Raw genomic sequence first — 116069 nt, 5'->3', positions numbered from 1 at the left:
CACTCTGCAATACTCCGCCTGAACACTAGTGGGCAGTGCGATTTCTGTGCTTGTCATGTCTACACTCTCTGCTTGTTTGTGCACAGGAAACCATGGCATTCGAGAGTATTGTGTTAAATTTGGACGCGTAGCTATGTTTTTAAGGCGGCACACATCAGGCTATCTGAGCTGGCTGCAGCACAGAAGTATAAACCAGACTTCAGACTTCAGAAAAAACCTTCAAATTTGTATTTTCATTTCTAAAATGGTTGTTGTTTTTGTCATCTAGAGATTTGATACAACTCTCTCTAAAACTTGACATGAGACCAAGCTTTCGTGACGCTCTCACAACATTTTAGTAGAATAACCAAAATTTGTTTTACTCAGTCAAATCATCATTTTCTTTAAAATACTTCGTTTTATTTGTCATGACATGATTTTTTTTAGATTGGATCTTAGATTTTCAAGATTATTATTTTTATTAAAGCTGCTGTGAGGAACTTTTGTTTTGTATCGATTCTGGCGCCCCCTTGTGGACAAAGTGATGCCTCTTATCTCTTGTCCTATACATGCAAAAGTAGTGTTTTCAACAAAAAGCTCATCCTGTTGTCTTTTAACAGTCAACTTTATCAGGCCATGTGATTATTTTCCATGAAAACAGTCAAAGAAAGGCTGTTTCTGAAGTGAGATGTCCATCATCTGGTCTGACACCTACCCCCTCAGAGCGGTTTCAGGCATTAAACATTACAACAGAGAAGGTGTCAGTGTTGTCACTGATGGTCTTGTTTGCTATTGAAGGTCATAAAGAGGCATCAGTATCATTTTGAGTCTGTTTCTCAGCAAGTTCAAAACTCCTCACAGGGCCTTTAAACCAGATGTTAGCATTTGAAAATTTTATAAACAGCACCCTTCATTCACGACAAACTATCCTAATATTTTTTATTGTATGCACTTTTTTATTTTGAGCTTTTTTTATACCTTTCTTTTAGTGGATAGAGTAAGAAACAAGGAAGAGAGAGTAAGAACTGAAGCTGCACAGGGCTGAGGGTCTGATGGAACCCGGTCTGTCTGCTTTGAACTGTAGCAGAGCTCTATACATGAGACACGCCAAATGCCGTAAAGAAATCCCAGAACTCTATTTTATTTTATCAGTTTTTTCTTAAATAATCCAAACGTTAATGTAGCACCTTTGGCGCCCAAATATCTTCTTAAACCACTAAAATATCAGGGACTTTATGAATAGATGTGAGAATGATACTTTTTAAAGAATAAAGATGGGGACCTTTGGAGAGGTCACGTTTTCAGCTCCTCTGGAGGCTGCGGGCCCTGCTGGCTTTGTTCTGAAAAATGAAAGAGTGTGGAGGTGTTTCCTTTAAAAACTGGATCTCAGAGACTTTTATAAGAGTGATCTCTGTCTTTGACCAAATGTAAAGTAGAGAAACTGCAGTTTGTAGCTCAGTTAGCTGAAGTGTGCTCCCTTTAGTGCCTTGATTGTTCTTCAGGAAATGATTTAAAGCTTCATGTGAAATCTGTGTTTGTATTCTTCTCTGTTTGTCCTGTTGTGTTGCCTTTTGCACTTTGTTGTGTCGTTTCCTCGCAGGGAGGCAGACTGGAGAGACGTTGAAGTGTTTCCTGGTCGGTTATTCATTTTTAAAGTTAGCTTTTAGTTCCAAACACTGCGGCTTGTTTAGTACTGCCTTTACAAAAATTAGCAGCATGTAGGTCACTGTATTTCACTAAATTCAAAACTATTTCATTTCACCTTTGATCATATTTACATGCACTCACTGCTTGCATGAGAAGATATGTAAAAGAGTCACTTACCTGTAGTTTTGTCCAGATCTAAATACAACAAGCACTGGTTTGTGTGTGTGGGGTCAAAGTTGACTCATTATCTGAATGATCCCGATCTCATTCAAAGTGTGACTTTATTTCCAGACTCCACTTTGAACATCTCTGTTGTAACCTTTTTGTTAAAACAGGATGTCGTTGTGGATTTAAACGCCTCATTCTTTCATAGATTACAGTCGAACTGGTTTGGGTTGTTCAGTCGTGTCTTGATTTGACAGGCGGGAACATCACAGGATATTTTATGCAGTTTCACAGTATTTTTTTTATCTATTCATGCAGATTGTTTTTGTCTGATTCGATTCAAAATGAGGATTATTTCTGTAAGATTGTGTGAAATTAACTGAAATAAAAGTCAAAGTCAAAAAAAGTCTTCTTTATTGTCAAAAACTGCAGTATGCACCAGACATGATATGATATTACCTTTCTCTCTCAGACCCTAGCAACGACAACAACAACAACAGATAAACAGAGGAAAGCTAGAAAAAGATAAGCTAAAATTAAAAAGAGTAAGCTAATAAAAATAATAAATACAGTTTTGAAACAGTGCAAAAACTTTGCTATAATATATAGGCTACAAGTCTGCACATTTTCACCCCGTCATTGGTTTTGGACATATTTGTAAATCTACTTATTTAGTTGTGTATATACGTTGTGTATATATGTTGTAAGATATGCTTATTTTTATTTCTTTCATTTTAATTGCTAATAACTTTTTAATAATTGATATTTTATGGGTTCTTGTTTGCTTCATACTGTTTTGCACTGTCTACTTTGCTGCTGTAACATTTAAATTTACCTGCTGTGGGACAAATAAAGGATGTCTTATCTTATCTTAATTTAATTTATGAAGACATAATGCTTCTGCTGCCTATGTTGCCAAAGCCCTATGTTCCCACATTTCTACAATTTTTTTCAAAATTAGGCCGTGTTAGGCCAACAGTTCCACATTTCTAGGATTTTTTTGAAAAGTAGGCCCTGTGTTCCCACAGTTCATACATTTCTAGGATTTTTTTTCAAAATTAGGCCCTGTGTTCCCACAGTTCATACATTTCTAGGATTTTTTTTCAAAATTAGGCCCTGTGTTCCCACAGTTCCCACATTTCCATATTTCTAGGATAAAAAAAAAAAATTAGGCCCTATGTTCCCACAGTTCCCACATTTCTACTATTTTTTTCAAAATTAGGCCCTATGTTCCCACAGTTCATACATTTCCAGGATTTTTTTTTTCAAAATTAGGCCCTGTGTTCCCACAGTTCCCACATTTCTAAAAAAATTTCACAATTAGGCCCTATGTTCCCACAGTTCATACATTTCTAGGATTTTTTTTTCAAAATTAGGCCCTGTGTTCCCACAGTTCATACATTTCTAGGATTTTTTTTCAGAATTAGGCCCTATGTTCCCACAGTTCATACATTTCTAGGATTTTTTTTTTCAAAATTAGTCCCTATGTTCCCACAGTTCATACATTTCTAGGATTTTTTTTCAAAATTAGGCCCTGTGTTCCCACAGTTCCCACATTTCCATATTTCTAGGATAAAAAAAAAAAATTAGGCCCTATGTTCCCACAGTTCCCACATTTCTAGGATTTTTTTTGAAAAGATGGCCCTATGTTCCCACTGTTCATACATTTCTAGGTTGTTTTTTTTTTCAAAATTAGGCCCAATGTTCCCACAGTTCATACATTTCTAGGATTTTTTTTTTTCAAAATTAGGCTCTATGTTCCCACAGTTCATACATTTCTAGGATTTTTTTTTCAAAATTAGGCCCTGTTCCCACAGTTCCCACATTTCCATATTTCTAGGATTAAAAAAAAAAATTAGGCCCTATGTTCCCACAGTTCATACATTTCTATGATTTTTTTTCAAAATTAGGCCCTGTTCCCACAGTTCATACATTTCTAGGATTTTTTTTTCAAAATTAGGCCCTATGTTCCCACAGTTCATACATTTCTAGGATTTTTTTTTTCAAAATTAGGCCCTATGTTCCCACAGTTCATACATTTCTACTTTTTTTTTTTTTTCAAAATTAGGCCCTGTGTTCCCACAGTTCATACATTTCTAGGATTTTTTTTAAAAATTAGGCCCTGTGTTCACTCAACTGTCTCTAAGAACTTAAGACTTGCACATACATTTAGTGTGGTAACATCCAAAGAATAACATTTCCTCTTGCATGTACAGGCGTAGAAGTATGATACAGTACAATAAAGAGACTTGAAATGGATCCTAAACCTTGTAGATGTGCAAATGAACTTGATGACTTTCCACATTTACGATTGCTTGAGAACTTATTTGATTTATGAAGCTCTCTGTCGACTTTCCTTTGAGGCATGGTGGGAAAACTGACAGACCTCTGAACCCTCTGTGACCAAACTGCAGCTGCATCCACCAGAGAACTATATCAGACGTCCACTGAACACTGTGGAAAAGTTCATGATGACAGTTTCAGAACGTCTCATTTGGGCCTAAATCCAAAATAAAACCTGGTAAACCTCCACTAACGTGTGACGGAGCACATGTGACGGTTCTTGTGGCTAATCGTGTTTGAATAAGTCCATGAGAGGTTTTCAAAGACGTCGTCTCTTCTGTGTTTTCCTTTCTGCCCCTGCAGAGCTGCTCTTCATGCACAGATGGTGATGTGGTGATGTGGTGTGGTGTTACAGAATGAACAGTTTTCCACGTCACTCTGCCAGAGCTGCCCGGCTGCAGCCGAGGAGACATTCTGCAGCTGCTGGCCTCTACATTCAAGACATTTCTCTTTGTTGTTTCTTCTTCTTCCCCTTCTTCCTCCTCTTCTTCTTCTTCTTTTTTTGTTGCATGCCAACAGGAGTGAACACACACGGGACAGTGGTTAAGCTTCTGTCAATGTTTAATGGCCATGAGTCACAAGCTGGAATGAAAACACCTGCTGCTGAGGTCAAGATGGACCAAACTTTAAAGCAACATGTTTTTTTTCCCCCTTTAAACCTTCATCTGAGTCTTTTGTTCACCAGTTTGTTCTAGTTTGTAAGTTTGTTAAAACTTCAAGGAAGAGATCAAAATACTTCTTCCACAATTGGACGTAAGAAAAACTAGAAACTTTAATTAGGTGTTTCTGTCCTGAAACTTCAAAGCGTCCAGTGGGCATAAAGAAAGACGAGTGTAAGACGAGTGCTTGTTTGTTTGTGTGTGTTAAAAACAAAATTGTCTCTCAGGTTGTAAGAAAGCAACAATAATTACAAAAGCAGGAGTATTTATCACTTGTGTCTCCAGTGCTGCTCCTTGTTTACTAGTGAAACACATTTTGTGTGGTTTCCAGAGGGTTTTACCTCGCCCCCAGCTGACATGAAAGACTGAGGATTTGTTTAATTTGTTTCAGTGTGACTGAACTGTGCCACCTCAGATTTGGGTCAACTGGAAAGCTTCAATCCCAACAGTTTTTAATCCTCATTTACACTGAAAACTGAAAGCTGCTGCTTCCACCTGCTGGATGAGCGAGGACTCACAGCTGAACTCAGCTCTCAGAAACACAGTTTAAATATTCTCATAGATTGTGATTTATCACACATTATGAGCTTCATTTTGAAGTTTGAATCATATTGCAGGATTTTTTTGAAAGATTTAAAGACTGTAATTTTTTTTTTTGATAAAATCTGGATGGTTACATTGATATTAGAGTAAAACCAAACACAAAACTTACAGCTCAACTAGACCAAGTGTAAAATCAATGCAGCTCAAGTTTACAACACATTTATGATTCAAGCTAGATTCTTATCTAACTATCTTAGAACCTTTTTATTTTGCTTGTACTGTGCTCCAGCATCCGTCACTCAGCTCTTTTCATTCTGCTCCATTCACAGCGGAGGACGTGCGCCGGCAGCTGTGCAGATGCAAACCAGGCAAGGCTGCAGGACCTGATGGTATCCAGGCCCGGGTTCTCAAGAACTGTGCCGCTGAACTATCCCCAATCCTCCACTCCATCTTCTGGGAATCCTACAGGACCGCCTTGGTACCAACATCATGGAAAATCTCCACCATCATACCAGTACCCAAAAAACCTCGCCCTTCTGAACTCAACCACTTCCGACCTGTTGCATTCACTTCATTAATCATGAAGTGCCTGGAGAAACTGATCCTTAACACCATCCTCCCAATTGTCGGACCGCAATTGGACCAGCATCAGTTTGCCTATAAGGCCAAAAGGGGGACTGAGGATGCTGTGGCATGCCTCCTTCACTCCCTCCTGCAACACCTTGAATCACCCCATAACTTTGCCAGACTCCTCTTCATCGACTTCAGTTCTGCCTTCAACACCATCCAACGTCACCAGATGATCAGTAAACTCCACCATCTCAACGTCTCTCCACTTCTCATCCACTGGATACACAGTTTCCTCAGCAACAGACCACAAGCAGTCAGAGTAGGCACAATAACATCATCAACCACCATCACCAACACCGGAGCCCCTCAAGGCTGTGTCCTGAGTCCCTTCCTGTACACCCTCTATACCAATGACTGCATCAGCCCCTCAACAACCACAACATATTTCAAATACTCTGATGACACTGCCATACTTGCCCTCCTTAATGACAATAACTCTGTTCTAAATTACCAGGATTCCATCTCCCACTTCACACAATGGTGCACGGACAATCACCTTCAGCTGAACATTTCAAAAACAAAAGAACTGGTCATTCACTCCTCCAGCACTCACAGCCCGGCTCACAACCCCATCCACATCAACAATCAAGCAGTCCAAATAGTGGATCACTTCAAATATCTCGGACTCACCCTGGACAATAAATTCAACTTTGATCAACACACCACTGACATTCACAAACACTGCCAACAAAGACTCTCTGCCATCCGCAAACTCAAAGCACTTTCTGTCACCCCCCACCTTCTACTGTTACTGTACCAAAGCCTCATCCAACCCATTCTCCTCTACTGTTCCCCCTGCTACTACAACATGCTAACTGTCTCCAACAAAAACAAACTCATACGCACCACAAACACTGCCACCAAAATCATCCGCCTCCCCACACCCAACCTGTCTGACCTCAACAACAGAGCCATCATACGCAGAGCACGGACTATAACACTGGACCCCCAACACCCCCTCTACTCGGTCTTCACACTACTCCCCTCCGGTCGCAGATACAGATCCCCTTACTGTAGGCGAGTCCGGTTTGGCAGAAGCTTCATCCCATCGGCCATAGCACTGCTAAACAGAAGGCCACTGTAATGTGTCCGGTGTGTTTATATGTGTCCGGTGTGTTTATATGTGTCCGGTGTGTTTATATGTGTCCGGTGTGCATATATGTGTCCGGTGTGTTTATATGTGTCCGGTGTGCATATATGTGTCCGGTGTGTTTATATGTGTCCGGTGTGTTCATATGTGTCCGGTGTGTTCATATGTGTCCAGTGTGTTTATATGTGTCCAGTGTGTTCATATGTGTCCGGTGTGTATATTTGTGGGATGAGGTGCACCATTGCTGTGAGGCTGGGTGGATGTTTATGGTTATTGTGTTCATACATGTATTCCTGTACAGACGGTGGCAACAAATCTCCTTATTAAGGACAAATAAAGATCTATCTATCTATCTATCTATCTATCTATCTATCTATCTATCTATCTATCTATCTATCTATCTATCTATCTATCTATCTACCTACCTACCTATCTATCTATCTATCTATCTATCTATCTATCTATCTATCTATCTATCTATCTATCTATCTATCTATCTATCTATCTATCTATCTATCTATCTATCTATCTATCATTGTGGTCCTATGACTCCTCCAGTGTGGAGGACTATGTTTTTTGTGCAGTTAGTAGGGGTAAGGGTGGCCTCAGAGAGACTCACATTTTTCTCATTGTGTCAATTTCTTCAGCCAGCTGTATCTTCCTTATCTAAACTTTATTTACAGCTGTGTGATGGCAGTGCTAATCCAGGACTAGGTCCAGGATTACTTACAGATTACTGTATGTTTTGTCCTGTTCTATTTGTGACACTTTTTATGCTGCTGTCTTGGCCAGGACTCCCTTGTAAAAGAGACTTGTATCTCAATGGGACTATTCCTGGTAAAATAAAGGTTAAATAAATAAAAAATAATAAAATTAAAAAATACGTACAGTAGCTTTTGTAAACACTAATTCTGTCATTAGAGGTTTTTTTGTTTTTTTTGTGATCAAAATTTTTATTGATTTTTTTCACAGCAGATGACATCACCGTCAAACAAACTATTTACATATCACCAATGCCCTGTTATAAAGATAATATAAATCAAAAATAATGACAGAAAACAAGTAGGTAAATTAAAGAGAAGTGACACAAGGCCACACCATCATCCATACATTAGGAATAAAATAATAATAAATACAAATAACAAATAAAATAGAAGAGGGAGAGGATTGAAAGGACATATCCATCAATTAGATAGCTCATATGTGTAGGTTTCATATTCTATATATTAATAGTAAAAAAAACAAAAAACAGAACAACAACCCATCAGTCATAGCTTTACCTTCAAAAGAGACGTAATAAGGAGATCCCAAGACTCAACAGTGGATGCTCGTGCCTTATGAATTCCAGCCAGTGACCTTTCTATGAGAGCGATATCTCTAAAGTAATGAAACCATTGTTTTAAAGATGGAGGGTCATAGAGAACCAGGAATGTATTATGGGTTTCTTAGCAGCAGTTGAACTTGCAAATATGATTTTCCTTAAGGTCAACCTGGTTGTATCTGTGAGAGCAGAGTCATCATTAAATAAAAGTAAGGATGGTTGTATAGGGATTGGAAATTTTAAGATATTTTCAAGGAACTTAACCATCTTAGACCAAAGATTAAATACCATGGGACATTCCCAAAAGACATGGACATATGTGCCAACAGTACTTTGATTACATTTAGTACAGTTTGGACTATCTACAAGCTTCATTTGGAATTAGAGGGTTTTTAATTCGCTGAAGCTCAAATTGTACCGGAAAAGTTGCTTTTTAACCATAGCGGAACCCTTCAGTGAGGAAGTGTTCCGACACGGCTGTAAATATTGTAACACAGTGCACCCTGTATCCTCCATGCGTGTTAAGTGTAGAGCAAAACTAGTGTTAGGACTCTAAAAAGGCTTCATTTGACATATTTGTTTAATATTTAGTTAAATACTAAGACATGTCGTGTTTTTAGGGGATTTTCTCCAACATGGCAACACATCTTTCCAGGTTTACGATCTTTTTTCCTTGATTTGTGGACATTTCTCTCAAGAAGGTAAGTTAAAATAATATCATGACATGTAAAGAATATTTAACAGGAAGAAAAACGTGTGTGGAGGTGACACATGATATTTGCTGATATGTGACAACGACGATGGAAGTCGTGTCTAAAGTTCATACAGAAAAAAGGCTTTTCACATTTTGTGTTTGATGGAGAAAATGTCACATTTAAAATAACTCAAAGCCGAACCTTAAAATTTAACATTGTACTTTGGCCAATTCGACATAGCTTGTATCCACCACTCTGTATGTTGTCATAATAAAACTTAACATCACTGGTTGTATTTGTGATAGAGGGAGACACTGGGGCATGACGGATTTAACTCTAAATATAACCTCAGCATAAATAATGATTAAGTATTGATGAGTGTATGACGACATGATGTCTAAAAGTCCTTTAACTGTAGAACATTTGGTCCTGATTTGCACACAATCAAGACCAATAAGAAAGGATACATACAAAGATAAGTGTTTTGACTTGTAGTTGGTGATGGGTTGTTTATATTTTAATGTGGATGAGAGGAGACATTTTATTCTTTGGATGCATCTAAATTGCAGCTTTAAACCTATGTTTTTTTGTCCATGTCTTAGTGTGGTTTGACTATCCTGCTGAGCTGTCATGGACGGTTTGGAGGAGAAGCTCAAAGGTCTTTCCATTGCCCGGAGATCTCATCCAGAAGAGCCCACCTACCTGCTGGACGTGGCCCTGCAGTCATCCGGCCTGCTGGCCGTCTCCTGCTCCAACTTCACCGTTCACCTCCACGACAAAGACACCCTGAACCTTCTAGGGGAGTACCGGGGCCACAGCAAACCACTCTGCGGGGTTGTTTTCTCTCATCACTCCCGGGACTTTCTGTACTCTGGCTCTGCTGATGGGACGGTGAGAGGGTGGGACGTCCGCTGCCCGGGGACAGAGGCAGCCCAGGTGTATAAAAGCGACCCCTCACACAGCTTCTGCAGTTTGGACCTGAACTGCAGCGACTCACTTCTGTGTGCTGGCACTGAGCAGGTAAACGATGAGGACAGCTTCCTGGTTTTCTGGGACATCAGGAAACCAGGTGCTGGGCTTCTTGGGGTGTATTCTGAGTCGCACAGTGATGACGTCACACAAGTGTGCTTCCATCCTCGAGACAAAGACCGTCTGGCATCCGGATCCACAGACGGCCTTGTGAATGTTTTCGACCTGAGCCGGGGGGCAGAGGAGGAGGCGCTGCTGGCCACCTGTAACAGCGACTCCTCTGCTGGGTCAGTGTGCTGGTCTGGACCTGACTTCACCCAGCTGCTGTGTCTGAGCCACGATGAGGGCCTCCACCTTTGGGACTTGGGCCAGCTGGACACAGAGGAGCCGCTCACCATCTTTAGTACCTCTGACGCCCGCAGTCTGACTCTGCTCGCCGATGAAGGAGGTGTGGATTACCTGGTGGGGGGGAGGTGGCTGGAGGACGCGCAGAAGCTGCTGGTGGTCGGAGGGAAGAACAACGGGGATCTCCACCTGATGGAGTGTGACGACGGGGGGCTTCGTCTGCTCAGGAGCCTCAAGGGTGGCCATGCCTCTACTGTGCGCTGCTTTATATGGGATGCAGCAGGGGAGGCTCTGGTTACAGGGGGAGAGGATGCTCAGCTGTTGCTGTGGAAACCAGGAGGGGAGGAGCTTACGTCAGAGAAGAGGGAGTCGATGAAGAGCAAATCAGCTTTGAAACTGAAATCCAGGCCGCATAAGAAACACGGCTACCAGAGAGAAAAGAAGGGAGCGAGACAAGACTGTGAATGAAATGTCAAATCACTGAATCATTGTGACTGGACTGTGGAGGCTGCTCATTCCTCTGGCAACACAATAATGTTCCTAAACTTCATTTTTATGGAAACATTTCTACAAACTCCTCCATGACACAAAGATCCTTTGGGTTTCTTGACACATCGAAGAATTGTAACAAAATGATCAAGGCGACTTTGTCCTTACTCTATTTTTCTCCACTTGATGCTCTGTGTTTTACTGTGTGAAAACTATTATTATAGGATGTTTATAACCTTATTTAATACTTTATCATGCTTATCAACTTCAGGCTGAGACATCTCTTAAACAGCTGACAGGCTGAGATAACTTTAAACAGTATTTATTGAAACATGACATGAAGTCTTTTTTCACTTAATGGAAACAAAAGGCAGCTTTATTTCTATACACTGAGATGATTCAACCTGTTTTTATAAAGCAGTAAAATATTGTATTTATACACACAGATTTGCAGTTAAAGGAGAAGGAGATTTAAAATTCATTAGAAAAAAGTCAAATGTTTTCAAATAGCAAGACTGCATAGGTAACAAAAAAATGAAGCACTTTTAAAATGAGTTAGCGCCAATGAGAGGGTGGAGTCCTGTCAAATCAGAACTCTTTATCATGTTCAGATGAAAGTCGACAGTTTACAGGGACACTCTTTAAACTGTAACACCGGGGTCTGACAGACGTATTCCCCCTATCAGACTCAAACAGGATGATTGTTAAAGAGTTATTAAATCAAGTGAACCACAGTACTGTGTAATGTTATTGTGGACGGAGGGTGAAATAAAAAAATGCTGGTACCAATCAGAAAATTTGACTTTTCAGGAGAAAGAATTAAATTTAGACCCTGGTTCCTGCTGCCGAGTTCCTCAAAAGGTCCCTAGTTCCTGGGGAAAGTTCCTGCTGTCTAAAAGAACCTTAAGACTTTAATGTGGTCAGTGTAAGAAAGGTAACATGACGTGTCTTTACACCTAGTATGAACCTTTGCATCCACACCTGGTATTAATACCTGATCTTGTTATCTGGATTTGATCCCCTTTATGGAGCTGTAGGTATAGAGGACAATGTTCTGCTTTAATCTTCTTATTTCAAGATTCATGAAGGATATCCAGAGACAGATTACAGGCTCTTACAAAGGAAAATGTGATCTCATATTAATTTAACTCTAACTTTCAGTTCAATTTGATGTACCAGTTTACAGCATGTTTGAATATGAAATGCAGTCACGCAGGGAGAGGGACTAAATGTATGTACTGTTAACTCAGAGCTGCCAGCATTCCAACTAAGTCCCTTTGATTTTGGGGTCTGCATACTTTTTTGTGACTTTACAAACAGCACACTGATTTCTTTGATACAAACAGAACACTGTGAATCTCTCTCTACATTTATTATGAAATTTCAACACACCTAACAGATATTCTCATCTTGAAATAAAGGTTTGTCTAAACATGCATTGTGAGTTGTTTTTATCTGGTGAACGGTTTGTAGCGCACCACATCCTGAAAGTCACCGGAGCCGTCTGGCACAGCAGGATCACGCTGAGTGAGCAGCTATCGCTCTCAAATGGCAAAGAGTGGAATAACATGATTGGCAGTGCGAGTGTGTGTCTGTGATTCTGTTTGTGACTCAAGAAATCCTGCAGTGATTGAATCTCATTCATATTGTTGCAGATCCTGTGTGTTCCTTCATGTGACAGGGATTCAGACTTTTTTTATTCAATCAAAGTTCACACCTTGTTACAATCTAAGAAAACAGTGAAAAGTTTGAGTCATTGAATAATTACATGCAGACTGTTCTAAGAGCTCATAGGTGTACTGGGGAATTTGTAACCCCTAAAGATATGACGGTCATTTTGAACAGAGATATGTCAGTATGAATGTATGCAATTTTAAAACCTTAATGATAGTTTTGTCCTTTTACTAGAATAATCAAATACTGTACTTGAGTACGCTTTTCAGACACTTGTACATTACATGATTATTTCAATGTCATGCTACTGTGTAACACAGTCATAACTAGTAGCCACTTTAGCAGGTTGAATTTTTATAAATGTATTGTTGATTTTAGTCTACAATAAGGCATTCTATTAAATCAATTACTTCAGTGTGATGCTATAACACTAAAACTTGCATGAGCACTGCCTGCACAGTTTTTTGCTCATTGATCCATTCGTGAGGCCTTCTGCCTTGCACACTAGTGACCACTAGTGACATATATAACATGGGAGAAAGCAAACAGAAAGAGAGTTCTGTCATCACCATGCCTTTGTACTTACACACTGAATTTTGCAACAATGTAATATTAGGGTCTGATTTCATATCGCATTATGGCGTTGGTCAGAGGCTCTGTTGTGATGGCAAGTTTCCAAACGTGTCCTCTTTGTAACCCAAAATTAACAGCAGTCCAACACATTAAGTTGGATATGCCAATCCATTTATTTTAAGAAGAAACTGAAGAAGACTAAAATCTAACAAAAGTACACCTTCAGTCCTTTGTTTAACCACAGACAAAAAAAAACAAGTGTCTCCTTTGTGCTCAATCACCGCTGCACTTAAATGCACTTTCGGACTGCCCAAAGTACCTCTCAGTGCTAACAAATAAAGCAAATAATGGCTTCAAAAGTAACTAACATAGACTTGCCGATAACACAGCTTTATGCTTACTTAAAGGTGCTGTGAGGAACTTTTGTTTTGTTTCGCTTCTGGCGCCCCCTTGTGGACAAAGTGATACCTCTTATCTCTTGTCCTAAACATGCAAAAGTAGTGTTTTCAACAAAAGCCTCATCCTGTTGTCTTTTAACAGTCAACTTTATCAGGCAATGTGATTAATTTCCATGAAAACAGTCAAATAAAGTCTGTTTCTGAAGCGAGATGTCCATCACCTGGTCTGACACCTACCCCCTCAGGGCAGTTTCAGGCATTAAAAATGACAACAGAGAAGGTGTCAGTGTTGTCACTGATGGTCATGTTTGCTATTGAAGGTCATAAAGAGGCATCAGTATCATTTTCAGTCTGTTTCTCAGCCAGTTCAAAACTCCTCACAGGGCCTTTAAGGGAACTTTATATGAGTTTACCACTCTGTTATTAAAGGATATGACTGAAGTGATGAACTTCAGCCATTCCTTCTTCTCTTTCTCAAAGTCTATTTATATTCTGATCTGTTAAAACCAGGGGCGTCAAACTCATGTCAGTTCAGGGGGCCACATACAGCCGTAGTTAATCTGAAGTGGGCCGGACCAGTAAAATCATAACATAATAACCTATAAATAACAACAACTCTACATTGTTCTCTTTGTTTCAGTGCAAAAAAGTACAAGTACATTCTGAAAATGTTCACATTTAATAAACTATCTTTCTACAAAAACAGTTGTTGTATTTTTTTGCCATGATGAGTCTCATAGTGGGGCAGAATATTTTACTCTTTAAGCCCTGAAACCTGATGCAAACACACCAAACACACAGGTTACCTATTCACCTGACACAGTGTGTAATGTTTACTGCAAAAGAACAGATAGATTATAATAATGAAGAAGGTAAAGTTGATTATTTTGGACACCTCAGCTCCAGCAGGAACAGTTCGCTTGCTGGACAGTGTTGTATGTAGGGGTGTAGTGCCAGTGTTAGTAGTTAGTGGATCATCTTATAGTGCTCTAAAAAGTCTTAATGAATCTCATATAGATTATGCACTCCATTATTCGCTCCACCAGCACTGATTTTATGCGACCCCCAGAGGACAAATCTGAAATAGTAGTTACTTTTATTTAAAAATGGCAGTTAATGTCTTCTCTGTAATTTTTTCTACATGCAAAGTCATTCCGTGGGCCGGATTGGAACCTCTGGTGGGCTGGTTTTGGCCTGCAGGCAGCATGTTTGACACCCCTGTGTTAAAACAGTTAGGAACACAGCATTGCAGCACATTGAAAATACAATCTGAGTAAGAAACTTGGACCAAGAGACAGTTTTATATGGAGGAACAACATCACCACTTAACAACCAGATAATTACGTGATTTATTTGCCTCCAATATGATCACTAAAGTAACTAAACTATAGCATTTAACATGCATTTCATTCTCTAGAGAGGTTAAATGTACAATAAAAGTAGATGAAATACAAACTGTAGCTTGTGGACGGAGTAATAAATAAATAATTAAAAGGTAATTGAAAAAAGTTGCTCCCTAACATGACTGAGCTTCAAGGGACAGGTTGCCACCCCTTCACCCCCCTACTTGTGCGCCCCTGGACGTGCTTTAGCATTAGCTCTATGCATGGTAGACCTATACGTTATAGTTATGTAACTCTCCTCATGCTAACAGATCCCTCTCTAATCTCCGGGGTTGCAGGAATATCCGCTCCCCCCTCACACAGCGTCTCCTCGGAGCTGAAGCAGGCGGAGACAGATTCAGTGTGTGGGTCAAACGAGAACGTCAAAGTGCGGGTTAAAAGTGTGGAAGCGAAGGGCTGGGCCTCGGACAGGTTTAGCCTCATTCCAGCACGCTGTGTGTGTGGAGACTCCGCACACACACACACTCACACACACGGCACTTTGCTTTCTGCCCCGATCTCTTTCCTTGTCCCTTCTCCTCCACCTAACCGACGGATTCAGAGCCTCATTTCCCTCTTCCGTGATTGACACTTGCCGCTATCCAATCACAGCGCAGGACGTCCCTACCGTCAGCCAATCACAGCCCTACGTAGATCTTAACCCATCAAGCACGTTACGTTGCGTTTCTGTTATGTGTGCCATGGTCTCAACCCAGCAGTGTTGACAATAGGGTGAAAAGAAACAGCCCCGAATCATAAACCAGCTAAGGGAATATCCAAAATCCAGGGGTCTGGGGAAGACAAGCAATTGAATCAGTAACAGGAATGTAATTGCGTTGAGTTAATCGTTTTATATAGTCGTATTTTGTTATTAATGGGAGTTTGAGGATTATTCCCTTGGAAGGAAAAGGTACTCGTGGGTTTGGCTGTTTCAGGCCAGATTTTCCTGCTTGTTCCGCCGCTGCTTGGGAAGGCTGTTTGCACCGAGCTGGAGGGTAGCCGAACAGTTAGCCCGATAGATTTCCAAACATAGGATAACTCCTCGCCGCCGTCTCCGTTGCGAACCGCAAAGGATCAAGGTAAAGTACTACACTTGGAGGGCTAAACAGCCACTCGGTCGGCTGCAGCTTGTGGGGCTCGGCTCGGGACTCGGGACGGTGTGTGATCCCAACCCAGTCGGTCTGTCAGTCTTTGAGCGCTAGCTTACAGCAGCATTAGCACTGCTTCTGTATTTACATCTGGGATGATGGGTGATCGCCCAAGCCCGCCCAGGTAACGTTATTTCATTAGCACACATGTTAAATCAAATGTGACTGCTTTTATAATTCTGGTGTTTGATTTGCAACATGCAATGAAAGCTAGCTGGCGGCGGCTAACGAGCTAAGCTACATGTTCAACTTGAGCTAACCCGCGATAGCCGCAGCACTGACGTTAGCTAGCGACTTAAAATGCAGTTTTCTGGTTTACAACTTCACACTATGGATGTAATTCTGAACTGTGCTCCTGTTTGTAACATTTAAATGTGTTATATTCACAGAGGAGACCTCTAACTTTCAGTGCTTTTTAAAAATTCATATCCGCTGTGACGGTTAGTCGGAAGCTATAGCTAGCTAGCGTCAGTGAGGTTTTATCGCGCTGTCAAGTTTTGAATCTTCTGCTGCTGCTGCTGCTGCCAGGCCCGACATGGACAAGCTAACGCCAGCTCTCCTGAAACACTTGATTTTTGACCTCACGCAGTTGATGGCTGCTTTAGCTGATAACGCTTAATTGCACTGTAAATGAATATAATCTTTATCATGTTGTTGGGCTCAGATGGTGGTTAATGACTGATCTTTCCAAGGCAGAGCTGATGTCAGGAAAGCTTATCTGCAGATGTTTTAATCACAGTGTTGCTTAAAAAGTCTTTTTGAATCTGGTCTGAGACAAGCTCAGCTTTCTTGAAATCAACTGTCAAATGTGTGCTGCTAATCCGATATGAACTTTGAACTAAGATACTATGTTTTGATCAACTTCTATCCCTGAATATGCTGCTGGTCTGTCATGTTTCTTGTTTTCACTTTCATTCATTCAGAGGGAGAGGTTTACATTCAATAACATTTAGTTGGTGGGAATTGCAGGTTGGCTTGGGGTATCAAGAACCGGTTTGAATTTGGAACTGGTGCTAAATTTCTGAGATTTGTGGATTGGCTAAGGGTTGTGAATTTGGGTTCCATGTTTTGGTTCCTAACAGCAACACACATCTTATGGGATTAAATCTCAGTTAGGGTTTTGTAGTCCACAGACGTATTTATCTGCCAGAAACAAGTGGTCTAAGCAGTCTAAAAATATGAGTCCAATGTGGAAGTGCTAAAAACTGCAGTTCATTGAGGATCCACTTGAGGCTGGCTCTGGAAGTACAGGAAACCACATACACACCAATTCAAAGAAGCTGATCTCTAAAGCAGAAATAAACATGTTTACAGCCTGGTTCAAAAGACGAGTGTAGTCTGGATAGCTAATTTCTCGATCGGCACACACTGTACGGGGGGTGAATTTTTTCTAATGCGAAGATATTCAGATTACGGATCTTCCAATGAGAGGCACAGCGGACTTGATTGACAGGCGGGAACACTGTAGCTGTTGGCTAGGAGGCTCAAAGCCCGCCTCTTTATGCCACAATCACTCAACAGCAGCAATATGGCTCAAAACAGCACCTCAGAAACAGATGGGTGACTACACGGATACTACGTCCATATTTATACAGTCTATGGCCAGAACCAATATTATGTGTCTGCAGAGCTGGAGACTGCAGTTTCAGGACCTCAATTCTGGAACCACATCTATAGGACCCTTAGTACTGGTACTACAGTTGGAGTTAGGGTTACTATCAGATACTACAAATAGTTACATTACAGCTGAAAAAAAGCGATCCTTGGGGAGGCAGCACACTTGGTCATGCCGTCACATTCAACAAGAGTCTTGGGATTGTGGTCTTGAATCTGCAGCCTCAGGGTCTACATACACATGCTTCATGGCAGGACCTCCTGTGCAGTACGGCAGCAAAATTGTGGTGGAGAGAATCACTGCGAACGGCAGCATGCGATCAAAAAAAACCTAATGCAAGGGAGGAAGCACGTCCAGTATGACGAAGCATGTACTTCAACTCAGGGTGAATTTGAAGGAATGAACTACATTTGATGTGCTCTGGTGTCCTGCACATAAAAACACCTGACCACAGCTAGCTTCTTATCACAACTTGGTACAAAACACAGCTCACATTCACGTTTGTATTGAGGTTACCGAATCATGCCTGTAAATAGTAAATGTAATAGTTTTTGTTTGTTTTTACTGTTATTGATCTTTCTGTATAAGAGAGAGTAGTGATATTTTTATAAATCAAGGAAAAAATTAAAACCTGTGTCAGCTCACTTCCAAGAGTCTAGATATCCCAGCATTAAAGGCAGGGTAATTGTTGTTCTTTGAGTATTTGTTGTTGTTTTACTCTCCAAAAATAATGGAAATGGAGTCAAGAATTGATAAGAAATCAAACTCAGTAAAATTGAGATAGTACATAACCCTAATGCAGAGGGAGAGTATGACCAACAGCGACACTTTGGGGTGAGGATTTCAGGGAAGTCGCAATAAGACTCAATATCAGATACATAACCCATAATGACGATAATATCACGATACACGAGTGAGGACAGTGATGTATCGCTGTGTTGATACTTTGTTCGTGACACTGTAATGTCATGGATGAGAGGCAGGAACAGAGTGATGTGTGAGAGATGCAGAAAGATAAAGATGAGCACCGGACTGATGAGAACCAGCTCCTTCAGTCGGCTGAAGAGCTTCCTTTTTTCCACCTGTCCTCTGCCCTGTCAGTCATGTAGGAATGACAGCAGCATGCCAGGAGCCAGGTGTGGCATTATGCATTTAATGTGATGGTATTTGCCTTGTGTGTGTGAGTGCGAGTGCGTAGGTGTTCTTTGTGTTTTGGTTCTGTCAAACACACTCATCTTCAAGGTTTCTGAATGTCACAGTGTTGAGAGGAAGGTCCTGCTGCAGCGGAGATAGCTCACCATCCAAAGTCTCTCCGGTGTTTATGACGACCGTGTGGAGTAACTTGCCCCCTTCTTATCGGCAGTGTGTGTGTGTGTGTGTGTTTTAAAGTTGCTGAGTTCATTTGTTCTCGACTGTGTGAGCAGGGCAATTATCCCATGAATGAATCACACCAATTAGACGTGCTGTCACATTGCTGCACTTGGTGAAAGGTGGAAATGGCAGACGTTCTGAAGAAGTGAATCGTAAAAGGATTAGAAATAGTAGATGTGTGATTCATACTTCTATACGGCTTCATTTGACTCTTCTATTTATACGGAGCTACGGTGAATTAATATTCAAAACAACCTGTCCTCTCTTTGCATAAATAATGTGTTGGTGTGATCAGCACGAGACTTGTGTTCATAAGTTTCCATGAGGACTTAAAGATGAAGGAGTTTAACTTGATACATTGTTGGACATTATGGGGACATTTCTTTTAGCTCTTTATCTCTAATGCTCTCTTTGGAAAATAATAGCAAACACGAGGAGGGGCATGGATTACATGAATCTGCTGCATGGAGTTGTGTATAGATCATAGACTGTATAAAATATGGGCGTAGTATCTGTGACGTCACCTATCTGTTCTTGAAGCCAATCGTCGGCGGGAGCCATATTGGAAACGCTGAATGCAACCTAACTTCTGGCGAGTTGGTGTGAGGGTAAAGTAAGAAGGAAAGAAAGGTACTTTATTAATCCCCAGGGGGGAAATTCAATTTTTTCACTCATGCTATTTTTTTGGACATGCTACACAAACAGTTTTGTTTGGTATATACATACAAATACACACACATGCAGTGAACATGCTTAGGGAGAGATGTCAGAGTGAGGATACTGCCGTCAACCAGCGCACCCAGAGCAGTTGGGGGTTTGGTGCCTTGCTCAAGGGCACATCGGCAGTTCCCAGACAAGTGAACCAGCACCTCTCCAGCCACCAGTCCACTTGCCAAACTTCGTCCATACTGGGCTTCGAACCGGCGACCCTTCGGTTCCCAAGCCAAGTCCCTATGGACTGAGCTAATGCCGCCCCCAAAAGAGGCGGGGTTTGAACGTCCTAGCCAACAGCTATGTGTCCCCGCCTGTCAATCAAGTCAGTCACGTCCTTAAATGGGCAAAACTTGTAATCTTACAATCTTACTGTGTGTGCCAATAGAGAAATTAGCTAATCAGACCAAAGCCGTTTTTTGAACCAGGCTGTAAACATGTTTATTAATGCTGCAAAGATCGTCTTTTTTGAATGGGTGTGTATGTGGTTTCCTGTGTTTCTGCAGACAGCCTCAAACAGACGCTCGATGAACTGCAGTTTTTAACACTTCTGTATGGGCTTCATATTTTGAGACAGGAGGTTGCCGCTTGGTATAGACAAGAATCTGGTGATGCGATGCAAATCACAAGGAAGGGGTCACATTTCAATGTGTGGCTATAAATTGGGAGATTGTAAGCGAGTCAGTATGTTAACATTTAAAGATATCTTTTCTCCCAAAGTATAAAAAGAACCCTCCATTCATTGAAATTAAATTTTCTTACCTATCATAACAGTAAGAGCTGCAGTCATGTTTTCCAGAGTCCCTTTTACATCATTATATTAAGACATTCCTCTGGTTAGCACCAAGCAGCAACCTCCCGTCTCAAAATATGAAGCCCATGCAGAAGTGTTATAAACTGCAATTCATCAAGAATCCACTTGAGGCTGGCTGCAGAAACACTGGAAACCACATACACACCAATTCAAAAATGACGATCTTTGCAGCAGAAATAATAAACATGTTTACAGCCTGGTTCAAAAAAAGGCTTGGGTCTACGTAGATAATTTCTCTATCAGCACACACTGTACGGGGGGGTGAATCTTTTTCTAATGCGACGTTTCAGAAGATATTAAGATTACGAGTTTTGCCCGTATGAGAGCATGATGGACAGGTGGGATCACTGTAGCTGTTGGATACGAGGCTCAAAGCCCACCTCTTTACCTCACACTAAGTTTGATTGAGTTCCACATTTCCAATATGGCTGCCGCCAACGACTGGCTTCAAAACAGTGCCTAGGAACAGATAGGTGACGTCACGGATACTACGTCCATATTTTATACAGTCTCTGATTTGCACAAATGGACAAACTGAAACTTGTTGCATGTTCTTTCAATGAAACACGGCAAACACTTTTTTAGTATCACTTAAGATAGAATCTCATTACTCAATTCTTACACTCAGCAGCTTACTTTGAGCAGAAACAATAATTTGATTAACAAAAAATAAATCTGCATAATACCATAAAATCAAATATTAATCAGAGTTCATTTTTGAACAAGATTTCACTAATGCTCTCTAGTGCCAGCTTATCAAAATGCCAATATTTGCCCTAGTTTCTTTTTCCTATAACTGCAAAAGGAATGTGTTTATATTTTAGATTGTTGGTTTAACAATCACAGATATCTAAAGACACGCAAGTTAGAGTTTATGAAAAACTATTGATCAAATACTCAATCAGTTAAAAGGGAAATAATCAGCAGACTAACTGATAGATATTTAGAGACCTAGTCTTTAGGACCTCTTCCTTTGCTTTGTCATCGATTGAATGATGAATGAATGAATGAATGATGCTTTTCTTTGAGCACTTTTTATGGTAACATTACATTATATCATGCATCTACGACTCCTATTATACTACTACTATTATTAGGTTATGGAATGTTCATAAGAAAGACTTTGAGTTGCCCGCCTCGTCTTTCTTCCAGCTCTGTCCCGCCCACCGTTTCCTTCTCTGTGTCTGACCTCTTGATAATATTCATCAGCAGCACGTTCTATATAGACACAACTCACGCTTTGTAATCTCTCACTCAATATTGCATTATCACAACAAGTTATCCTGATGTGAACAATGCTCATTAAGTGCAGAATGAATCAGCAGAAAACATCTGCACATAACTACTGAAACAGTGATGTGAGAAAGCTCACAGGTGGGATGTACTAAAGGACTCCTGTCCTCTCATAGAGCATGTGTCAGGTACGACAGGTTATCAGAGAGGGACAGGAGATTGTCTAAGCCATCTCTAATAGATGGTGATCTTATACGGATAAAATAATTAAAGGCAAAGTGTAAAACTTGCCTGCGATTATACTTAGGAGGCCGTAAATATACTTTGGCGACCCGCCCAGGTATTGTCTCTGTGTGGGAGAGGCTGTAATGTCTTTGGCCTTCTCGTTGTTGCATGAACACAACATGACATTTGAAGACGTTGCTGATGATTCCTGAAACATGCAGCGATATTTTTAACTGGTTAGGGAAATTTCACAGCCAGGGCCTCAATTCTGGAACCACAATTTTACAATCGGTTCTAGGAATGATAACTTTTTAGTTTCAAAAAATGATGACTCATTTTCTAGTTATTTAGATCCTGACCAACGACTAGCCTTAGGGTAAGAAAGAACCCAAAAAAACACTCAAAATTCATGCACAATCTATTAAACACGGCTAAACATGGCATCACAGACTCTGTGTGTAAACATGTTCAATTGGATTGCTGAGTGTGGCTAAGGTTAGCAGAGCTAGCACCACCAGCATTTGGTCCTCGTTGCAGGTTAACATCCACATGCCTGTGCTTGTAACGCATTGATCCAGTCGAGTGTTTACATGCTAGGTTAACCAGACACAGCCTTCAGACAACTTTATCTCCATGCTAAGAGATGCTGTCCGTCAGCTGTGCAGGTTAACATCCTGTTATTAGAGAATAGGGATGGGCAATTATTTTTGAATATTAGAATATTCAGATGTTCGTTGACTTTGTAAAAATCGAAGAGTTAATGTGAATATTTTCTCTTTTTAAAAGTACAAATTTTCATTGTTTTCCCTGGTGCCTGGTTGTAATACGATATTCCCTCCAGACGGTGGCGACAGAGCGTCTTAAAGCTGTTTGCTAACCATATTAAGTAACAGAAGAAGATGAATGCTAACTGCATTACAGAGCAAAAGAAGAAGAAAACATTTGCGACAGTCGCAGCGATTCTTCGAATAATCATCGAGTAGAGGCCGATGATTATTGAATAGTATTTTGGCTTGAAATGCTAATCCTTGATATATATAATCATATCATTATGGCAGTAGACGTTATGAACCTGAGCTACAGCCCCATCTTATGGTGAGGAGCTGCACTACAGCTTTGATACAACATGTAGGGGCTTGCTTTCGCCAGTCGAAACAAAAAACCAATAAGCCACCGAGGGGCTCCTTTTCCAAGACTCACTGAGTTGACGCGTGTCCTCTTTAGCAGGATGAATGAATGACGCTCTGGTCCACACTCTGTGCATTGACATCAAACAGGTTTATTTACCTTGTTACACAATTATCCGATCAATCTGCACTTACTTCCAACATAACATGCAGAATAATTAACATGATATTGTAAACACGAAAACGATGACGAAGACGACGACGGTCAAAAACTGTTAGCTTACCCAGTAGGCGGCTCACCTGCCACCAATTGGGTCTTCTCTTTATGGTTCTACACCCTTCTTGACAACACCCGCCACCTAGTGTGTACACAAGTAAGTGCCACAACAATATCGAACATTCCACAGACACAACACTGATACAAATATGGCTCTAACACAACATGACCGTCATATCAGGGCCTACAATTATAAAAAAAATATTTCATTTAACAGACGAGTTATTCAGATGCAGACTGCCGCACCTGCAGAAGTTTTTGTTTGCAACTTTAAATATGAGTTTGTAGAAAAATGTGTGTGATGTGTGGATATCTTTGGGTTTTGAGTTGTTAGTATGACAACATTTGAAGACATCACCAAAAGCTTTGGGAACTGATAAAGGAACAAGTTAATCTAAAAAATAATATAGCACATATTTAATTTGGGACTCTACTCATGAGTCCATAAAGTTGATTAGTTGGAGACAATATTTATCAGGAGACTACACTACCACTCAAAAGTTTGGACACACCTTCTCATTCAATGGTTTGTATTTACTTTAATTATTTTCAACATTGTAGATTAATACTGAAGACATCAACACTATGAAATAATCTGGTTTTGCCATAATCTGGATTACAACAGTAGTCAAATAGGGCTATCCATTGTGTACGAACCCTACCTCTGAACAACACAACTGATGGTCTCAAACACATTAAGAAGGCAAGTCATTCTACAAATGAACTCTTGACAAGGCTCATGTTCATTAGAAACCATTCCAGGAGACCACTTCATGAAGCAGACTGAGAGAATACCAAGAGTGTGCAAAGCTGTCATGAAGGAAAAAGGGGGCTACTTTACAGAATCTAAAATATAAAACAGATTCTGCTTTGTTTAACACTTTTTGGTTCATTCAATAATTCCATATATGTTCTTTCATAGTTTTGATGTCTTCAGTATTAATCTACAGTGTTTACAATCATTACAATAAATACAAACCCTTGAATGAGAAGGTGTTTCCAAACTTTTGACTGATAGTGTAGAACTAGTTTCTTCAAAAACCACATGAGGTTGAATTATTGCAGTGAAGTAACTCATGTTCATAACCAGACTTAAGTCCAGCAATGGCTGACTTTCACAGCTCTGAGACAGTTTGGATTTTACTGGACCACAGGCGAAATCCTTGAGCTCTCCTCCTGCCAGCCTCTCTTTTATCTCCTCTGTGTGTGTGTGTGTGTGTGTGTGTGCGTGTGTTCTTGCTTGTGTGTGCATTTTGTTCCCTCACTTCAGCTCCTCTTGCTCTGCCTATTTGTTGACTTCCTGTCGAACAGCAGCTCCTTCCCTCCCTCCCTCCCTCCTTCCTCTTCCTCCCTTTCTGTTGCTTTCCTTGTTCTTCAACGTGCCCCCTCCTCTCTCTCTCTCTCTCTCTCTCTCTCTCTCTCTCTCTCTCTCTCTCTCTCTCTCTCTCTCTCTCTCTCTCTCTCTCTCTCTCTCTCTCTCTCTCTCTCTCTCTCTCCCCCCCTCCATCCTCCTTGTGCTTTAATCCCACCCTCCCCGTGCCTGTTCCGATGTCATCTGGTCTCTTATGTAAGAGGCATGGGAGGGGAATGGCTTTGGTGCTTGGATGCCATACGCCAGACCTGCCGCTGTAGTCTCGCTCTCCCTCGTGCGTTGTGGTGGCACTGGAGTGTTTTCTCGCCATTAGCCGGCTAGTCAGAGACGCAGAGATAGACAGCGCGGCACTGATGGTTGTACATGGGGATTCCAGTGCCCCTTTGCACAGGTAAGAGGAGCTCCTGTGACTCTTGTGTGTACATTTTGAAAAAGACTTTCCTGCGGGAGAACGATTGTAGTTTTATCTTCTCGTAGCATTCAGCAGGTGGCAAAAGCATGAAAGCGTTGACAGCTCTCTGAATATTCATGTTTGCCGTAGGTGATGCTTTCTCCTCGCCGCTTATTGAGATGTACAACTTCACAGATGCATCCTTAAAACGCAGCCCAGAGAGCCGCTTTGATCAGAGCTGAATCAAGCTGACTGGCTGTAGTAAGTCGTTTGTGCAGAGATGTATTGCGATGCCGAGCGAATGTGAGGTTAGAATAAAGAAAATCTGCTCCCTTATTTCATTTAAAAGCATTTTATCTTTTATTCTTTTAATCACAAATATCCAGCGCTTCTGAATCTCTCAGGCAGAGTGCCAAAAATCCAAAACAATGTCCGTGATCCTTTCCAAGATGTCTTCTTTGAATGTGTCGTTGGACTAAGAGAACCCAAAGATATTTGTTTGAGTGGAAACAGAAAAGCTGCTTCAAGAGAAGGGATTGTGACTTAACTCTGACTAATTCATATACTTGTAACACTAACACTTCAAATTACAGATAAACCAACAATAGTTTAAGTTCTTTGCTTCCCCCTCTATTTTTAGATCCTTAGTTTGCATAACACAAAACTTCCAAAAACCCCAATAACCTGTAAGTGAAGTTGTTTCAGGTATTTGGTAGCGATACCTTCTATCACTCCTCCAAGAATTTTGGATTCACCCATTTAGCAGGAATACGAGCTGATGGTCTAAAACGTGTCAAAGAGCGCGTACGTCAGAGCTGCTCCTCTGTAAGCCATTAGCTGGAGATAATCTCCAAGTGAAGGTGATTTTCAGAGGCGCTGACCTGCTTTGTCTTGACTTGGGGAGGCTTTGCGGCTCACAGGGAACAGGTGTTAGGATGTCAGTTTGACTGTTTTCACTGAGGCTCGGATGCTGTTTGGACTCACTTTGTTTGACATTTGAATATCTCTCTGCCAGAGTCAACCAGAGCAGAACGTTTACATTTCATGTCCATGCAATTTGTTTGCATCATGCTTTGTATTCAGCCACGGTGTTATTTTAAACCATTATATCAGTTTTTGAACACCTCCGGACTCTCAGATTGATGACGACCGGAGGTGTTAAGCCCAGCAGCCAACTAAACGTCAGATCAGTGCTCAGCTGGAGGTACTTTCCCAGCCGGCTGATGATGCTGATGCCCAGCAGAAGGCTTTCATGCAGATGGATTGTTAACAGCTGTTAAGTTATGAAAGAGGGGACAATGAGCTGTGTTGACACATGACTCCCCTACCATCTACATGTAATTGGTTTTGTCACGTGTGAATCTGTGCCTCCAGGGTGCCGCATAAAAAAAGGGCTTCACTTAGAGCTGGGCGATATGAAAAATGTTATTGTGATATCATCTTTTTCAATATCAGACCAAATCGGTTATATTAACGCTAAATATCAGATCATTCTTTTATATCATTTTAAAGGCAGATTTTCTTTTTTTCTGAGTGAAATTTGAAGAAACTAGGGATGGGCAATGATATTCGTTTGCTAGTAAACATCGAAGAGTCACTTCGAATATTTTCTCATTTTAAAAGTAAAATTTTTCATCGTTTTTACCGGTGCCTGGTTGTAATACGGTATTCCCGCCAGACGGTAGCGGTAGAGTGTCTTAAAGCTGTTTGCTAACTGCATTAAGTAGCAGAAGAAGAAGAATGCTAACTGCATTAAATAGCAAAAGAAGAAGAAAACATAAACGACAGTTGCAGCGATTTTGTCCGTTTCTGAATCTCACTCTACAACACACGTGTTTCCAGAGACTGAGCATGGCTGTAAATTGTAAACACACACGCCACGCTGCGTCACAGAAAGGCTGACATTAAGGTCAAGACAGGTGTGGGTGGGTGGGGGTATTGTAATAATCGTCGAATAGATGCCAATGACAATCGAATACCATTTGGCTTGAAATGCCCATCCCTAGTAATAATGAGTTCTTAGAAGAGAGCCAGGAAGTGTGGGGAGTAGGGATGGACATTTTAAGTATTTTCCGTAAACGATTTTTGGAAATGTTAACGATCAATTATCGATTAATTGATGAAAAAAAAACATTATTATTCTTACGTCAAAAGCAATGCCAAATACGTTGTTTTCCCCTAAATTGTATTTTCTACAGCAACAAAATGCAAATAACTGACTGTATTGAATACGGGTACATGGTTGACACGCAGAATATCAACGAACAGGCTCATTAAAATATTCTCTGCGGACATAATCTTATAAAGTGAAGGCTGAGACTACTAACAGAAAATTACTTCAGACTCTCAGTGTCCAGTTTTCTGTCTACTCGTTCTTATTGAGAAAAATAAACATGTGTATTTGATCAGGTGTCAGCCAGGAGCGCAACCGGGTCAGAATCAGTCAGGCGGCAGAAAAGCTCAGACCGATCTGATGTTACTGGTCTGCAAACATAGTGTACCTGAATTTCCCCCCAGTCTGTTGCCTTCGTATCCAAAGGTGGGAAATATCCTGTTTAAAGTTGTCAACCTTCATGTCGTTGTTGGAAGCAGTTTTGTATTGATCCTCTTTTAAAAAGCGCTCGTGGAGACCTGATGCACAGCCGCCAGCTGAGCGTCTCCACTGTGCGCAACACCCTTAACAGCTGATTCACATCAAAACATGCTTTAAACTTCAAACACCTCCCTGATAGATGAGTGTAATATACAACCACATGATGTTTGTTCCACGTGATTGAAAATTGATAACAAAAATGCGTGTTTCGAGTAATTTCTTAACAATCAATTAATCGATAATCGATTAACTGTGGTCATCCCTAGTGGGGAGTAGAAACGAGGGAAGACATACAGGAAATGGTCGCGGCCGGGAGTCAAGCAGGCGACCTCTGCAACGAGGATTGTAGCCACTGTATGCGGGGCGCTTAGACCGCTAGGCCACCAGCTAAAGAGAGACAGGACATGTGTGGAGTAGTGAATTGGGGAAGAAATGCAGCAAACAGTCGAGGCCAGGAGTCGAACCAGCAACCGCTGCGATGAGGACTATAGCCTCTGTACATGGGGCGCATACGTAAACTGGTAGCCCAACTGCGCTCCACACATTTCTCTATTTTTATTTATTTTTTTAAGTTATATTTTGGGGACTTTTGGACCTTTTTATTAGAGAGGGGAGGACAGTGGATAGAGCTGGAAAAAGGGAGAGAGGGTGGAGGACCAGGGCCACCCGCTTTATGGGCGCACGATTTAGCCATTGGGCCAAATCCTCGCCCATTTTGCTATTCTTATTTAAATCTCTCTAATGAATAATATTATGTTTACATGGGGCACATCTATTGTGATCTGATGTTTACCTACTCGAGGCGCTGATCTGTTGTGTGTTTTTGGACACTTACTCGTGTAAACTCAGCAGGATCAGTAAAGGTTTGTTGATGTTAGAGTTTTTCAGTTTCCCGTTGAACAGGTCAAAGACAACATAAACATCCAAGAAGCGGTTTATTAATCACTGTTGCCAGTCTGGATTAGCTCACTTTCCGACAGTAATATTACATCAACCACTCTGCGATCTTTATCCACAGATGGAAGCCTTGCTACTCTACAACTATTAATCACATTCAAACTGGCAGTGTACTATACATGATGATGGACGATCAGCTGTGCAGCCTCACATATCTTGTAAATGCTTCCATTGTCAGTTAGTGCTGTCCATATCCTCAGGCAGCAGCAGCAGGATGATGTGTGTGTGTGTGTGTGTGTTTATTGAAAGCTGCATGCGTGCATGTGTTTGGCAGCCTCTCTCTTCTTCTCTATCCGCTGTTGTATGTTGGAGGGCTGGTGGACAGACTGTACGGCTGCCTGTGTGACTTTGACAGAGCATTAGAAAAACAGCCAGCTCAGAGTACCGCCCGCAGCATCTCATTCACGTCTTATTACGTAACTATTTATGCTGGAGTCCTCATTCTTTTCTTCGGTGGCCTGCGTGTCATCCAGCTGAGTTGGTAAATTTATAAATATTTATCTCACTCTGCAAGGTAGCGTTAGAGCTCACAACAGAATGCCCTGAAGTAAAGGGCATGTGCAACACTCAGTTAAAGTTCACAAAATTCTATTAGGGTGAGAAGATGGTGCTTTGATCACAGCATGTCCACATAAAGCACATTTAAAGGAATCACAAATTCATCATGGAAGGAAACTGAACATACATGGAGGACACATCACAACCTTAAAAAACAGATTTAAAGGAATCAAAAAATGCTCTTTTAGAAAAATATATCCAACAAATATTGATCATAAATCTTGTCTTGTGCCAAATTGAAAGGAATTACACCTTTTTCAGGCGCAAAATACTAAAAACATATTGAGGACTCATTATTTCCTCTTACACCAGATTTAAATGATCAAATATTAAGTAGAAAAACATACAACAAATATTTTGGAGAAAACATTTCCACATAAAGCAATTTTAAAGGAATCTTAAATTTCTTAAATGGAAAATAAAATAAAATTATAAGGAGGCCCTAATAATCCACATTTAAAGGAATCAAGAATTTCTTAACTATAAAATAAATAAAGAACAAATTTTCTCCTCAAACTACATTTTGAGGAATCAAAAATGCCATACACAAAAGATAAGTTTTTTTCATTTTATTTTTTACATTTTCTTTTATAACAAAAACAGTAGCATGGCCAACAACCAGCATTAAACAAGTGGTCACAACTTTAAATAAACTACACTATACATAACCTACTTGTTGTTGGTTATTTTTTGTCTTAAGTAATTGTGTGTGTATATATATATATATATATATATATATTATACAAACAAACCAAAAAAAGAAACGCATACACAATAGAATTTGAACACATCTTGAGAGCAAATCATATCCTTGTGTAAACCACATTTAAAGCTGCTGTGAGGAACTTTTAGCTTGTATCGATTATGGCGCCCCCTTGTTGACAAAGTGATACCTCTTATCTCTTGTCCTGTACATGCAAAATAATTGTCTTCAGACAATAACCTCATCCTGTTGTCTTTTAACATTTAGACTTATCTTACAATGTGATTATATGCCATGAAAACAGCCAAAAAAGGGTGTTTCTAAAGCGAGATGTCAATCATCTGTTCTGACACCTACCCCCACAGTGAAAGTATCAGTGTTGTTGTGGATGGTCTTGTTTGCTTTTGAGGGTCATAAAGAGGCATCAGTATCAGTTTCAGTCTGTTTCTCAGCCAGTTAAAAACTCCTCATAGTGCCTTTTTAAAGGAGGAGAGAAAAATATTCTGTACCCCAAGAATTATGATTAAAGGTGACATATCACGCTTTTTTCATCAATATATATTGGTCTAAGAGGTCCCCAAAACATGTCTTCAAAGTTTATGCTCAAAAAAACACTTTGAAATCAGATTTTGGTCTGCCTGAAAAGTCCTCTTCTTCATTCCTCATCAGAACACTCTGTTTTCCCTCTGACCACGCCCCCTCAGGAAGTGGATATGCCTCGGCTCTCCAGCACGTTGATCTAATGTTTACATGTTGGCTGAATATACACGGCTGCTCAGAGATCGCGTTACTTCAACCCTCTGAATCTGATCCAGAATCTTATCCTGACGGAGAGGCGCCTATAGCAGGACCTTTCTGAAGGATTGGTCACAGATTTAGTGTTTCTTGTTGTTTTATTTATCAGTATGTAGACGTGTGTCTTGGTACACAGCTACGAACATGTAGCTATGTGGCTATGCTAACTAGCGCTAGCACTTATCCATGATAAATAAAAATCATCCACTAGATCTTCAAATCTGCAGACGTGGGGAGTAAAACCGACCTCTACCAGAAAGGCAGCAGGACCTTTTATGAAGGATTGGTCACAGATTCTGTGTTTCTTGTTGTTTTATTTGTCAGTATGTCGACGTGTGTCTTGGTACACAGCTACAGCTATGAACATATAGCTATATGGCTATGCTAATTAGCGCTAGCACTTATCCATGATAAATAAAAATCATCCACTAGATCTTCAAATCTGCAGACGTGGGGAGTAAAACCGACCTTTGTGTTTATTAAGACAGCCTACAACTAGCATGCCTCCCTCCTAAGCTCCTTGTTAGCACACATTTGTGCAGGTAATGAAAAACAGAGGAGGGGATTCAGTATTATTTTATACAGTCTATGGGCTGAACAAGCTCTGAGCTCTGACTTCCTGTTACAGACCGGATATTGTTGTTACGTAACAAAAACACTGAAGTCTGAAACGGCTGGTTTCACACACATTTACAGAAAGGTGGAGAAATCAGAACAGGGGCAGAATGGATTCTTTTCATTCTCGGGGGGTTTGTAGACATGCCAGGGACACATATTTCAGGTAGAGAACCATTAAAAAGTCCATTTTGCATGATATGTCACCTTTAATATTGAAGACCCATTATGTCCTCATAAACCACATTTGTGGGAATAAAAAATACTAATGCAAAAAACTGAACATGTATTGAGGGTAAATCTTGCCCTCAAAGCATATTGAAAGTGATGACTCAACTCCAGAAAGACTGCAAACCGCTGGGGCTCTGTTGGCCTAATGGTTTATGGGTGCTCCCCATGTATGAAGCTACATAAGTCGCTAGTTCGACTCCCAGTGACGACTATCCCGTCTTTTCAGCTGTCCTATCCACTAAATTAAAAAATGCTCCAAAACTAACCAAAAAAAGCAAGCAGGACGACATGTTCCGGAAATAACACTTCATGAAAACCTGAAGTAATCAAAGCTAAAACGCTGCATGTTATCATAAAGTCTTTGGAATAGCTACCAAAACAACCGAGGAATGTTTCCAAGATGACTTGAACCTCAGGTTATGACCCACAGTGGACCTTTTAAGCCCTTCAAGTGCTTGTGGTCAGATTGTTAGAGTCTAACATGCATCAAAACATACTCCACGCTCTTAATGGTGTGCTTAGGTTTTCCGAAAAAAGAACATGTTAGTTTGTTCAGAAGGTCTAATGAGCCTCGCAGCCTTCGACACACTCTCACCCTCACACCGTCTGCCAGCTGAAAAATAAATCTTTGCTTTATTTTCCGAACGTCTCGTCCTGGGTGTGGTCCAGAGAAGTAGTGTGCAGTGAAATGTTTGAGTCGTGAGCGCCTGAGCAGCCAGTTTGTTAGAAGTTTTTTCGACATAATCAGCAGCAAACACACAGCGGTGGACGCTTCCTCTGCTTCCTCCCACTTAGGCGACGCCTCACAGCCACAGAACCTGCTCCATTGTTGTGGGTAGACGCTGGTGTTTTTAGTCCGTGTGTGTGTGAGCTGTGTGAGCAGTGTGTGAGCAGTGTGTTTGTGTACTGTACCAGAGCTCAGCTGAGGCCCATGCTGGGAAAATGAGGCTGTCTGCCGTGGCTGCACAGGTCTGTTGTGAGAGTAATAAAATGCTGCAGGAGGATGGACTGAACCAGAGCTGAGGAAACGTCAGCGTGGTTGATGTTTCCGTTCTGCTCTTTTTTTCTTTCTTTAATATTTTAGGCATTAAGACATTGCTTTCAGTCTGCATGCAAATGGCTTAAAATCTGTCTTAGGCTATTTAAGCTACAACATTTGAATCATTTTTGGAGCCTCAAAGAGTTCACTGCTAATAAATAAGATGATATGGATACACTTGTTAAAGGTAAGCATCTTCAGTGCTCAAATGTCAAGTCAGACATTTGAGCAAGGAAGAATGCGTCTCACTGCCGAGGGAAACCTGGGGGGCGGGGATATGGAGTTTCCCTTAGCCAGGTTAGCAAAGATAGCAAACCACATACACACCAATTCAAAAAAGACGATCTTTACAGCAGAAATAAACATGTTTACAGAGCGGTACAAAAGACAAGTGCAGTCTGGATAGCTCATTTCTCAATCGGCACACACTGTACGAGATTAAGAGTTTTCCATTACGAGAGGCACAGCTGACTTGATTGACAGGCAGGAACACTGTAGCTGTTGGCTCTGAGGCTAAAGGCCCGCCTTTTTACGTCACACTCACTCAACAGCAGTTGTGTTGAGTTCAACATTTCCAATATGGCTGCCACCGACTATTAGCCTCAAAACAGCGCTTCAGAAACGGATGGGTGACATCACAGATACTACGTCCATTATTTATACAGTCTATGAGACAAACATGTTTTGTTTGCACATGAAAACAGTAAATTCAATTAGATATGTTGCAAAGTGACAAATTTCAAGAGGTTAAAACTAGAGATGCACCGAAATGAAAATTCTTGGCCAAAACCGAAAAACCCATAATGAGGAAACCAAGGCCGAAAACTGAAACACAGACAGAAATTATTTTGCCAATTATTAGTAGGGAGACTGGGAGCAGTTGTAACACTTACACTTGCTCCAATCAGGAACAAGTTAGGAATCACCTGATTCACTCTGCACATGCTCAGTTTAGTTGCAGCTAGTTTGTATAGCAGTTTAAACACACTGGGTTAAAAGAGCTCAAAGTTATAGACAGAAATGTCAACAGTGTTACAACTGTCCCCGGTCTCCCCTACCATTGCATTTATGGCTATAATCTGTTGAAGCTTCTTTGTGTGACATAAAAAGGGCAGATAGCAGCATTTTTTTGGGAGTTAAGTTGCATGTTTGATTCATGTCTTATTTATTTATTCATTTATTTAACATTGGACACTTTGGAGCTCCATGAAATCACAGAGTCTTGAAACTTTTTGAGTTTTTTCATTGGAATAACTCTTAAGAAATAGATATGAGCTTTATATTTAATTTGACACGATTTGATTACCATCTGATTCCTAGGTGTTCAATCTGTCCAATTAAACAAATCAAACATATCTGAAATTAAAATCAGCCTTCAGAAATCCTCACTTATCAAAGCCCTGTTCCAGTTCAGTATTTTATGCTTGATCCTTCTGTCCTCTGTGAACTGAGACTTCTTCTCTAAACCCGTGTCTAATGTGATCGTGTTAACCGCTCGCCCCCCTCGTGTGTTTCTCTCAGCAGGGCTATGTCCTCGGCAGCCACCACATCTCCATCTGTGGACAAAGTGGACGGATTTTCACGGAAGTCTGTCAGGAAGGCCAAGCAGAAGCGGTCGCAGAGCTCGTCCCAGTTCCGCTCTCAGGGCAAACCCATAGAGCTCACGCCCCTGCCGCTGCTCAAGGGTAAGACGGGAAGAGGGGTTGTGTGTGATATTGTATATGTGTGTGTGGAGTTTGAAGAAGTGATGATGCTTTTTGATAATGTTTGTTCCTTTAAGTGCTATTTCCTTTCCTTTAACACACTTCATATTTACTGTTCTAATCAACTTGAAAGCCTCACCCTGAACCACCTTTTAGTATCGACACTGATCCCTCCGCTCACTCGAGTTCCTCTCAGAGAAAGTGGAAAGTTTCTCCAAGACTAACGCTTCTCACAAAGTCAGCAAACAGCCACTTTCCTCTCTTAGCTATCGCCGAGTTAACTGAGGGGAAATATTGCATGCGACAGATCAAAGAGCATTTCAAATAACAGCCGACAGCCATACTGTTGAATGACCTGTTTGCTCCAGCAGGCTGAGTGGAGGAATGCAAATTATGGAGGGCAGACAGAAGAGAGCTCGTTGTACAATCACATATTTGTCATGTGTCTGAGGCATGCCAATACATCCAGTGTGTTTTCAGCAGTTAAAGGATGTGAGCTTAGAAATGATTATTGTTTAAATCACACGTATTGACTAGGGATGTAACGATATGTATCGCAAATCAGTAAAAAAATGATACAAATAAGGGTGGATAAAAATGGATTCAACATCATTTGTATCAGGATTAAATGATAATTGTACGTTTACATTTCCAAAGATCGAATTTACATCCCTAATTTAAAAAGATTTAACTTATTTCTTTAAATATTTAATATTTTCATTTGGGAATCATTCACTTTCCATTTCTCTATAATTGTTCTGACATTTTCCATCAAGGTATTTTTGCACGCTCACTTTTAGTTTTTTTGCAAAGTGCTGAAAAAAAGTGTTCAGTGGATTTATTTGAGTTACAACACACCTTAAAAATGAAAAAGGATTACTTTGTATACAAAGAAATATAGGAAAAAATATATATATTGCAACTGTCCATATCTGATAATTGAAATTAAATAATAGTTATTTAAATTTTGAGTTTTCTTGAAAATCATTAGAGAATCGTGAGTAAATTGTATCGTGAACATCCTGTATCCTGTATCCTTCCATCCCTAGTATTGACAGAATATGATGTGATTAAAGCTCTTTTAATGCTTGATGGTTTCCTTTAAGGATGCTCTGGTGGTCTCTGTGTTTAAAATGTGGACCATGTGTCTGTGGCATCCCTGTTGGAAAGCTACTTGTACTGCACATCCACTCTCCTGTGTATTTCTGCAGCATTTTCACACACTTAACCCTGAAATTCACTGTCACATCTTTGCACACTCAAACATCGCCACTTCTACTTTTCTTTGGCCGACATACTGAGTTTAGATCCGTCTGCTGAGATCTCCCTTTTATCCTGAGTCGCCTTCAATGAGGTTCAAACCAAAAGATTGTCATGAAACCGGTGCGATGTTGACAGCTGAGCTGTTAAACTGGAGCCAGTTGATTCTACCTGCCTTGTTCCAGAGTCTGGCTCTGTCTTAGTGGTCTTCTTCTTTCCATTTCCGTTTGTCTATTTGTCTGTTTATTTGGTGTGCACTTGTTTGTATGTGTGTGTGTGTGTGTGTGTGTGCGTGCTACGTGCCTAGACAGGTAGCTCAACCTGGTTATGACACAGAGCAGACCAGAGCTGCTGTCTGTCAGTCTGAGACGCTGAAGAGAAAAGATGTCGCACCAGTTCATTGAAAAAAGGAAAAGGTGGTTCATTTCATACACTTGACACACCGTAATCATATGTAAGTTTTAATGGACCATTATACAGTGAATGAAAAGGTAGACACATGTTTGTTGCATGTCCTTTAACAAGGGTGTGATCCATCGTCAGCATTCTACATTTAGAAAGAATGACTGTGGGCAATTGTTTTCTCTTTTGGGACTTCACCTGGAGAAAATAGATTTAACATTATAATAATTCTCATGTAATTCCTTTTGGATTGCCCGATCCTTAATTTGGGTATTCCTGACCTGGAATTGAATTGATCATATTAGATATTTACCCGTGTTTTAAATTTGTAGTCATGTATTTTTAGGACCTACAGATATCCTCATTTCCAGACATGATGCCACATTGTCTCTACCTTGTTATTAAAGCAGTGTAGGTGCATTACTAAGCAGTGGCATGTCATAATTTGGCGCACCATGATGCAGGTTAATGGGGATGTGCAGTATGTGTTTGGGCGTAGCTAACACAATGAAAAACCACCGTCCTTTCCACTATTGTAAATACAGCAGCGGCGTTCTTCATTGCTGACAGCAGGAATGCTGCCACACAGAAACCAGACAGACTCCTCACCTGCTTGGTTTGAGTGAAGAACTACTTCCTGGTTCTTTTCAGGCTGATGCCCCACCCTGTCGCCACATACAGGGTGGGGCTTACAATCAGGACGCTCAATTTTTATCTTGTTTGTATGTCAAAATCTGTGTGTGTCTGCCTGTGCGTGTGTGTGTGTGTGTGTGTGTGTGTGTGTGTTCTTCCTCCACTTACACTGTGCTTATGTAAACATCCACCAGCACACAGCAGCACACCTGACCTCCAGCCTCATGGACTTACTGTTGATCCCATTAGGAGACACCATTAGTTAAAGTGTGTTTGATAACGAGCCATTCATGTCAGGCATGTGCACTGTTCTAAAGAAAGGCAGAACTACTGTAGTGTTCCTAGAGAGCATAATGACTCATTTCCCCTTTTTTTGGACATTGACTGGCAACCACTTTCTTATAGAATAAAAGACACAAGATAAACTCACAAATGACTGTTCGTATTGAATTGTTGTAAATCTGTATTATTTTCTCAGTGCAGTGTTTTTCAAAGTAGAGGCATTGGAAAGTGATGATTTCACAAAGATCTCACTAGAAACTTAAAGTTAGTGATCATTTTTATTTTCTGACTTATCCTGTCAGTGTCAGATAATTCTTTATATTTATTATAATTTTTAGATAATCATTTTTAGTTTTTTATGCCTTTACTGAGAAAGAATACAGTATAAAACTGTGAAGGGACACACAGTTAAATGCTAAGAGGACTATAGCCTCTGCACATGGGATGCAAACTTTAACCAGAGAGTCTAAACACCACCCCCCATGTCAAGTTATTTTGTGTTTCTGCTTCAGTGTTGAAAAATGAAACCAGTGCAGAATTGCAAAAGACAGCAGTTCCTTAGTGTCCACTTGAGGAAGTGCTTAAAACGCCAGGAAAACCTCATTAAAGCTCCTGTAAGGAATTTTTGGCTTGTTTTGAAATCAGACTGAAATTCATTTTTATGTCTCTTTATGGCCTTAAAAAAACAAACATCAACAACAAGAAGAACGACGAAATTCTACATTGTTTTTTGAATGTCGGAAACCATGGCAGGGTTTCAGGCTTCAGAGCAAATGATTCACAGCCGCTCTTCTCAATGAGCGATACATTTGACCGTTAATACAGAGCAGGATGACATTAGTTGTCAAGAAATATTAATTGACACATGTACGGTTAAAATCAGCTCAGACTGCTTTGACCACAGGGGGCGCCAAATTCAACGCAACCCAAATTTCCTTACAGGAGCTTTAAAACGGCTATTTTAACAGCAGAATTAAACATATTTACAGCCCGGCATAAAATAGATGTATTAATATTTTTCATAACTCATCTGTAATGTATGTATCAAGGTTCCGAGTTCTGCATAGTTAGGTATGATTAAGGGGTGTGGCTAATTTGACTGACAATAAGGCAGGTGTGTTGTAGCTTTTAAACAGGAGGCTAGGCTCCAGCTCTTTCCTGGATTCTAGTTTAGCCCAAAGTTAGGTTGAGGCAGCATTTCCAACATCTTTGGGCTTTATGAGGCCATCCTAGAAACCAATGGGTGACATCACTTAAACTACATCCATGGTTCATACAGTCAATGGTTTCTCTAGTCGTGAAAGGTAGCCAGTGTACAAATATTGAGTCAAATTGGGTGCTAACATTTACACAACAGTTGAAATGAAACAAAAGTTAGTCCTCCACTTGATTCTGCAAGTGCTCTATTTGTAAAGCAGCTGAAGTCTGAATGTACTTTCAGTTCCTCTCAGAGCTGCGTGTGGTTGCGTTGTATTTATCTCCGTCAGAAACTGATCCGGCACATGGTCTGTCTTTTTTCAGCTCCCCTCCCTGCTTCAGTTTCACACGTTCACTTCATCTTCACACAGCTCCACACATTTCTCACCTCCTCAGTACAATCGCAGTCTGCTGCTCCCCTGGAAACGCTTCTGTCACCCGGCGCACTCGCTTCAGGAGACGGTTCACTCAAAACAGCGTTGCGTCCTGAATTAGAAACGTAGTCGGATATGTCACCTGATAACAGATTTCATTGCTGGGTGTGATTCCCAGTCTGCTGTGTCTGTGCTGTCCTCTGTTCCTGCAGAAACACACTCTACGTAATGATGCCAGGAACAGTAATGACCATGAATCCTTTAAACACGGCTTTGATGCGTTCAGTGTAATGTGTCAGTGTGAAGCCTCAGCATGAACAGGTAGCATGGGGCTTTCACAGAGCAGGTATGACGGTGTATTCATCATCCCCTACTAAATGCTGTGGTATAATTAAGATGCATGATCTTGGTTAGCTGAGAGTTTCACATGGTGAAGTTTGCCGGCTGGCTCACAGACAACCTTTAACAAGCAGGTTTTTGTTTTTTCTGAACGTTTTTTAATGACTGAGGGTTCAGCCAGAGGTTTCTTTTCACTGACACAGCGTGAAGACAATGTTTTGGCAAAGTTGGACTAATGTCATGCTAATATTTGTTGTTTGAATGATAAGGAGGGTGGATATATGTGCATCACGTCAGGACAGGGCAAGAAAAAACAGCAGCAAGAAAAAAGAAGACGAGCCTGCACGCTTCCTCAGTGAGACAAAAAGTTTAAAAACCACATATTTCAAAGAGTTTGTCCCAGTTCTGTCTGTCTGACAGCAGTCAGCCTATCGTTTGTTTTATTAGTCCTAATGGATAACTAATGACTACATGCTCCACATACCAGTACTAATTTGGCATCAAATTATTTCAACTATTTTTATTTTAAAAAAGAAGTCCATCATTTGTTGTTAAAGCTCACCTGAGGGTCAGAAATGCAAACATATAATGAGGATTGATGGACTATATAATATTCCTTAGCCCTCTGCATACCTGTTCAGTAAATAGCAGTTAAGGCTGGGCGATAAAACGATAATGATAATTATCGCAATATTTTTTTTCTCAATATGAATATAAAAATTTACAATAAAATGTTGGTATATTTAAATAATATATTTAAACCTGTAATTACACCCTGCACCCACTGGAAATGTCTTAAACGCTAGTTCCCACCCAACATTAAACAGAAGAAGAAGTCTGCATGGAACGGCCAATCATGTTGCAGGGTGAGAGGTAGGCGGGGCTTAAAGATGTTTGGAGCGGATTGTAAACACGGCTGAATCGAGCGACAGCTACACGGTAGAAAATGCTAAACCTACCAGCTAAAAGCAGAGTGAACACATGCTCGACAGGAAAGGCCAATAAACTTCATTAATTAAGATATTTGGACTATTTACTAGACTACTAAATCCCAGATACAAGCTAACAAACCATCTGATTTCTTCAACTTGTTTTAAAAACGATCAACATCGACCGATATGAAAAAATGTTATCCTGATAACATCTTTTTTAATATCGCCCAGCACTAATTGCAGTCATCTTGTCAACCATTCAAACTGTAAGAAGCATCCACACTAGGGACGGCAAGTTGTCCTGTTTACTGAAAAGTCAGGGGAAGCCTCTGCAGGACGAGTAACTGTATCGTTTCCTGCACTGTAGTTCAGGGCTGCACAATTAATCGCTCTATAATTGCTCTTGGAATTTGAGCATTTGCAATAAAACATTGCAGTGCTCTCTCAATCAGCATGTGCACATTTTACATGTTGAACAGGAGCCGCTGTACTGCAATCTATTTAGCCAGATTAATCCAAGCTAGCTATCAGCAATCCTCAGATTCATTGGTGCTATTATAAGTAGTAAGTGGCTTTATTTTGGATTCATAAACTGCATGTTGCAAAAACAGGTATTGTGCAGATGGACATAGAAACTGTGAATGATAGCTTATATGCACCCTAATATTTGTGCATCACAATATTGTTGCAATGTAATTGCACATTTTTTCATATCATGCATATCAATTAAAACATCGATATTTAGCCCCAGTGTATCAGTAATTTAACCACACGAGTCAGGATGATGATTATATATTGCCATATTGATATTTTTTCCCACACTAATAGACACAAGTAAGTAAACGCCCGGTTACAAAGTGCTTCACAGGCACAAAACAAGCAAGATAGAAACAAAATACATGTGTAGAAATAATCAGACAAACAAAGCAATAGACAGACAATAGTAGAGGTTAGATGGGAGGTTCTATGAAGGCCTGTGTGTGTGTTTTGAGTCATTTCTTAAAGCTGTCAACAGACTCAGCAGACCTGATGGCTTGAGGGAGCAAATTCCCACTTCACACTGAAGTCGTCTCCTTTGTTCCTCCTGATCTGCTGAAGTGTAAAAACATCCCACAGCCTTTAGTTTGTGAGGGAGTGTGAGCGTCTCGTGTATTTCAGACCAGGACACCTTCCATTAAGACGTCTCCCTCTAACCCTGCAGTCTTTCTTCCCCTCCATATATGTCTGCCTAAACCAAGTGGAAGAGCAGGGATTACGTTGGCCTCCTCCACTCGCCTGTTGTGAACTTTAAGCCACAGATAAACAGAAGACTCTCTGTGTGACGCCGAGCCCCGTGTTAAACCACCGGGCAGTAAAATTGAATTTAGTAAATGAAGTCAGCCACCGCGGCCCTGCAGAGCCAACCTCATACAGCCAAACACGTGCGTGGCCTTCAGGTGCGCCACACAATGACCGCCTTTTGTTGTCTCTTTTTACTTATGGGCTCTTCCACCTTTAATCCCAGCGTTATATAACTGAGAGGGAGATGTGTGTGTTAGGCAGCGCTGTATTTTATTAACCAGCTGGCGGTCTCTGAGGCCGCCCTGAGGCTCGACTCATTTGGGAATGTTTTGGAGCAGTGTTCAGAGAAAGAGGTCAGAGGTATTTATACTTCTGTATTTGAAGATTTGAGAGTTCAAAAGATTTATTGAGTCTTTGTTTGTTACCTCTGAGCAGTACTTTGTTTGTAACATCAGATTAAATCGTCATATTCCCCCTCTTAAATTCTCCATTGATGTGACACAGTGAATCCCTTCTCCTCTCGCTGTGCATGATTCTTCTGGATTGATTGTTTTAGGATAAAGAAATGAGGACACAATGGTTGTTTTTTATTTTGAAGACACCATGGAAACCCAAACTTCCACTGTTACTCAAAAAGGGTTTCCTGTTTTGTTGCTTTCTATTCATTTCTGATACCTGTGGAGGATGTTTTAATGACCCAGGAGGTACATGATTCTTTTAAAAATATTTTTAGACTACACCTCAACAAAAACAAACATTCTCCCGCCTGTCCTTCGTTTAAACTTCCTCGTGGGGATTCACATTTTCATATTTCCTATTTCCCTGCATTTGAGGAGGACGCTCTTAGCTGTGTCTCTTTCTCTCTCCATTTCCATAATCTCTCTGCATTTACCTCCCGCCTTGAGGAACACATGTACGCAGCAGCAGCAGAGGTAGGCGTAAATATCTGGACAGCTGTGCTCAGCGCTGAAAGTACACAAATGCACATCTTTTCCCCACCCTCTCCCTCTCTCCTCTTCCTTCGTCTTCTTCTTCTCCCTGAAGATTAATCACAGTTACAGGTCAGGCTTTTGCGGAAAATATCACCTGGAGGGACTCGGTAGGTAAGGTACATTGGATTACATAAATCTCATCGTTGGCAGTGCAGCTCATTCCTAGACTCTTAAGAGGAAGATGAGGAAGGCGCAGTTTCCTCAAGGGGATCCCTGGGCAAGGTGGATGACGCATGCAGGAGCTTTTCTTATTTTTTATAATAGAGGCAGTCAGTTTCTCCTCACTGTTGAAGCCACACCCACTGTGTGCAACAGATAAAGACATACTGTACCTCTGATAGTTTTTGAAGTACCAGAAGTCACGAATGGGAAAAAGACGATCTTTACAGCAGAAACAAACATGTTTACAGCCTGGTACAAAAGATGAGTGTAGTCTGGATAGCTCATTTCTTGATCGGCTGTCACTGTGAGGGGGGTGAATTTTTTTCTAACACGGCAATTTTGAAAAATATTGAGATTACTAGTCTTCCAATGAGAGGCTACCGCAGCCGATTTGCCTCAAACAGCGCTTCAGAAACAGATGGGTGATGTCACGGATACTACGTGCATATTTTATACAGTCTATGATTGTGTACTAACCCTACCTCTGAACAACACAACTGATGTTCTCAAACACATTAAGAAGGCAAGTCATTCTACAGATGAACTCTTGACAAGGCTCATGTTAATTAGAAACCCTTCCAGGAGACCACTTCATGAAGCAGACTGAGAGAATACAAAGAGTGTGCAAAGCTGTCATGAAGGAAAAAGGGGGCTACTTTACAGAATCTAAAATATAAAACAGATTCTGCTTTGTTTAACACTTTGTTGTTCATTAAATAATTCCATATATGTTCTTTCATAGTTTTCATGTCTTCAGTATTAATCTACAGTGACTGAGCATAGACTGTATAAAATAATGGACGGCACAACCACTCCCTGACTCTGCATGTATATCAGTAACAAGAGGGATGAAGCCTACTGCCACCAACCGCCAGCCGCCCTCCCTCCTTTCTGAGAACACCTGCAGCAGGGTATGTGTCAGGCACTGCTGGTTATCAGTTATCAGTTATGGCAGATGGCGATCCCAACAGCATATACACTACCAGTCAAAAGTTTGGACACACCTTCTCATTCAATGGTTTTTATTTATTCTAATTATTTCCAACATTGTAAATTAATACTGAAGACATCAAAACTATGAAATAATCTGGTTTTGCCATAATCTGGATTACAACAGTAGTCAAATAGGGCTATCCATTGTGTACTAACCCTACCTCTGAACAACACAACTGATGGTCTCAAACACATTAAGAAGGCAAGTCATTCTACAAATGAACTCTTGACAAGGCTCATGTTCATTAGAAACCATTCCAGGAGACCACTTCATGAAGCAGACTGAGAGAATACCAAGAGTGTGCAAAGCTGTCATGAAGGAAAAAGGGGACTACTTTACAGAATCTAAAATATAAAACAGATTCTGCTTTGTTTAACACTTTTTTTAAAATTAAATAATTCCATATATGTTCTTTCATAGTGTTGATGTCTTCAGTATTAATCTACAGTGTTTACAATCATTACAATAAATACAAACCCTTGAATGAGAAGGTGTTTCCAAACTTTGGACTGGTAGTGTACATGTAGAAAAAAAACTCCATCTTTAATGCTTTATTAGTGCAGCTGGATAAATACAATTGATGTGACAGTTTATTGAAAAAAGGTAACTCAGTGCAGCTAATCAAACAGAGTCATGCTTAAGAGTTGTAAACATGCATGGACACGCCAGTTAGTAATGTATATGCCAACACTATTGATTGGTTGAGTCTGAAACGACCTCACATCATCCAACAAGTGTACAGTTAAATAGAGAAACCTAATGAGGTCTGGATGTGGTGTGTGTGTTTGTTGCCATACATCCTACTCCCATGAGACCAGTGTTACCTGGGGACCACGAGTGCTTTCTAATTTAGGGAGCTATCTTTAATTTAAACTCCCTGTGAGTCTGCCCTGCTCATGATTCAAAACAGAAAAAATTTAACTGAAGACAAACACCTTGTGATTTTATTTCCAATAATTAGTAATCATTAACTTGATTTTGGGTGAAATATTTCTTATAACATATTGTTTTCTTTCTTTATACTGTTTCTCCACCTTTAAGTGTTATTGAGGCTGCGTTTGCAAAACCAAAATAGAGTTTTGTGTGCAGATTCAAGAAGCTAATCTTGCTGCACAGCATGGAGACAGATTTGCAGAAAGAACAAGCTCAAATCAATCAGAGGAGTCAAAGCTCGGCGAGTGATTTGGTAGACGTTATGCAAGACAAGATAAAGCAAATAATGCTTTTGTTGGTTATCCGAAAGCCTAACAATAGACACATTTGGAAATGAATTGTGGAGCATGGAAGTTATTTCAGAGGATAATATCTATGTGTGCTGCATCATGTTAGGATGCACTGCATAGAACGAGTGGGCTCAAATTTTAAAGAACAGGAAGTCTTTTCATAATACTAGTCCAAAGCTAATTGAATAATAATATAATCATTTTATTTTTAGAGCACTTTTCAAAAACCGAGTTACAAAGTGCTTCACATGGGCAGCAAAATAAAACAAGTCAAGATAAAGAAATAAAACATATTTCAAAAGACATAAAATTCCCTTAAAATAACTTCTAAGGAATACAATTCTATTAAAAGATATTTTTAGAGATGGTTAAAATAAAATGAAACAGAATACAATAAACTTCAGATAAAATCAGATAAGGCTCCACGATACAACTCCTCTTTCAGAAGAGATTTAAAAGAGCTCACTGACTCAGCAGACCTGATCTCCTCGGGCAGATTATTCCAAAGTGTTCTGTGAACGCCCTGTCCCCTTCTGTTTTCATTGTTGTATTTGGAATGCACAATAAACCTCTGCCCGAGGATTTCAAGGTACTAAAAGGTCTGAAATTTAACTTTTTAGTCCCATACTATGAATTTACATGAATTTTAATTGTCCAAAGGATGGCTTCTGTTACAACAGACCTACCAGGACAGGAAGCGTAGAACCCCCCCGCCCCTCCTCAGGTATTACTGGCAAGCTGGGCCCTTTTTTTCATCCAGAACAAGGCTCAGATTTAACTAGACAGAAGATCCCAAGTGTGCCTGTAAACAACTTCTGTGAATATGAAGCAGAAGCAAATAAATATGGACACCCTGTCAGAGTCTCCTGAATCAATCAAGGTTGAATACGAAGCCAAAAAATAACTGAACATAATGGAAAAGGACATTGGAAGCATTACCTGCTCCAGCTCTGAAAGTCTTCTGCAAAGTGATAAACATTCACGAGAGCAGGTCAGGAAATATGGCCAACAAGCTCTTTGGTTTCCCCTTTGGTTTGCATAGCAACATAAACATCCATTTGCATAGACACATCTTCTCCTCTTGTTCTGTGCTACAAAGAAATCTTCTGCAGAGATATCGGCGACATACAGTGGAGTTGTGTAACCTCATTTACATACATGTTGCTTCATAGTTTGAGCTTCTTGTAGCGTTTCCAAGGAGATGTTCACTTAAGGAGATAGAACAAAGAGTGCAAACGGGAGAAACAGAGAGAGAGAGGGTGAGAGAGAGGGAGGGAAGGAGAGGTGAAGAGGTTGGCGGGAAACCTGGAGGAAGGATTAGGGGTGCTTTAATGTTCAGTGGTAGAGGAAGGATAGAGGGAGGAAGAGGAGGGGAAGGAGATAGTTCCTGTCAGGCAAAGGCTGAACATAAACAAACGCGACTCCTTCTCTGTTTGGGAATCAGTCCATCCTGTTCTCCTTCTGTTCCCTTTCTCCTCTCTTTACAGGCATTTTGGCAGCATTGAAATATTTGAAATTACACATCATGTTGTTATGATGGAAGAACAAGGAGCAAAGAGTGTTGCATAAGAATTGTGTTGCACTGGAACCTCGGTGAACCTGTAACAAATTGTAGAAACAATAGACAGCAAAAATGTAAATCAGCATTTCTAAAATGTGTTAACCCGTATGTCATTTATTTAAAGCACATCCTTATCATGAACAGTGCTGACATTTTTAGAATATAATGTACATTAAATCAGAATCTAACCATTATTTGACATTGACATTAAAACTTAAGTTCTTGGGATCACTTTAAAGCTCCTGTAAGGAGTTTTAGCTGGCTGTGGTTTCAGACTGAAATTAATATTGATGTATTTTTATGAACTTAAAAAAATTAGCAATGCCGTCAACAATAGGAGTGACTGTTTCCATACAGTTATTTTCAATGTCTGAAACCACTGGCAGGGGGTAGGTGTCTAACAGGGGATCAACTTCAAGCTAATGATGCAGTGTTTTCAATCACATGTTCCATGTTGTCAAACCACATACACACACATTCTAAAGAGCCGATCTTTACAGCAGAAATAAACATGTTTACATCCTGGTACAAAAAACAAGTGTAGTCTGGATAGCTCATTTCTCAATCGGCACACTCGAGTCAGCATTTAGACATTTCATTTTTGCAGTAAAGAATTAAAAGAAAGCAAACAAACTATCTCTTTAACATGAAAAGTGCTGCTTCCACTCTAACAGTCTATTGTTACTCCTTCTTGTAATTTCAAAGCTTCTACACAAGTGCAAAATGATGTTGCTTAAGTACACTTAACAATAAAATAAAATCATTTTAAGATTACACAGCAGGGGTGTCCAAAGTACGGCCCGGGGGCCAATCGCGGCCCAAGGTCCATTTATTTATGGCCCCAAGCTTCCACCTTAAATTGTGTTATTTATAGCAAAGAAATTAATCACATTCTAAATCATCTGTACATTTGCAGTTTCTTTGAAGCGCACAAACAAAACTAAACGTCAGAAACATCTCAAAAAGCTTCATATGGACTACCTGTCTAAAGCCAAAGCACTGGGAATTCTGCAAGACGACAATAAAGAAGAAACACAAGAACTCTTAAAGCTGACAGGTTTTCAAATTCATGTTTTTATCATGATGTTAAAATGTTCATGATGAACACTTAAAGTTCAGAAGACACAAAAGAGGACACAAGACAAGATCAATATTAGGAAATTGTGCAGAAAAAGCCAAATTTGGTGAATAAAAAATAGTTCAGAACTCAGGAAAATAATTATTTAGTTCTTAAAATGTTGTCTGCTGGTCAGAAAAGTCTAAAAAAACAACATGAAAAAGAAGTGTGATGAAATCCAGATCGTGATCCTGCCATAGGAAAATAATGAGACAATATTTTTACCACATTGCCCGAACTGAAAAACATTTTCCTCCAGAAGAAGATAAAGTTTACTTGGCTTGAAGAGACCTGAGGACTACCTAGTTACTGTTTTATTGAGAAAATGTTTAATATAATTGTTATCAAATAGAGATTTCATTTATAACTTTTATGATTACCCAGTCTCAGTAGGAGCCGCTGGCCCTGAGTTATTCTGACAACATCAAATGTGGCCCTCTTTGAAAAAACTTTGGACACCCCTGTTACACAGAACCAAAAAGTAAGAAAATGTATCAAAGGAAAAACTGCCAAAGTCAGCTTCTTTCCCCAGAAAACACAGACAGATACATTTCAGCATGGAGTGTAATCCAACATTAGTTCACAGAGGAACAAGTGCAGCAACCTCAACCAATGTTTTATACCTGAACCTGCCTGTTAAGTCACCACTGCAAACTGAAAGTAGCAGGGTACATTTGTAGTCCACCGACGTCCGAGTGAGGAGAGCAGAGATTTGAAAGTAAAATCAGGTTTATCCTCCTCCCAGCTCTCCTGGAGATGTTCTCCTCTCCTTCCTCAGTGACGTTAGCAGCTCTGACGTCTCACAATCCACCTCCTCCCTGTCACGGATGCTGTGGCAAAATGGGAAAAAATGAAAAACAGCCTGTTGGATCACATATCTGATTTCAGCAGCAGCAGGCCGGGGCCATTGTGAGCTAAATCCTCCTGTGGCTGAACGTGTTGTGGGTATTTTCTACTTGAATTAGGTTCCCCTCACGTCTTAAGCTCACGTCCACCTCACACAGGAGGACTGATGTGTCGTTGACCTCTCTGGGCAAAAAAAAAAAAAAAGAAGAAGAGAGGAGCAGAAAATAGAAAGGGAGAGACCGAGACGTACAATGCTGCCCGCCCCTGTCTCTCCCCGCGGCTTCCTCTGGTCTCTGATCGGCCAATGGAGCCCACCGACACGCTGCCTCGTCTTCCCTCCCCTCCACGTCCTCCCTTCAGGAGGAAACCCGATCCACGCGGTGTCTCTTTACATTTTTCCAGCCCCACTCGCTACAAACAAGCCACAAGAGGAGCGTGGGTCAGCTAAACTCCTGTTGTCCACATGTTTGGCTGAAATCAGCTCACACTGCGACGTTCATGACTGTCGTTTTCTGCTGTTGGTGCCCAACAGGGAGAGGAAAAAAGTGAGTGACACAAATCATGAATGTGAATGTGTATGTGTGTGTGTGTGTGTGAGGAGGTGGTGCTCAGCAGTTAGCACAGTAGCATTGAGAGTTAAAGTTAGCCTCTGCTGTCAAGGGCTGTCGTCTGCTACCAGCCGGCCTGGCCTGTCATGTGTGTGTGAGGCAGACGGAAAGGTGCACTTAAAATGGACTGCGATTGGTAACAGAAGACGAGTGTTTTTACTGGCTGAGAGGAGAATGGAAAGTTCACCGGTGGACTGAGAAGGTTTTATTTTTATGAATCCACGGGGCAGAATGTACTCGATTGTGTTCAAGCAAGTGTTTACTTTCTCTGAGTGTGGATTCAGTTTGTGGACGGGGACTGGACTTGTTAAGAATGAAAGAAAAAGCAGAACCTTAGTATGTTAGAACGCTTATTGTTTCACTTTAAGACACTTCAGAGTGAATTTGGGCTTTATTCTCACTTTGATGTGAAGCCTGCACCAAAACACTTTACCATAATGTTTACAACATCAGGGTTCCCACTCGTCCTGGAAAACCTAGAAAACCTGGAAAACAGTGGACCAGTTTTCCAGTACTGGAAAACACCTGGAAAATGGGAGAAAAAGTAAAATGTCCTGGAAAATTATTCCAACATGACTGCGTGTGACCTGACAAGGTTAAAAAAAAACACATCCCCATTCAACATTTGTGGCCATTTTTGTCATTCAGCTCTATTTAGGTCAATTTATGCACTGATCCTCAGATAATTATTATTATTATTATTTATTTCAGTCAGGCAGCTTCCAGAGTCCTTTGCTGGCTCTTTTGTTTTTTTCTTAGCTCATTTAATATTTTTTGAGAAAAGAGAAAGCTGAGATGAGAGTTGCCCATCATTGTTACTTGGTTGCACTAATAAAGTGAAGTGCTGTACATCTGTGGTTGCATTGTTCTGTAATTAATTTGCCACAATTTTAAAGAGATTCAAGATTTCAAGATTCAAAGGTTTTTATTGTCCAATTTTCACTGTATATACGAGACCTACAGGAAAAACGAGATGCTGTTTCTCTCTTCCAGCTTTTAAATATCTAAAATTTAAATATAAAATATAATAAAATACAGTTTTATAAAAACAGCCTATGTACTGTACACAGTGCAGGTAGTGCAGTGACAGTTTCAAAATGGACAATGAAAATGAAAATGAGCATGTAAGAGATGATTTCATGGATAGCCATAGACTGCACGTCTTTCAATGTTGACTTCCACTGAGAGGAACATATTAGACTATTTAGGAACTAAATTAGGAACTCAATTTAGACGGTCATACCAGCTTGATCATCACTGAAAATGTCCTGGAAAATGATCTCTGGAAAAGAGTGGGAACCCTGAACATGTTGATACAACTGATCGCTTTCATTTTTGGATCATGTATCAACAGTATGGCTGACAAATTTGTTGATACTGAGATACTCCCAATACCATGTGCTTTAAAACAAAACAATCTCCTTTATTTATTCACCTTATTTTTGGCGGTTGAACGGACGCAGGCAGTTATCTGTTAATTTGTGAAGCACTTCCGGTTCCTTACTTCCCGTCAATGGTAAATGCCAGTGGCTAGACTAATTCAAAGCCGATGAAGCGACAAATGAAAACAAAGTGATGTCTTCAAGGAAAATGGGAATTATGTGTGTCGTCAGTGGATGTCACAACAGCTAGTACAAACGGAAAAGGCCAAGCCACACATATTGCGAATATTTTAAACCGGATGTCCGGCACAAAACTCTGAAGTACGTCATAGCTTTACTTCTGCATTCAAAAACAAGGTGAATGATGATGTTTGATAGTTTTGAAAATCTAAAGTCAGATTTTGAACAGAAAGCTGCAGTGAGGAAAGGCGAGAGAGAGGCGGTGGTTGATCGACAGAGAGCCGAAGTGAGGGCCGCTAAAAAAGACGAAAGTGAAACTGAAATATCAGATGTAATTTTATGATAGATTCAAATTGGTTACACTCTGAAGTACTCATGAACACGTCCACATTTCTGCACAAACAGGCAGAAATTCAGCATTTCTTTTAACCCTCAAAGTTGCGCTTTTTTCCTAACTAGGTTGTGCTTATTTCTGGCCTCTGCTGCAGCCACTAGACAGGGATTATTTTACTGAATCAGCACTGTTCAAGTAGAAAAATCCAAAGTACATCAGCCAGTTTGGGAACCCAGGAATTAATTGTTGTTGCTGTGTTAACCAAACAGGTTTCAATATTGTTAGATTTTTACTAATTATTTAAAATGTAAAGTTAGATTTGATACAAAAATCACCTACAACCAAAGTTTGTTGTTGGACATCTTGTTTTCTTAACTAACCTTTCCTAAATAAAAGTTCAATGATATCAAACAGGAAATAAAAATCATATCCTCATGTTTGATAAGTTGGAACCATTCTCCTTATTTAATGACTTGAACCTCCTGAGATGAGTGTTCAGGTTGTCTTGATTCTGTCAAAGTTCTTTAGTGTAGCTCGGTTATTGACGCTGTCAGCACATGTTCTGTGTGTCAGAACCAAAGACGTTACTGTGAGCGTTGAGATTTGACATTCAGTCTTAATCCCCCAAAATCAGAACAAAACCAGTCTTCATCCTCATCCCGTCAGCGCAGATTAACGCGCGCTGATTGACACCGGTCTTCTCCTGACACCACACAAACATGCACACATGTCGACTGCTGCTCGGCTCTGCTCTTGTGTGAGCTGAGAGCTGCAGGAGGAGCTGGTGTTGACTGAGGCGGACAGGTACCCCCAGTGTTGTGTTGTGGAGGAATTCCTGCTATGTGGCTCCCGTGAGCGGTGCGGCCCTCTCACCTGGACCCGTGAACGCTGTCTTTGTGTCGAATTGACCCTGATGATCATTCCTGCCGCTGCTTCACTGATGCTCTCAAAGCAGCGTCTTACTCAAGGAAACTTTCGATGTGACATATCAGCTGTCTGGGTTCAAACCTTTGACCTGTCAGTAATGTGAGGATCTGTCCAACCTCTTCAAATCATTTCACCCTGCATAAATAGATAAGGTCCCCCAATTAAACTACATTTACCATTAAATACTCTATACATGTACGCCTTTATAGTGAGGGAAGAATCTTCAGATCTCAAAGCAGCACAGGTCATTAGCAAGCTCTAATGTTTGATTCATCCATCCATCATAATTTCTCAAAATAAGAGGTTTATCAGAACATAAAAAAGAAAAATCACATTCGAGAAGCTACATCCTGTGGAAATAATTTTCACTTGACGAACCCTCTGAGTGATTTGAACGTAATCCCAGCTGTTGCATAATTATCTCTCTTCAATTAATGATCCAAATACTCCTTTGAACTCTTCATATAATAATCTTATTGTAGAGGGAACCTTCCTCTAAAAGTACTGTTCCCTGCTTAGTTCTGAGCATAGACTGTATAAAATAATGGACGGCACAGCCGCTCCCTGACTCTGCACGTATATCAGTAACAAGAGGGATGAAGCCTACTGCCACCAACCGCCAGCCGCCCTCCCTCCTCTCTGAGAACACCTGCAGCAGGGTATGTTTCAGGCACTGCTGGTTATCAGTTATCAGTCATGGCAGATGGCGATCCCAACAGCATATCCACTACCAGTCAAAAGTTTGGACACACCTTCTCATTCAATGGTTTTTATTTATTCTAGTTATTTTCATTGTAGATTAATACTGGAGACATCAAAACTATGAAATAATCTGTCTTTGCCATAATCTGGATTACAACAGTAGTCAAATAGGGCTATCCATTGTGTGCTAACCCTACCTCTGAACAACACAACTGATGGTCTCAAACACATTAAGAAGGCAAGTCATTCTACAAATGAACTCTTGACAAGGCTCATGTTCATTAGAAACCATTCCAGGAGACCACTTCATGAAGCAGACTGAGAGAATACCAAGAGTGTGCAAAGCTGTCATGAAGGAAAAAGGGGGCTACTTTACAGAATCTAAAATATAAAACAGATTCTGCTTTGTTTAACACTTTTTGGTTCATTCAATAATTCCATATATGTTCTTTCATAGTTTTGATGTCTTCAGTATTAATCTACAGTGTTTACAATCATCACAATAAATACAAACCCTTGAATGAGAAGGTGTTTCCAAACTGAAAAATGGGCGGCTGAAAAATATACTTGGGCAGCCTGCGCAGATATTGTCTATGTGTGGAAAACACTGTATGGGTGTCTGCTCTTTGACGCTTCATGAGGAAGGAAGTTTAATGTAGTGGAAACAGTGCTTCTGTGTGCGCCTTGGCCCCAAATACACCACTGGCACAATATTTCAGCTCTCATCAAGGCAGCCTTTTGGCTTCACTTTTGTCTCTCAATGGGAGGAGATGGGGGCATGTCGTCCACTATTAACATACTGTCAACACTGTAAAGGTAGTCTAAATAAGCAGAATAGACAGTAGATCATGTTCCCTTATCAGGCTGGAATCAGTTAGCAATATTTTTATCTCATGTATTTTCATGGAGGGCTGTATCCACTAACACAAGCATTAGCACAGGTCATGTAGGAAAAGAAACACTCACACTGAGCTGGCTTATTGAATTGTAAACAGATGTTGTCCTTTGACCCCAATGATTTTTAATAACGGCAACAAAGCTAAGCATCAGTGATTTAAAGGAGGATGCTGCGGTCAGGTGCTTTCTTGATTTAGGCTTACTGGAATCAAAAGAGCTCCACAGCACCCGTAAATGAGTGTGTTGTAAAACTGTTATCAAGGTGACCATCTGAACATTGCACCGTGTTTTCGTCCATGTTTCTATTCTTCCTCGTCACACACACAATTAAAAGATCTCTTCCTGAAACGCTTCATTCATTTTTGTTTGTTGTGTAGCTTTAGGAATTGATCTTTTAATTGCCAAGAAGAAGAAGAAGCAGAATTTGTTAAAGCCTTATTTTAATGTGCAGAATGTAAAAGCTAACCCGACATGTTGCGCAGGTTGAATGTTGTGAGAGTCTTTTTTTATATTCCACACGTTAAAGAACATGTGATAAACCTGACGGGCTCCTGTGGTGTGTTTGCTCTCTTTGAGAGCTCGCTGTAGTCTCACTGTTTGTCTAAGTGAGATACAATTCAGACTCTTAGTACCTGTGACACGTTGTTACCTAAACCCCCGAGTGAAAGTGGCTCGAGCCTGCGTAGCTCCGCCATCTGCCGTGTTATTGGCTCCTGTAGCTGGGAGCAAAGTTTACCCAGGAGGACTGCATGTGTTAATGATTGACAGCAGCCTGGCGCCTCACTGAGACGCTTATGAGACCTGAGAACATGGCAAAAGGGGCATGGGTAGTTTGTATCTGGGTCAGGAACGTATATTAATATGTTGTGGTTCTTCTCTTACACAAATCCTGCCCTGCTACCTGGACTAACAGCTTTGCATTGTGCTGTGCTCAATGAAAACAAGGTCTTAATCATCCACAGAGGAATATGCATATGCAGCTTCCAGTGTTGTTGTAAGAACTGGTCTTGCTGTGTTTGCACAATACCACATTTTGACTACAACACAATAACAAGTATGCTATCTGAAGGCTCAATCTCCTGCAGCTCAGCTCAAACTACAACACATCAAACTTTGTTTCTTCACGTACTTGAACTCTTGACACTGAACTTTCTGAGTGTCCGGCTGTCGTTCTTTCTTCACAATGAAATTTAGCCTCATACATTAACTTACGCTAATTAACTTATCAGGTCTTAATGCAAATGATTGGCTAACAGTTCAGATTTTCAGTCAGTCCTCTTAAAGAGACAGTATGTGACTTTAGAAAGGAAAAGAGTGGGGATGCAGGGGTGACTTACGGCCAAACAGCTGACTCCTCACTTAATTACATCCGGCTACTTCTTCTCTCTGTTGTTGATTTCATTTCTTTCAGACTATCATTGTGACTTTTGTTCCATAACAGCACATGGACCGCCTGACTGATATAAACACAGATTGCACCGCAGTCTTCCTCTCCTTCTCGTAATACGCTGTATCAACAGAAGTCACTGTCACCGTTAACAGGGAGATCAAATCTTCTTTGAATGTGAAAATCATGCAAAGTATGAATTTCAGTAATCACATTTATTAAGTGACTTTGTTTTCCTTTTAAATGAATCGATCGCCACCACAAGTTGTTGCATATAATTTCACCAGAATGCTCAGAATTAAAAGTTAGGCAGCCATATTGGATATGCTGGAGCCAACCTAACTGCTCTTTGAAGCCGGAAGCCGGTTGTGCTAAAGGGGGTAGAGCTAACTTCCTACTACAACCGATAGCTGACAGACAAAGTTTTCACAACTCAGCAGATAATCCTCCTCCCTCTCTGTCCTCACAGTGAGCTCCTGTTTATTCCTGATCCCATAAAAACAGGTAGAGTCACAGAGTTTGGGGAAGCTGCAGAGAGATAGAATCAAAGTGTCCTGTATATTCCAGATGAGGGAATCTCCGCCATAGACTGTAAATAAAAATGGACAGCGTTGCTCCGCCTCTTCCCGTTGTACGGTTCTGAAGCCAAAAAATCCCTCTCCTGGGCGCAGCCATTGTGCAGCCAGAGCCTGTGAAGCCTTTGTGATAAGCTCCGCCCTACAGCGTGACGTCACAAGACGCTGTGTGTCCTTTGAAGTTTCGTTCTACGGCGGCTATGAATCAAAGGAAACAGGAAGTAAAACCCCGTTTTTTAAACTCTAATTACTAACGAAAAAGAAACTTTTCTGGGAAAAGAGGCCTTGGACACAAAACAGTCAAATACTAACTACATATAACCACAGCATACGGATGTGAGAAACATTCGTACGACGTGTATTTATTTTTTAAAGTTTCACTGCTCCCCCATTCAAATGAATGGGGGAGACAGATTTTTTGACCTATACTGCAGCCAGCCACCAGGGGGCAGTCACACTGCTGAAAGCCTCACCACCAGGGCCGTATCCGGCACGCTTGATCTCCGCTGGTCCACACGTCACACCTCACGTCACCGGGTGATCTGCACGCTGATTGGCTATCGCGCCGTGATGGATTCGCTGCAGTTTAGATATTTCAACTCATGCAATTCATTCGCACTATTCGTGCAAATCGCGTCATTTGCGTCGCCAGACCACTACTCTCTACATTGAGAGGGCGGCTGTGGCTCAGTGGGTAGAGTCGGTCGTCTATCAATCAGAAGGTTGGCGGTTCGATCCCAGCTCCAGCAGTCATATGCTGGAGTGTCCTTGAGCAAGACACTGAACCCTGAATTGCTCCCTCTGTTGTTCAGAGGTGTGTGAATGTGAACGAATGAGATTAGCTAACCCTGATGGTCCCTTACTGTAGCCTCTACCATCAGTGAGTGAATGGGTATGAATGGGTGAATGTGACGAGTAGTGTAAAAGTGCTTTGAGTGGTCACAAAGACTAGAAAAGCTCTATAAAAGTACAAGTCCATTTACCATTTACCATTGACTTTACACGTAATTCATTCGCGCAAATGATTTTATTCACGTTTGGTGTGAACGCCCCATAAAGATCAGCTTTTTTAAATTGGTGTGTATGTGGTTTCCAGTACTTCCGTAGCCAGCCTCAAGCGGACATTCGATGAACTGCAGTTTTTAACACTTCTGCATTGGCTTCAATTCTCGGGGCGGAGGTTGCTGCTTGGGCAAGACCCCCATTTTTCACAGCTGTTAAAGTTACAGCAGGCTGAGCTCAGTGGATGTACCTTTTTCCCCATGAGAGACCCCAAAAAACCAGGCTGTTCTACAGCGTTGCACTTCTATTCCAGATATTACAGTAATTTGTGAAGCAAAAGTCTAAAAAGACGAGCTGTTCTCTGTGTTTCACATCAATGTATACTGGATTTGTACTGCTGGATTTACAAGGCAAGCAGTTTAGAGATGTATTTAGTGCCCTGGGATGGAATAACCTTTGACCGCAAAAAAAAAATATCACAAAGCCGCAGAGCTCTGCATCTCAAACGCTCGCTATGATCCAGATCAGCATGTGTGTGACTGTTTGACTCTGGTTGCCACGGTTACGGCTGTTGCACTCTGACTGATGTGGTCCACTTTGCCCTCGATCCTCCATTTATCTGTTCTAGTCTGCCTCTTCAGATCCTTTTAAGAGTCTTCAAACTGAGCTCAGATAAGACGTGGGGACTGTTTTGAGGGACTTTGCGTTTAAGTACTGAAATCTGACCTGCTGTGTGTGGTCATGTTGATACCAGAGGAAAACGACCATCTCATTAAAATAGCTGCAGATATATAAGGGGTGATAGATGTCATTATTATCCATCTGCTCTTTGATTTTCAGAAAGAGGCACGAAAAAACAAACACACACTGACCTCTGATCTGTGTTTCCCTCTGATGTTGGACACGGCGTTCTTAACAGCAACATCCGTCCATGTGTCCATGTGTTCATGTGTTCCTGCATGTGAATGTCAACACAGTGTCATGCTTGCTGAGCAGTTGGTGGGGAGCAGATTTACATGGACAGCTGATGAAATGTTGCTGGGTCACGTCTGTCCTCTTGTTTTGTTTTTTTCTGAAGACCAAAGCGAACAGAACAGATGTTGTGACAGTCAGTGTTTATCGTCTCCTCTCTCTGTAATCCTTTATGTAATGTTGACCCCGATGGCTTATAGGCTTGGTAGCGACGACAGTCACTGCTGGTAAACCGTCCGCTTCAACAGGAAACATGACTCATGGTTTCTGTTTTGTTTTATGCACCTATGTGTATTTATATCAATAGTTCTTACTTTGCTGTATCTTCTATCGGCAGAAGGGGAGCTTAGAAATTCTGCTTCGTCATATTGAAGTATCGTAAAACAGTGAAAACGGCTTCAAGAACCAAGAGGGTGTCGTCAAATAGAAAGTTTTGTTCCTTTTAGATTGTTTTTTGTATTTAATTTCAAGACGGCAAAAAAAAGGCTTCTAGTACCTGTTGCTAAATGTTTATCCTGAAAGCTGAGACTGATGACTGATATTTGGAACCTACTGTATGTTTAGTGGACTAGCGATCTAAGCGGCTATAGTCGTCATTGCAGAAGTAGCTGTTTCGACACCAAGCAGCAACCTCCATCCACGAGAATTGAAGCCAATGCAGAAGTGTTACAAACTGCAGTTCATCAAGTGTCCACTTGAGGCTGGCTCCGGAAGTACTGGAAACCACACACACACAAATTCAAAGAAGACGATCTTTACAGCAGAAATAAACATGTTTACAGCAAGCGGCAACCCCCGGTCTAAAAATATGAGTCAATGCGGAAGTGTTAAAAGCTGCAGTTCATCAAGTGTCCACTTGAGGCTGGCTCCGGAAGTACCAGAAGTCACATACACATGAATGGGAAAAAGCTGATCTTTACAGCAGAAATAAACATGTTTACAGCCTGGTACAAAAGATGAGTGTAGTCTGGATAGCTCATTTCTCGATGTCCTCTCACTGTGAGGGGGGTGAATTTTTTTCTAATGCGGCAATTTCAAAGATATTGAGATGACTAGTCTTCCAATGAGAGGCACAGCTGCCTGCAGGAACACTGCAGCTGTTGGCTAGGAGGCTCAAAGCCCAACCTCTTTACGTCACACTGGATTGACAGAAGCAATATGGCTGCCGCTGCCGATTGGCTTCAAAACAGCGTTCAGAAACAGATGTGTGACGTCACGGATACTACGTCCATATTTTATACAGTCTATGGTTTACAGCCTGGTTCAAAAGACGAGTGTAGTCTGGATATCTCATTTCTTGATCTGCACACACTGTAGCTGTTTGCGAGGAGGCTCAAAGCCCGCCTCTTTACGTCATAGTCGCCTCACAGCAGTTACACTGAGTTCAGCATTTCCAATATGGCTGCCGCCGACGCTTGGCCTCAAAACAGCACTTTAGAAACAGATGGTTGACATCACGGATACTACGTCCATATTTTATACCGTCTATGTTCGACTCCCAGCCACGACCTTTTGCTGCATGTCTTCCCCCACTCTCTGCTCCCCACGTTTCCTGTCTTCAGCTGTCCTATCAAAAAAGACCAAAATGCCCCCAAAAATATAACTTCAAAAAAAAAAAAAGAAAGAAAGAAAAACTTTCAATGATAATCTTAAAATTTGGAATATTACAAACTTCAACCTCACCCAGTCTTGTGATGACCAGCCAATCAGAAAGTGTTGTGGGTGGGATATTTGGAGAGACAGAGTGGTGAGTGAAAACAGACCCAGAGAGAGACACACACTCACAGTGGAGCTGGAGCAGTGCTCCTTTTAATCAATTAACTTTATTGGCAGTCAGTAAAGTAAAACGCTGACACAGATAATCAGCCAAATGACGATAATTGGCAAACGCAACAAAGTGGAGTACACAGACGTTATTTATATACTGGCTTAAAAGAACTTTACCTGAGTGTTGTTGTTGTTGTTGTTTACCTTTTTATTTCTGCATCAAGCAGCCGTCTGAGAACTGAGTGTACTCGAAGTCTAATCCATGCCAACACTCTGCTTTTAATGCCGTGATCCTGCTATAAAAAAATGGATCCATATCACACACCTCTATTTGAACTGAAGCATGCTGTGTGTTTTAGGCTTTGAGGCTGTGCTGTAGTCACACGTCTCTCCTTGAATATATAACGACATTCACCCTCTGAGATGACCCTAGAGGAAGAACAGTACACCATTATATTACACCACTGTTTATTATGTCAGTCTGCATGCCTCTCCCTTGACTTCTCCACTGACTGACTATATGAGACTGGGTGCTGAAGATGAAGCAGGGTGCCACTGAAAAGCAGCAACTCTCTCAAGGTAAAGGCGGTTAATTAGAAGCCAGAACAATGTAGGAAGCAAAGGTCACACACACTCACACAAACAGTGCATTCACATGTTACGCGTGCGTGCGTGCGTGCGTGCGTGCGTGCGTGCGTGCGTGCGTGCGTGCGTGCGTGCGTGCGTGCGTGCGTGCGTGCGTGCGTGCGTGCGTGCGTGCGTGCGTTCGTGCGTGCGTGCGTGCGTGCGTGCGTGCGTATATCCTACAGACTGACCTTCAGGCAGAGCCATCTGTTTGAGCTGCTCACTCTCTCTCCTGTTGTAACCCAAGCCCGCTCGCCCGGTCACACATAGTCCCTGCATTTAGAGACTAGGGGCTTTCCCCTTTACACTGAGTATGTGTGTGTGTGTGTGTGTGTGTGTGTGGGTGGGGGGGTGTGGGAGGGGGGGCTGTTCTTAAAGAGTGCGTCGGCTGGTCATCTTACACCCTCCTGGACTCCTGTTTCTGTTTAAAATCTCTGCAGCGCTGTGTGTACAACAGTATAATCTTAAAATAGTGACTCACTGCAGTGGAGTACTTTCCATTAATAAACAAAAGTCTCAGTATGATCCGCAGACCATTGGATTTATGATATTTGAACACTCGCCAGCCAAATGAGGGGGCCCAGTCGAATGAAATGAATGAATGAACGAGAGAACGTGTGTTATAGTGTGACTACGATGTAGTCAATCAAAATGTAAGTTTGCAGCTTCATCTTCATACTTCATCATACTTTCTAATCATTGTGGCTCATGAGCTCCAACAGGAAGCAACTTCAAATCTGAAATATCCTCAAAGATCTTTGAGATATATATATAATTTTTTATTTTCTTTCCATCTTGTTAGTGATCTTCCAACTCAAAGATGTATCCCCAGATTTAGAAGTTTGTCTAGACGTGGCTGTTTTTCTTCATATAAACTTTTTTAACCTCGATCAAAACAGTAAGGTAACTTATATTGTCTAGACTAGGGGTTCCCAAAGTGGGGGGTCTTCAAGTGTCTTTAAGAAAGTTTTTTTTTTTTTTTTTTTAAGGTTATCTAAAAATATAAATTTTACCCATTATAGTACAAAAATCCACAAAAATAGTAGCTCCTTATAATAAAATCATGAAAATAGAAAATGTAATGAGTTTTCTGCCTTTCTTTGTTTCCAGATGACTCCTAAGTTTAGGGTTAGTGAACAGTTAAATATCAGAAGCATCAGTAGCAGCAGGTTAATTCATAACAGCACAGGAAACACAGACACATGCTCATATAGGTAGGGTCAATTTCTGCAGACCAGCTAAATGAAGCCACATTAAATCACTTTGAGGGACAGTGGGGGTCGCAAGTCTTTGACACCTATATTTTTGGGGTCACGGGATGAAAAGTTTGGGAACCCCTGTTTTAGGGGACTGATCCAGTTGTAGCTATAGAACATACCTCATTATCATTTAAAAAATGAGATTAACAGAACAGATTATGGCAGAATTTTGCGAAGTCTCACACAACCTAAACTTTGTATGTGATTTAACTGTGTGTATACTGCAAATTTAGGACTAAATTTAGCTCTTTATGCAAGTTGTGTTTTAAATATTGTCTCAAGATTAATACTCTGTAACTGTAGGTTGAAGTTTTTAATTTTTTTTTTTAATGTAACCTCTCCCAAATCCATGTTTTTAGTGTGCTTTCAAAGTCAAATTGAAACATGCATTGATATTTCAACACTTAAACTCCATTAGGGGTGAGTATTTCCAAGAAGCTCACGATATGATACGCATCACGATACTTGGGTCACGATACGAAAATATCATGATATATCACGATATCACAATATTGTGATATATTGTGATATTCCACACAGTAAACTCAGAAAAAGTAGGGATGGTATATATGTAAATCACATAATGTTACTTTAAATTAAAAGGACAAATTAAGTCAAAACTATTTGATTGAAAACAACTTTTCCACTTTATTGTTTTTTAAAATACTGAAGTCATATTTTAGTTCCAACTCGGCTAAAATGTGAATTTTTACTTTTACAAAAATATCGATATTAAAGGTGACATATCATGCAAAATGGACTTTTTAATGGTTCTTTACCTGAAATATGTTTCCCTGGCATGTCTACAAACCCCCCTTGAATGAAAAAAATCCATTCTGCCCCTGTTCTGATTTCTCCACCTTTCTATAAATGTGTGCTGAAACCAGCCGTTTCAGACTTCAGTGTTTTTGTTACGTAACAACAATATCCGGTCTGTCACGGAGTCAGAGCTCGGAGCTTGTTCAGCCCATAGACTGTATAAAATAATACTGAATCCCTCCTCCGTTTTTCATTACCTGCACAAATGTGTGCTAACAAGGAGCTTAGGAGGGAGGCATGCTAGTTGTAGGCTGTCTTAATAAACACAAAGTCGGTTTTACTCCCCACGTCTGCAGATTTGAAGATCTAGTGGATGATTTTTATTTATCATGGATAAGTGCTAGCGCTAGTTAGCATAGCTACATAGCTACATGTCGTAGCTGTAGCTGTGTACCAAGACACACGTCGACATACTGACAAATAAAACAACAAGAAACACAGAATCTGTGACCAATCCTTCAGAAAAGGTCCCGCTGCCTTTCTGGCAGAGGTCGGTTTTACTCCCCACGTCTGCAGATTTGAAGATCTAGTGGATGATTTTTATTTATCATGGATAAGTGCTAGCGCTAGTTAGCATAGCCACATAGCTACATGTTCGTAGCTGTGTACCAAGACACACGTCTACATACTGATAAATAAAACAACAAGAAACACTAAATCTATGACCAATCCTTCAGAAAGGTACTGCTACAGGCGCCTCTACGTCAGGATCAGATTCAGAGGGTTGAAGTAACGCGATCTCTGAGCAGCCGTGTATATTCAGCCAACATGTAAACATTAGATCAACGTGCTGGAGAGCCGAGGCACATCCACTTCCTGAGGGGGCGTGGTCAGAGGGAAAACGGAGTGTTCTGAGGAGGAATGAAGAAGAGGACTTTTCAGGCAGACCAAAATCTGATTTCAAAGTGTTTTTTTGAGCATAAACTTTAAAGACATGTTTTGGGGACCTCTTAGACCAATATATATTGATGAAAAAAGCGTGATATGTCCCCTTTAAGAGTTGAAATATCAATATCATATTGGAGGTCAAAGTATCACGATATGCTGAATCGATATTTTTTCTCACCTCTGAACTCCATTAATCCCTCATCTTTCAAGTGTTAATGCATTTTACAAAATGTGGACTTTGTTGAGTTCTAACCTGCAAAAGACCTGTCTGACAGCACCACACAGGACGTACCCCCAGTCAAAGCCATGGTCTGTGTGTCTAACAAGGGAGGGATACGGCCACATTGTCACACCGGCTCTCTGTTTGTGAGATTCAAACCTATTTTGTCAGTTAGCTCTGCAGTCTCCTGCCTGAGGTGCTGCCTTGTAGAGAACCCCAAATGCCACACTATGATCTTGTCAGTATTTGTAGCATTTCTGTCTCCAATGGATTTCCTTGCAGCAGTCGGAGTAAAGGGGTTTGATTCAGTTGTCGTATATAAGTGGTCTGCTGCTCTTCGTCTCACTTTACAAACCTATTTATACATTTATATTGAGGCGATGCCCGGCTCTGCATGTATACAGCATCATGATGAGGAGCCACTTACTACATCCAAGGGCCCTTTGATAACAATAGGAGCCTGACTTCTCTAAATGTGTTTGGACAGCTCTTATCACACTTCTTTAAACACTCTGAGGCAGAAATCTTCGAGGTTTGCAGATTCTTTCAGATTTCATCACTTTATATAGAATATGAAATGACCTCTGGTGGTGTTTCATTTTAAACGTATCTTATAGCTTGCTTGATTCTGAGTTCTTTTCAGTGGTTGCTTTGGGAGCTGGTCTTCACTTCTGATTACAGTTCTTTGCTGCAGACGGACCATGTGAGCTCCTTGTAGTCTTTGAACACTGCCAAGTCATGTTTGGCTTCTGAATCAATCAGCGGATGATGTAATCTACTCTCGACACTACCCTCTAAAGAGCATGTTAAGCATATTAAACAACATTAAAAACGTTATTTTACAAGCTCTCTTTTCTTCAGAACACATTCATACATATGCAGTCTGCTGGATCCTGACCCTGCGTTTGATAGGTTGATGCTGTTATGTAATTAGCCCAACTTAAAGGAGTTCCTGTGGTGAGCCATCCGACTGCTCTCTCCCGTTCGTGCTGCGAGTCGTTAAGCTTTTTTCCACCATTAATTAAGCAGCAGCGGCTTCTCTCTTCCTCTGCCAAGGGAGCCCAGATGAGAGTCTCTTTCCAAATCTGAGAAACAGAACAGAACAGGCAGGGTGACGGGCGGGAGGACAGGCAGGCGGGCGGCAGGAAGGAGAGAACCAGGGTGAGGCTGAAGCCAGAGCAGAGCAGAGCATCAGTGTTTCCACCGCGCTCATAAAGAGTCTCAGAATAGTCATGTTGATATGAAACCAGTTTGCTTCATAGGAAATGTTGATGTCTTCAGAGTTCGGTGACCTAGTGTTGACCTTAAGTGGCACTCCTACGAGGCACTACAAGATCAGCACTGATAAAAGCGTCCCATCCTCACCTCAGAGACAACAACACTCTGTTATCGTCTCCGCTGAAGCTGCACAGGGACGAGTGCAGAGCCAGGTTTAACACGCAGATCTGTGCAGCATAAACACAGAGTTCTGTCACTGTTGTATGCGTAAGAATTACTGCCACTGATATTCCACAGACCACTTGAATATAAGACCACAGTCCCTCTGAGTCATGGCCAAGAGCTTCCAGTAACTGAATCTGATTTGTTCCTTTTATGAAGTCTGTGAAACATCAATCAGAGATGTTTTTATTGTGGTGTAAAGACTTTGTTCAAACTTGTTGAAACTAGATTGATTATAGAAAAAAAACCACAGCTATGGTTTTATTTAGCAAAAAAAAAATGTCATAACCGAGTGAAGCATCCCTCTTCTGCTCCTGTAATTAAATTATAATCCTGAGGGCAGCAGCACAAATCACATGAACGTCTGAATGACTTTGTTGTTATTTTCTGGCAATGCTTTCTCTTGTCATCCCTGATTATCAGATTCATAATGTGGACAGATTATGTCATGTTGCATTTCGTCCATTTGATGTTTTGTTATGTTGAACTTAGCTTTTCAATTACGAGGAATGTAAACAAATATGTGGTTCTCAATCCAAGCTGCAAAGCTCTGATTGGCTGATTGTTCCCTCGACTTGTGGGATACCTGCAAATGAGTGCAACAACAGACCTACTGTAATGTTTGGTGTAGATGCACACACAGTACTTTTTCTTTCATCTAAAAAGGGGGCTGCGTTGTATATACTGGTGCAACCAATATTGTGGTTTTAGAGTGTAGAGAGGTTATTTTAGGGCAACGTGATATATTAAACTTTTACACCAGATACGTGTCTGGTCCGTCTCTGATCTGCTGCGATCCGGCTCCGTGCTCTCTTGTCCGTCAACACCAACCGGTTGTGTTTTCAGAACGCAGCACGGAGCAGGATGGCCGGGCAGCAGGAGTCATGTGACTGAGGTTTTCCCGCAGTAATCACTGAATCAAGGATTCTCCTCCTCCTCTCCTCATCCATGTTGTCTTTCTGGTCCTCTGAAAACCTCTGACCTGTTGACTCCTTACCTGGCTCCGCTCATCATGGCGGTTTGTTGTCTTAGTTAAGTGGAAAACACTCTGCAATAACACAGATTGTTTTAATCTGAAAATTAACCGGATGTTTTTATATGTTTTGGTGCCTGACTTCCTGTCCCACTCAATCTAAATCTGTTGAAATGTGTGCGTTGTTCTCCGGCATCCAGCAAAAATGGAAGTCTTGCATATCTGATCCGGAGGGCTCCAACATGCTGGAACGCAACGGAGCAGATCCAGTGGAAGTTAACACTTTTACTAGAATAGAAACCTATCCGATCCGGTGCCGAGACAGAGCGGACTTTGGCTGTAAGTAGGGATGCACGATAACAGTTTTTTTCCACCGATACCGATAACCGATAACTTCCTGCTTCTCCAAACCGATACTGATACTGATAACCGATATCAGTTTTTTAATAGTCTATACTCACCTGACGGTAAGAAAGGCAAGGCGAGTGTGCAAAGATGAATTCAACATCATGGCGCTGCCTTTGACCTAAACAAATTATGTATCTGATATTACTATAGCTGTAATCACAACATCAACAGTTCAGTCTCCCAAAAAATAAACATTTATTAGTTTAAAAAAAATACAAATGCATCAGTCAATACAAAAAATAAAATGCTTTAGTCAATTCAAAATTCTAAGTTTTTACAAAACAACAGTCTCAGTGCAATAAAGTCCTTAAAAGTGCATCACATGTGCAGCAGCAGAAAATCTTGTTCCCATCTGTCCTGGTCCTCTGCAGCTCCTCTGTGGTACCTGAGTGAGGAGCAAAGGTTTTAAAAGTTTTTTAAATGCCACAAGATATAAATCCCTGAATAACAACTGTGATTGAGGATTAAAACTTTACCCCAAGATTAGTTCTCTTTTATTGTCATTCACTTTATTTAGCCAGTTCATTTCCATTTTCTATTACTGATAGATAATAAGCAGCTACACTCTCATTTCACATTTCAAACAGCAGCATTATTAGAATTAGACTTTTTTACAGCCCCCATCAAATTCTGTAGATGCCCCCAACTTTTCAGACAGAAAAAAAAAATTATATTCTCTTACCCTTTGAGCCGCGGTCCTCCTGGCTGCTCTCACTCTTCTCCCGCAGCCTTTCTGTTACTTTGGTTCGGTAGCATTATCCGCAGCAGATTTAGCCTCTTCGTATTCCTTCCATACACCGTCGTAGCGATGATGAAGCTTTAGGTGACTTATGAGGTTTGATGTGTTGTATGTAACGGTCCTTTTCCCTCCTCTGAACTTCAGCTGAACATTTATTGCAAATTGCAATCGCGTTGTCTTTGTCGCAGGTAGTAATGAAAGCCCACACTGGTGATGGAGGCGCCATGTTTACCTGGAGGCGCAGTAGTATGATGTCATGATCGCGACAACAGCATGCAGCCGCATTTATACAGTCCGTGCATGCAGTACAGGCAAGACGAGAGGGACCGTTATCAGAGCAATCTTGGTTTATTTGAGTCGGCTCTTGTTATCGGTAATTTTTTTCAATATCGGACTTATCGTTGTGACGTCATTTTTCCCAATATCGAACCGATAATTATCAAAACCGATATTTATCGTGCATCCCTAGCTGTAAGATATATATCAATATATTTGAGGAGCAAAAAACACAATTGCAGAAAGGGCTGCACAGAAACTGCACATTGTGGACTTACCTAAAAAAAAAAAAATCAACATACAGGAAGACAGTTGGAACGTTTTCCCCTCAGCGATATCCCTAAAAACAGACTGCACCTTAGATACTGGTGCCTCTTATATTCCAAGTGTTACAGTATTTCAATTGTTGGCAGTATGAGATGATTCTGGAGAAGCCTTAGCTGACTGGATGCTACGTACTGCATCCTCTTACCACAGTTTAATCTGCATACATACAGTTCCTATACGCAGCTTAGTTATGAATGGTAACAACAATCCTGCAACTCTCAGATCATCTAGATGGACGACTCTTTTCTTGCCCAGCTGACACAGTTTCCGGTGAACTCTCCCCTTAATTCTGCTCCCTGTTGTTGCTGTGATGCAGCCATAATAATCCTGAAAATGATGTTTGGCTTATGCACAGAGAGGCTGACAGCGTGGATCATTACAGCGCCGATTCCATCCACAGCCCACAGCAGACGCTGGATTAACGAAAGATGACATTTTTACACGCTAAAAGGATTTGAGGATGAAAATGGACGGTTGAAGTAAGCGCTCTCAGTGATACGGGCACTTTTCGACTTTAAAGAGCTTCATTTAAGGTCTTGGGATGAATTGGTCTGGTCAGTGCGTTTATCTGAATGGCTTTTAAAAGGGGATGATCTGATTTTGTTTGAATTAAGCGTCAGGTTTATGTAATTTGAGAAAATTACCAGCTGTAGGTCTTATAATGGAGTTATTCTAGTCCAACATTCATTATAATATTACATAATCCAGCTTTGCTCTGCTTCTTCTTGTCTTGTCTTTGGTTTCCTTCTTTCATTTTGGATGCATTTTCATTGGAAGGAGCTGGTTGCCTTGAGAACTGTGAACACTTTGCTTGCAGCTGGTGAAATGTATTCCACTTGTGCTATAGGCCTCTTCTCGGTTTAACATTAAGAAGCAGGAGTAGCAGCAAGTCAGGGGTTAAGTGTGTAAAGAGGTAGACAATCTTTTAAGACAGCCTGTTTTGTTTGCTGTCTCTTCTTCATATTTTGTTTTCATGATAAAAGACCGACTTTTTCCAATGCTCTACTTTCTTTCTTCTGCTTACAACACTGCCTGACATTGGCCACACTGACCTTTGCTGTTGCCTTAAGCAAGTTTAGGGCAGATCACAAGTGTCTTAGATCATGTTGCATTTAGAAACGTGTTTCTTGAACTTCTGAGTCCTGGCCTAAGAAACAAAAAAGGGAAATGCGAAAAAAATAACTTAAATTTTAATAATAAAAAAAAAAGTGAAAATTGATAAATGTGGAAATGGACCTCTGAGCCTCAGCAGCATGAGGGTGAGGACTCGGACCACATAAAGAGCATCCAAGGTTCCTAGCCAGGGAACCTATGTAACATTCTATTAAAGGCAAAATTTTGAAATGTATTAAATAAAGAAAGTAAATAAAAAGTTCTCAGTTGTAGCCTGGAGGTTTGCCGCGATGTTACAACCTGATGACTGACAGCATCACGGCAAACACTGCTCGTTGTGCTTGTGTGTGAACCTTGTTCACATGGTGTGTGTATGTGTGTGATGAGAGGTAGTATCTGGGTTATACCAGGCTACACACACAAAAACAAACACACACACACACACACACACACACACACACACGTTTATGCACACATCCACACAGCATATCTCTTTGTCTCTCTCTCTCTCTCTGCTCCTCTGCCACATTCACACTTGTACTCTCTCGACCTGCTCCAAGCTGGTTAGCTGTGCTCTCTGTGTCTCAGTACAGGGATTACTGCATCCTGTGTGATTATCTGTCTATTAATAGCTTCCTTTAAGGCCGTTCACATGCTCCTATAGCATCAGAGCTGCAGGACCTCGAGGCCTCGGGCTCTGCAACGCAAGCTCGAACCCCGAATCCTGCAGCCAGTAATTACTGTAATGAAGTGCTGTACACTACTGCACCGAGGAGGACCTGCAGACACACTTCAATCATGTTCAGCGTGTGGGCATGCAGGACAAGTCGAGGATGCACATATCCTGACTGTACTGCAATGAAAGGGACTATATGGATACGTGTATTATTTCAGATATTCTTATTCAGATGCCGTCTCAGTGTCTTCACTCTAACGCCTCCGTAGCCTCTGAGAGAGAGCAGACGTCTCTCCCTCCCTCGGGTCAGTGACGCTGACCCCTGACCTCTGTGTACTGTAATCTAAGCTTCAACCAGTCCTCTGAGAACACTTTGCATTGCCCTCATGATTCGAATACTTGTGCACAAAATATATGGTGTAGTTCACTTTACATCTGAGGTTGATTTGACATTTAAATACATTTTGAACATTTGATGCTTTTTGTTGAAGGACATACAAGTCATATCCCTTTCAGAATGGGGAGGACTTAAACAAGTTTTTAAGATTTTAAAAGTTGGGTCCATGTTATTTGTGTCCTGATCCAGAAAAATGAATATTACGGAGCAACAAGTGACCAAAACATTTTTAAAAAATGAGCCTGTAAAGTTCTTAGTACTGCTGCCGGGCTGAAACCTCATATCTCCAAAACTACAGCTTTTCAGGAAGTAGAAAACAACACATTTTTAAGAAAATAAAACACTGAATGGGATTCAGTCACAACCTCCTTTTAATGCTTCTTATTGGCTGACCTTTTGTTTAAACCACTGACGGGCACCAAAGTTGACAAAAACATGAATTTTTTAAGGAAAACAAATGAATAATGAAATATGGAGATACAAGTTTTCTGCTGGACAGCTGCTTTATGAATTATATTCTCCCAAATTCACCCATTAGATTCACATCTCTCTGTTTTGTACTTCTAAGGAGTTAATTTTAACATTTTTATTCTCAACACAAAGTCCTTCAGTCATAACTTTCCTCCCATCCCTGCACATATTCAATCTTATTTAACCTCTTCATGGTGAAATCGTGTTTTTTTTCTGCACATCTTTTCATTTTCAGTTTTGAACCTTGTTCCTCGTTTTAACTTCACCCTTTCCTGCACGTCATTTACGAGCATGCTACCAATCAAACCTTTGAGTCCTGATAAATGAGTACACACCTTTTTATGTCCACATTTCACAACCCACGAGAATGCACATTAGGGTGTGCCGTAGAGCAGTACAGGCTGCGGAGGAATGATATTATTTTAAGGTCATATCTGCCTAACCCTAACGCATGCACTCCACACAAAAGAATGCATTCACACACATTAATGACACACTCGTGTGAACGAATGTGCTCCCTGCGAACAGCACTGTAAAACATTAGCTTTCATTGACTAAGCTGTGGTGTTTTACCTTCATTTGATCAGTTTCACAGGACATTTTGATTTATCTGATGACCTGTATTTTCCTCACATTGTTCGGAGGCTGAACCTTGTGGAGAAAGTCCTTCACCACTATGATACTAGGACAGGACACACTCAGATAAAAGGGGTCAGAAGACTGGTTTGTCTTGTTGAACTGTTTGGACACAACAAACATGAGAGAAGTTGTTGTGTTGAGTTTTCATTGCATTGCATTTTGAGCATTGACGTCGCATACTGTGGTTTTAAACCTGTCTTAAAGGTACAGTGTGTAGAATGGAAATATCGAGCCATATCTAGAGGTCAGATTCTGGATTGAAACTCTCCTTTCACTGCTCTGGTTGGCGAAGCTCCACAAGTGATGGTGGGCTTCCAGAATGCTGTGATTCATGATCAATCTGTTCCCTTATTTGTCAAGTTTTGACCAACAAAAACTTACATCGATACAAATCCTAGTATCCACTTTCCACTGTCTTCTTCTTCTTCCAACTGTTTCATTTCAGATTACCTTTAATTAGATACAAAATCATTTATGGCCGTCACTAGTTTGTCCATTCTGGGCTACTGTAGAAAAATGGCGATGCAAGATGGCGACCAGCTCCTTATGTAGCTATAAATAGACTTTTTTTAAAGACAATGTAAACAAATGATTTCTATATTTAGGATATTATACAGGACTTCAATCATGCTTATGATATATCATTTCTACAAAGCCTGTACTGCTAAATGATGCAAAATTAGAGGCACTACACCTTTAAAGGTGACATATCATGCAAAATGGACTTTTTAATGGTTCTCTACCTGAAATATGTTTCCCTGGCATGTCTACAAACAATCCATTCTGCCCCTGTTCTGATTTCGCCACCTTTCTGTAAATGTGTGTGAAACGAGCCGTTTCAGACTTCAGTGTTTTTGTTACGTAACAACAATATCCGGTCTGTCACGGAGTCAGAGCTCGGAGCTTGTTCAGCCCATAGACTGTATAAAATACAACTCAACCCCTCCTCCCTTTTTCATTACCTGCACACATGTGTGCTAACAAGGAGCTTAGGAGGGAGGCATGCTAGTTGTAGGCTGTCTTAATAAACACAAAGGTCGGTTTTACTCCCCACATCTGCAGATTTGAAGATCTAGTGGATGATTTTTATTTATCATGGATAAGTGCTAGCACTAGTTAGCATAGCTACAAGTCGTAGCTGTAGCTGTGTACCAAGACACACGTCGACATACTGACAAATAAAACAACAAGAAACACAGAATCTGTGACCAATCCTTCAGAAAGGTCCTGCTGCCTTTCTGGCAGAGGTCGGTTTTACTCCCCACGTCTGCAGATTTGAAGATCTAGTGGATGATATTTATTTGTCATGGATAAGTGCTAGCGCTAGTTAGCATAGCCACATAGCTACATGTTCGTAGCTGTGTACCAAGACACACGTCGACATACTGATAAATAAAACAACAAGAAACACTAAATCTGTGACCAATCCTTCAGAAAGGTCCTGCTGCAGGCGCCTCTCCGTCAGGATCAGATTCTGGATCAGATTCAGAGGGTTGAAGTAACTTGGTCTCTGAGCAGCCGTGTATATTCAGCCAACATGTAAACATTAGATCAACGTGCTGGACAGCCGAGGCACATCCACTTCCTGAGGGGGCGTGGTCAGAGAGAAAACAGACTGTTCTGAGCAGGGCTGAAAAAGAGGGTTCTTCAGGCAGACCAAAATCTGATTTCAAAGTGTTTTTTTGAGCATAAACTTTAAAGACATGTTTTGGGATCTCTTAGACCAATATATTTTGATGAACAAAGCGTGATATGTCACCTTTAAGTAAACTTTGAGTCCATTTGGGAGAATGTAAGGCAGACAGTTGTTAAACTACACACAGGATATGGAGCAGTATTGGTGTTTTTATGTCCGCTTGATGAACGTTTAGTCCAACACTCACTGTAGTTCGGTCTCCACTTAAAAGGATATTTGTTCCTTTGGCTGCTGAATGTTGTGTTTTCTTCACCGACTCGTGTGTGTGTGTGGTGTGTGTGGCGTGTGTGGTTTGCACAGTGGATTTATCCGAGCTTGTTTGCAGAAAACAGCTCCCTTTTGAGAGCACTGAGAGTGATCCGACTTGACAAAGATGAGCAGAGAAGACTTTTGCTCAAGGACATGAAGACTTTGCAGCAACCTTGATATTCTGCTCAGCTCTCTTTCTGGGTATTTGGAGCGCTGAGTGATCGTATCACATTCACATCAGAGAGACGCTTGTTTAATCTTGTTGGCTGGTTAACCATGAGGTCTACAGATCACAGATTTTAAGATTATTTTAAACCCTGATTGCATGTGATCGGACAACTCGGTTAGAAAGAAGAATTTTGATTAAAGTCACAAGAGTTTAGTGTTTTCAGTTTGGAGACGTGTTCAGGTAATCTGTGGGCCTCTAACCTTCTGTCTCACCAAGTTTGTAGAGCAGAGATTAGAGCCTGCAGAGACCAGGACTCCTGCCAGTCAATCAGGGTCTTTTTGACTGGCCTGGTTAGATTCAGCCTCAATGAGCGGCACTAAGCGGGAGGCCAGCAGGTCGTGAGTAACTAGTGACATTTGGATCAGAACATGTTTGGAATAATCACTTTAAATGCGCTTGACGGGGTCTGGCGAGGCTCCTTTCCCAGGACAGGAAACCTCCCGGATTGGTCCGAGCTTCAGGAAGAGGATTTCAAGAATTTGGCCTCTCATCCTGAGCTGAAAGCTGAGTTGAAAACATGAGCAAACATAACTCATGATTGAGCCACTCTAGACCTCCACAGAGGCAATCTTTGCAAAATCAAAGACCTCAAACATCAGGCTGAAAGTGTGACAGAGGTCGTTTTAGTTAATCAGATGAGCGCTAATTAGCATTACCTTCTCTGGCTCAAGGCTTTAACGCTCACCAAAAAGAGAAGGTCAAAAAACGAAACCTAGCTCATCCACGTGTCATGATTCAAGATATAACCTGGTTTTATAAGCACATTAATATGAAATCCTTTGACGGCTAAATTCAATCAAAGCTCAGAGAAATCATAATAATAATAATGCAACATTAATGCTATTTCTTCATGTTCTGCAAATTTCACCAACATTTAAAACAACCACCAAAGTTCTCCATCCATACTTTATAGGGATGTAAGGATACACTTAACCAACGATTTGATTCAAATCCATATTTTTGGTTCACGATATAATGCACTCACGATTCTTTAACGATTTTCAAGAAAACTGGATTGAAGTCAAATTTAAATATCTATTTTATTTCAGTTCTCAGATATGGACAGTTGGGATATCTATTTTTTCTCTGATATTTCTTTGTAAACAAAGTCATCCTTTTTTCATTTTTTAGGTGTGTTGTAACTCAAATAAAACCACTGCACACTTTTTTCCACATTTTGCACAAACACCAAAATCACCGTACAAAAATACTTTGTTGGAAAATTTCAAAACAATTATAGAGAAATTAGAATAGAATAGAATAGAATGCCTTTATTGTCTATCCGGGACTTGCATAGAATGAAATTAGGAAATTAGAAATTGAAAGTGAACGACTCCCAAATTAATATATTAAATATTTAAACAAATGAGGGCAATCTCTTTAAATTTGGGGTATAAATTTCAAGTATTTTCCGTGATTGACCTTTAGAAATGTCAACGATCAATTAACGTTTAATCATTAAAAAACGTAAGATTTACTGCAACAGGATAACTGAACAGAATCATATTTCAGACTCACAGTGTCCAGTTTTTTCATTCTTATTGAGAAAAATAAGCATTTAAACGTGGTCAGGTGTCAGCCGGGAGCGTAACCCGGGTTAGAATCAGTCCGGCGGTAGAGAAATAGCGCTCATGGAGACCTGTCACTCAGCCGCAGCCCCCAGCTGAGCGTCTCCACTGTGTGCAGTCAGCTGATTCTGAAACATGCTTTAAACTTAAAACACCTCCACTCAGCTAGTGACGAGAGAGCAGCGCAACAGACTTAATGATGTTGAACAAGCGGAGTATAATGCAGATAGCGCCTTCTACTGTTTAAAAATGATATCCCGATTCAAATTATGTTGGATCGATTTTAATCCACCCTTATTTGGATCGATTTTTTAACGTCTTGCGATATATCGTTACATCCAGGTAGGGATGGGTACCGAATTCGGTACTTTTATAGGTACCGACCGAATTCCGTCGGTACTACCGAGTACCGATTCACGTAAAATCACACGGTACCATGTTTCGGTACCTGAACGCATCCTTGTGACTTTGAGGGAGTGGAAGAGGAGGCGATTTTCCATACTTTGCCCTGTAATAAAGTTTGAGACTGATCAGGTGGACGTCTCTGCTCTCTGCTCTCTGCTCTCTGCATCTGCGCAGGAGCACGCCAAACGGAGCCTGCAGCTGACGGGCGCGCGCACTCACTGTGAGACAGAGCTGCAGGATTAAGTTGTTATTTTTTACAGTCTATGGTTGAGACTGACCCTCTCGCTCCGACTACCTGCCCTGTTTAGAACCGTTCCTCTGTGTGTGAATGCCCAACAAGTAAGTTATATGTCCTGTTATTATAAAGAGACGGAGAACTGACTTTTCCCCGTCTGCAGGCGTTCACGTGTGTTCATTGATAAACTCCAGAAAGAGCAATTAGACGCCACGAGCATGTGTCCGCTAATATATCTAATCACCTATATAGTCCTGTTTCTGTTCATTTCATGTTAAATAAAATAAATATGATGAATTTTAAAAAAATTTGATTTTATTATTAAACAAAATAACATTTATTACCAAATAAACACACAAAAGTACCGAAAATTGGTACCGTTTGGTACCGGTACCGATTCCCAGGTACCGGGTATCGGTACCGTATCGGTTCAAATGTGAAAGGTACCCATCCCTACATCCAGGGTCTGAAACGCAGAACGGCTTAATACAAATAATTCACATATTTCTGCATTGCTAACTAGGCCAACTATGTCTATGTGTGATATAAATGAAGTGGCAGGTAAACACAGTAGCAAAATGTTCTTTTAATATTATAAAGGGGGCCCCGCAGAAAAAGTTTTGGAACCACTGATTGGACTAATGCTGCTGAGTCTGTAAGGAGTTAACATTACAGATGGACAGAGGAGAAGGTTCTTTTGTTTGTGGGACATAAAATATAAAGTTGAATGCCATAAAAGACCACAAATCATTCAAGACACACAAGCAACTAAATTATGTCTAAATATTGTTTTCTTTCAATTAGCGCATATATTTTAAAAGTGACAGATAGAAAATCTGAGTGGCAGACAAAACAAATGACTTGCCTGCCACAGTGGCAGACCCTGGTTACATCCCTATATTTAAGGGTAGCAGGGAAGCAATCCTCTGCTGTCACTGGGCAAGGATACACCCTGAACAGGTTGGTAGCCAATCGCAGGGCTTAGTTTACTATTTTCTGTAAACACTTGTCCTGGTAAAAAAAAAATGTTTAAAAAAGATGAGTTTTTAAGAATCCTAGCCTCTGACAGCCTGAGATTATGTCAGTCATGTAATTGATGACTCATCCCCAGCAGGCGCGTGTTGTTGTGAGGTGAAGAAGTCGTTTCATTGTCACTCCAGAACTTTGTCTCTCATTGATATGCCGTTTGTGACTCGATGAAAGATGCAACAGAATACAAAAACCTCAAGTGAGCACTTTGAAGTTTAATGTCTAAACAAACACACAAATATGCACGTCCACACACACACACACACACATACGCATATCCACTTCTATTGGTGTGCCTTGGGAGCAGCTTATCTCTTACATAACAATGGCCCGGTCCTGCTGGGACGGGAACATCAGCTCTGGCGATCAGGGGCATAAAAAAAAAAAGAGTGGCGTGCGTCCCCCTGCAGGTCTGAACTCTGCGCGACCCTCCGACACGTCTGCCACTGAGGGATCAGAATGAAGACACCTGCCGACTTGTTTCTTATTGTGCATCCGTATGGCTTGTGACAGCTCAGCCTCTGCCGCTCCCATTGGAAACGCTCGGCGCCGGATAATGAGGCTGCTGCACTTCGTCACTCGTCACTGACAGAGTGTGTAGAAAAGACGAAGAAGTGAAAGTGATGCAGAGCAGCAGAGTGACTTTTTATTTTGAGTGACAAACATTTTTGGAAGCTGTAACGCTGGTTTTATAATTGTTCTTTGGCTCTTTTGATTCTTCCTCCCTGTGCTTATCACCCAGCACATCTTCTATTTATGCCAAACAGACACACCTTGTTGCTGCTGGAAGTTTGGATTCCAGACGTTTCTTTAGTCCTGGAGTCAGTATAGTGATGAAGTGAACGGAGAGTCAAGTGAAAATGTTAAATTACTACTTTATTCATAAAAAATACTTGAAGCTTTATCAAAAGAAACTTATTATTGGCTCTAAAACAAAAGAAAAGTCCCTCATCCTTCCCTCTCTTTCACACACTTCCTTCTTTTAACTAGATTACAAGTTTCTTCATCCCAAAGTTTTAGCATCACAATAAAACTTAAAGGACTGTGAATGTCTTTCTCACGCCCCTTTTGGTCTCTCGTTTGTCCTCCATTATTTCCCTTTATCCCCTTTAGTTTATTTTTATACCTACTTTTCCCCCTCATTTTTATTACACTTTTAAGAATTGAATTTCAACTTAAAAAAAATCTATTTTATTCAAAATAGCTATCTTAGCTTGCATCTCCTCCATGTTTTTTTTTGTCTTAAAACCCGACTTTCAAATACTTGATTCTGATTGGTCGAAAAAGTATAGCAGCAGTAATTAGTCCAGCACATAGTTTTTAACTTCCCCTCTTCCTGTTGACACTGTGGCAAAAACTGTAGTTTCTGATATCATTGGCTAAAAAACATGGGGGATGTTTTTAATATTGCTCTCAATTTATTTAAAGGGCACAAACTTTAAGTGTAAGTTAAGGTTAATTGCTGACCAGTCAAAGGCAGAGAAAAGAAGAAGAGAGGAGGAGAACTGGGCTGAAACTAGGGATGGGTACCTTTCACATTTGAACCGATATGCTACCGATACCCTGTACCTGGGAATCGGTACCGGTACTCAACGGTACCAATTTTCAGTACTTGTGTGTTTTTATGTGGTCATAAATATTAATAATAAAAAAAAAAATCTCAAATTTGTTTAATTTAACATATTTATTTAATTTAACATGAAATGAACAGAAACAGGATTATATAGGTGATTAGATATATTAGCTGACACGTGCTCGTGGTGTCTAATTGCTCTTTATGGAGTTTATCAATGAACACACGTGAATGTCTGCGGACGGGGAAAAGTCAGTTCTCTGTCTCTTTATAATAACAGGACACACAACTTACTTGTTAACTTCTTAACAGGGCAGGTTGTCAGAGCGAGAGGGTCAGTCTCAACCATAGACTGTAGAAAATAAACTTAATCCTTCTGCAGCAGATGCAGAGAGCAGAGAGTAGAGACATCCACACGGTCAGTCTCTGACTTTATTACAGGGCGAAATTATGGAAAATCACCTACTCTTCCACTTCCTCACAGTCACAGGGATGCGTTCAGGTACCGAAACATGGTACCGTTTGATTTTACGTGAGTCGGTACTCGGTAGTACCAACGGAATTCGGTCGGTATCTATAAAAGTACCGAATTCGGTACCCATCCCTACCTGAAACTAGTGAGGGATGTTAAAACACAAGAAGCTGAGTGAAAGAGAGACAGCATCTTGGTTTTGTCTCACCTTGTTGGCATTCTGTTTGCATAACCACACTCTCACCCTTACCCTCCACCTGCTCACTCTACACCATCCCTCAATTATTTATTCGTTTGTTCACACAGTTTTTATTTTATTCCTACCCTGCTACCCTCCTACAGATGTTTCTCTGTTATATTTTCAATCACAATACGGTTTAAATCTTGAATCTCCATTCTGCGATTGAGCGTGGCCTTGTTCAGGGTTCACTCCTCCTCTCGTCCAATGTTTGCTTGGCTCAAGCCTCCCTGAGAGCGTACAAAGGACAAGCGATTACAGCTGATGGAAGGATGATTGATTGAACTGTAGATTATGTCAAAAGAGCGGATCAGTAAAATCCAGGATGGAATTATCAGTAAATATTTGTATAACTGGTGCGGGATTATTTTCATAATCAATTAATCTGTAGATTGTTCTCTCTGTCAGAAAAGCCAACAAATCAAAACATCTGACCCATAAATGATGAGGGTATGAACAAGAGAAACAAATGCAGGAATCAGCCAATCAGAGGTTCTGATACTCAGTTATAGAGTCCCACTGTGACACCAGGACACCCTTGTTTCTTATTTCCACTGTAGTTGCTGGGAGTCGGATCTGAGTCTGTCATGTATTCTTTGTCTTCAGCTCTCTGACCTCTGTCTGAGTCAGAAGAGTCTGCGTGGTTCACATTTATTACTGCACCAGTTTAATGAACTAACCTTCATCGTCTTCTTCCTCTTCCCCTTTGTGTGTGTGTGTGTGTGTGTGTGTTTTTGTGTGTGTGTGTGTCTGGTTGATGCGTACAGAAGTGCCAGCGCCGGAGCAGCCGGAGCTGTTCCTGAAGAAGCTGCAGCAGTGCTGTACTGTCTTTGACTTCATGGACACGCTGTCAGACCTCAAGATGAAGGAGTACAAGCGCTCCACGCTCAACGAGCTGGTGGACTACGTGACCGTCAGCCGGGGCTACCTGACAGAGCAGGCCTACCCCGAGGTCGTCAAAATGGTGAGGAGGTGGAACGCACACATTTAACTCCCACAACAAAAAATCAGCAGAAGATACATTGGATTGAAATGACAGCCTCAGTCAGGCTAGGTTATGTGTATCTTTATATCCAGATAGTGTTTCAGACAAAGACATTATTCTTGAATTCAGTGTTTTTCAACCTTTTTAAAGACGGTGTCTCTTTGCAACTTTTCATCACAGAGTCCTCATTCTCAGGCAAAACTATTATTTCATAACTAATTGGAGATTATGGTCCAATATGTTCCAGTCTGACAGATTTGATCCACTTAAAGGATCCTTACCCTTACATTAGTAACCCCTGCTTTAAAGGTGACATATCATGCAAAATGGACTTTTTAATGGTTCTCTACCTGAAATATGTTTCCCTGGCATGTCTACAAACCCCCCGAGAATGAAAAAAATCCATTCTGCCCCTGTTCTGATTTCTCCACCTTTCTGTAAATGTGTGTGAAACGAGCCGTTTCAGACTTCAGTGTTTTTGTTACGTCACAACAATATCCGGTCTGTCACAGAGTCAGAGCTCGGAGCTTGTTCAGCCCATAGACTGTATAAAATACAACTCAACCCCTCCTCCGTTTTTCATTCCCTGCACACATGTGTGCTAACAAGGAGCTTAGGAGGGAGGCATGCTAGTTGTAGGCTGTCTCAATAAACACAAAGGTCGGTTTTACTCCCCACGTCTGCAGATTTGAAGATCTAGTGGATGATTTTTATTTATCATGGAAAAGTGCTAGCACTAGTTAGCATAGCTACATAGCTACATGTCGTAGCTGTAGCTGTGTACCAAGACACACGTCGACATACTGACAAATAAAACAACAAGAAACACTAAATCTGTGACCAATCCTTCAGAAAGGTCCTGCTGCCTTTCTGGCAGAGGTCGGTTTTACTCCCCACGTCTGCAGATTTGAAGATCTAGTGGATAATTTTTATTTATCATGGATAAGTGCTAGCACTAGTTAGCATAGCCACATAGCTACATGTTCGTAGCTGTGTACCAAGACACACGTCGACATGCTGATAAATAAAACAACAAGAAACACTAAATCTGTGACCAATCCTTCAGAAAGGTTCTGCTGCAGGAGGGTTGAAGTAACGTGATCTCTGAGCAGCCGTGTATATTCAGCCAACATGTAAACATTAGATCAACGTGCTGGACAGCCGAGGCACATCCACTTCCTGAGGGGGCGTGGTCAGAGAGAAAACAGAGTGTTCTGAGCAGGGCTGAAGAAGAGGGTTTTTCAGGCAGACCAAAATCTGATTTCAAAGTGTTTTTTTGAGCATAAACTTTAAAGACATGTTTTGGGGACCTCTTAGACCAATATATATATCGATGAAAAAAGCGTGATATGTCACCTTTAATGCGGCCATCTTTAATTACTCTTCATATACAACCATAGATTTTAAAGAAACAGTTACCTTGATTTCAAATTATGAAACAGAATCTCTTGAGATAGATCGATCTATCAGTTAATTAATCAACTTCGGCTGATACCAACGCTATCAAGGCCGATTAAAGAAATAAACTAAACTGTCTGCAGACACTGCAGGCAGTCTTTCTTTCTTTCTTTCTTTCTTTATTCAGATCCCCATTAGCTGCCACTAACGCAGCAGCTACGCTTCCTGGGGTCTACATAAAACAAACATAACATACAAAATATACATAAAATACAAAACTAAAAATTCAACAAACATTACAAAGAAAAACTGTGAATGCTATATAGAAATAAAATACAAAAACTGAAAAATGCTACAAACATGAAATACAAAACCAGAAACATGCTACAAACATAAAATAGAAAAATGGAAAATGCTTCAAACGTGCAATAAAATGAATCAAAAAACAAAACAGTATGTTTACTAAAATTCATTAAAATTCATTAATGTTAGAGTTCTGATTAAGGTGTTCCTTTAAGAGTCTTTTAAAACTGGCTTTACTGGGGGCTTCAATTATAGTGACTGGTAAATGATTCCACAGTGTGATGGCTCTATACATAACAGATCTGCTCACCGCATCAGTTCTCTTCTTAACTAAATGACCCTGAACAGCCTGCCGGGTACTGTGACTGTGTTGGTCCCTCACATACTTTATTTGTGAAAAAAGACAATTTGGTTGTTTACTAAAAACTGTAGTTTCCGATGTCTCATCAGCCTGGCTGCTGTAGAGCTATGTGAGTGACCCCTTAAGTTGAATTGAATCTGAATTTATTTGATTAGAACAATGCACATTAATTGACACTTTTAACAGTGTGCCTCAATGTAGATATGCCTGAATTAGCATGATAGCTACATTTCATCCATAGTCCTAAGGCAGGTACTTACATAAAACAAAAAACAAGATTTAAAGTTACAGGATGTACCAGACAGTTAGCAGGACACAACACAAACTGACTTACAAACAAATTTTACAAACAATATAGACACCTTTGTGACAACACTATTCTTAAATGGCAGCATATAAAATCTGAATCAGCGACTGGCTGGTGTTAAATATACATGTATGTAATAATGCAGTTTGATATAACTTCTGTCATATATATCAGTCATGTTCTGAAATCTATTATGATTTTTGTTCAAATCCATCTAAAAATCAATCCATACGGTCACAGACTTAGTCTAATGGTTAAGTTGCGTGCCCATGTAGGGGTCGACCCGGGTTCGAATCCTGCCGGCGGCCTCTTTCCCGCATGTCATTCCCCCATTCTCTCCCAGTTTCCTGCACTATCCAGTGTCCTCTCCTCTATAAAATAAAAGGTATAAAAGCCCCAAAACAAAAAAACTAAAAAACAATCAATCTATACATGTTACTGGCTACCATGACCACATTTATTAGATTGTAATGTGCATGGAATAAAGGATGTTATTATGAGATAGTTGTGTTTTATCAAATGCAAAACAACAACAACAGTAATAATGTGGTATTGTCATTTAATATCAGCCGACCAGCTCCCTAATTACAGTCATCGGCCAATGAAAAATCAATATTGGTCGATCATTAACCTCTTATGTTGTTAGGTTATTCCAAACTGTTTACCCACAGTGTCAAGTCTGTATCTTCTCATCCATCAATAAGCAGCAAATGACAGACTTTAGGGTTTAGATTAAATGAGAGTGTTTCATTTTAAACATTGACTAACTGACGCAGTATGGCCTTAGAAAATAAACAGCATAGCACAGACAGATCACACTCCAACCAGTGCTCCTCTCCTGTCCCATTTTCTCCCTCGCTGTCTCGTGCCCCTGATGTGCACTCAGGCTCACGTGAGGTGCTGATGTAACTCTGAGTATCACAGAGGAAACCTCAGAGCCTGCCAAAGAGCAGGGAAGGTTGAGCACAGCAGCATCAGAGTGATACGAGCTTAAACAAAACTCAGTTACTTACAGTTTCCTGCATCACTTTGGAGAATAAAATGTAATCACAGTCGTGTGGTTGGCTAGATTTAAGTCCCTGGAATGTTTAGTTATAATAGGGAAGACACAGAAAATTGTACATCGTGATCCTAGAGGGTTATATATGAATTAGTAAACATATTAACCGTTGGTGTTTAAACAAGATAAAATGTCTAATCTTTTTAGAATTTGGGTGCTGTTTCTTCTTCATCACCTTGTTGCATCCCAGGTAATGCACTAGTCCCCAGTCAGCTGTTTAAAGTGTCCTCTTTGTGCTGCTGCAGGTGTCTCACAACATATTCCGGACCCTTCCGCCCAGTGACAGTAACGAGTTTGACCCTGAGGAAGACGAGCCCACGCTCGAGGCCTCCTGGCCACACTTACAGGTAAGACAACACAGCAGAAAGTCTGTATGCATATATATGTATTTAGCAGTTAATACGTTCAGCTTTTCATTTGAATACAATAACAGAGATGTGAACATGTTGTTAAGCTGCTGCGATGACACAGGCTGGAAGATCTCCCTAATGATGACACAGCGTTCAGGCTGTGGACGTTTCGCGGCACCAAACTGTAGAACCTTACTTTAAGAGTTTTTAATTTTGACCAATCAAAATGCATAACACATTTCCTCTGTTGTGCTCTGTCTTTGGGGTGGTACCAACCTGATGATGGATAGATAGCAGAAACTAGAGCTTTACTCAGGCAGACCTCAGATGTTTCTGTGCCAATCAGTTATCAGATGATATCAGCAAGCATGTCTTCTGATATGTGAGAACAGTATAACTTCAGTTTTATCCACCCTAGTGCAGACAGAAGGTGCTCTAGTTAAGAAGATCTGGGTAAATGAAATGTGTAATCCTGCTGAGCATGCTCTGAGCTCATTGTTAGAAATACTGAGGCATAGAAGAAGGATAAATGACACTGAAAATGTTACCTGTCAGGAATTTTGGCTCACTTCTACTAGATTTCTATGTGGGTACAGAACAAACCAATCAGACACATTTGAGAGGAGAGGCATCCCTGAAAGAGAGCCCACTTTAAAGGTTGGACCATTAATGGGTCTTCAGTATCATCGGTTCCACAGATGTGTTCTGTGTCTGCTGGTCGGGTGGGTTTAGTTTTGGGTCGATGTCTAGAGCCAGGCTCTCTTGTCTCTCACCTCCCCTCCTCCTTCTCTGTGTGCCTGCTGCCCAGGACTCCTTTAGAAATGAGATGCAAATCTCAAGGAGAAGCTTCCTGGTAAAACCTTTTTTCTTTTTGTTTCGTCTCTTTTGCCCATTTTTTCCAAACTATTTTTACCCCTCACCAGAACTCCTTTTATTCTCCCACATCCTGGCCAATCCAAACCTGTTTCATTCCTTAGATAAAACCCACCTTACGCTGAACCTTTGTGACCTTTGACCCTCTGTGACAGCTCCCTTGAATCTGCTCCAGACCCAGTGTTTGTGGGGTTAGTTTAAGGGCTCGCACTGCTAAGCGAGAAGTCGGGATTGTCTTGTAACTTTAAATCAGCTTGTCGTCCAGTCGGACGTTTGTCTCTAGTTTGTGTCCAGAGATCCTAGGCTTTCTATAACCAAGTTAGCTTAAAACTTAGCACACACAACTGCAGCTAATCTTCCTGCACATCACTGAGCTGATCACAGAAGTTGAGTGTTTAACTCTTTTGCTGAACATTGACATCTTCACCTCTCTCCTCTCCGCGTCTCTTCTTCTTCTCCTTCTTTCTCCAGTTGGTATACGAGTTCTTCATCCGGTTCTTGGAGAGTCAGGAATTCCAGCCCAGCATTGCCAAAAAGTACATAGACCAGAAGTTTGTCCTACAGGTGAGTCACTGAGTCCGATCGCAGGTCAGAGGTCGGCTGCAAATCCCTCCTGTGATCAGTTGAACTTCAGATTTTCCTCCTCATTTCTGTCGTCTTTTATTTTCATTTTGTTCTGATTCCCCTTCTTTCTGTCCCTCCCTCTCTCCTTGGTACAGCTCTTGGACTTGTTTGACAGCGAGGACCCTCGGGAGAGAGACTACCTGAAGACAGTCTTGCATAGAATCTACGGCAAATTCCTGGGGCTGAGGGCTTTTATACGAAAACAGATCAATAATATTTTTCTACGGTGAGTGAGACAGAGCCTGAAATATCCTACGTTTCTATTAACACAACATCTCTAAAGTTTGTATTGAATTTCAGCTACCATGATCACTTTTATCAAATCGGCTTCTGTTAGAAACGTCCCTGAACAAGCTAACCGACTTGATTTACAGAAAACCTCCCACGTATATTAACTCACTATTTAAATACAGTTTAAGAAGGTGCAATCCAAGTACAAGGAGGGAATTTTAAAGCTGTTGGTGGTGCAGATTTCTCAGAGTAAGCCACCATGTTTTCAGCTGCCTGAGCATCAGATCACAACCGGCTGTAAAATTTTGTCCCCTTCTTTAAACTCAGCAGCTGCTCCTTCGTGTTTCAGAGTTTCCTCTTCGCTCATCAGTTTTACTTGTTTAACTTTTCTCTGCCTCAGTCTCATTTTGGTCTCCTGTCTTTTGTCTCCTCTTCTCTCCACCTCCCTCCCTCCCTCCCTCCCTCCCTCCCTCCCTCCCTCCCTCCCTCCCTCCCTCCTTTCTTCCCTCTCTGCAGTTTTGTTTATGAGACGGAGCACTTCAACGGGGTGGCTGAGTTGCTGGAGATCCTCGGGAGGTATGCTGGAGGCCTCAGACACTGGGACACACACTCACACTCTGCACCCACAGACCTGAGCTCAATCATGACATCTACTTCTTCTAAATAAGGAAGTTTTAACATTTCATGTCGTCAAGATCAGGATATTTTTTTAATGGAGATCTGAGACCCTTAAAAAAAGATTGATCAGAAAGTGACAAACGCTGGAGGATTGCAGCGGTAGAGATGTCAGGTTGAGAGGTAGTAGTTGCTGGGAGTCGGATTTGAATTTAAGACGAGAAAAAGTAATTTCCCAGCAGCCTTTTTGTTTTATTTACTCCATTAAAGAAGAGTTAGCACTCACAGACAGGTGAACAGCTTCATGTAAGGACCTGAGTAGTTTGTTTAATCACAGTTTTTGCTGATAAAAGTAACAATAAACAAATACATATGACTAAAATGCAACTCCCCTTATTCTTTTAAAGCCAATTAGGTGCCATTTTTTTAATTCCAAATATAACATGTAGGCAGACTGAGCTTATGTAACACCTGTTCAGATCATCAGTCTCACGTCTATACACCATTGTGAGATATTAAAATTTATCTCACAGCTTAACTGATTTCTACACTTTTCCCTTTAAAGCTTTAAAAATAGACTCCCAGTGAATTACAATCTAAACACTGCAGGGCTGTAGTTTATTGAGGGGCTTTAAAGAAACACCCCGTGGGCTCTCTCCAGGCCTGAAGGTTAGAGCAGATCTCCTCCATCAGTTCCACCTCTTTATTTTCTCCCCCGGGCTCCGTCGCTCATAGAAACACTCATCTTTTTGTCAGCTGCTCATTGATCTTCCACTTGCTTTCAAGGATGCACAATGATCTTCTTTCATGTGGTCATGTTTAATTTATGTTTATATTTTCTCCCCTCTTCTCTCTCTCTCTCTCTCTCTCTCTCTCTCCCTCTCTCTCTGTATTTCCTTCCCAGTATAATCAATGGTTTCGCTCTGCCACTAAAAGCGGAGCATAAACAGTTTCTGGTCAAAGTGTTGATCCCCCTCCACACTGTCAGGAGTCTGTCCCTCTTCCACGCACAGGTAACAGAAGAGTGTTTGTGTGTGTTGAGATCTACTTAGTAAAAGGTGTAGTCTTTCCTCTGAAATAAAAAATACCCCTAAAACTCAAACTGCTGAGCTAAAAACATCCGTTTTATTTCTTTAATACTTCTGAATTTAAAGAGTTTCTGTGATCATCGATAGAAACGTTTAACCCCAAACCTTCAGACTGTTTCCGTCTTGCAGTTCTGTTTGTGTGTCACTGAGTCTGACTTAGCCTACTTACAGGGACACTTTGCAGACTTAAGGCCAGTTAAGTGGAGACAGAAGCTGTGTCCCCAATAGGGGAGGAAGCAGATTTTGGGGTCAGTTCTTGAGGCACTGAGAATAAGGACAGGTAAAGGGTTAATAGTGGGGAAGGCAACTTAACAGGAAAGTAATCATTTCTGATTGGTCAGTTAGTACTGCATCATGTGAGGAGCTGGTATAAGGAATGCAGAACATCAGATGCATCATACTGAGAAAAGTTCTCCTGGAGGGTTGAATGATTTTTACATTGTTCTTTTTTTTTAATGAAGCATGTTGATGTTTGTTTGAGTTGCTATTGTAAGCTATGCTAGCAGGCTAACACGTGGTCTCTTCTCTCCCCCTGCAGTTGGCGTATTGCATTGTACAGTTCCTAGAGAAAGACCCAACATTAACAGAACCAGTAAGTATCAACTGATCTAACAACACGAGCAGAAATCAAGCACATGTGGTCAAGTGTTCATGACAGTTATTACTCAATAATACTTTAATTAAAGTTGATTTGTTAGCAACAGATACAGCATGCATAGACAAACTGAAAACAGACATCTGATGTAATGAGAGTGTTTGTTTATTTACAATGCTTATTTGTAACACCGTCCCTCGAGGGGCTTTTTGTGTGAACAAAGGGTTAAAACAGTAGTTTAAAAAGGTAAACTGGAACAGCAAGATACTGTAAGTAGAAAATACATGCAGCAGTGACACTCAGACATGAGTACAACTTTGTTTGCTAAATTAACCAGGATTTGGTCGCTCTCTTCAAGTGTTGAACTTTGCAGAAAGTTTGAAGTGATCAGGTGGCGAGCTCCAGGATTTTACTCCATGCACTTAAATATCTGTCACAGTATAAGATGTTCTGCAGAATGAAACTCTACTCTCACCTCTTGAAGCTGCTCCGGTGGAGCTGCTGCAGCTTTGTAGTCTTCACGAATTTGCAGAAAGAAAGCTTTACATGATGGAAATCAAAGTTTGTGAAATCTTGTTTTTGCTCCAAACATTGCAGCGATGATATCTTGTTGCAGCTTGACCATTGCATGACCTGTTTACACAGACCTTGCTGTGGTGTTACAGCCCCAATACACACAGCATTTTGATCAGCTCCAGACTTTTTGGAAGTTGAACACAGTCATTGGGAAACTATTGCAACAATACGTTTCTCTGGAGTCATTTTTGTGCACCACGAACCAGTGCTGCTGTGTATCCCACTTTTTCTGCAACACTGTGCTCACTCCTGATCACTGAGAGCTTTGTTAATCATACATGGTGCAGACAGCGCCTCACTCAGGCGAGGGAAGGAATTTCATGACATGAAGGGTAGAATTTGATGCAGAAGAAGTGAATGAGAGGACTTTCTGTTGCTCTGATAGAGGAACTGACAACAACTGTTATAAATGGAAAAAAAACAACAAAAGCCAACCTCCGTATGAACTCCCTCTCTTCTTCCTCCTCAGGTCATCAGAGGCTTACTGAAGTTCTGGCCAAAAACCTGCAGTCAAAAAGAGGTGAGGATTCTTCTTCATTGTTTGTGTTTGTGTGTATCTGTGTGTGTGTGTGTGTTTGTTGTAACACCTTCCTCCTGTGCTGTGGTTTAGGTGATGTTTCTAGGGGAGCTGGAGGAAATCCTGGACGTCATCGAACCAACACAGTTCGTCAAGATCCAGGAGCCGCTCTTCAAACAGATCTCTAGATGCGTCTCCAGCCCACACTTCCAGGTCAGTGACGGTGTGACTGTGTGATTCCACTTTTACAACACAATATACACAAACAATAATATCTATAGAGACTTATTCAACAAACCTAATATTGTCTTTAATTAGTCCTTGAGGGGAGACATGCATAGCTAGTTTAAGGTCTGTGTTGGGGTGAGGCAAAACAATGTCCACTTTGGATATGGTGATGCTTTTTTCAGGGTTTATGGTGCAAAAGATTTCAATCATGCAAGCAAACAATGTTCTGTTAAATTGAAATTAATAACAAAGCAGTTAAAACTCAAACAAAGGGTGCAGAACTTTCAAACACTCCAAGGTCAGAGACTTATTTGCTTCCAATCACACGCCTGGCTCCAGTCACCTGGAGCTTTGGCTTTGTGCTCGCAAACAAATGTACACAAAGCTGTTACCTGTGGATCAGTTAACAGGGAATCCAACATTGTTAAATGAAGTGTTTGCAGAATTTATTTTTTAGTTTGAAACGCATTTAAGTCCAAGAACAAATTCTTAAAGCTAAAACTTAAGTTTAAACACTATTTGGAGGTTTAAGTGCATTAAATTAGCTAAAAAACAACAAAATCAGGTCTTGACTTTCCCCTGTTACCTCATGATGATCTATAGAGGCTCACAGACATGTTTGTATTGACATTTCGTCGCCTTCATTTCAGGTCGCAGAGCGAGCTCTGTACTACTGGAACAACGAGTATATCATGAGTCTGATCGAGGAGAACTCCAGCGTCATCCTGCCCATCATGTTCGCCAGCCTCTACAGGATCTCCAAAGAGCACTGGAACCCGTGAGTGACCCAGAAAGGACTTTTGTTGTTCTTTAATTCAACACATGACACTTTTAAAAATCACTGAAGAAGCTGAAAGTTAGTCAGTTTAGTTGGACTAAGTGCAACAGTCAAGAGTTTTACATTCATTTGAATGTCTAGGATGATTTACATGTTCATTATATGCTCTAAGAAAAAGGGGAGGGGCTCTGTGAGTTCAAACATTAACTGATTATTTTTTGAAGTCTGATTAAAGAGCGACTCTGCCAGCATGTCAGGAGGTTAAACAAAGATCATGAAAATAATCTCCAGCTTTATTATTGTCAAAGATTTTAAAGCTAGTAGTCAAATTTTACTAGGGGTGAGTCAGACTAAGGATTTGCTTAGTCGAATCTGATTCGTCAGATTTTGCCCATAGTCGACGAATAGTGGAATGTTTGTTGTTTTTCCTTATTGACCCAAAGTCTGCATGATGGTGACCACATGACAATATTACACATAACCCTTTACAATTAAGAGACTCAGAGCTTAAAGTAAAAGGGACAACAGAATATTATAAGTATAAACTTAGATTATTTAAATCTATATCACAAAAACAACGAGGTGATGAAGAAGAGAAAACTCAAATAAGACCAACATCAGTTAAACATGGAACAACGCTCCACTATAGAATAAGGAATCAGGAGATATTTAAACAGTGTTCACACAGAGGAGAGCAGCACTGTGGAGGGTAGTTTGTCCAACTTAGGGTTAAACATTTGTATAATGTTCAAAATCAAACCTGAACCAGCTAAAGGGTTTTTAAATCTCTTAACAGAACCTTTTAAAACAGTCTTTCATCACGTCTTTGTCCGCTTAAGTCTTTTCAAACTGTACGTGAGGAAAACCATTGTGTGTACGGGCAGAAGTGCGCTCCTGTCTTTGTTGACTGTAAATCCTGTCTTTGAGAATATCCTCTCTGATGGTGTGGAGGTGGATGGGATGCTGTGGATTGTTTTTGAGGCTTCAGACAGCTTTGGGTATCCCTCCTCGTTCTTTTGGCCCCGTACAGTTTTTGTGTGGTCCGGTAATCCTTGATCTCACAGTCCTCTTCATGAAGCTGCTCCTCATCTTCATCACTAGTTTTTAGAATCAACTGAAGTTTTATTTCCTGACATTTTGAGCTGCCATGAATGTAGAAAGATTTAAAGACCAGCTGAGGTACGTCTGCTCCACAGGTCCTGTTAAATGGGAGAGTCCACCTTTAATTACCAGGGGAGATTTAATTACCACTTTAAGGAGATTTAACACTTCAAGAGCTGTTCTCAGAGTTACATTAAATAAGTCTATGTTTATATCAAAATAGGATATATGAGACACTATTTTTAAGGGAAACAGGAAAATAATGTAAAATTAGACATTGAGCACCCCCATGGTTTGAATGGAATGATCCACGTTTCATATGCAAATATTCGACTATGAGATTGGCAGTCGACTAAGGCTCGTTAGAACGAATCGTCCAATATTCCACTATTTGGGGTCACTCCTAAATTGAACACTTCATTTCAAGATCAGATTTTCAAATGGCATCATTTGTGACACACAAATTAAGATATGAACACTAGTGGCATCTGTACATTCTGAAAAGAGGCTACAAACAGGGCGTGGCCAAGCTTTGTCAGGTACAATGCTAAAACATGTAGAACTCAATCCATGTATGGATGCTTAGAAGGTCAAAAATAAATACGACACACCATGGTCTGAAAAAGTTAGTGCCTTTTAAGATAAGAAAGAGGAGACATTATGGGAAGCAGGAAGACGTGAAGATATAGATCACGCTTTAGAGCCAGTGACTTAAAACTGTAGACTTTCTATCCTGACCGCTTTGAACAAATTCAACAGAAAGACTTTGAAATCTAAATTCAGTGATAAAACAATCAGCAAGTTGTTCTTTAAGTTGTCCACGTTTCATGCACTCATTGACTCCACAACAATAAAAGTTTACAGCAGCTGTAAAACATCACGTGACGTCATCAGTGAAGTGACCTGTGAACTCTCTCTCTCTCTCTCTGCTTCCACCTCACAGGGCGATCGTGGCGCTGGTGTACAACGTCCTGAAGGCCTTCATGGAGATGAACAGTACCTTATTTGATGAACTTACAGCCACTTACAAGTCAGACCGCCAGCGGTAAGAAGCTGCTCCTCACACTCTCTCCATCCACACTGCAGCACAGATCATACTCCTCACACATCATTCAGAGAGCTGCCAGACGAGACAGCAGCGTTACTATCATCACACTTTACAACTTTCAGCACGAGTATTAGCACAAGCTGTGGTTACAGCAGGAATACAAGGAGAGAGAGTTTACTGACAAGCACCAGAAATGTGATGCAAGTGAGACTTGCAGAACAGACTTCAGCCGTTGCTTTAGTTTTCTCTTTTCTTTTACAACATCAGATGCTGCAGAACTTCTTTTAAGGAAAGTTACGTCCTTCCTAAAAACTGTAGCTCCATTATTCTGTGATTGGCTTGTGGTGTTTACTTTTAAAGTATGCCTCCATGATCTTTTTCTTAACCTAACCCAAGCTCTTGCTTGAGTACGCGATTAGTTGTGTGAGATAAAAGGTGCATTTCGCCCCATTAGCCCCCAGAACTACTTTACCCTGAACTAAAAGGTTCCTGTGCCCACATTGTTGTCTGGTTTCGACCACGGGCTGAAGTCCTGGGTAGAGGAACAGGGAAAAGAATAAAAAAACATCAACTGGGATTGAGTCTAAATGAAATGAACTCCGTTTAGCTGTCTGTTCTTCTTCTTGATCGTCTCCTGCCTCTTTGTTTTGGCTTCACGCCGGGAATGTGTCGCCACATCTTCCTTGAAACGCTCTTCCTGCCGTGCTTCTTCAAGAAAAGGAAATGAATAGAACTCCAGTAGCTGATGTCACGCCATTCCCAACGTACCAAATCACAACAAGGGTCAAAATAGCCTGACAGTTGGCAGAAATAGGCGAAAGTATAAAAACAAAACCTCACATGCAATACAACATTTTCCATCGGCCACTAACTAATGTTTTACCCACCATTGGCGCTTGGCGGGTTAATTCTACGCACTGAGTAGAGGGCAGTAAAACAAAGACCAATGCCATTCATCACAGATGACACCATAGAAGCAGACGGACAGGCAGGTATCATTATGAGCACCACAACAGTTAGCCTGTTAGCATGAAGAGACTCAGCTGGTCTGTTTTAGATGGTGTTATATTTCATCACAGATGGATTCACTGAATCAACACGTGAGAGGAGATAAGCGCGAGTAGCAAAGATGTTTCAACACGGCTTTAAAATCACTGTTTTCACTCTCCAGCTACAGTTTGCTCCCTCTCTGTGTGTCAGGAAGAAGTCAGAACGCCCTGAACAAAAATGCTGATTACATTGTGAGCATGATGTTGTACAGAGCGTCGAAGAGCTGCTTGAGGCTGAAGAGCCTTTAACAAGTCTTACATGAAGGTTCCTCCACGGCACCATAAACAAGCTCTGCTGTTACTCTGTCTTTGCATTGTTACATTGAGCCTCATAACAGGGAACTATTGGTGTCCCAGTGTGAAAGCACAAGAGGTAAGGTGTAGAATGAACAGTGCAAGCTTCACATATGCAGCGATGAGCCTCTGTGACATTTACATTGACAGCAAGGCGCAGCAGTCCCAGCTGGAACAGGCGATGTAAAGGGCTTTATTTCATGTCTTGACAACAGTAACTTGTCTTGAAGTAAGGATGTTGTTTGTTCCTCTGGAGTAGCTCAGATTTTGTGACTCAGTCAGAATAAAATCATCACATTTGTTTAGTAAATGTCTGATCTGTTCCCCCAGCAGGCACAAACATTTGTCAATAGGAACATCAGCAGACTTTCCCTGCATCACTGAACAAATCAGAAACGTCTCTGAGGGAACAGCAGCCGTCAGAGATTTGATCTAAATACAAACCTGGACCTCCGTGTTGTTTCGTTTCAGTGAGAAGAAGAAGGAGAAGGAGCGGGAGGAGCTCTGGAAGAAGCTGGAGGACTTGGAGCTGAAGCGGGGCCTTAGGAGCGACGGGATCATCCCAACTTAACGAAGACAGCGCCGCGCTCCCCTCTGCCCCTCCCCCACCCTTTACTCTCCCCCTGTGACTCCCCCTCCCCTCCATCCTTACCCCAGCTCCTCCCTTCCACATCAGCCATGTCTGCTCAGAGCTCTGAGAAAATCCCCGATTCAGGCCATCGTCTGTGGATCGACACGGAGCGCCCGCTGGTTTCTTAATTGTTTTTTTTTTTTCTTGTTTTTTTTTTCTCCTGTGTTTGTGCGACTTACTTTACAGTAGATTCATCACGTCTGTTTTCATTATTTCAACAGCACTGTAAATAATTATTTTTTTCTTTTTTTTTTCCCTTAAACTGATATTATTGCAAACGGAAAAACAAACCAATAATAATAAAAAAAGGAAGAAAAAAATAGAAAATGAGAAAATGACTTGTGTGGGAGGGGAATTTAAACAAAAAAATAAACAACTTTTGGACTGTAGGACATGAAATGAACTCTTGAAAACAAAAAAACAACAAAAAAAGAGAAGATAGATTGATTTAAACTCTTCATCCCACTCTTCTTCTTCAGTACAGTCCTGTATGTAATTTTTATTTTTCTGGTCCTCTTTGCTCTCCCTCTCGTTGCCTCCATCTTTCTGTTCCCTCCCTCGCTCCTCTCTTATGGTGCATCCGTCATTTCTGTCCCCCAGTGGGATGTCCGAACTGAAAATGGGTCCCCCTCTCGCACCTGAAGGTTCCTCTAGGACCCCTCCTCTCCTCCTCTCCTCTCCTTTAGCCTTGCCGACTTGTCAACATGTTCTCCTTCCTGTTTTAAACAGGACGAAAAAAAAAGATCAAAATCACATTTAAAAACAACAACAGGGACTTTTTTGGTACACTGACGCCATGTCTTCTTTAAGTGTGTTTACATGCGTGTTCATGGAAGGGTTAGAGGTCACTTTTCAGGGGTAGAACTTTTTTGCTCAATTGTTTTCTTCATTTATGAAATCTTGTGCACAATAAACTTATTTCTTCTTCTTAATTTAGTTCCTCTGTTTCCACCCTGAAACTGAAAATGCAAAACATAACCAAACAAATGTTTGCGTGCATGAATGCTGCATCAAAAGAGAGTAGAGCCTCATTACAGTTTAAAAACAAACAGCATGAAGAGTTTGAGTTTGAAAGATATGGCCGTAGTCTCAGTGACTTCACCTCATTGATCTCTCAGGAGACGTTCTGAAACTCAACAGTGGTGGTCGCCATATTGGAAATGCTGATTCTTGAGTCTAACTCACGCCTACCTGTCAGTTAACTCAGCCACGCCCTTAACCATGCAAGTCTGTATCGCTCTTCTACTGCCTTCATATCTTCAAAAGAGAAGACTTATTCAAAAATCACCTTCCCATTGCAGAAATTCACTTTCTTTATACCTTAAGAACCTCTGTGACACTGCATTTCCTCTGTGTCCTTCACAATAAAAGCCACCCAGTGTTTCCTCAGTCAAACTGGCCACAATATGGTAAAAAATACAGGAAATAGGAGAAACTAACGCTGCAATAAAAGCAATATTTGGATGGGGAAGCTTTTATTGGAATATAATTACCAACTGTAAAACAGTACATGCACTTACTGCTTCCTTTAAACGTGTGAAAGTTGAGGATTCCACCTTTAACCCTGCAAACTACAATAAAGAGAGGGAGGAGCAGCATTTATAAATACTTGGACTTAAATGCTAACCAAAAACTTCAATGATCAAAATATAGAAATACTTGAATGTCGTGTGCCGATTGATTCTTTCCCTGTCTTTGGTCAAATCAGTGATAATTAAAAACCTCTCAATTGTACAAGAAAATCAGCTGAAATAATCCAGAATCATAAACATGTTTTGCACATTTTTGCATGTTGAAATGATGCTGATGTGACAGAGTAAGGGATAAGTAAGTTTATTGAATGCACAGATGATTGCTTTGATTTTCTACCACAGATTTGACCGCTGATATCTGCCTGTCTGACCTGGATGTAGGGTCATAGCATCTTGTTCACTGTGGTTAAACGACCTCATATCTAAACATCAGCCATCAGTTCATTTTCCGTTTAGCTGTGTAGCCTCCTGACGCCATAAACCCAGAACGCACGTAAGCACACTTAACGCCTTCCTCACACCCCTCTCTTCTCTAAAAAAAACGATGGACTATCTTCATCAGCTGATTCTTTTTCTGCTTCCTTCCTTCATTTTTTTTCTTCTTAACCTTTGACCCCCCTACCTCCCCTCCTGACCTGCCGTACCGGGTATCCCTGGTATCAGTCTGGCACTGGTACCCTCCAGCCATCACGTGGACTTAAAGAAAAACAAACGTACTAAAAAAAAAGTCTTCAGAGGAGCGCCAAATATCTTCCTCCCTGTTGTGATAAAGACGAGCGCCCCGCCTCACCGAACCGCACCACACCTCACCTCCACTCCTCCTCCCTCTGCCCACCGGGGGGCGCCGCGTTGACTTCACAGTATTACAACAACAACAGTGACAAAAAGAAAAGACAACCCTGTACATTGTTATTGAATGCAGTACACTGATAATCTTGTATCTTGTAGTAATTTAGCCTATGTTTTTTGCTTAGGAAACTGTGGAGAGGAGTATCCAGTATATAAAGAGGTATTATGGAACAAGACTTCCTGGTATTTATGATAGTGTTCCCCCCCTTTTAGTCGTTTTTTTCTTTTCTTTTCTGTCTCTCACTCCTCCCTCTTCTCTTGGTTTTTATCTCATTTTGAATATTTTGATGAAGTTTCTTTTGACCATTGGATATATTTTTTTTAGTTGGGGAGGGAGGGAGGGAGGGGGGTGAGGGTGAGGGCAGGTAGGCAGGGAATCATGGGTCAAAGGGGGGAGGGAATGAGGGCGGGAGGGATGGAGGGAGGCGGGGGAGTAAAGAGGGAAGGCACGGAGCAGACCACTTTGCCCTGTTGGGAGTGTGACGGTGAACCTCCCCCCTCCTCCCTCGCAGAATTAATGTGTGCTTTAGAACGGCCCAGATGTAATATGATTTAAAAACTGAAAAAAAAGATAAAAAAGGGTTGGAGAAATACAAATGTTTAATTATTTTAAAAAATAAAGAGATATTAAATTAAACCTGTTTTGTGATAAAGCCCAGATGCTGGATTGCTTTATTTATAGGGTTCACAGGACGTGTGTGTATGAATGGCGAGTGTGTGTAAATCATCTGTGGACATAAACAGATATCATTAGAGTCAGTCAGACAGCTCTTAGATTCTGAAGGGAGTAATGTACAGTGAGCAGGTGATAATGCAAATAAGAATCCTAACAGGGTGAGCAGGACGTCACCGTGGAATCGTCACTCAGAGATTCTAATATGCATAACAACCCGTTCACTATACATTATCCCTCGTTATAACAAGCTGACTTAGAATATTGATTATAACAAGGGTTCCCAAACTTTTCAGCCCGCGACCTCCAAAATATAGGTGCCAAAGATTTGCGACCCCCACTGTCCCTCAAAGTGATTTAATGTGTCTTCATTTAGCTGGTGTGCAGAAAATGACCCTACCTATATGAGCATGTGTCTGTGTTTCCTGTGCTGTTATGAATGAACCTGCTGCTACTGATGCTTTTGATCATTAACTGTTCACTAACACTAAACTTAGGAGTCATCTGGAAACAAAGAAAGGAAGAAAACTCATTACACTTTCTATTTTCATGGTTTTAATTCAAGGTTAGCTACTGTTTTTCTGGATATGTTTCACTATAATGGGTCAAATGTGCTAATTTTTTGATAACTTTCTAAAAATACATTTTGGAAGACATCTCACGACCGCCCAGGGGTCCTGACTCACACTTTGGAAACCCCTGGATTCTAAGATGATTTATATGTACAGCTAAAAATATATTCCCTCCTATCCCTCGGTCAGTAACGCTTCAATGGGACTGGATTCTTATCAGCCTCCTTGCAATAAGAATCAACATTAAAACTCTCATCAGCCTGCTTTGTTATAATTCACATCAAACTAAACATTTCCACTGAAGGTAATGTTAGACCAGGTGAGCAGGACTTCTGCAGCATTATTTATGTTGACATTTCTGTCCTCATTCAGCTCTCCTTCTCAGGGCTTTGACACTCATATCTTACAACTTTTAACACTGTTGACACCACTTATACTTAAAGTTACCTTGTAGTGATCAGCCTGGAGATGCTCTCACCAGCTCTGCTGCCGTTGCCTGGATTGCAGGACAGGAATTTGCTCCACTTTTCCCCATCAGAGATGGTTGGGGTCCAGTAGCTCCTCAGGCTGCTCACATCTGTGCCTGGTGACTCAATATTTTCCGACTCCAAGACCAGCCTGAGATGGAAACTAAAGTTTTTGCCACAGTGTCAACAGGCAGAGGTGAAATGTGCCAGACTCTTTTTTGTGGATTGATTTGATTTGGCGTGTGTGTGATCAGGTTGTGCTGCTGAGGATCAGTCACCATTGTTGTAGGGCTTTGACCAATCAGAATGAAGTATTTAACACAGCTGGGTAATATAACATTCAAAATAGAACAACTGAAGGATTATTTAACACAGGAAGTGAGTCTGATACAGATTTTATTATTACTACTTTGGATATAAAAAACATAACTCTGATATCATGAAACACATGTATTAAGGGTTTCAAAAACTATGAGTTATATTATCTTCATCTAAGTTTAAACAAACCTGATGTGGAGCCAGAAGAGAAACTGTATTCTACAATGTAAATCTTTAATTGAATAATGGCTTCCCCAAAACAGCAAGCATCATTTATGGACCATTTGAGTTTAGGCATCATAAGTTGTGGATTTAGCCACTGTGATGTCACACGTTGGTTTTGGCACTGTCATTTTGAAACCTGGAGTTTTACATTTGGTCATACCAAATTTCAACTTGGTATTTTGGAGCTTGCAGCGACCACGTTTGCACAACACACTGGACACCATGATGGATACCCAAAAGTTCAAGCAGTGACTGAATCAACTGACACGATGCCTTCAAGACAGCGAAAGCACCTAATTGTAACTCTGCTACTGAAGATGCTGACTTTCATCTGAAATATATTTCATACAGGTGAGTTAACCCCGTCATGGTTCAGCCATTATATTCAATCCAAGGATCTGACTGTGAAGTCAATGACATTAAATAAGTGCACTTTGGCCTACTTATGGATTTTACTCAGGAACTGTCGTATCTTAACAGCCCGTGATGTGTAGATGTAGAATGAACTTCGTGACACTGGCCAGCTTGGATAGTAATCAGATTTATTACAATCAAACAGCATCAGCATCAGTAACAAGCATTGCAACTGCTTGGAGGACAACCGGGCCAGATGAAATCGCCTCTCCTCTGTCTCCACGGTCTGGCTTAAATACTATGAAGGTGTACTCAAATTAGAATGAGGGTGTCCTCCAAACATACACAAATATGGACTCTTCAACACAAGTTTCAAGTTAGCTGCTATTTGACTCCATTTATGGACGCCTTGTTCTAAGTATTGACAAAGACGTCAACTGTCACTGTCAATCATAGATTTGCCTATGTCAAAGGTGATCTTTTTTAGGCCCTTCCTAGAGACTTCTGGAGCCTACTATTGTAACTCATTCTTGTGGGCCCCTGGACTTATTTTAAACAACACAGACTAGCAACAAATACTTAATCTTATGTGGTTGAATATCAGATACTTCAGAACAAAATCACTTCAATAACCCCTCCTTTGATTAGTGTAAAGAAATGTTCACACTAAGCTAAAAACTGTGTTTTTTTGAGCTCATGAAAACAAGATTTTTAGGGATATGTTGAGTAAATAGGACAGTGGGAATATAAAAATGTTTTAATAGTACAACATTTTATGCATTTCCACAGATTAAACTTTCCACAAGTGTATAAAGAAGTTACAATTAGCATTAACTTATACAAAAAAGTTTATCTCAACCGCTATTATCTTATTTGGAGAATCTTACACTCCAGAATCTAGAGGGGAGAGGTCAAATTTCTTTATTTTATACAGCTCTTGTATCACATGATAAGGAAACCACCACTGATAGGCTGGATGCGTGGAGATCTGACCTCCAGGAGGATATACATGAGGCAGATTGGGAAACGGCATGTTTAAAGGCTCAAAAACAATCAATTAATACAAGGATGAAACTCCTACAATATAAATGGTTGATGAGAACTTATATTACCCCAGTCAAATTGAATCGTTGGTCACCCAACATCCCAGATACCTGTAGTAAATGTTTGGAAGGACAGGGTACTCTGTTTCACTGTGTCTGGGACTGTCCAAAACTACAGAATTACTGGAAGTCAGTCGTACAAACTTTATCTAAGATTGCTGGAGTGAGTGTGCCTTTTCAAGCAAAGATGTGTGTGTTGGGTGTACACCCAGAGAACTGTACGTTTACCTCAAGACAACTAAAACTCATTGACTTTGGACTCCTGCAGGCCAGGAGGTTGATATCTTTATACTGGAGGAAAGTTGATGTGCCCTCAATGCATATGTGGGTGAAGGAGATGGCATCATGTATTGTATTGGAACGACTTACTTATGTTGTCAGGGGAAAGGGGAGAGATTTTCAAGAAATTTGGTCACCTTTAATTGAGTTTCTCGGACGTTCAGAGTGAATTGATTGAAAAGTGGTGCTGTGTTGTGTATTACTTATTTTATTTAATTACTATTATTTATTTTTTTTGCCTTGCTTTTTATTTATTTATTTATTTTATTATTCATTTATTATTCTATTGTATTTTACTCATTTTAATTTATTTATTTGAAGGGATTATGTTGTTGGTATAATGTGTATTGTATGTCAATTGTACCATTAGTATTTGTCTTGTCATAAAACAATAAATATATTGTTGAAAAAAAAAAAACTTATACAAAAAAGTTGTATATGAAATTAAAAAAACTGTCAGGAACCATATACACAACACATGGGATTTTAACTTGTGATAATTCAAGTGAAAGTTGCCTTATTTCAAAGTATTATCTTGAATTCATGACTTTTGCTTTGAAAGTCTTTTATTTTGTAAATTTCACCTGTGTGTGTTTGCTATTCATTTAGCCGGATTTTCAAAGTAAAAGCACAAGGCTACCTCTTTTTAACTACCATCATTTTGGCGAATGTGTGCTTTGTATGAGAAAGGTCAATTCAAACATCCTGGAGAAAGATCTCTCCACCAATCAGAGAGCAGGAGGAGAATGAGGCGGGAAAACAGGTGTATCAGCCAGCAGTTCAGAGTGCTGTGAAGACTGGCAAGACAAACGTGCATTAAGTCATAATTTCAAGGATTGACACGTGTTGTGGGTTATAGAAATCATCAAGGTGCATTACAGAGGAGTGGATCATACATTGGTCGTGTTTTAAGACCTCTCTGTGGACGTTTTGTTGATTGGACACACCTGGAGGCCAAACTACTCACAGCTGCTGTCCTCTGCTCTCAACATGAGATCCTTCAACAGCTGAGTGTTTGTTTTGAAAACATGAAGATACAATCAGATCTTTTATTTTAGTAAAACGATCAATACCACAGTGGAAATATGAGCAACAAGTAAAAGTGCAACAATATCATCAGCATCAAAACTTTTTAAATAGAAGTAAAAGTGTTCAGGATATAGAAGAGGATAAGACGAAGGGATGATTTATGATGTATGAGATTGAAGGAAAGTAAGACAAAAGGCTTTGTGAGTTTCCTGAGCTTGTTGTATCTGCAAGAATAAACTTTTTTTAAAGGAAATATCTGTTAGGAATTATCAACACAGGAAATGCTCACTAGGAAAAGGTGCAAACTGAAACACTCATGTCCTGAAATTAATTTTTAAAAAGTGGTTTTGAGCATTTTTTGGTAGCTACAGCTTCAATACAGTCATGTTCTGTTTTAGCACTCAAAGTAGGAGCAGTACCTTGATCTGCCACCAGAGGTCAGCAGAGGCCTGCAGTTCAAAGAGACTGCAGACTCCAGTTTGTTTAGATTGATCTCTGCACTGAGAACTGAGAACTGTTTAACATTGCAGACTGAAAACTAAAGGTGTTTGTTGACTTGTCACTGTGGTTTGAAACTTTCCTGTATTGTTTTTGAAGTTGCATCCATGAAGGGAAGTTTAAAATATGACAAGTTTGTGTGCATGGGTTGTCGGATATCAGGGAACCACCTGGGAGTTTGTGAAGCCAAGTGAAAGCCAGGAAACTCTGTGAACATTATCTGCAAGGTGATTGTGTGTGGATTTTAATAAAAGCAATCAATAAAAAATATATAAATAAATAAATAAATAAAATATGACAAGTAGCTCACCTTTGTGGTCATCAGAGGAGGGAGCTGTTTGGAGGCAGACACTTTGCAGAGGATAATGGTTGGTTGATAAAGCTGCATGGTTTGACTGGACCATATAAACTTTATGTAGTATAGCACCTTTCACAGACATAGTCACCAAGTGCTTTACAGAGAATCAATGTCAACAAGACAATACAATGAGCAATAAATAACATAATAAAGAAAGCAGACAAAATTCCATGTGTCAAATGTGTCTTCAGCTGCTTTTTAAAAGTCTCAGTCAAATCAGCACAGTGCACTTGGGGTGAAAGACTGTTCCAGAGAGATGGAGCCACATGCTCAAAGGCACAGTCACCCTTAGTTCTAAGCCTAACACAAGGCACAGCAAGCAGACCCTGATCTGAGGATCTGAGGGGTCTACTGGGGATGTAAGGGTGGAGCAGGTCAGAGATAAAAGAGGGTGCTTGATGATGGATTGCTTTGTATGTTAGTATGAGGATCTTACACTGTATTCTGAATTTGATTGGTAGCCAGTGTAAGGAGAATAGGATGGGAGTGATATGTCTGTTGTAGTGGAATAAATGAACATCCCCTGCAGCTCTGTGGGGATCTTTTCTCGTGTACAGTTGTACAGATGAGGCAGGGCAACTTCAGCAAAACACTTACAGCTGTGTAGCTCATACCTGGGGTGCATATTATTGCAAATGTAGATAAACATGGGGTATTCACTGTATATGAGCAACATGTCTCTGGTCTCATGCAACACGACTCCATGACAAACTGTTGTTTTTTTGAATATATATTCCCATATGGTCTAGCGGTTAGGATTCCTGGTTTTCACCCAGGCAGCCCGGGTTCGACTCCCGGTAAGGGAACTAGCGTTTTCACAGTGCCGGCCTCCATCTGTCAGTGGATCACCAACTTCCTGACGGACAGGAGACAGCAGGTGAGGCTGGGGAGCATCAAATCCAGCACCCGGACCATCAGCACTGGCGCCCCACAGGGATGTGTTCTCTCCCCACTGCTCTTCTCCCTCTACACCAATGACTGCACCTCAGGAGACCCCTCGGTGAAACTCCTGAAGTTCGCAGACGACACCACCGTCATCGGTCTCATCCAGGACGGAGACGAGTCTGCTTACAGACAGGAGGTGGAATAGCTGGCTCTCTGGTGTAGTCAGAACCATCTGGAGCTGAACCCGCTCAAGACGGTAGAGATGACAGTGGACTTCAGGAGAAGCCCCCCCCCCACTCCCCCCCTCACCATCCTGAACAGCACTGTGTCTACTGTGGACTCTCTCAGGTTCCTGGGATCCACTATTTCCCGGGACCTGAGGTGGACCTCCCACATAGACACAATCAGGAAAAAGGCCCAGCAGAGGATGTACTTCCTGCGTCAGCTCAGGAAGTTCAACCTGCCCCAGGAGCTGCTGATCATGTTCTACACCTCCATCATCCAGTCTGTTCTGTGTACCTCCATCACTGTCTGGTTTGGCTCTGCAACCAAACTAGACAAACACAGACTGCAAGGGACTATAAGGACTGCAGAAAAAATCATCGGTGTCAACCTGCCCCCCATCCAGGACTTGTACCGGTCACGGGCCAGGAAACGGGCAGGTAGCATCACCGCTGACCCCTCACACCCTGGACACAAATTCTTCAAACTCCTCCCCTCCGGCAGGCGCTACAGATCACTGTGCACCAAAACAACCCGCCATAAGAACAGTTCCTTCCCCCAGGCTGTCACTCTGATGAACACTAAACCATAACAGTGTCATACCTGTCAGATAAATACTCTCTGTAAATATACATGTAGATACACAATGCAACAATTCTCAAGCAGAATTCCATATTTCTATTTTTTGCATTATTTAACTTCTATTTTTATAATGTTAAACTACCTCTGCAACTCACCACTGCACTTTATCATATTATTTTAGCCTGTACATATTAGTCAAGCCTATTTGTTGTTTCTTTGTATTTATAGCTAAGGTTATTGTTATTATATTTTTATTTTATTTTTTATTGTAGTTCTTATTCTTATTCCTATTCTTATGCCTTGTACAAAGAGAGCACAGTTTACTAAAGTCAAATTCCTTGTGTGTTCAAGCATACTTGGCGAATAAAGCTGATTCTGATTCTGATTCTGATTCTGATTATATGTTTTTTTTGTAACGTTGTTGTTGTAATCTGGCTGGATGTGCACATTCGTGTTCATGCAATGAAGTTAAAGCCATGGCAGAAGTTCAACATCAGTGTCTTGTTTATTATTTTCATTTATCCAATTTATATCCAAGTTTATCCAGTAAGGAATACCCAGAATGCTCGGTTAGCTTTCCAGTGTGGCCTTTTCTTGTCCTACAAGATGCGATGGGGAAAATGATTCCTCTGATGTTTGCTTCTTTTCAGCGTGTGTTCATGGATTGTAGCAGTCTTGTGCATCTCATAGTGGGACAGCTCTAGTTAGTGGTCTAGGTAGATATCCTGCATTAATATACAGACATACTTTTCACCCCTGCAAAAGTCAGTGCTGCAGTTTGGCCACCCTTGTCAAAAAAGTCTGGCTCCGCCCCTGAAATGAAATCCTCATTTGAATCTCACCTGGATGTAAACATCACTGTTGCTGAATTTGATGCATAATGCAGGAGGACTCAAAAGAATGTCTCCAAATACCCTGCGAGTCCAGGCCGACGGACCTGCCTGCAGAGTAATGAGATCTGTCCTTTCACGTTGTGTCACTGACTTTGAAGACCTGTGTAGGTGTAGTAACACAGACACTGCAGGGACAGTAATGAGCGGTGAGGGTGGAGGTGTAGATGTGTGCTGGTGGAGCTGGTGAACATCTCTGTAATTACCTGTAAAGCATGAAACCCCCACAGTGAAAGAAGTGTCCAAAAAGACGTGTGCACCTTTCCCCCCCTCGTGTTTCGGCTCAGTGTAATTACTGGAAAGTTCTCAATGCCTCATTGCACATTTGTCTCTGAGCAGTTTATAAAAAAGGCCATGACATGCTGAGAGCATTGTCATAATTAATTAGCCACTGGTGCTGATAACACAGCTGATTACCCCTACACTGCCCACCCACACGGCTTTATAAGCATCTTTATTCCTGTTCGTACGTACAAGTTCACATCGCACTGCAACCAGAGCAACACAGAGAGCAAAGGGGTCTGACTTCACAGAGTTAGACCAGAGTGTGGTAGACTTAGCTTAGCATAAAGACAGGAAACAGAGGAAGAGAGCTAGCCTGTGTCAACTTAAAATTGACACACACCTATGACACGCCCCAACACTCGCTGATCAACATTTTGCATTGTTCTTTCCTTTAAAAAAGAAAAATTTCTAAGAGATTTTCTTGCACAATTTCTTCCTCTTTTTCTTTTCTTAAAGATCTTTTTTTTTTTTTTTTTTTTTTACACATTACATACAGAAAATCAGTGTAAACAATTAAAGCAAGTGATGTTTATTTGTATAGGAAACAAAATAAGTAAATGAATGAAAAAATAACCAATAATGTTAAATGATGATAATTTTCAAATAAATCAACAAATAATTGTGAAAATACAATTAAATAAATAGGTTGATATTTAGAAAAAATAAATAAGTGCAAAAGGTAAAAAAAAAAAAAAGCAATAACAATAAAGAAAAGAAAAAATACCAAAAACAAATTCAGAAATAAAATTTAAAAAAAACACCACGTGATAATCTGTCTACAGAACAACAGAACATGTTCTTCTTTGAATATATATGTCATGCTACAGAAGGGATTTAAATCCTTAAAGGATCAAAATGAACAATTTCTTACAGGCACACTAAGGCGTTTTGAACTCTTAGATTTACACTGAAGCTCATTTCTTCATTTTTCAGATTTCAGTTTAACATTTTATACATTCAAACAGAGCAGGAGCTGAATATTGCTGCCCTTCTTAGTCATTATGCACCACATATCTGGAACACACTCCCTGAAAGCTGTAGGTCTGCTCCAACTCTCACCTCTTTTAAATCAAAGATTAAGACTTTCTTATTTGCCACTGCCTTCCTATCTTAACTCATTTTAACTCACTCTAAATTAAAATTTTAATGTAATTTTTAATATATTTCTAATTATCCGTTTCTTTTCTGTTTAATTATATTTGTCATTTTAATTGTGTTCTTTTATGCCTGTCTGAATGTCTCCAATGCTTTTAATGTTTCAATGTAAAGCACATTGAGTTGCCCTCGTGTATGAAATGCGCTAAACAAATAAAGCTGCCTTGCCTTGCCTTCTTTTCTTTATTTACAGCATCTTAACATATTTCTTGACATCAGTGTCACAGATGTTTGACTTTTTTTTTTTTTTTTTTTTTAACATTTTACAGTTTTCTTACACTGTAGTTTAATTCACTAGCAAGGACCACGCCACACAAGGATATAAGTTGAACATTTAATTAATTAGTTGTGCGTAGTGTGCCCAGCAGAAGGAGACTCAGGATGGGGGTTCCGTCTCAGCGTTATCCTGCCGGAGCTGATCTTGACCCAGGTTGTACCTGGAAGTAGACAGGGCATAGAAGGAGCGAGCACGAGTTGAGTAGGAGAGGACAAGAAAATAGGTTAAGTGCAGTAGAGTAAGGTGAGGGAGGGTGGGTTGAAGAATCACGGACAAGCAGTTGGAGTAGGCTGGCTACGTTTAAGAAGGCTTGTCAGGTGATTGAGGGTGTGGTTTAGGCGTGGTCCTGCTCCCGAATCTAAGTTAACACCTTAACTTCATTTCACTAGCAAGGACCACGCCACACAAGGATATAAGTTGAACATTTAATGAATTAGTTGTGCGTGGTGTGCCCAGCAGAAGGAGACTCAGGATGGGGGTTCCGTCTCAGCGTTATCCTGCCGGAGCTGATCTTGACCCCCAAAAGAGTTGAATTAGATGGAGCTCAGTTGAGCGTGAGCTTGACACGATCATTGAGACTGTTGCGGATGTATGAGTGATATGTTTGAGATGACCAAAGCCCTAGGATCTGTATGGCTATGTCTGAGTTGCCTGACCAGGCTGCTGTGGACACTGCAGCAATGCGGAATGAAAGGGCAGGACAGTGCTTGGAGGTTATGCCACTTTTGTTCAGGTTTCAGTGATGAAGAGTGGGTCGTGAGGAGATGCAATAGCGACATACCGAGAGCTGATGTATTTAGTAAGTGGTTCGTACGGGCTAAGATTGGAGTTGAAACTAGGGATGTACATTTTAAGTATTTTCCGTGATCGATTTTTGGAAATGTTAACGATCAATTATCGATGAATTGATAAATCATTATTATTCTTACGTCAAAAACAATGCCAAATACGTTGTTTTCCCCTAAATTGTATTTTCTACAGCAACAAAATGCATATAACTGACGGAATGGAATACTGGCACATGTGTGACGCGCAGAATATCAACGATCAGGCTCATTCGAATAGTGCTTGGAGCGAGGCTGTTGAGGAAGCTTCATGTGAGATGAGAGAGGTTCACTAGCTGTGGAGATAGCTGAATATTGTTGCTGAAAACAATGGGACTGGTATGGGATGCGGATCGGATTCTGGGGCCAAAGTCTGAATTTCTGAAAAGAGAATGAGAGTGCATAAGCGATGGTGTTGAGATAACCAGGATTCTGATCTGCTCTGAGAATGAACTGATGGTGGGTTGAGATTAATGCGGTTCTGCGCAGAAACGGCATAATGACTGGGGAGTGTGACGGCCCTGGCTGATGATTTCGACGACTGCCGTGTTATCAGAGTGTATGAGTATTGACTTTCTTAACCATTCGGGACCCCAAAATATGGACGCAATGGTGATGAGAAACAGGTCATTAAAGCGGATGAAGGAGACTGGGATGCGGAATCGAAGGACGTTAGCCCTGGAGGCCAGGTGGCAGCGAACCAACGTCCCCTGAAACAACCGCCGAAGCTAAGTTTGCGTGATATGGGAACGGCCCCAGATTGCGTGAGGGGGTTGGAGAGGAAGATTGAGCCCCAGGAACGATGCAGATTGCGTAGTGGAGGGGAAACGGAAGCCATATCGCCATGAGCGGCGGAAAGAGGGGAAGAGGACGGGATGAAGGGATGAGGGGATGAAGGGATGAGGGGATGAGGGGATGAGGGGATGAAGGGGTGAGGGGATGAAGGGATGAGGGGGTGAGGGGATGAAGGGATGAGGGGGTGAGGGGATGAGGGGATGAAGGGATGAAGGGGTGAGGGGATGAGGGGATGAAGGGATGAGGGGATGAGGGGACGTATGTACAAGGAGATTGTGTGCAGCCTGCGGACACAGGAATGTAGAGAAACGGTGATAGTCCAAGAAAAGTCGGACACAGAGGGAGCAGGCACAGAGGCGACACAACCCGATCTCACTCCAGATGGCGTAATGTAGGTGAGACAGGTGAGATGCAGTTAACAGCAGAAGCTGGCCGGATGGGTAGTGCCGCTGTGGCGAGAGCGAAGGCGTCGACAGAGTGCGAGAAAACATTTGGGTATTGGGGAAGGGAGGGGGTGGGGATGGGGAGGGAGGGGTGAAAGGAGAGGTCAGTAGGAAAAGAGGGGGTCGAGGATAGCCAGTTCCATTTAACTGTGAAGGGGCTCCTGATGGAGCTGAGGAGCTGGCTATGGTGGGAAGAGGGGGAACAGAAGCCGTATTGCTGTGAGTGGCTGAAGGAAGGGTAGAGGAAGGGATGATGGGATGAAAGGATGCATGTGCAAGGGGAGTTTGTGAAGCCTGCGGACACGGGATGTAAAGAAGGCTGTGATAGCCCGAGAGAAGTCAGACACAGAGGGAGCAGGCACAGGGGGAGATACAACCTGATCCCCACCAGGGGGAGCCGATGATGCCGGTAGAGGCTGTGGGAGCGGCTGAGGCCTGACGTCACGCCTGACGTCACGCCTGACGTCGCTGGCGGTAGTAGGCCCAGGTGAGGAAGCAGGAAGCGCGGGAAGTTCGGTTTATGACGCTGTGGCGTCAATGAATGAAGAGTACGAATGGAACGATCCGACCATGTTGTCATTGCCGTGGAGGAGAACGCCTTTCGAGGTTGCGGAAGCGTCGCAAGCAAGCGACGGTCCAGTTCCAGCGGTCGGACTCCTGTGGAGAACGTGGAGCCGGTCGCGAGGAAGGGGGCGCATCGCCCCGTGACGGATTACCGGTGACGGAGCAGTGGGAAGGACGTGGAGAGGACAGGTACGGTCTGCTTCGGCGGAGCCTGGGGCGCCTCCGGTCCGCGGCTCTCCCTGGCGATGAGGACGAAGCCTGTGCACCTCTTGGAGAAGGCGACACCTTGTTCGGGAAGCATGAATGGGTACGACGTGGCCGCGGCATGCTGAACCGGAGCGCAGGCGGCTCCGCTGCGACTACCGGCTGTGGTGTGACTGCCCGTCTCCGAGAGAGGGATACTCTGCATGGAAGGTTAACCGTAAAGATCAACGCCGGAGCCGTACAGAGGAAGCTCCATGGTGAGTTTGTTGCTTTTTCCTTTGCCCCGAAATCTGAGCGGTGATGCCTGAAGCACGGTCCGTCCGGCTTTGAAGAATCACGGACAAGCAGTTGGAGTAGGCTGGCTACGTTTAAGAAGGCTTGTCAGGTGATTGAGGGTGTGGTTTAGGCGTGGTCCTGCTCCCGAATCTAAGTTAACACCTTAACTTCATTAAATGTTTCACTGCTTTCCCATAGACTTTACACTCCTCGTCTGTACAGGTGATTTAACTCAACTCAGCTTTATTTATATAGCACCTTTCATACATAAAAACATGCAGCCCAAAGTGTTTCACAGAATAACAGAGAGACAGAAAACAACAGCAATGGTAAAATTAGAAAAGGCATGATTATAAATATAATACTTAAAAATAAAATAAAATCAATACAGCAACATTAATAAAATTAGTAATAGTGGAAAGAAAAGTTAAAGATAAGGAAACATTGACAAGATCAGATGAATACAAGAAATAAATACAGAAATAAATAATTCAATAAGATACATAAATGTTAAAGCATTGATTATTATAATTTAATTGTATCTGTGTGAAGCTTTGTCCCTCCTTGTTGTGTTTGTATCTGTAGATTTGCCCATGTTTTGTCCACTCACTTTGTTTGTATTATATTTGTATGGATGCGTTCCTCTACATGTGAACTTGAGTCAGCACATATAGCTGTAGTTGCAGGTATCAGCCTCCAGGGGAAGTCATGCTCTTTATCACAGACACTTTAAAGAGCGACCCTCCCAGCAATCATTAGGGAGTGATAAGACTCTATGAGGATCAGAAGGACTTCCTGTTGAAATGACATCATCTTAGTGTATGCAATAATCCTAATTGAATAATCATGTTGACTTGTAGCAGCTTCAGGAGCAGCTCATTGGCCGACCAGCGAGATCTGCAGGCGTGGAAGTCGTAGTGATGACAGGAATTGGAGGGAAATGTAAAGACAGTTTTGATCATTTTGTGCACAGCCCAAATTCAACCCTCACAAAGCTTGTCCCTTTGAGAAATCAACCGGATGTCTGAGATTAAATTCTCTTTGTGATCTGACACAGGGAGGACTAAGAAGGAAATCCCTCTCGTCACAGGAAACCTCTCTGACACTTCAACTTTTATTTTGGCGAGTGTGTTTTTAGTCAGGATGAGTCATATCCCCTCTGTCACCCACTTCACGCTCTGATTTTGGAGTTCACCTACTTCCCCTCCTTTTGTTTCGCTCCCCTCCCTGCTCTGTCTTCTGCTTCTCTTCTCCTTTCTCTCTCTCTGCCAAATCATCACAGAGACAGCATCCTCCTCTCTTCCCTTCCCTCCTCCTCTTCCTCCTCCTCCACCTTCTCCTCCCCCATTTCTGTTTTCACTCTGCATCTCTTATCTCTTTATCTCTTTTGCCTTTTTGTTCCCTCCATCTCCATTTCTTTTCTTTTTTGGGTTCTCATATCTCCCTCTTCTATGCAGTATTTATTTCTCCATCCCTCCATCCTCTCCTCTCCCCTCCCTACTTTCCCTCTTCTCCTTTTACTCTAATCTTCTTGTTTTCTCCAGTTTTTTTGTTTCTTCCTTCCCTCACATTTCCTCTCCATGTTTTGTTTACCTCTTCTCTTCTATCCCCCTTTTCTAATTCTCTCTTTCCTGTTTCCTCCTCTCCTTCTTCTTACTACTCTCCACTCCCTACCTTCATTTCTCTCTCCTCACTTCTGTCCTCCTCCAAGGACCTCCTTTCCCTCCTTCCTTCATATTATTTCTCCCTCTTCTGTCAATTTTTCCTTTAACTCCTTTATTCCTTTTCTCATGTCTTGTATCCTCATCCTTTCTTTTCTCTTTCATCTGATGCTCACTTTCTTTACCTTCTCCTTGTTTCCGCTCTCTTCTCTCCTTACATCATCCTTCACTTCTCATATTCTTCCTTTCCACACAGTTTCCTTCTCTCCTCTTCTCTTGTCTTTTTGTTTCTCCCTCTCCTCTTGGCTGTACTTTCATTATGTTTCTTCTTTCCCCTCATCTTTTGTCATTTCCTTCCCTTCCTTTTTTTTACTACTCCACTCTTCACCTCCTTTTAATTTATCTTCACTTCCACTTCATTTGTTTCTTCTATTCTCATTTCCCCCTTGTTTTCCTCCTGCCTTCACTTTTCTTGTGTTTGTCATCTTATTCTCCTCCATTCTGTCTTCTCCTCTTGTCTCCTCTCCTCTTGTCTCCTCTCCTATTGTCTCCTCTCCTATTGTCTCCTCTCCTATTGTCTCCTCTCCTATTGTCTCCTCTTGTCTCCTCTCCTCTCTTGTCTCCTCTCCTCTCTTGTCTCCTCACCTCTCCTCTCCTCTCTTGTCTCCTCTCCTCTCCTCTCCTCTCCTCTCCTCTCCTCTCCTCTCCTCTCCTCTCCTCTCCTCTCCTCTCCTCTCCTCTCCTGACTGTCCCCACCTCACCTCTCGTCCTCTTAACTATCCTCTTGTTTCCTTCCCCGTCTCTTTTGTCCTCTCGTCTTCTTTTCCAAATCCCCCTCTTCTCTCCTCTCCTCTCCTCTCCTCTCCTCTCCTCTCCTCCCAACTCCTTTCCTTTCCCTTCCGAATCCTCTTCTCTCCTTAATCGTCTTAATTACACTTCCTTTGCCCTTCTTGTTTCCTCCTGTACTGTAATCTTGTCTTCTCTGTTTTCTGTTAAACTTTCTTCTTCTACTTCTTTCACTTCTTCTATTCTTGTTCATTCTATTCTTTCCTTCCACCTCCCAGATCTCTTTCTCCCTCTCTCTTCTTATAAAAAAATGTATCTTCCTCTCATATTTCTCCTCTGTAGTCTCTCTTTCCAACCCTCCTTGTCCTGGTCTGTCCTCTGCAGTGTCTCCTTCCCTCCCTCCTGGTCCTGGTCTGTCCTCTGTAGTGCCTCCTTATATCCCTCCTTGTCCTGTCTCTCCTCTGTAGTCTCTCCTTCCCTCCCTCCTTGTCCTGTCTCTCCTCTGTAGTCTCTCCTTCCCTCCCTCCTTGTCCTGTCTCTCCTCTTTAGCCTCTCCTTCCCTCCCTCCTTGTCCTGTCTCTCCTCTGTAGCCTCTCCTTCCCTCAGTCCTTGTCCTGGTCTCTCCTCTGTAGTCTCGCTTTCCCTCCCTCCTTGTCCTGTCTCTTCTCTGTAGTCTCTCCTTCTCTCCCTCCCTGTCCTTAACTCTCCTCTGTAGTCTCCCCTTCCCTCCCTGTCCTGGTCTCTCCTCTGTAGTCTCCCCTTCCCTCCCTGTCCTTAACTCTCCTCTGTAGTCTCTCCTTCCCTCCCTCCCTCCCTGTCCTGGTCTCTCCTCTGTAGTTTCTCCTTCCCTCCCTCCCTGTCCTGGTCTCTCCTCTGTAGTCTCTCCTTCCCTCCCTACCTGTCCTGGTCTCTCCTCTGTAGTCTCTCCTTCCCTCCCTCCCTGTCCTGGTCTCTCCTCTGTAGTCTCTCCTTCCCTCCCTACCTGTCCTGGTCTCTCCTCTGTAGTCTCTCCTTCCCTCCCTCCCTGTCCTGGTCTCTCCTCTGTAGTCTCCCCTTCCCTCCCTACCTGTCCTGGTCTCTCCTCTGTAGTCTCCCCTTCCCTCCCTCCCTGTCCTTGTCTCTCCTTCCCTCCCTCCCTGTCCTGGTCTCTCCTCTGTAGTCTCCCCTTCCCTCCCTGTCCTGGTCTCTCCTCTGTAGTCTCCCCTTCCCTCCCTGTCCTTAACTCTCCTCTGTAGTCTCTCCTTCCCTCCCTCCCTCCCTGTCCTGGTCTCTCCTCTGTAGTTTCTCCTTCCCTCCCTCCCTGTCCTGGTCTCTCCTCTGTAGTCTCTCCTTCCCTCCCTCCCTGTCCTTAACTCTCCTCTGTGGTCTCCCCTTCCCTCCCTACCTGTCCTGGTCTCTCCTCTGTAGTCTCTCCTTCCATCCCTCCCTGTCCTGGTCTCTCTCTGTAGTCTCACCTTCCCTCCCTCCCTGTCCTTGTCTCTCCTTCCCTCCCTCCCTGTCCTGGTCTCTCCTCTGTAGTCTCCCCTTCCCTCCCTACCTGTCCTGGTCTCTCCTCTGTAGTCTCCCCTTCCCTCCCTACCTGTCCTGGTCTCTCCTCTGTAGTCTCTCCTTCCCTCCCTCCCTGTCCTGGTCTCTCTCTGTAGTTTCCCCTTCCCTCCCTACCTGTCCTGGTCTCTCCTCTGTAGTCTCTCCTTCCCTCCCTCCCTGTCCTGGTCTCTCTCTGTAGTCTCACCTTCCCTCCCTCCCTGTCCTTGTCTCTCCTTCCCTCCCTCCCTGTCCTGGTCTCTCCTCTGTAGTCTCCCCTTCCCTCCCTACCTGTCCTGGTCTCTCCTCTGTAGTCTCCCCTTCCCTCCCTCCCTGTCCTTGTCTCTCCTTCCCTCCCTCCCTGTCCTGGTCTCTCCTCTGTAGTCTCCCCTTCCCTCCCTGTCCTGGTCTCTCCTCTGTAGTCTCCCCTTCCCTCCCTGTCCTTAACTCTCCTCTGTAGTCTCTCCTTCCCTCCCTCCCTCCCTGTCCTGGTCTCTCCTCTGTAGTTTCTCCTTCCCTCCCTCCCTGTCCTGGTCTCTCCTCTGTAGTCTCTCCTTCCCTCCCTCCCTGTCCTTAACTCTCCTCTGTGGTCTCCCCTTCCCTCCCTACCTGTCCTGGTCTCTCCTCTGTAGTCTCTCCTTCCATCCCTCCCTGTCCTGGTCTCTCTCTGTAGTCTCACCTTCCCTCCCTCCCTGTCCTTGTCTCTCCTTCCCTCCCTCCCTGTCCTGGTCTCTCCTCTGTAGTCTCCCCTTCCCTCCCTACCTGTCCTGGTCTCTCCTCTGTAGTCTCCCCTTCCCTCCCTACCTGTCCTGGTCTCTCCTCTGTAGTCTCTCCTTCCCTCCCTCCCTGTCCTGGTCTCTCTCTGTAGTTTCCCCTTCCCTCCCTACCTGTCCTGGTCTCTCCTCTGTAGTCTCTCCTTCCCTCCCTCCCTGTCCTGGTCTCTCTCTGTAGTCTCACCTTCCCTCCCTCCCTGTCCTTGTCTCTCCTTCCCTCCCTCCCTGTCCTGGTCTCTCCTCTGTAGTCTCTCCTTCCCTCCCTCCCTGTCCTGGTCTCTCTCTGTAGTCTCACCTTCCCTCCCTCCCTGTCCTTGTCTCTCCTTCCCTCCCTCCCTGTCCTGGTCTCTCCTCTGTAGTCTCTCCTTCCCTCCCTCCCTGTCCTGGTCTCTCTCTGTAGTTTCCCCTTCCCTCCCTACCTGTCCTGGTCTCTCCTCTGTAGTCTCTCCTTCCCTCCCTCCCTGTCCTGGTCTCTCTCTGTAGTCTCACCTTCCCTCCCTCCCTGTCCTTGTCTCTCCTTCCCTCCCTCCCTGTCCTGGTCTCTCCTCTGTAGTCTCTCCTTCCCTCCCTCCCTGTCCTGGTCTCTCTCTGTAGTCTCACCTTCCCTCCCTCCCTGTCCTGGTCTCTCCTTCCCTCCCTCCCTGTCCTGGTCTCTCCTCTGTAGTCTCTCCTTCCCTCCCTACCTGTCCTGGTCTCTCCTCTGTAGTCTCTCCTTCCCTCCCTCCCTGTCCTGGTCTCTCTCTGTAGTTTCCCCTTCCCTCCCTACCTGTCCTGGTCTCTCCTCTGTAGTCTCTCCTTCCCTCCCTCCCTGTCCTGGTCTCTCTCTGTAGTCTCACCTTCCCTCCCTCCCTGTCCTTGTCTCTCCTTCCCTCCCTCCCTGTCCTGGTCTCTCCTCTGTAGTCTCTCCTTCCCTCCCTCCCTGTCCTGGTCTCTCTCTGTAGTCTCACCTTCCCTCCCTCCCTGTCCTTGTCTCTCCTTCCCTCCCTCCCTGTCCTGGTCTCTCCTCTGTAGTCTCTCCTTCCCTCCCCCCCTGTCCTGGTCTCTCTCTGTAGTCTCACCTTCCCTCCCTCCCTGTCCTGGTCTCTCTCTGTAGTCTCCCCTTCCCTCCCTACCTGTCCTGGTCTCTCCTCTGTAGTCTCTCCTTCCCTCCCTCCCTGTCCTGGTCTCTCTCTGTAGTCTCTCCTTCCCTCCCTCCCTGTCCTGGTCTCTCCTCTGTAGTCTCTCCTTCCCTCCCTCCCTGTCCTGGTCTCTCCTCTGTAGTCTCTCCTTCCCTCCCTCCCTGTCCTTAACTCTCCTCTGCAATCTCTCCTTCCCTCCCTCCCTGTCCTTGTCTCTCCTTCCTTCCCTCCCTCCTTGTCCTCATACCTCCTCTGTGGTCTCTCCTCCCCCCCTCCTTGTCCTGGTCTCTCTGCACCTTTAATCCCTGCAGTAATGAATGTATCTGAATGAATGAATGAATGTATATTGATGTGAGCCTCTTTATCCCATATTACCTCGGGCTAATCTTTGCCTTATTATGATTCACAATCTAAAAACAAGAGACGCAGCCAAGAGTTGAATCCATATTAGCAGCCTCTGATGTGGAAATGCAAAGCCTATAGGGATTTTCCCACAATGCATTGAGGACATTATCACATGCGTTTTACAAAGAGCGTTTTTGTAACCATAATGAGAGCTGGAAAAGTCTTGTTGTTGTGCTGGTTTGTTAAAAGCGTGATTGACATAAATGCTTTTAACCTTTTCTGCGGTCAATGATCGTGTTGGAATGTATCAGGACGTATACAGCCTCCCACTCAGTCGCCATAAATAATGCTGCTGCAGGAGCCACAAGCCCACGCACGCAGTGTGGAGTGAACATACACAAATGTGCCTGTTTGTGTGTGTGTTTGTTTGTTTGTGTGGGACCCAGTGGCTCCTCTGTTGACACTTGCATGAAACATCTCAACTGGATTATGGCTCCTCTGCAGACTGACACGCCGATGGCAGATGTTTTTAAAACCTTCTCTGAGGCTGTGTCTGGCTCTCAGTCTATTTCTAATCTTTTTAAATTAGATGATTTGTTGGTATCAGGGAAGTTCTGGGAGGCTCAGAGCACCAACACTAAGTGATAACTTTCAGTATGCTGGATAGAGGTTTCACTCCCACTCTATTCTTAGTATTTTTAAATAAAAACACAAGATATATGTGCCATCCATCCATCCATTATCTTGACCACTTATCCCGTTTTGGAGTCAGGGGGGGCTTCAGCCAAACCCAGGAGACTTCAGGCGGAAGGCAGGGTACACCAACCCATCACAGGGCAAACATGAAGAGACGGACAACCATTCACACACACACTCACACCTACGGGCAATTTAGAGTGACCAATTAACCTGGTGAGCATGTTTTTGGACTGTGGGAGGAAGCCGGAGTACCCGCAGAGAACATGCACACTCCACACAGAAAGGCACCTGCCTAACCAGGGACTTGAACCAGGAACCTTCTCACTGCCTCTCCATGCAGCCCAGATATTTGTGCCTTTATGATTTATTTATTTTATAATAGAAGTCTTGTGCTTCAATAAAAGCCTTACATTTTTCAATTTATTTGCTGATGATGCTTTTTATCTATCTATTTAGATTCATATGAATCTACTTTTTTTGGTAAACATACAGTATGTTATTTTCACATTTTACAGGGTATTCACAAAATGTATAAAAAACATACAAAATGAATCTACTTTTGAATAGATTCAACAGCATCTTCTGCCTTGGCAGCGCCCAAGACCACGTATTCAGAGTGCTTCTTAGCACTGCATACTGTTGCTAAGTTATAATAGTATTCTCACTGCGCTCCCACTTCATTTGCTAGTGACTGTCAACTGTTTTAAATTGCTTTGAATGCATATTGTTTACTTTTGTTTAATTAAATTAAAAGACTGGAAGGAGTAGTGTCCTGACATCAGACCTTGAAAGTTTCAGTTTCATGACATAACCCAAAAACT

General features: G+C 41.6%; 2 protein-coding genes and 1 non-coding gene across 7 annotated transcripts; all 3 read left to right on the top strand.

Annotated features, from left to right (window-relative positions):
• The first annotated feature begins 8852 nt into the window (after positions 1–8852).
• wdr89 (WD repeat domain 89) lies at positions 8853–12311 on the top strand. 2 transcript variants are annotated; one of them, XR_004629751.1, is made up of 3 exons: positions 8853–9078; positions 9675–10944; positions 11189–12311. XR_004629751.1 is itself a non-coding variant. In XM_034675846.1 (2 exons), exon 2 carries the CDS (start codon positions 9703–9705, stop codon positions 10852–10854), a length of 1152 nt encoding a protein of 383 aa, XP_034531737.1. In that variant the 5' UTR covers positions 8853–9078; positions 9675–9702; the 3' UTR covers positions 10855–12311. The 2 variants fall into 2 exon arrangements, 1 of the variants encoding a protein (XP_034531737.1); XM_034675846.1 differs by having other exon boundaries at positions 9675–12311.
• Positions 12312–15574: 3263 nt separating this feature from the next.
• On the top strand, positions 15575–93619 carry ppp2r5eb (protein phosphatase 2, regulatory subunit B', epsilon). Of its 4 annotated transcripts, none has more exons than XM_034674868.1 (14): positions 15575–16174; positions 34199–34362; positions 78439–78635; positions 82331–82432; positions 83780–83872; positions 84028–84158; positions 84680–84739; positions 85683–85791; positions 86405–86458; positions 87507–87557; positions 87648–87767; positions 88433–88560; positions 90605–90706; positions 92524–93619. In XM_034674868.1, the coding sequence occupies exons 1-14, from the start codon at positions 16146–16148 to the stop codon at positions 92621–92623; spliced, it is 1440 nt and encodes a 479-aa protein (XP_034530759.1). In that variant the 5' UTR covers positions 15575–16145; the 3' UTR covers positions 92624–93619. The 4 variants fall into 4 exon arrangements, with proteins under 4 accessions (XP_034530759.1, XP_034530763.1, XP_034530762.1 ...); XM_034674872.1 differs by having other exon boundaries at positions 15586–15981; positions 34202–34362; XM_034674871.1 differs by having other exon boundaries at positions 15586–15981.
• Positions 93620–101674: 8055 nt separating this feature from the next.
• trnae-uuc lies at positions 101675–101746 on the top strand. Its single transcript has one exon. It is a non-coding gene; the product is annotated as a tRNA-Glu (tRNA).
• The last annotated feature ends 14323 nt before the right edge of the window (positions 101747–116069 follow it).

This window comes from Notolabrus celidotus, chromosome 22, assembly GCF_009762535.1.
Source record: "Notolabrus celidotus isolate fNotCel1 chromosome 22, fNotCel1.pri, whole genome shotgun sequence".
Classification (NCBI taxonomy): Eukaryota; Metazoa; Chordata; class Actinopteri; order Labriformes; family Labridae; genus Notolabrus; species Notolabrus celidotus.
Note: the sequence above shows the minus strand (reverse complement) of the source record. Positions and strands in the feature narration are given on the sequence as shown.

Coding starts and splice junctions, on each gene's coding strand:
- wdr89 (XM_034675846.1), top strand. CDS start 9,703: ATGGACGGTTTGGAGGAGAAGCTCAAAGGTCTTTCCATTGCCCGGAGA.
- ppp2r5eb (XM_034674868.1), top strand. CDS start 16,146: ATGATGGGTGATCGCCCAAGCCCGCCCAG. Junction 82,433..83,779: donor CCTCCTGGCCACACTTACAG/GTAAGACAACAC, acceptor TTCTTTCTCCAG/TTGGTATACGAGTTCTTCAT. Junction 85,792..86,404: donor TGTCCCTCTTCCACGCACAG/GTAACAGAAGAG, acceptor CTCCCCCTGCAG/TTGGCGTATTGCATTGTACA.